Consider the following 144,179-nt stretch of genomic DNA (forward strand, 5'->3'; position numbering starts at 1 on the left):
ACAAAAAAGTCTCTATTTTTGCCTTTACTTTGTTGGTTCAATGAGTGTGTATAAGATACACTATGCATCTCTACAACTAATATTGGATAATACAACATGAAGATTCAATTTCTATGGATTCTTGTGAATATTTCAGTACCCAATATGAGGCATCTACTTATTGTGCTGCAGCTACACTGCAGCCAGAAGTCAGGGTATCTCCAAAAGCGGAGGAGGGGGAGGGGGGCATTTTGGATCAAATTTAATTGAGACATAATAAAATTAATCTGAGAATGTAAAGCACTATACAGATTGTACATGAAAAAAGTTGTCATTTTTGGATTCCCAAGAGTCAAAGCTTTGAAATGGTGTATAACATTACTATACTACATAGCAATATGGTGCATACAATTGACAAAGATTGTTAAGGCGGAGCAAGATACTTCGTCGTAGTTCATGTCTATGGGCGCGAAATGGGGATCGAATCCTGTCTGCATAAGTGTCGATGACGTATTGATGAGCGTACGTTGCAACCCGCCAACAGCAGCGGCATAAATAACCGGCGCACACCTGATATAAAGTCGATTTTCTCCAGACTGGAATGCTCAAAAATGCTAAAAATGTACCTGAAATGTTCACAAGGGTTTGAGGATCATGAAAACGTGCCCGAAATTCACATTCCTAACTCTATAGAACTAAGACCTTAGCATATGTGGTAAAATTCTGAGCTATGCCCATAGACTTCAATGGAGCAGTCGCTGCCTCTGCTCTGCATAAAGGGGGATTTTGACCCCCCCCCCCTCGTGCGATCCGGGTTCCCGGAAGTGGCTCCTGATGAAGTATCTTGCTCCGCCTTAACAATCTTTGCAATTGATTTAGAATGTTGGGGGGAGGTGGGGGAGGGGGTAACCGTCCCGCTGGCGGGAACAAGCAAACAGAGAAAAAAGGCAATAAAATGATATGATAATACTATTAATAATAAAAGAACAAGAAAAAGGGTGTGGTCATTACAGCAAAAAAAAGATGAACAAAAAAAAGAAAAAAAGATGAACAGCACTTTTTTAAGTTTCATGAGCTAGGGGCGTTGATTCCAGAGGTGCCAATTCACATTGTTTGGCCAGATCCAGATCAGCTTGACGCGTCTTGGATAGTCAGGGTCACCTCGGTATCTTTCCAAATCAGCACTCCATTTGAACAATCTATCAACCTTTTTGAAAACATTACTTAGAACATGCAGGTCTTTCCATAGATACCTCACTTTAGGTGTATCTGCGAATTTATTTTCATCAGAATCATATGATGGTTTTCTGTAAACATCACTAGACAGGTGAATGAAGTTCTTTGGACAGTGAGCATAAATATGGTAGCGCTGGGTAGAGAGCGCGCTATTCCATGCCGCTGTGTAGTGGTGTCCATAGGTAGCTCAATATCGCTCCAAATGTCCCTAAACATTATCCAATCGGTGTCACAAAATGAGATGTGTGGCATGTCATCTGAAAACACCAAATCCTGCGATGCCATAGCATATAGTTTCACACTGCAATCATCTTTGTCAAAAACATAGCCTCCTCTGCGACCATCGCTCAGCAGCCATTGGTATTCTACTGCATCACTCGGTTTACCCAGAAAGTTTTCGATCCTGTTGCTAACCGGCATGAGCGTAACTCTTTTCTTGGAGACAGGTGCGCTAGGTGCATGTGCTTCAGCCATGTCGGTAAGTCTTTGAGAGCTATTAACTACATAGCCAAACTAGTTTATATAGCTAGTATATATGCTTATGTTACCACACCCGCCCTAAAATGTTATCGTCCAATGAAACACAACGGGTACAATTACACATCTAGGTAAGACACAGTCCCCAAACACCCCAAAACAAATAGTTTTATTGCTATTGGAATAGTGTTTGTATGAACTTACATTTTCAGAAAACTTGTGATACAAAACAAAATTGTCTCAACATAAGTAATCAACTAAAGAAGTTGCCACCTAAAGATGTTGCCTGTAGAGGTCTATGTTAGGCCTAACATGCTATTTAGACTACTATTTCGGGGTAACTAAACTATGTTGTTTCACCTATTATTATGCCCTTCTTGACTAGCTGTTCATGTTCTCGCCTGTTTCAAAAGATTCTGACTTTTCAAGAATGAAATGAAAATGCCGAGCGGCTGGTTCTATAGTGGGACTTTGATACATGCGTTCAATTTTTAAACTATCTACATACTTTCCCATGTGTTGATGTGTTTGTGGGGGTAAAGATAAAAATCTTCAAAATCATTATTCTGTATCTGTCCCTGCCTAAATAAACTTTAATAATAATTGTTATTTAAGCCTATGAGCTTAACGCACAACGTTTTGAAAAGATTAGGCTACCAATTGTATCCATTTTTCATAAAAGCATAACAAGAATCCTTGATTACCCCACCATGTTCTATGTACAAGTTCTGCTGACATACAATCCCCCGCTAAATCAGCCATTTCGATGGATGAGAGTCTAATATCTCCCTAAATCTATGATGTATAACATTAATGACTAAGGATGAACAATGATCAACTTTTCTCCAAAAATGAGTCGGTGTCTCACAACATTGTGTGTCAGCTTTTTTGGCCTATTAAGGGACCTCTAAATGCCCTCTAAAAGGGATTTAATATGCATTGGGACATGAACCACCTTCCTCCGTGCCACGGGCAGTACAGTACTTCTGTATCATATTTAGGCCTACTGAATCACATTGGTTTTCCTGCATTTTATTTCTTCAGAGCAAAGTAGGAGAACGAGGAGTTAGAAACAGACCTTTTTAATTAAAAGGTGAGGGATCCTTTCTTTTTTATACTTTAGACACCCTTGAACTCCTCCTCAGAATAAAGTAAGCATCTACTCATACGCTTTGACCGCTGAACGATGCATTTTACTTTTAAAAAAAAGTTTGTTTTTTGTTAAGGATATGACCAGATATTTTGCCCTTGTAATGCCACCAAAAAAACAATTATGGATTGTGTCCAAAGCGACTTACAGATGAAAATGACTTTAAAATGTGGTTAAGACTATGTAAAGGAAAAAAGTAATAAACAATAATGTCAATGCAATATCCATGACCAATAGCCTAATGAGAAGAAACAAACAGTTAGAGATGAAACTACTAAAGACAATAAATGAGCTGACAAAAGAGATGAGTGAAGAAGAAAAGTTGGAAATATCAGCTTACAAAGTTGATGATGAACGTTTATTGGGATTTGGCTAAAGGAGACTTTATAAGATCCAGGACCAGATGGTTAGAAATGTAACTACCGGTAAGTGTACGGCCTCTAATTGAATTTCTAAATGTCGCAGCATTTTACAAAAATCTGTACTTTTCCTGTAAGTTTAAACCTCAATAGTTGCAACATATTCAATTGCTGGCAATTCCCTCAAATTTTTTTTTTATTTAAAAAAAAAACACTACACCTCAGATCTTTTAAAACCATATCACATATCACATTGTCATAACACATCCATCCATCCAGCCATCATATGATCTGATAATGTTTGAACCAGTTACACCCTAATGTAGGCTACTCAATGTCCTACACCTATGTAAAAATGTTTACCCCTAGGATATAGTGTATGAGTCACAGTCTGGTCCAGTTTCTATGTTTCCTGTTCCTTGTCATGCCGTGTTGGTCATGTGTGCTAGGCCCCTCTGTCCACGCCATGTTGTGTCCTGTTACTGCACTTCCTGGATTTCTGTTGATTGAGTCCTGCATCCCTGTTCTAAGTTACTCAATCACCCTGACTATCTCTGTCACACACTGTCTTGTTTCTGGGTCTTTTCTGACTTATTTTCTAAATGTTTCAGCTCTGTCGTTCGGCGTCACGTCTCTTTTCAAAATCTCTTGAATTTTTGGATTCTTATTGTTTATTATTTTTGTCTTGCCTCTGTTTCCTCTGTATTGAACCTGACTACTGAGATTTACCTACCGCTTTGTGCTGCTGACTAACCTTAACATTCTAACCTTATATCTATTTCCCATCTCGGTGTCTGCATTTGCGTCCTCCATTTTACACCCCTGCAGTATGCCTAATAGTAACCTAATAGTAATCTATAACTAATGCTATAGTAACCTAATATTTTTGCAAAGGATTAGAGGATAATTTAGAGTACGTATACATAGAGAATATACTGCCCAAACATGCAGCATAAGACCCCACCTCTACATTGCAGACTTTTTTCTCTTCACATGGTGAAGTAAAGTGAAGTAAATTCAGAAATTCTGGAAATACTATGTTGGTAAAAAGAGCAGTGTTTGGTACTTAGGTCAAACAAAAAAGATAGAAAGCTATATGTTACGTGGCTCGACCCAATCTTCATAAGCAATGTTGCTCAAATCTCATCTGATAAATACATGTGGTCCTTGTCTTTCTTCACATGTGCCTACAGTTATCTCTTCCTCAGTGCTATATTGCCTTCATTTTCTGTTGCTGACTAGGGCTCCACTGTTGCCCTGTGTTTAGACCTGATTGTTGAGTTGACAGTAATGCAGCTAGGAGTCTTTTCACCTTATCATTGTGTTTGATCAATTGAGTTCTGGTGGTAGTATTTTGGAAGAATTTTGGAAAATATGTGATTTCTACATCACAGAGTAGAGAGATATGTTTAGTGTTTTGTAAATCAATGTTTGTAGCGTTTTGCAAAAAGTGTGAATGCTGTAAAAAAGGAAAAGTCATATAACATTACATAATACAGTCTAGTTTTGAATGAAACACCAATGTATGGCATTCAGCTAGTCATTCCAATTGAGCATTCCATTTACCTAATTGTTTTTTACTACTGTGAAAAAAGGAAAACAGGGTTTGTCGCAGTTAGTGATCCATGGTATTACGTTGAACTGATATATTTTACCTCCTCAATGAATTTATCTGACAGAATCATGTGTAAGTGCAGCTAAGTACTGAACCAGGTAAGCAATTGATCATATGGCAAGTTTTGGTGTCGCCGTTTCATGGTGTTCCCATGAGCCTTTTGCCAGAATACATAGGTTTTTATAAAGACAGTTATGCTAAGAGAACAGAAGAATTTGATGCAGGATTGTGTCTTATATGCTTTGAGAAGAAGTTTGTTGAGAAGTTTTGTTCCGCGACATACAATATAATGGAAGTGAATAGGTGAATGCTGAGGCCTGACCTATTCATGTGGTTTGTCAAGGCTTCAAGACAGTTTTGTCTTTTGTCTCGGAAAAACGTATATTTTACCTTGCCGTAGTAAATACTTTTCAAGGCTTTTCAATACTTTTCAGCCAAATAGCAAGACTGTTTTTCTGCCTGAGAGACGCTGCCCTCTATGCTAAGTGCACAATATTCCCTATAAAAACTTTGTTATATACTATATATATATATACTATAAACTTTATTTTCATGGGATTTAAAATGAAGTAAATCCCATTTTTAGCGAAGCTAACAATGTGGTTATAGTAGGCTAGTGCAAATATGTGCTGATGTTTTCCTCCTTGAGTTTAAGGTTTCGCTAACTGTGGAATATTTTTTATGCTAGTGTTCAAGCAATAGATATAGCTAGATATACCTACTGCGGGGAAAAAAACCCTCCATGCCATGAAAAAGGAAAGGATATATTGAAAAGGATATATTGGGTGTGAAGCAGAAGGAAGTGTGCGGATGAAACTGGAAATTCTTAATTATTTCACTTATTCCTAACTCCTAAATGTTATTATTGATTATAAAATGTTACTTTTAGTTTATTTCATGATATCCTAGAGACACCATCTGACTATGACAAAATCTGCATATAACACTAATATAATCTGACCCAGTACAGGTAAACCTTCAACTTACTTGCCTTTGGTGCCTCTTTTGTTGATATAATGGACTTTCTCATTTGGTATACCCCACCCTCTCTTTATTTATTAATGATAAAACAGTAAAAAAATATTCATTAACCTCACAAACTTAAAAAGGAGGTGGTCTCTGAGTGCAAAGTCCATATGAAGTTACAATATGAGTGACCGATCTACAGATCATTGGATGGATACTTAGATTGATCAATAGCTCCACCACGTTCCTACAGTACAGCAAGTCTCCCCTCCCCAATCTTCATTCATAAAAACACACACACAGACACCCATCCTTCAGCATAAAGTACCTATACATAGACCCTCTCTCTTTTCTCTCCCCCTCTCTCTCTCTCTCTCACACACACACACTTGCAACCTACCCTTCAGGGCCCTGGAGCCATGACGTTAGACACGCTTACCCCTGAACATTACATTTATGATTTATTTTTTATTCTAGTTCACAGAAATATATATGAAAGAAGGTTCTTGACAGGATCAGATCATTCAGTTCATTCACATTCAGTTTAATAATCCTAAAAACATAAACATAACTAAACATTCCAACCTTTCTCTTTCTCACTCTCAAGCATGCAAGCACACACACACACACACACACACACAACCTACTCCCTCAGGGCCCTGGAGCCATGACATTAGACATGCATGACCCTGAACCTTAAAGTTCAGCTTAAATGTAGGATTTATTTTTTATTTTAGTTCACAGACACATGGCTGAAACCTTTTTAGGCTCTTGGCATCATCACATCCTTGATTCTTTTATTTAGGTTCATATCACTAAAACTTGAAGCATACATACAGTCATACAAACCCCCTCCTCTCTCTCTCTCCCCCCTCTCTCAGACACACATACACACGCTCACGCACAGACCTTTGGCCCAGCCCCTACCCTCTCTCCACCGCTCTGCTGTCTGATACATTTTATTCTTTTCAATGTATTGATGAAAATCTTGATGAATTTGAATTTAAAACTCTGTTGATGCCAACCTTTTTTTATACAGACATATTTTTTGGATAATTTTTTATTTTTGATAATTGTCTAACACTCCCATGGTCACCTCATGACACACACCATGCATCCCTGCACATGAGACACCCAACACCCCATGTACACACACACACACACACACACACACACACACACACACACACACACACACACACACAGCCCGCTCCCCCAGACACATGACTCCTACCAAAAGCACCCCCGCCAAATTCAAAAGCATCCATATGCCTATACTGATGCCTATAGCTTTCTCTTGTGTCTTTTCTTAATGATTTCTCTTAATGTTTTCTCTTAGGGGCCCCACTTAGCCGCTCGCTACTAGGACCCACATTTTCAGGAGTTGATAAACTAGCCATTTTTACTTTGCTATCTTTACCCATACTTTTACACCGCTTTTATTCTCCCTAACAACGCAGCTCATAATTGCTCGCGCATGACACTCCCATGACACCCCACACCCCCTGGACACACCCCCACCCATGACCAACACATCCGTGTACACCCCCACCCCTGGACACACGCTCACCCATTACCAGCACATCCCTGCACACCCCCACCCTGGACACACGCTCACCCATTACCAGCACATCCGTGTACCACCCCCACCCCTGACTAAAAAACATACAAAATGACAAAAAAAACCATACAAAATGATCATAAAAAGTACAAAAATGACACTAAAACCTACAAAACTGTCAAATTCACTATCTCCCCGCAGGCACACACACACACACACACACACACACACACACACACACACACACACACACACAGCCCCCTCCCCCAGACACATGACTCCTACCAAAAGCAACCCGCCACTTTCAAACAACCTGTCAGACTCAATTGATGACAAGTTCAAAGACCGGATGTCCCGCCCTCACTGGAAATCAAAGACCTTTGACCTTAATTAACCGGATGTCCCGCCCACCTGTCACTTTTTAATTAATTGAAAATTGAAGATAGGTACTTCTTTCACTCTCTGGTATTGAAAAAAGAGGACCATTCATATAGGAAATAATGTATTTTTTTTTACAAAATATTCATATAAAATACAGTGTGCATACAGTGACCATAAAAAGAGGTGTGTCTGATGAGTCCCATATAGGATAACTATTCTGCATTGGTTTGGAGTCACTAGGTCATATGGCTTGGGAGGTATTGGAAAAAAGGAGTCTGTTTCTTATATGAAATAATGTATTTTCTTTAAAAAATTCATTTAAAATACAGCGTGCATACAGTCGCTATAAAAAGAGGTGTGTCTGATGAGTGCCATATAGGATAACTATTCTGCATTGGTTTGGAGTCCCTAGGTCACATGACCTGGGAGGTATTGAAAAAAAGGAGACTGTTTCTTATATGAAATAATGTATTTTCTTTAAAATATTAATGTAAAATACAGTGTGCATACAGTGCCCATTAAAGAGGTGTGCCCGATGAGTCCCATATAGGATAACTATTCTGCATTGGTTTGGAGTCACTAGGTCGCATGGCTTGGGAGGTATTGAAAAAAAAGGAGACCGTTTCTTATGGTAAATAATGTATTATCTTTAAAATATTCATATAAAATACAGTGTGCATACAGTGATCATAAAAAGAGGTGTGCCCGATGAGTCCCATATAGGATAACAATTCTGCATTGGTTTGGAGTCACTAAGCCACATGACCTGGGAGGTATTGAAAAAAAGGAGACTGTTTCTTATATGAAATAATGTATTTTCTTTAAAATATTAATATAAAATACAGTGTGCATACAGTGATCATAAAAAGAGGTGTGCCCAATGAGTCCCATATAGGATAACTATTCTGCATTGGTTTGGAGTCACTAGGTCGCATGGCTTGGGAGGTATTGAAAAAAAGGAGACCGTTTCTTATGGTAAATAATGTATTATCTTTAAAATATTCATATAAAATACAGTGTGCATACAGCGATCATAAAAAGAGGTGTGCCCGATGAGTCCCATATAGGATAACAATTCTGCATTGGTTTGGACTCACTAGGTCACATGACCTGGGAGGTATTGAAAAAAGGAGACTGTTTCTTATATGAAATAATGTATTTTCTTTAAAATATTAATATAAAATACAGTGTGCATACAGTGACTATAAAAAGAGGTGTGTCTGATGAGTCCCATATAGGATAAATATTCTGCATTGGTTTGGAGTCACTAGGTCACATGGCTTGGGAGGTATTGAAAAAAAGGAGACCATTCCTTATGGGAAATAAGGTATTTTCTTTAAAATATTCATATAAAATACTGTGTGCATATAGTGACTATAAAAAGAGGTGTGTCTGATGAGTCCCATATAGGATAACTATTTTGAATTGGTTTGGAGTCACTAGGTCACATGATGTCAAAGCTATTGACAAAAAAGACTATGAAGGTAATTCAGAAGGTACTTTTTAGACGGTCCCTAAGGTCGGCTGGGAGCAAGTAGACAGGTCATCTGTTTGTACATTGTCTGCAAACACGGGGTGAAACCGGCCGCATAATTTTTTTTTTTTTTAATATCTGTCGAATATCCGAATATCAAATATCAAACTAACTTCACCTCGGTCACACACCAAGAACGATAACTATAACCATAACGTTAATGATAAAAGCATTCACACTGAACAACGATAGCCAAAGTCTCTCCTTGTGTTAATGAATGTGACGCCTAAAATTCGATGGGTTCTTCTGATTGGCTATTAGCTTTTTATTAGGGCTGTCAAAATAACTGATTAATTTCGATTAATTAATTTGAGAAAAAATAACTGATTAAAAAAATTAGTGCAGATTAATCGATTCCGTATGACCTTTGACCCCGAGCCGTTCTAGTCAGTAAAAATTAGACTTTAAAATGAAGGAGAGAGAAGAAAACGTGCTGCTTGGATCATTGATTGGAACATTTACTTTTAAAAAACGGCCTGATGGTGTTGATAAAAAATAAAGTGTTGAAAATAAAGTCCTCTGCAATGTCTGCAGCAAGGAATTTGCATATCACCGGAGTTCATCAACTCTATAGTCGCACATCAATGCAAAGAAATAAGTCTTGACATTGAGGGGAGTATTCATTTATTTTCATTGTGTCCCCTAGGTTATATGTGGCCTGAAATGCCTTGTATGTAAAAAAAACTTCTTCCCGAAGCACTTTATTTTGAATTTATTTGAATTTGAAGCACTTTGAATTTATTTCCTCAGCATATTAGGTCATATCATTGATTATTATGGCAATTATTTGAACAGTGAAAATATGCTGGGGCCGGTTCCCCAAAACGTTCTTATCGCTAAGTAGTTCTTAACCTATTCCTTTACCTCTCTCTTAACGTTATGGCACGATTCCCGACACGTTCGTACGCTAAGTATATCTTCTGTAAGTCACGCGTTCGTAAGGTTGGTCGGGACCATTCGTAAGCTCTCTCTTAGCGTTGTTTGAGCTCTCAAGACGCTAGTCGCCGCCACTGTGCAGCAGTCTTTAGAAATCAGCGCAGCGCAGTAGGCAACAAGTCAAACTATGGTAGGCCAACAGTATGTTGACAATGTTGTGGCTCAACGATGATTTTATGTTATGGACATTTTAAGACTAATAATAAAATATGTTCGCAATGGATGCAGGCCTATTCATGAAGTTTACTAGGCTATATTTGGTATCAGAACTAATATGGTGGTAATTAGCCTAGGCTATTTAGTAATGTCATTAAAGTTTTCAAATTGGCAATCACTTTTGATAATTAAAAGCTGGCAAAGAATTGGTCCAGTAAGCGACCAACTAGGCCTATGGCAGCGATCCAACGTGTCCTTGCATTAAATCAAAAACGGCGTGTAGTCCATGTCGCTCCATAGCTTTTTTTTGTTGCTGTTGCACAAGTTATTCCGAAAGCTGGAAAACGGTGTCACCTTGTGCAAGCTCACCTCGTCCAGCAAAACTTCAAGTTCCTCTGACGAGAAGCTTGGTGCCCTTTTTTTACGTTGCTTCCCCACCCTACTGTATCTAAATGTCTCTCTGTTCATTGTAGATAGGTTGCTTTTTATTGAAAACATTAACCAATGGCAATCATTTTTTTAATTTGAACCTTGAATTTCCCCTGGGGATCAATAAAGTATCTATCTATCTATCTATCTATCTATCTATCAATACCGCATTAAACAGAAGTAACTGCAGCTGCTTGCCAATCAATTATAATTGTAAGGTACCTTACCATTAATATAAAAGTGTATTACATCATTTTAAGAAGTTGTTAAATCCATGTCAAGAAGCGGCACAAGTGGCACAACGGGATAAGGAGGGTGGATGATTAGCGAGGGATAGGCCTACCCGGTTAGTCACAACATATCGTGTGAACATATTACTGACAATTTGATAATTGAGTTAATAGTTTATATTTTACTGATAACTATGTTAAAGTAAATGTTACTGGAATAATTTGAGGAATGTTTTATTTGCATAGAACGTGTTGTGTTTCTTAACGCCGTCATGCACCTTCACGTGAAGTAGAAAATCGATTCCTGAGCAATCGATGCCAACTAATTCAGCACCTTCACTTGGGACAGCGCCTTTGTAACGTCGAACGTAAGAGGCAGCGTGTCAAGAAGCTTCCTAAGGGACACTTCGGGGAACACACTTAGGAACATAAACAATTTTGGTAAGATATATCTTTTGAGTCTTCTTAGAGCGCTAAGAGTGAGCGTTATCGGGGAACCGGCCCCTGATTATTCAATGATTCATTTGAATTTGAATATTTAAAATACTTTCACAGCAAAAATTATATATGCGATTAATTTAGATTAATTAATCACAGAGTATGTAATTAATTAGATTAATTTTTTTAATCGATTGACAGCCCTACTTTTTATTGTTCTCAAAATCGCTCTGAAAGTGATCCCCAATGATATCGTTCTTCATGTCGTTATCGTTATAGTTTATGTGTGAACGTCGTCATTCATATTAATGAGAACGATATTTGTTTATAGTTATCGTTATCGTTCTTGGTGTGAATAGGCCTTTAATTGTAGAGAGAATGCATACAGCCAAAATGTGAAAGTTTGTGAACCCCTTGGAATTATTTGGTTACTGCTTAAATTGGTCACAAAATGTGATCTGATCTTCATTTAGTGTCACAGAAATAAATTGTGAGAATTAATTCAGATTTTCATAGTAAGTTCTTTGCATGTATAAAGGCTATTATCATAGCACACACACGGTTTGAAGTACGATAAATGAATTGAAGATATATTGCTTTTGCAATAAATGAGTTACTTTGCTTAATTTAATGTAGGGCTGAAAGTGTGGCAACATTGGCACCACCGTCTCTTCTACCCCAGAGGGTTTCCCCCTAAAGACCGTTAGGGATGTGGAAGTCATGGAAGGAAAACTGGCAAATCCAAACTTCATGTCCAAACTGGTATGTATGTTAAGTCTAGGGTGGTGCAACTCAATTTTATTGGGCAGTGAACTTGATCTGAAACTTCAGATTCAGACCCATGCTTCTGGCAGTTCTGTTGATATTCATGTTGGGTGGTTTACTCCAGTGAGCAATAGCCTATAGATAACTTTGCTTTGTATTGTCTTTGTTCCCCCTCAGGTTGCAGCTGTGACTGACATAGGGGGGACAACTGTTGACGAGGCCACAAGAAGGATGATGACCTTCCTCCTTGACCATGGCCTATCCAGGCAGTACAACTTTGTGGGCCAAAACGGGAAGAGAGAGTTCAAGGCCTTACAACTGTATGAAGTAATATATGGTAGGTGTGCATGTGGATAATGTTTTAAGTTATACTGATAGGGCTGGGAAGGTAACCGCATTACTGCAATAGCGCGGTCACGTGACGCCTGCAAAATAAAAAAAGGAAAAAGGAAAAATGTGAAACGTTTGGGGGATTCGACTTCATGTAGCCTTCTGCAGAAGTCTTAAGCTGACTGGATAGTGTGATTATTGATTATTATTATGATTATACTTCTGATACGTTTTCACCTATGACATTTGCACAATTCCGGGTTGAAAACGTATCAGAATCTCAGAATTAAACTTAACAGTGACATATAGGCCTAGGCTACCCTAGGACAACCTGACGCAGCCATTAAAATGTGCGGTACCCTACTGTTGTAACAGTTGTAAACGCCATGAATGTAACAGTTCTAAAATCGCGATAGCCTTGTTTATAAACTGCTTTCATGTCTGAAGTATTTGGTCTAGTGATCTTTGAAGTTCCTGCAGCTGTCTAAAGTTTAACTGGCTGTTTTTATTTATTTATTTTTATTTATTTTATTTTTTTGTCTAGTATCAGTACATAGGGTGTCCCAGCCCTATGTACTGATACTAGAAAGATGTCACAATACCCTAATGTTATAAACAGGTCCATTTTTGTTGTCCTGGCTGTGTGTTTGCACGTCTCTCAGTTGCCTAACTTGTGTGTTTTAAGAGTATGTGTGTAGTTCTAATAATAATCTTCATTTATATAGCGCTTTTCTTAACATAGTTGCAGTCCAGGCTGAGAGTTGTGTTAGACAATACAGTATGAAGTAAGTAACCGTTATATTTGTTTCTTGCAGGAGGTTTAAAGAAAAACGGCATGACCAGCCAAATCACCCGTAAAGATGCCGAGAACGAGAAGGCGGTCACCAATAATGATAAAAGAAACTTGTTTCTATTTACCTTTTTATAATTGAATTTACTTGAATTTATCATTGGTAACTGAGCTAAAGTGAACATCTCAAGTATTTTTACATACATTGTTATGCCTGTATTGAAAAAGCCTTATAATGTGGTGGGTTCAACAGACCCGGATTGGCTGTGTAACAAACATATGAACACCTAACGGTTAAAGAACTGTATGAGCTGACTAAAATAAGCCCCCAAAATGAATTTTACCCAAAATAGCAGGAACCTAGCCTAGAAATCTAGACGCGCCCCAGGGCTAGTCTAGCAACTCTCCGTTGGCTTGTGAGCTCCAGAAATCGAAACTTAATCAGGCCAATGAAATCGTGTATAGAGTCGTTAGGTGGGCTTAACATAATGATTGATGGCAGAGTTGCAACGGTTTGGCTTGAATTCCCTGCTACTTGAAAACAAATAAGATGGCCGACCATTCTAATTTCGTTACAAAAGTAACGATGACCAATCGTCTACTATCTCAGCTGTCCAATGACTGATTTTATTTCTGAAATCTTCCCCATAATGCTGACAACATAAGCGTCAATTTGATATGATTGGTTAAGAGGTTTATGGCGCGAAATATTTTGGATACTTGAAGATGAGTCGTGAAAAAATATGTCACTTCAGTCGGTGCATTTGACTTGGACAGCCGGACGCCGTCTGTACTTCGAGAGATTACATCGACTGATACCCACACACAGCTGGATAAACTGAGGTAAGATATATTTTAAATCAGTTCTAGTTATTGTTTAATCTTAATTTATAGTCCTAAAATCATGTTATTTGACAGTAATATACTTTGTCATTAGCGTCAACATTATGGCATAACGGGGCTAACGTTAGTGTGCTGGCATAAACTTTAGCTACATTAGGCTACTCTGGGCTGCTTGTAATATGCTCGTTTGCTTTTGATGTCAGATATTTCCATGTAACAACTTCATTTAAGTAGGCTATATATCGTGTAAGTAAGTTTGTTTTCTAGTACCAATTTTCATGTTAGCTAAGTGTAATGTTGACAGGTAAGTACAGCATACAAAAGAGATCTCAGCAAAGGCTTATACAATACTCAGACTTGCTCAATTTATATATCTCATATTTTACTCAGGCTTATCCATCAGAGAGCTCTCTAAGTGAACTAATGTAATGCTCATCCAGACCTATTTGTTTTATAAATTAGTCTGATCTGTAAGAGCTCTAGCTGTTGTACAACAATTCTCAAATTATTTTCATTGGCTTATTTGTTTTAATTGCACATATTTTCAAGTTCACATTTGCAAACAGTAGGCCTAACCATGTGATGTGACCACCACACATGACGATGCTCTGACAGACCTCTGAAGTTCGCCTACAAAAAAGCTACCATCTATGCCCATATAAGGAGATCACCTGTTAAATTCTCTCGCAGGGAGACAACGAAATCAGAGACGCACACGTTTTCCTGAACGCACTTTTGTCTTCAACCTTCGAGTAGATATTATAATCAATGGTACTTGAAGGCGGCACAATTTGATTTTTGCTACCCCAGACTTGCGACTTGTTAGCAAGTTAGAGAAATCAAGTTAGACTCCAGAGGTCTATGATGGTCGGACGTGACAAACTCGCGTGCAGAAGACTCCTACCAGAAAATGCAGTCTAGATTTGGCGCCCAGTGAAACCAAGTGAAACGGTGTGTGGGTATGAAGGATTGTGCAGAACTTGCCACCACGAAAACTCAGAGAAGGTACATTAACATTTTGGTAATTTGCTAACGTTCTTGCATATTTTTAGACTCAATATATCATTGAACAACCTGACGAAGCAGCACATAAAGTTAGCTAGCTAGTTAATGTTAGCTACTTGTAAGACTGGCTGTGCCGCTTGTATATAAAGCTAACGTTAGACAATTTAACGTTGCTAGCTTACTTTGCCTTATACAGCTTTAGTCTGTATGTTTTGAATGGTGTTAAGCCATGCTGTAGCCAAAATGCACGGAATTTTAAAATGTCTTTGGGATGTCAGTCAAGATGACGAAGCTAACGTTATTGCCACTGGTTTAAACTGGTTCCAGCTAGGGCTGGGACAACGCGTCGACGTAATCGATGACGTCGACGCAAAAAATACGTCGACGCAAAATATGAGCGTCGATTCGTCAAGCATAACGTGTGCTGCTAAATATTTTTTAATTTTACACCTTCAGTGTTTTTCATACGTTGACTAATCTCTGGCTGGGCACCACGAAATCAAAACCGGCCACCACACATTGATGTTCTATGTTGTAGGCCTGCTATTTAAATTAAAGATAAGATAAAATAATTTCATTGAGCTGCACTTGCCACACAGCCTTTCCTCGCCCCGCCCGCTCTCTCTCGTAACGAGCCCGCTGCTCCTCCTCTGCATGTGCATTTAACAAAATATTCACGATTGTTGAAGGATTGTTGTTGCCACATAGAAGCACTGCATAGAACACGGGCTACATTGCTATTAAATCCGCTTAGCATCGTGACCATGCTGCGCAAATTTGTTCAAAACCGCTGCATTAAAGTTAAAGTAAACTCTGCTAAGGTCTTATCACAACATAGTACATTGAGGAGACTAAACGAAGTTAAGTTACAGTATGCAATCAAGCAGTAACCTTATCTCAAAGCTAACGTTAGAATACTGTTTGGATGTCAAGTTTAGCATGCTTACTTGCAGCTGCTTGTATTACTCATGCAGGGCTCATTTTATTGACTCTGTTTGCAAAATCCAGATGGAAATGGAAAAGTGTTTTCCAAGACTCAAAAGTGCTTGTCCAAAGGAGAAGTACAAACTGTTATTTGAACTACGTTATGAATTGCATCCACACATGATTCCCACACGAACGTCTTAAAATGACTACCTGAAACTTTATTGAATGCTACCTCTGACTAAGAATACAGTAGCCTACTTTGCACTTGTAGTTACTTGCACTTCAGTCTTTTATTTTGGAATCTTAAGAGCAATAAACATATATTGCAATGTTAAATAATTCATGTTTTTTCATTCAGATATGTAAATAAACATGTATAAGTTGCTATTAGTGAATTAATGGGGAGATAATCGATAATCGAATCGAATCGAAATCGAATCGGACTGAAAAAATGAATCGTTAGATTAATCGATGCATCGAAAAAATAATCGCTAGATTAATCGTTTAAAAAATAATCGTTTATCCCAGCCCTAGTTCCAGCTCAATTCCACTGAAAAGAGGCTGGCAGCTTCTTAAAAATTTGGAAGACTACGCTAGACCATCAGATCAAATTGCTGAACAAACAGCGTACCAAAATGGTAAGTATATTTTTCCCCACAATATGTTCTCACTTTTGTTTAAGTAAGGGATAATGGACGACACAGTGGTCTGTTCACAGAAGTTAATGCACGGTCGAGGTTGTAAAACGGCCCCGACGCGAAGCGGAGGGCCGTTTAAACCTCGTAGTGCATTAACTTCTGTGAACAGACCACCGTGGAGTCCATTATCCCGCTTATTCCACTGTTGCCACTTGCGTTGTGTTAATTTCCTGTTACAATTTAAACGTTTTAATCGCTAAAACTGTCTTGTTTGTAGAACTAATTTCTTCCGACACATATCAACTAATTTCTCAACTCACAGGACAAACTGCCGTTACTAGTTCTAAATGGATGCTACGGCCAAAGGTCAGTCGTTAGTTCTATCTCTCCCGTTGTCAAGCGGGCGTATCCCAAGATTCTGATGAACTTTAGCTTTAAAACATCGCTTTTACTTAGCCTGCTGTCATCCATCTAGCTAAAAGCAACCTCCGTCATATGCTACAATGTTGCAATGTTCTGAACGTCTGCATTTTACAGCTCGGATGCAACGTGACAGTTCATTTAAACTTCACAACGAGTTCGGCGAATTAACATACAAGTGTGATACGGCCAAAAAAATGGATCTACTTCATAGGTGTGCAGATAACATACGATTAATGGTCGTTCTAAATTACGTAGGGCAATGGGAAATTCAACCAAGCAGTGGAATAACCTGCTATAAATTACAGCATATTGTAACAGGAGTGAAAGGGCATTCTTGTAACCCAGGTAAACTAGGAAGTAGCGTTGCTGCGGTCGAGGGATCGAGAAATAGGCAAGTCAGCATCTGCAGTCATGAATAACTTACCAGTCAACATTTATTTTGCAATTAATAGAATCTGTAGCATGCAAATCAAACCAGCTATTAGCCTAACTGAAATAAAACCATGATATATCTAGGTATGGTGAAGGGTATGTGATGTGGGGCTATCTATCTATCTTTTAATTACAAAGGCCAAGGGAACTTTATCAGGATGCATAGTATCCTGAGTCCATTCAATAACTGGCCTTTAAAAATAAAAATCTGCCTGCCTCTATGGGATTTTAACATAGGGGGTTCCTTACTTATGCCCCATGTATTTTAAGGAATAACATTTATTAATTTACGATACCTTCATTCACAAAGAATATTGGTGTGTTTAAAGGTTTGATTTTTTCCTCATTTTTTAATTGAGGCATTAAGATCAATTTCCAACAGATGATTTATTGTATTCCTCTGGTTGTCTTAACTTATGCACAGTTGATGGTTTTATAAAGACACCCCTACACCAATAAATAGTTCATGTAGACTGTCACACAATGGTAAGTGGAACATTGGCCACAGCTTGTAACAACTTAGGGATGTGTACACAAGGATGTGTAACCTTGTGTAACTTTGTGTAACTTGGGAATTACACCAGAAAGGAACACGTTTCAGCTAATAAAAATCAATGACTGGAACTGTCAGTTTCAGAGCTATTATTACCACACTGATAGATTGATTTTGCTTTTTATTTGCAGCCTACGTTATGCACTGTGGAACGCTCTGCGGATGGACAGCTGTGGAATCCGCAAAGGTCAAGAAGGCTTTTGTTACGAGGGCTGGAGGTTCCAAAACATCCATGAAGCTGGGGTAATTTTCTCTTATTTTAAATTATTTCCAATTGTGGTGAGCATTATTGGTGGGCTTTTTATAAAGGGTAGGCCTCTATTGCACTAAAATTATTCAACCTTTATACAGTTAACATCAAACTGTGTAGCTATGAAAGCTACAAAATCACATTGTCATAGAAATGATAGAGGCGGAATTTCCACTAGGTTTTATGAAGATATTTTACAGATGGGCTGAACATACATCAAAAGTAAAAACAAAATGATTAACTCACCAACAATATTTGTTGTATGGTGTATACCAGGGATCACCAAATGGCAATACCACGCAAAACTGTCACGTCCGTAACGCCAACTAGGCTAAATATGGATGTGACAGTTTTGCGCAGAATTGCCCTGGACCTCTTCTATTCTGAGACAGGCGATTTTTAAAAGCGCCAATTGGAAGCACCTCTACTAGACAAAGCATATTGAGCAAGCATAGGGTATAGGCCTGTCAAACTCGATTCCTTTTAAGGATCCGGGTTATTCTGAGTCACTCACTAAACTGATCCGGGTTGAATGAGTCACTTGAGTCAGTATTGCTAAATCACAAAGAAATTCAGTCCTACGTTCAAGCAGTGCAGTGGGGTGCTTCATTTCGTTAAGTGCCTTCTCATGTTGGATGTGGATCCTCCATGATTTGGAACCAGGTTTTTGCAGTACTTGCATTTAGCCTTTAGAGTTTTGCTCTTCTGGTCAAAGTGCATCCACACATTGTTCATCTTTTTGGTGCTCATGTTCAGAAACGTTGATCTTATTGACAGAGAGGGTAGCCTATATTATAATAATTAATTATTTGTTGTTGTTTTGTTAACAATAGAAAAGTTTGCCTAGGTCTAATGCTACTCTGCTACACAATATTTATTACCACTGCTATATACTAATAGTAGGCTACTAGGAATCTATTCTAATAAGTATTATAGGCTGCTAATACTAGGCAACTAATATTATTATTAATCATAGCTATACTGTTAGGTAGCCTAATATAATATAATATAATATAATATAATATAATATAATATAATATAAAATAGCCTAATATAATAGCATCAAAACCTCCACCCACTCTCGGGAAAGAAAGCAGTTTGAGCCAGACTGTTTATTTATTGTCTTAACCTAGCCTAAGCAATTGACTTTCAATGTAGACATAGAAACAGGAACGTAGAAATGCCCAGCAGTGAATCAATTATTATTATTGTTATTATTATTACTACTACTACTACTACTACTACTACTATTATTCTCATTAGGCCTATTATTATTATCACCTTGACACGAGTAGAAATTAGGCTACTCGCTCCTCTAAAGATCCACTCATGACAACGTAGCCGGCTGATCCGACTGACTCAGGTAGGCTAGCCTACTCAAGCAACAGAGCTTGCAATGTTTCGGACTGTCTTCGCGACCTAATTGCATTTTAAAGTAGGCTATGCGTGCAGAACATATGTTATTTCAGAAGTGAAAGCATGGCTTTTGTTGTGGATTTGTTTTTCACCTTGACGAGGAGTTACTCTGCTCTAAAGATCCACTCACGACAACGTAGCCGGCTGATTCGGCTGACTCGCACTCATAACAACGTAACCAGCCTGCCCGGCTGATTCAACTGACCCGGGTAGATACTCAAGCAGCTCCATGAGCGTGCAGTTCGGACTGTCTGCACGACCTAATTGCATTTTAATTAGGGCTGGGCGATATATCGGTATTACGACTACGACCGATATATTTTTGAAAACGATATGTAGTAGAGACAATATCGTAATACCGGTATTATGTCAAATAATGGGCCATTTTATCAAAGCCACTTGCTCTTCTGTGTTCAGACCATTCAGATAGCCGCAGCTCTGCTCAACTGCGCCCCTTACGTGTGCACGTTCTCCCTCGCAGCACTACAAACTTTCAAACATGACGGACACTGAGTCAGATTTTGTTTACCTTGATCAGAGGTTGGTGCTGATGCACATCAACGGCTAGACCGAGAATTCTCGTTGTGAAATCAAAATTCCACTGGAGCTCCAAGCGGTTTTGTACACGCAGATTTAAGTTACAACACTGTTTAGCAGCTACAGCTCTTTGACTCACGGTAAAATGTCATTTTTGGTACATAGCCTAGCTAATTTAAATACACTGATGAATGCTTGCGTTTAGCGACAGTAGCAGATCTAAAGTCCTCAGGGAGACAACCTAAACGCTGATTTTATTAAGAGGATATGCACGCGACTCGCGAGCAGTTAGGGCATCATTTTTTATGATTCCTGAAACCCCATTCAATCGTGCATAGGGATTTTTCTTACGAACCGGAACATGCAAAAATGAACGCATACAAAACGAAGGTAGCGTCTATCACACTCTTGATGAGTGACTCAGTTACGTTGTTTAAGTAGCCTAATTGTTTAAAACTATTTTTGTTGTTGATAGCATCATGTCTAGGCCATCATAGTCTACATTTGCTTGTCATCTAGGCCCTATCAAACCCTTACAGGTAAAAAAAACTGCATTGTGTGACAAAACTGCAGTTTTTTTCAAAATAGCCTATTGCATTGTGCAGTACAATGTAGGCCTGCGTTGTCAGTCAGGGTCAACTTTTGGTCTTTTGTTATTTGCACAGCTTTATCAGAGCAACTGTAGCCTATGCCTATTGTAGGCCTATGTTATTGTTTACACTTTTTGCACAGCTCTGTTAGAGCAGTCTGAAATTAATATAATTAAAACTGTCTGTGTTGTCATAATTTTTGTGTTGAGTGAATATATGAAGCACTTCGCTCTTTCTGTTTGAAATATCAATATCGTATCGATATCGTATATTGCCAATCAGCCCAAAAATATCGGGATATCAGTTTTGGTCCATATCGCCCAGCCCTAATTTTAATATGCTACATCTATACACCAAATCTAATTATGTCTAGGCTACATGCAGAACATTGAATGTTATTTCAGAAGTGAAAGAATGGCTTTTGTTGTGGAATTGCTTTTCACCTCGAGGAGGAGCTAGTCTACTCGCTCTTGCAGATCCACTCATGTCAACGTAGCCGGCTGATTCGACTGACTCGTACTCAACGTAGCCTAGCGGCCGGCCGATCCGACTAACCCGGATTGCTACTCAGCCACTCCAATCTGAGTCCCATGGTCTGCGAGTCTGCAATGTTTCCGGCTCTGCGGGAAGTTGCTCACTCAGTCGCTTGAGTTGATTTGTGTTGTGGTTGCCTACGAAATTGTTACATTTTTGGCAACTACGATGGCTAGGGCTAAGAGGCTAGCTAGTGTTGCAAGAGGTTTGTGTGTGGCGCTGTTTATCGTTTTAGATTGAATTGTAGTAGGACTCAACTGATCCGAGTTAATGATACTAGAGACTCGCGACTCATGGGTTAATTTAAAGACACGGGTGAAAGATCCGAGTGAGTCACGACTCAAACACCTTTAATAGGGTAGGCTAGGCCCATTCAACAGTGAACTGAGACCACAGAAGATTTTACGATTTAAGAAGGCAATATGATTGATCCACCACAATCTAGTTAAGCCGACATGCATTCACTGCCCAACAACGTGATGTTCCTGGGTTTCCAGGATTTCGGGTCAACATAAAAAAAACTAAAAAAATTAAATTAAACTTGCTGATTAATGGATTAAACAGCCTTGTCTCAGCTCAAATTTTATTTTAAGTTCACGTTAAGATCTTTAAAATAGCCAAGGCTACTCAGTTTTTCTCCCCAATCACTCTTATCTTGCCTTATTTCTCCTCATTTCGAATGTTGCCTTTTAGGCTACTTATTTTATTTCACATTAAACATTAGGCCTAGGCCTACAATCTTCTTGAATTTCCCCTTGGGGATCAATAAAGTATCTATCTATCTATCTATCTATCTATCTATCTCTATCTATCTACAACTAGGCTCCATCCATCCATCCTAATATTATATATACACAGTGGCGATTCTAGACATTTTTAACAAGGGTGGCACTAGTGAGGCACTGATTCAAGGGTGGCATGAGGCAAAACATCCAGATAAACAGAAACAGGCTCAAGATGTGAAATTAGCACAAATACATTAGGGACACCAGATGCAAACACCATACTCATAAATTGAAGGACAAAAAAACACAAATACCTTACTCTCACATTCAATGTCTTTGTATTTGAATAAAATTTAATACAAACATATTAAAGTTAATTATCTAAGTTGTCTGTCACTGGGCTATGCTGTTCTAAAACAAATTCCATCATGGGGACATTAAAATATAATCAATTTTATTATATTACTGTAAATGAAGATATACAAAATATACTCATCCAAGACATTTCCCCCACTCTATGGCCATCTATTTTTGTAGCTGTTACAATAATTTGACCTTCTTTTTTGTCTATTTGTTTATTTTCTCAAGAAACTTGAGGTTGGTATGAAGTAGGGGTGTAAATATTAATCGATTCGTATCGATGCATCGATTATACAGCCGACGATACGATGCATCGATGCGTCTGCAAGAGTATTGATTAATGTGTTTATTTTGCCGCCTGTCTGTTTGCCTTACTTGCTATTTTCAGCATCCACTCCAACATACTCCTAAGCTGCAGGTGGCGCTAACTTCATATATTGTCTTCTACTTCACACTGCTTCACACACGTTACTTAAGTTTCAGTCTATCTATCACTCAGTTGAGTCTGACTTTCAAGAGCGATGGAGCCGTCGGAGCGAGCTGACAATGAAAGTGAAGTGTTACACACTCCAGTCGGCGCCAAGTCATGGGTGTGGAGGCATTTTGGCTTTAGAAAAACAGATGGAGCAGTGGTAAGAGATGTTGCCGTTTGCAAAGAGAAAGACTGTCAGTGTGAGATAAGATACTGCGGCAATACGTCGAATCTATCTGCACACCTAAAAAGGCGCCATGGTATTGATGGCGAGTGTAAAGAAAAAACACAGGCTTCCACGCCCGCCACATCATTGACAACGTTTTTTCCCCCAAAGTTGTCGAGCACTTCAAAAAGAGCAAAAAACATCACCAAAGGCATTGCGTTTTTCATATGCAAAGACATGAGGCCCTATTGCGTCGTAGAAAACGAAGGCTTTAGATACCTGCTCGAAATTCTTGAGCCGAGGTACAACATCCCCTCACGGCAACATTTCAGCGAGTCCTACATTCCGATTTTCTACACCAAAGTTCGTGATGAAGTTATTCAGGGTCTGATGAGTGCAGAGCGAGTAGCCATAACTTCAGATGGATGGACTTCGTGCACAATGGAGTCCTACATCACTGTAACGTGTCATTTCATTGACAACAAATGGCAAATGAAAAACCATGTTTTACAGACTCGCAGACCTCTCAAGTCTCACGCATTGAGCGTGAGACACACGCATTTCAATGACTTCACACGCTCACACGCCACACATGGCATTTCTCACTCCGAGAAATTATTAACTTGCCCGCAAAGAAATTTCTAAGGGCTATATTTTACAAACGTGTCACACAACGTTGCTGTCTGTGCGCTCATTCTGCTCAGAGAGCTGCTGTTCAGTTACTAACCTATCGGCCAATCAGAAAATAGGATTTCTCAACCAATCAGGAAATAGTTTTGTTTTGCTGTGGGTCTGCAACGTGGAGACTGCTGGTCTGCGGAATCGTGGAGTGAAATTAGGCCCGGTGCTTTGTCTGATAATTTGCTGCGATCAAGATACCGCGGACCGACAAAAAAAGAAAACAAACGTTTCTGCTATCGATGTCATTAAACATGGAGCCATACAATAAAGTGGTGGTATGAGCGTTCATTCAATGCAGGCGTCTGCGCGAGAGAAACTGAAACTAATCGATAACGTTGATATCAAAGCTCCGCTTCAACCTGTTGAATGCTATTTAATTGTTTAACAACACTTTGTTAGAACAACGTTGATTTGTGGAACTTCCATAGAAACAGAGCAGAGACTGTATAATACACTGTATAGCACTGAGTATTGTATAGTCAAATTTGAATATAACGTGGCCAAAAGCTTTTGTAGCCTTCTTTCTATCTGTTAAAGATCAACAGCTCAGTGATTTACGCCTATCTGCTCGCCAAAAAAGCTGGTATTGTGTTTCCTGAATCCTTACATTCAGGCATTCAAATTAAACTTCATTAAAAAACATGTATTTTTTTTCTCCATTTCCTACCAATGTATGATGCTTGCATGAGGGAAACATCTTAAAACAATAGCACCCATTTAATTGTTGCTGTTTTGAGAAGTATTTATTTTCTTATGCAAGCATCATGCAACCATGCAAAAGCAATGAAACTAATTATATCTTACATTTGTAAAGCAGTCCTCTGATGTGCATGTCACAAAACATTTAAGTGAAAGTGCATGTATAACAATATAGGCATAATAATGATTGTGATAATGATAATGACAATTTGATTTGGAGGGAGTGGGGTTGGGTACGTGTAGATGAGCCCTATGACCCCAAAGTCTGCCATGACTGGGCCTCAGGTCAAAGAAGTTTGAGAAAGGCTGGTTTACATAACCTGCATCAGATTGAGGTTTGCAGTGATGCGCCTGAAGGCACGGGTTGAGGACCCAGTCAGTTACGTCACAATATGCACATTTGTTTAAATTCATACCTGCGTAATCACCATGATCATGACTTTGAATCTTTAAAAAAAAATATTGACATACCTACCGACCAATTTTTTTATTTTTTTGCCTGTTACTGCAAACAAGAATATTTTTAAGGATGGCCTCATGACTGTGAAAATGGCTGACATTGAACCACAGTGCTTTAAATGGGAGCCCCCAGTATCAGTCATCAAGGCATCAAAATCTGCACTTACAACACACAACATCACTCATAAAAACACACACACACGGACAGAACCACCACTATTCAAGAGACCATTTTGGGGCTAAATGTGCTTTTTCTCATTTGGTTGTTTTCTGTTTGTTTAGAGCAGAATGAGCCACTGCTGTTCAAAGGGCCCATTTGGGTGAAATTATTATTATAATTTATGTTATTATTATTTATTATTATTTACTATAGGGTTCTAGAATAAATAAAACAGTGTGTTTGAAATACTGGAATTTGTGCTCTCTCATGAAGCTGGGTCGATGGGACATGGGGAGGGTGGGTCTGTTGATCGGGGGAAGGGGGCGTGGCGACACGAGTAGTTCAAGCAGACGTAGGACTTTCATGTAGGCCTACTTCGACCAGGGGGTAGGGGGCGTGGCACTGTGCCAATGCCACGCCCCCTCCCCCCTGAGAAACAAAGTCTCACTCCTTGCAAACTTCAAAACTTGAGAGCCCTGGACTCGTGTCTTGGGAGACACTCATTCAGGAGTTAATATCGGGCAGGTTCTGAGAAGTGCGTGTGAAGAATGGGGTATATTGGACAAGGCTCCGGCTCTCGTCACCGACAACGCTTCTAATATGATCAAAGCTGGTGTAGAGGCAGGGTTATCACCACATATAAAGTGCTTCGCGCACACACTGAATCTGACAACACAAGATGGCCTGAAGATTGCTGCCACAGAAAGGGCGTGTGAGAAGAATTGTGAGTTTTTTTCACCGCAGCGCAGATGGGAACACAGTTTTGAAGGAGAAGCAAACTTTGCTGGGGCTTCCACGCCACAAGCTCAAAGCAGACGTGAAAACCCGATGGAATAGTTCTTTCGAGATGTTGGAGCGATTTCTTGAACAACAAGCTGCGGTGATGGCGACACTTCTCGACAAGAAAGTCAGAAAAGGCGTGCACACACTCAGTGAAAGTGATCTCTTGGCTGCCGAACAAATGGTGAGTCTGCTAGCCCCGCTAAAGGCTGCTACCACTTTGATGTGCGAGGAGAAGCAACCCACTGTGTCCATCGTCGCACCTCTCCGAATGAAGTTGTTGACGCATTTCGAATATGCACCGGATGACTCCCCCTTAATCAAAGACATGAAACGACTCATGTCTGATGATCTTAGAGAGCGATATGTGGACGAAGAACCATTCTTACTTCGAGCAGCTGCTTTGGACCCCCGATTCAAAAAGCTTCCTTTCCTGGGTGATGAGAGAAGAAACCAAACCTTTGAAAATCTCGCTGAAGAAGCAGCACAGCTGAAGGAACAGAGGGTAGGTTGTTTCTCATCTTGGTTCATTTAGTGATGGTGTTTAATTGTATTTAATAGTAATACTGATGAACTTGTTGTTCCATTGAGTAGGCCTACTCTAGCTATTTACTAACTTTGCGTTTATGTGTTACAGAATGAGTCAGAGGCCCAGCCTGAGGAAACACCTCCTCACTCTCCTTGCCAGATTTCTATGGAGCTAAATGAGGTGTGTGGTGCAACCACTAAAGGTATGTATTCATACATTGTAGACATACTTGATATATATATATATATCACAATAACACACGACTAATCAAGTCTTATTTTTTTATTTCTGTGCCATTCTAGAATGCCCTCCTGTTTCCAAGAAATCAAAGGTATTGGAGGACCTTTTTGGCAACTCCTTCTGCACTGAGGACCCAAGTGTCAGAGACAAAACATCCAAAGAACTAGCCCATGATGAAGTTAGGAAGTACAGAGATGTTGCATATTTGAGCCTAGATGGTAAGGTGTTAGATTGGTGGAGAGCTCACCAGGCTGAGTTTACTCTCCTGGCAGATCTGGCCAAGACATACTTATGCATTCCTGGTACAAGTGTACCATCAGAACGTGTATTTAGTACAGCAGGGGACATTGTGCGTTCAGAGCGTAGTGTATTGTCTTCTGAGCATGTGGACCAGTTGATTTTCTTGAAGAAAAATCTGTCAAGGAGCACCACTGAGAGTATTGAAGTGTAGAGGTCAGGTTTGGTTGTTTTGCCATTAATGGGCTGTAGGCATATGTTCTAGACCAGCCATCACCAAATGGCGGACCGCGGTCCGAGTCCGGACCGTGACGTGATCCTATCCGGACCCAGACCATAATAGCCTAATTTAGATTGTCACGTAAGATTTCAAAGCTGCGCTAAATGTTTTGTTGGTTAGGATAACAGCATTTACTTCAGGAGCTTCAGGAACCATCATTTCGCTTGCTGCTACTCAGCCAGTGAAATCTGTGAATTCTGATAAAGTCGACTCAGTGAGTAAAGTAGCCTACTATGGAGAAGAGACTGAAAACGAGCGAGGAGAGGAGACGGGACGAGAAACAATTAGATCGATATCTAGACAGTTTTGCGCGGAATTGCCCTGGACCTCTTCTATATATTCTGAGACAGGCGCCAATTTGAAGCACCTCTACTAGACAAAGCATATATTTAGGCTAGGCCCATTCAACAGTGAACTGAGACCACCGAATATTTTACGATTTAAGAAGGCAATATGATTGATCCACCACAATCTAGTTAAGCCTACATGCATTCACTGCCCAACAACGTGGGTTTCCAGGATTTCGGGTCAACATAAAAAAACTAAAAAAATTAAATTGAACTTGCTGATTAATGGGTTCAAGGAACCAGCTGTGGAATATCCATCCTTGTCTCAGCTCAAATTTTATTTTAAGTTCACGTTAAGATCTTAAAAATAGCCAAGGCTACTCAGTTTTTCTCCCCCATTAGGCTACTCTTATCTTGCCTTATTTCTCCTCATTTCGAATGTTGCCTTTTAGGCTACTTATTTTATTTCACATTAAACATTAGGCCTAGGCCTACAATCTTCTATTTCTTGAATTTCCCCTTGGGGATCAATAAAGTATCTATCTATCTATCTATCTATCTATCTATCTACAACAAACAAAGTAAAGGCAAAAAAGGTGTTTCTTTGTTGAACAAATTGGGATGCAATGTGAGCCTTGAATTGGATGCCATGCAGGAATTTGCTAGGATCTCAAAACCGGATTATGAACATGCTTTGCCATAGAGAAACACACGATAGCGTTGGATTATAAACATGCTTTGCCACAAAAACAGACAAAAACGTGGAGTTAGTCCTGCTATATGAAGTTATTATTTTGCTGTCACTTCGTCTGTTTTATAACCCAGAAGGATATACTTGGTATCAAATGATAGCCCTGTGTCTCCTCTTTCATCTGATATGCTTGCCATATCTATGCGATCACGGGTTCGCGAGTAATTCAAACGAGAGTAATGGGTGCACAGGTGAACGCAGAGAAGTATAGACTGTAAATATGATGCAATTTGATTTAATTTCATGATTTTTTAAAAATGTCATACTTCATCGTAAAGACAAGTGCGTAGTCTCTTTGGAAAGCCCCGCTTCTTCTCTGTCATGCAATAAAGGTTTCATCTCGCTGCGATGAACAGTCACAGAGCAATGTAACAGAGAAGAAAGGGTGTGTTTTTTGACGCACTTTGCGTCAATCGGGTTCTAAGGGTTAATGTCATTTAGAAATAGGCAGCGCAACCTTTGCAAACTTTTACATCTGGAGAGAGCTCCTTGCTAACTAATTATGCTAGCTCAGGTCATGTATGTCATTCGTAATTAGTGCTAAAATCATTATTGAACATGATCCCTTCTATGAACTTGATAGTTTTTTATTTACATTTATTTTATTTAATGACAGACAACAATGAATTGCATCCACATATCCTTATGCATTATGTGCAACTATTATTCACTAGCCTAAAACCGTGAGACTGAAGGCTACAGTAATTACTCACGTATTTCTTAAAGTGACAAACTACTACTACTCAATTACACCTAGGCCTACACACCACATTAAAATTTGCCTAGGTGTAATAGTTTAAAAATAAATATTAAGTATTCAAATGACTAAATATGTTTAGCAATTAAGCAGATTAATACTAATTATGCAGATTAAAAAATACTATACATTAACTGTACACTTTATATGAATTCGAAGGTATATGAAATAGAAACATATGAAATAAGCCATAATTTTCTGTGTGTGTGGAAAGAGTCAAGCAGAATCTAGGATGCCCACTGGTGTGAATGATAACACTATATTCAATATTACTGATGATGTCAAGGTGGTCTGGGCCCCCAAATCAAATACATTTTTTAAGAATTATCGAAGAAGTATCGAAATCGCAATTCTTGATGTGGTATCGGTATCGAAACAATAATTTTGGTATCGTGGCAACTACACTAGTCTAATTTCTTAGGATATGCGCAAACAATACTTTGGGTTTTCGCACCGCCAGCAATGAATCAACATAATCAGTCGAAAGGAGAGGACAGCATATCATGGGGAAGTGTTGTTTTAATTGTCATTATGGATTTGATCTGGTGTTTTACAACCGCATAATGGGTGTGATGTAGGTCTTAATTTTCATGTAAGTGGTCTTAAAAAGGTCTTAAAAAAAGTCTTATTTGGGGTGGTCAAACCTGGGGAAACCCTGTAATGGAAAGAAGATACCGAAGGCTTTTTTGCCATATTGAGTCAGCTTTACTTTCTTGTCCATAACTTGTCTATAGACGGGTCAATATAGGGTTCAACGTCAAAAAAATTGATACAAAAGGTTTTTTTTATGGATTCTGGTACTGTTGGACATGCTAAATAACATACTAAAAATCTAGTAAAATCTGACCTTGGGAAAGGGGTCATTTTCAAAATGGCTGCCAAAATGGCTGTCAACAGGTTAGAATGGCTATATCTCAATTACTATTCAGCCTGAAATTGATATCAAATGATGGTCAAATTAAACAAGAATAGGATTTTAAATGTTAAAATTGAAAATGTTTCAATGCTCTACCTTTTTCAGCCATAAATTAAAATCAATGCGTTTTAATACAGAGCAAATGCAATACAGGATTATTAACCATCTCCATGGCATGGAGGAAGATAAGACATGTCTTAACTGGTGTTATATCTCATCTAGAGGTTATATGCTTTTAGAAAATATATGGTTTGGGGTGTTTAATCTGTTTTGCCTGGACAATATAGGCTAAAATGTATCCCCTTTACACTAGATTCGTCTATACAGAATAGAGGGCAATGCATTGTTCATGGCATGGAGGAAGATGGGACATGTCTTAACTGGTGTTATATCTCATCTGCAGGTTATATGCTTTCAGAAAATATATATTTTAGGGTGTTTAATTTGTTTTCCCTGGACTTAACATGCCAACATATATCCCCTTTACACTAGATTCGCCTATACAGAATAGAGGGCATTGTATTGTGCATTCATGGAGGAAGATGGGACATGTTTTAAATGGTGCTATATATTATCTACAGATTATATGCTTTCAGAAAATATATATTTTAGTGTGTTTAATTTCTTTTTCCTGGACTGTACATGCCAACATCCCCTTTACACTAGATTCGCCTATACAGTACATTATAGAGGGCTTTGTATTGTGCATTCATGGAGGAAGATGGGACATGTTTTAAATTGTGCTATATTTTATCTACAGATTATATGCTTTCAGAAAATATATATTTTAGAGTGTTTAATTTGTTTTTCCTGAACTGTACATGCCAACATATATCCCCTTTACACTAGATTCGCCTATACAGAATAGAGGGCATTGTATTGTGCATTCATGGAGGAAGATGGGACATATTTTAAATGGTGTTATATCCTATCTACAGATTATATGCTTTCAGAAAATATATATTTTAGGGTGTTTAATTTGTTTTCCCTGGACTTAACATGCCAACATATATCCCCTTTACACTAGATTCACCTATACATTATAGAGGGCATTGTATTGTGCATGCATGGAGGAATATAAGACATGTCTTAACTGGTGTTATATCTCATCTAGAGGTTATATGCTTTTAGAAAATATATGGTTTTGGGTGTTTAATCTGTTTTGCCTGGACAATATAGGCTAAAATGTATCCCCTTTACACTAGATTCGCCTATACAGAATAGAGGGCAATGCATTGTTCATGGCATGGAGGAAGATGGGACATGTTTTAAATGGTGCTATATCTTGTCTACAGATTATATGCTTTCAGAAAATATATATTTTAGGGTGTTCCATTTGTTTTCCCTGGACTGTATATGCCAAAATGTATCGGCTTTACACTATATTTGCCTATACAGAATAGAGTATGTATTATGCTTGGTGTGGAGGAAGATGGAAATGTTATTTTGTTGATTAATGTTATATTTCATGTACAGGGTATATGCTTTTACAATATGTAGAGTAGAGTTTGCGAGTAAGTGGCTGTTTTATGACTTTAATGAACCATGACCCATGTACTGTATAGGCATGCATTGTATATTTGTGTAGATCAATAATTGTTGGCATCTATCATTAGGGGGGAGCTATTTAAACTGAATCTTAAACTATATGCATAAGTAGATCAGAGATAAGTATTATATCATTATTCATCATCCCCTGACTCCTCTGAAAGGAACTTGTGTGGATTGTCACATTGTTCATTTTGACACGTTCCACAGGCAGCAGTGCAAGGTAATCCATATCTTCTACACGAACAGCGGAGTGTCTTGCAGAAATGCACACAATTAAGAACAGTTGACTGTCTCTGTACTTGGATCTAACATGAAAGAGTATTTGATTGAGGTTGATTCCATTCCATTCGGTAATCAGTATCTGAAAGCTAAACTGAGGGAGCGGTACGGGAATGACATATGTTTCACAGAAGGGAAAGGTTTTGAAGGCATGGTGACACTGAGAGAGAAAACATCATGCATCCTCAGGTCCTACTATAAAAAACATTAAAAAAGGTGGAGATGAAGAGTCATCAGTGACCTCTTAATCTGATAAAACATGAAAAACACTTTCCTAGGCTGAATAATGCGTCAGATATAGCCAAAATTAGCTTCCGGTGGCCATCTTGGACGCCATCTTGAAAATTCTAAGTCTTTGAAAATGATGATCTGATACTTTAGTGTGACATATATGATTCAGTGACCGCTAAATCTGATTAAACACGAAAAACACTTTCCTAGGCTGAAAAATGCTTCATAGCCTAAATTAGCTTCTGGTGGCCATCTTGGATGCCATCTTGAAAATGACAAGTCTTTGAAAATGATGAACTGATACTTTAGTCTGATGTATATGAATCAGTGACCTCTAAATCTGATTAAACACGAAAAACACTTTCCTAGGCTGAATAATGGTCAGATATAGCCAAAATTAGCTTCTGGTGGCCATCTTGGACGCCATCTTGAAAATGACCCCTTTACTGGGGTCAGATTTTACTAGATTTTTAATATGTTATTAAGTACATCTAAAGGTATCATAATCAGTTGAAAAACCTTTTGTATCAATTTTTTTGAGGTTAGGTGGTTTTTTTTTCATATATTGACCCGCCTACTAGGTTATGACACATTTTATTGTTCTTTGTCCTTTGGACAGTGCCTGGTGAGCTGTCACTTAAACCTCACTGATCACAGGAGAAATGTTCCTGTTGAAACCCACTATCAGAACTAAACAAGGCAACGCTGCATTTAGTTGTTATGCGTTCTGACTATGGAGCCAGCTCCCCGATGACAAAAAAAATTGCCCAAATTACTTTTTTGACATCAGGACTCTGAACTAAACTATTTTCAAACTTTTTTTTTTACACTGAATAGGCTTAGTCCAACCAAAACAAGGTTTTGCCTAGTGATAAACTGGATAGGGGTTAATCCTAGCCTGACAATACAGTTTACTCACTAGATGAGGTGAGGGAATTCAACAAACTTATTTAAGCTTGACAAATATATCAATACAATCTGTTTTTCAATTGGGCAACATATAGCAAATGTGAGTGGTAGCTATCACATCCCCCATTCTGTGTTTAAGTGATTAATAAGGTGTGTCTGATCTTTGTGCTGTATCAAAATTCCCACAGTTATGAAAGCAGACGGTCAAACAAATGTCTTACTTTGTATTTTTGAGTGGCTCACAAACTAACAATGTTCTATTTTCTGCTCTTCTCTCCCTCCTCCCTTTGGGTGGTTCCACCACCAGGATAAAAGACGCAGATTGACCAGCCCACGCTTTCATCCACCATTGTACACAGTATGGCACGCTTTGGCACAAGTTCAGTTTGTTTATGTTATTGTTTATTAGTTCATTTCTCCATGTTGTTTGATTTATAGATAGACTTAAATTGTCATTGTGCAGTTGGTCCGTACAATGCAATTTGCTTGTGCAGCTTTTAAAAATTATACTCACATACACACTCACACACACAAAAAAATAAAAAATAAGAATACACATTATAAAAAGAACATATCAAGGCATTAACATGCTTCCATTGCTTGAAGTCCATTTTAAAGTGCAACTGTGCAAGCTCCCATTGCTTAAAGTCCATTTTTAAAGTACAACTGTTTTGCTTTGTTTTATAAAATAAAAGTTTGAAATGCTATGGAGTGCCCTATTTTTTGACCCTCAAACTGATATCTCAATTGTAACTCCTACTTCTCAACAGTTTCTTATTGCAATGTCTCCTCATTTGCTCTATTATTTATCCTAAGGAGAAACAAGTTGTAAATGAGACTACACTCAAACATATAAGAGATCTCCCGTATTTCTCCTGCTTCTCAAACTAATATCTCTTATGTGACTCCATCTGCTCTATTATTTCTCCTAAGGAGAAACAAGTTGTAAGTGAGACTACACTCAAACATATAAGAGATCTCCTGTATTTCTCCTGCTTCTCAAACTAATATCTCTTATGTGACTCCTACTTGTCTTATTGCTATGTGTCTCATCTTTTGCTTGTTTTATTTCTCCTAAGGCAAAATTAGGAGAAATAATTGTGACAAAAGTAATACTTAAATGATCCTTAAAAGAGAATCACCATTTTGCCTCCTTAGCAACAGAAGGGATACAAATGAGAAGCAAAAGTTTCCTCTGGGATCAAAGCTGAATAAAACCGTGGGCTGCATGTTTACAGTAACGTTAGACTCGAAATAAGTTGATCGATATTTTACTCCTCGCAATATGTAGTTATAGAAAACATGATGTGAAATGACAGATTCTGTCAGAAATGTTTTTATTGCCATTCGTCAGGTTGTCACCTCGCTAGGCAGTTTTATCTGTAGTGAACTAGCTTGCTTACTTTGCTTGCCTGCTAACCTCTGACTAAATGGCACAAACATCATGTGCTTGGTCTAACATTTTCTAAGATGGCATGACGTGAAATAGACTAAGCTATTTTTACTCCTCAAGATGTAGTTATAAAAAAGTAATGAAGTGAAATCATATATTCTGATAGAAATGTCATTATTGCATTTCATCAGTAGTCACTAGGTGAAATGTAATCATGTGAAATGTAGTCTTTTTCTTGATGCCAGCCAAGCAATCAGATTTAGGGTAGCTAAACCCTTGTGTAAAGTGTGATAAAATTACTTTGCATTTCTCACCCAGAATGTGTAAATGTGAAAATAGTTTAGTCTACCTTTTCCTTGTGTGTGTGTGTGTGCGTGTGTGAGTACACATACAGTACACGCACACATCTGTAGTTTTGGGATTTTTTTGGTATTACATTTGTATGATTTTGCTATTGACTTTCTGGACCAGGAGCTGCTGAGTGACGAGGGGGAGGAGGAGGAGGAGAGTGGCCTGCCATCATCCTCAGTTTGGTAAGTGGCATGTATTTTATTGCATGTATTATACAATACTTCATATGTAAAATATGTCAACATATCTATTAATTCATTTTATTTGGTGGGTTTGGGGTTGATTAGTCACTCTCCCGTAGGTCCTGTGTCAGGGAGGAAGCGTAAACGCTTCTCTGACCCTTTTCCTTCGTATGGTGATAGGGACACAGAAGCACCAGTTCCGATAGCCTTTAGTCCGCGTCGTCCCTTAGGTGTAGATTTAGGTGGCGTACGTAGGGCAGTGCAAACTGCCACTAAAGCTCTGCGTGAAATAGACTTTTTTATGTTGTTTTTCACTCACGCTGTTGTGTCAGACATATGTGGCTTTACAAACCAGAGGGGGTGGGAGCTTGTGCTTAGTAGGCCGTCGTATGCAAATAGTGCAGGGACATGGGACGAAGTGACCCCAGAAGAGTTTCACAGGTTTCTGGGGCTGATCATTTACATGGGCTTCACTTCCCTCCCTAATATCCACCGCTACTGGGGAACCAAGTCTTTGCAGGGATCGTGGGCCAAATTGTTCATGTCGCGCAATCGTTTTAAGGCTCTGTTAGCTGCTCTGCATGTAGTAGATCCAGCTACAGAAAACAATCAATATCGTCTTACCAAACTGCGTTATTTGATGGACCACTTAAAAAATAAATGTTTGGAGTTATTCCAGCCAGGTCAGAACCTTAGCATAAATGAGCGCATGGTAAAATCTAAAGATCGTTCAGGATTTAAGCAGTATATGAAAGGGAAACCAGTTAGGTGGGGTTTCAAACTGTGGGTGATAGCAACATCAGATTCAGGCTATACTTTGGACTTTAATATTTACACAGGTGGTCGTGATGGTCGCGTCTTAGATTTAGCCTCAAAAGTTGTAGAGGAGCTAATACAGCCATTTAGAGATAGTGGTCACACCATTTGGTTTGATAACTTCTATACATCACCAACCCTTATGGTTAAACTTAGAACATGGGGCCTAAATGCATGCGGAACATGTAGGATAAACCGTAAAGAAATTCCGGACGACTTAAAATATATAAAAAAATGGGAGCGCAGGGCAAGTCGTGGGGGGCATGAGGTGGCGTAGAATAGAGGGTAATGTTTTAGCAGTACAGTGGAAGGACACTCGTGCAGTAACCTGCCTGTCCAATTTCCACAATGCGAATGATTCGACTGATGTATCTAGACTAGTGAAGAGCAATTCGGTTTGGGACAAAAAAGTTGTACGTCAGCCTATTGTGGTAAGTGATTACAACAAATACATGGGGGGCGTTGATAGGTCGGACCAAATTATAAGTACATATTGTGTACTCCAAAAAACACAGAAGTGGTGGAAAACACTTTTTCTCCACTTTGTGGACATTGCCGTCGTCAATAGATTCTTATTATTTCAAGACTGGCAGCGCAATGCAGAATTTGGTGTTGAGCCTAGGTTAGGAAGCTACAGCCAGATAGACTAGAGAAAATCTATCACGACAGCTGGCAGGCATTTCCGTCGACACAGTTTTTAAGCCTCGGCCTTCAGCTCCTCCAACTACTATTCCGTCGTCTTTCCATCAGGTACATGTTCCTGTACAGCAAGAGCCAAAGAAAAATGGCTGGCTATGTTATAAAAAACTTAAAAAGGAGCATAAAACTATAGTAGCTTGTATGGCCCCCGAGTGTAATGGTAAGCGACTTTGTTTTACTAGTAAAGGAAATTGCTTTCAAATTTGGCATTCTGCAGAAGGGGATGTGTTTCGTGATGAGCCATAGGTCTTCTGTAGGGGTGTGAATCTCTCATGTAAAAGACGATACGATTCGCATCTAGATACATGGGCACGATTCGATACAAGAAAAGATGCATGTTTATAAGAAACGATTCAGTACGATTCGATGCAATGCGATTCGATGCAATTCGATGCAGTTCAAGAATGGAAAGCATTCTGAAAGATTTTTTATAATTTGCTCAAGGTGCACATTCATTTTATATTATCAATTATCATGGTCATGGTTGTCAATTAGGCAACAAAATGTGTGAATATGATTATCTAAACTGAGGTTTGTTTCATATACTGTATTGAAATGAAAAAAGAATAGTCTACATTTCAGTCAAGCACAGCAGCCAAATACAACATAAAAATACATTTTTATAGACTTTACAGATTTTTCATGGAGCTGTAGCCTTGTTGAGGTAAGACAATACCGAAATAAAATAAAACAGTGCTTAAGACACTCTTGGCCTTTTCTCATATAGGCCTAGCCTACCCTACAAGAATAAAATAGGCCTACAAATCAATGAACTCTCTGGGCTTATTTTGTTCCAATAGTAGACCTAATGCAGAAACCTAAAATGCCACAAGTCTGAGTGAATATGAACAAAATCATTGGCTCATAATTTATGCATCGTTTTAGCAGCAAGGGCCAAATTATTATTTCCCTTCATCAAAGGTAAGGCTACTCTACAGACTATCGTTGCTGTTTAGGAATGCTATAAGTGCTTAATTTCGCGCTGGATTTCGAAAAACAAAAGCCGACCGAGTGCAAGTTGTCACATGGTTAAGTTGCTATAGATGTATGGGTAATGAGGTCATTTGACAACTTTGGGCAATGAATGTAACCAAAAACGAACTGCATTACCCACAATTCCGTGCCACGTATAGTTTCAAAACCGGAAGTGGGATGAACGCGCTGCTTTGAACGTAAATGAGTCTGAGCGAGCAGAAAAGGTTGTGCACCGATTCATAACAAGTAAATCGATATAACGACCGGTTCATTTCAGTTTTTTTCCGATACGGGGCTTCACGTATCGATGTAGCCATATCTTACACGTTAAAAACGGATACCGATACGTATCGGTTAATCTTTACACCCCTACTATCTATCTATCTATCTATTAAACCTGAATGATCAGTTTCCTTCAGTTCCTGACATTGACTTGTAAATCATGTTCTGATTCATGCAGGCTAAGGAATACCAAAACGCGTGAATGAAACGCCAGAAGGGAGTGAGGGAGGGAGCGCTTCCTCCCATGCCTGAGGAGAGGAGAGGAGAAAGGGCCATCAGCATCAGAGAACAAAGCTTTTTAATGGCATGTGCAAGCATGGAGCACAAAGCAGAACAGGCAATGCATACAAATCCTCATACAGTGCACACACACACATACACCATGCACAAATACACATACTCTTACACGACTGCATACAATCACACATACAACCCACACATACAGAAAGCTCACAGCTTCTTATTCACTGGGATTACATGTTCAAGCAGATGCAATACACACACGATACATAAACGATGGATAGCACATACACACACACACACACACACACACACATACACACACATTTTGTTCTTTCTCATTGTCTTCCACTCTCTCCCTCACCACTCGCCCGCCTCCGATCCCTCACCCCTGCCAGCTCCACTGCGATGCCAAATTAGCATTCCCATCCCCTCCACTTCTGCTCTGCACTGCTCTGCACTGCGCTGCGCGGCGCGGGACTTTGATGTTTTTTTGATGTTCTTTGTGCTGGCCACTCTGGCTGGGCTATGGCACCCCATCCAGGCAGACAAACCGTTAGAATAGTGATGAGGAGCTCATCATTTATATGATGCAGGATGTATTGGAACTAGTTTATCAGTTGGGGTGGGTGGGGGGTGGTATTTGGGGGGTTGTATTTGCAAAGCTTTGCAAGCCGTTTAGGTAGTTCACTAATTTAGGGAAGATAGCATAGACAATCACACCCTGTGGATATAAACAGACAGAAAGAGAAGACTGCCAGAAAGAATGCAATGCAGAGAGAGGTACGGACCCCCCACCCCCTCTCTCTCTGTCTGTGTGTGTGTGAGCGTTGTCTTTTATATTGAAAATTGAATGTTGAGTGAGGGTAGTTTTCAGCAAATCTGCTTCCTCAGAGTCCTTAAAGGAAGTATGATGCCATATGCCAACCAGAGAACATCAGATGTTCATAACATGTCGCAGAGCAGTACTTTGTAGATCACACAGCCAAACCACAATAAATCTGTTTATCATGAACATCTAGTGGTGGACCAATATGGCAGATACAAACCCTTATATACAGTTACATTGCAGGAGTCGGTAGCCTAATACTGACTGGAATGAATTACTGTCACAGAGTATAGAGTCCGAAGAATAAATCCAAGCTGTGGCTGCTTCAGAGAGCTGCTCCTCAGGCCACCTGCAACATGTATGGCCTCGGAGCAGCAGAGATCACTAGATGTGACCGGTAGATAAGACCGGTAAAGTGTGGGAGATTGGTACGATAATGTCTAAATATTGTTGAAGCAGGTTAAACCTAAGAAAAAAAGTATGAGAAGAATCTATTGTGATTATTCAAATGCCTTAGAGGTATAGGCCTATAGTTTCACTCTTAAGAGGGAAAATAAACCTCTCTCTCCACACTCATTTATTGTCATTACATAAGCCCAATCAAATCACGCATCCATTTGTCAAGGTTTCTTGAGTCGTTAAGAATGAATGAAAATCAAATCAACCAGATATTTGATTCTCTTATGCGAGGATAACACACAGCCATTCAGCCCGGGATGGACTTGAATCTTGGACTAGATCCAGACCAGAACCAGGGAACAGATCGAACAGAATCACCCAGACATGCCAAGCCAAACAGGCTCTGAGCCAGGAGAGTCTGGAAAGATGATTGGACAGTCTTTCAGCGGTTACCTCACTACATTAGCTCACATATAGTTATTCAGATGCTATATCTGAATATTTGGTGAGAGTCACTCTGCAAATTGCATTCATGTATTTGTGTGTTCTGATGTGTGTTGGTGCTTTGTGTGTGTGTGTGTGTGATTTTTTTTTTTTTTTTTTGGGGGGGGGTGAATCTGAGAGCTTTCTCTGCATGACAACATCTCTCTGCAGGTTACATTCGATGAAAGCCTGACACCTGCTGTTTTGTTATAATCATCCAATGACCCCCCGCAACCTCACACTCGCCAATAAGAATTGTATTATCTCCAGCTAACACGGTGCCCAGGGAGTGTATTGATCCAAACCAGGGAGACAAGAAAGGCAGGTACGCACTAGTTAATCCAACTCTTACTGTAGGTCTAATAGTTGGTTCCTGTATTTCAGGTTTGTACTCTCAAGTGCTCTTAAACTAAATATAACAATAAATCCAATCATGTCCACTGAAAGTTATACAAAATAACTTTCATTAGTTCAATTTTGTGTCTTTAAAAGGCAGAGCAATCTCACAGGTGGCCATAGAAATGGGCCTTGTTTAACATTTGAAGTGCAGAATGGTGAATTTTGCCTCTTAAGTCAGCTTTGTTAAGACTGTTTACACAGGTTTGGAAGTATGGAGAAAGAAAGAAAAAGAAAAAAGAAAGAAACTAAAGAAAGAGAATAAACAATACAAATACAAAATGATGTAAAAAGAAACAAACAATCTCTTTACTGTAATGGGCCATGACTGTTGTGAATCCCATCATATGATGAGTTTTCTTACTCTGACAAAAGTGGGGTAAAGGACATTATCCTGCCGCATGACTTAATTCATCCTGGACCCTGTTGTGTCAAACAAACACAGGAGGCCCGAGCTGCAGTGAGTAATATCAAGTGTCATCAGAACCGGGCAGGAACGAGACAGAAACATCCCCGCTTATTTCCCTGCTCTCATGTTTGCTTGTGAAAATAAACCCAGACCACCATAAAGACGATGAAATGCTGCTCAGATGATAACGAGATTAGTAATGTGCCTGGCATTTGCGTCTCGCATGGATGTGTGTGTGTGTGTGTGTGTGTGTGTGTGTGTGAGAGAGAGAAAAGATAGATCAGCGAATATGCCCTAGCTTCTGGTGATAGGGAGAGGGAGTCGGTGATAGAGTGGTGAGGATTAAGGGTTGGGGGTGACTGTGAATCTGGTAGAGCAGAGGAGGAGAGAGGAGAGGAGAGGGTATGTGAGGCAGAAAGCCATGGCTCTCATAATTACCATGCTAAATCCGGTCCGTGTTGCGCCCTCATAGCGTAGGCTATATATCAAAGCCATAGCCACAGAGCAGAGGCGAGGAGGAGTGTGGAGGATGGAGAGTGAGTCATCTCGGTGATCTTTTACAGAATGGTTGTGTCTGTGTGTGTGTGTGTGTGTGTGTGTGTGTGTGTGTGTGTGTGTGTGCATGTGGTTGTGTGTGTGTGTGTGTGTGTGTGTGTGCGTGTGTGTGCGTGTGTGTGTGTGTGTGCATGTGGTTGTGTGTGCGTGTGCCCGCATGAGTGGGCGTGGAAGTAATGGAAACAAGAAACACTTATATGTTTACGTCTGGCCTTTAACCTCTAAATTGTTACATGCAGGCTTGGAATTTCACCATTTTAGGGGCAAGGCCACTTAGCCTTCAGTCAGGGGCGTAACTATCGGTAAGCAGGGTACGCGGTTGCTTACGGGCCCGGACCAATCAGGGGCCCGCATCACACTGGAAATACATGATTGACGGCCGGGCCCCCTATCGCAATAATCGTCACTCGTGACCGGGCCTTTCACTGTAAAACGGACATTGTTCAGAGCTTAACACAGCCCAGCATAGTCCATGTTAAGATTATCTTTGTTGGACCAAACCAGGTAATAAATAAACTTGTTTGAGTTTAGGAGCAATGCACCTTGTCTAAAGTTATTCATTAGCCTTTAGGTTAATAGACTAATGATGTCTGCCTATTCACCTATTGCCCATGTTAATGGTTTAAAGTTCACATATTCTCCATCAAATAGACTCGTTATACATTTTCGCGTGCAAAAATGCAACATACGGTTAGCTGTCTAATATTGTACACCAGTGGCGTAACGAGCCAACACCGGGCCCATATGCAAGATTATCAAGGCGGGCCCCCCTTCTACAGCACGTGATAACGCAATGTCCACGAGTAGGCTACCATGAATAGGACAGGATATGATCCTTGAGACACAGCATATAAGAGATGAGATGAATGACAAAATCAGGAGTACGTGCACCACAAAAACAAAAATACTGGTGAAGGCGCACAACACATGAAAAAACACTGCTGGTGACGGCGCACTATACAGTAGCCTAACACATGAAAAAACACTGCTGGTTAGGCTACTATATGAAATTGCATTAATGAGTCATTAGCCTATGTTATGCTAAATCGTTAATTTAGCCACAAACATAGCACTAGTGCATAATAGAACTGCCCGTCTGCCCTCTTTGACTGAGCTGCCCCCCTTACCAAAAAAAAATATATATATATCGTAATTTTGATATTCTTAGAAAGCGAAAGTAGGCTATGTGTGAGCGCAGATAGGTGCGTCCGATGTATCAGCTGGAATAGTGATGTGAGTCGCGGAGCAGAGGTGATGGATGTCACAGGTGAGCTACATGAAACTTTGAGAATTCAAATTCAAATTATGTTAGGAAAAAACGGTGAGTATCCTAGTGTAGCAAGAAGCATATTTTTTCAATGTCATTAACGTGAACAATATTAGACAGCTAAACGTATGTGTATAACGAGTCTATTTGATGGAGAATACGTGAACTTTAAACCATTAAGATGGGCAATAGGTGAATAGGCAGACATCATTAGTCTATTAACCTAAAGGCTAATGAATAACTTTAGACAAGGTGCATTGCTCCTAAACTCAAACAAGTTTATTTATTACCTGGTTTGGTCCAACAAAGATAATCTTAACATGGACTATGCTGGGCTGTGTTAAGCTCTGAACAATGTCCGTTTTACAGTGAGTGACGATTATTGCGATAGGGGGCCCGGCCGTCAATCATGTATTTCCAGTGTGATGCGGGCCCCTGATTGGTCCGGGCCCGTAAGCAACCGCGTACCCTGCTTACCGATAGTTACGCCCCTGACTGAAGGCTAAGTGGCCTTGCCCCTAAAATGGTGAAATTCCAAGCCTGCATGTAACAATTTAGAGGTTAAAGGCCAGACGTAAACATATAAGTGTTTCTTGTTTCCATTACTTCCACGCCCACTCATGCGGGCACACACACACACAACCACATGCACACACACACACACACGCACACACACACACACACACACAACCACATGCACACACACACACACACACACACACACACACACACACAGACACAACCATTCTGTAAAAGATCACTGAGATGACTCACTCTCCATCCTCCACACTCCTCCTCCTTGCCTCTGCTCTGTGGCTATGGCTTTGATATATAGCCTACGCTATGAGGGCATTGAAATGACATTGAAAAAATATGCTTCTTGCTACACTAGGATACTCACCGTTTTTTCCTAACATAATTTGAATTTGAATTCTCAAAGTTTCATGTAGCTCACCTGTGACATCCATCACCTCTGCTCGGCGACTCACATCACTATTCCAGCTGATACATCGGACGCACCTATCTGCGCTCACACATAGCCTACTTTCGCTTTCTAAGAATATCAAAATTACGATATATATATATTTTTTTTTTTGGTAAGGGGGGCAGCTCAGTCAAAGAGGGCAGACGGGCAGTTCTATTATGCACTAGTGCTATGTTTGTGGCTAAATTAACGATTTAGCATAACATAGGCTAATGACTCATTAATGCAATTTCATATAGTAGCCTAACCAGCGGTGTTTTTTCATGTGTTAGGCTACTGTATAGTGCGCCGTCACCAGCAGTGTTTTTTCATGTGTTGTGCGCCTTCACCAGTATTTTTGTTTTTGTGGTGCACGTACTCCTGATTTTGTCATTCATCTCATCTCTTATATGCTGTGTCTCAAGGATCATATCCTGTCCTATTCATGGTAGCCTACTCGTGGACATTGCGTTATCACGTGCTGTAGAAGGGGGGCCCGCCTTGATAATCCTGCATATGGGCCCGGTGTTGGCTCGTTACGCCACTGCCTTCAGTTGGGCATATTTGGTGGGGGCACAAAGGCCACATGTCAGGGCACCAAGGCCAAAGTTAACTTTACAGCTATAAAAATGATCAAAGTTGTATTTAGCCTATTCACAGCAGTAGACCTGGGCCCACTTTCCCGATAACGACGGAGACACGCTCTTACGAGGGTTTTCTACGATTCATCTTACGAACGTTCGTTTGGTTTTTCAGACTGTTTCCCGAACATGCTCGTAGCGTGAACGTGCGTGCACTGCTCTTAAGATGCTCTTAAGGGGAGCTGTCCACGTTAATAGTTCTGAAATATCCTCTGATTTGACGGTGATGTCAGGTGACTGCACGTCACAGCTAGCCTATAGGTCTACCATTTAAACTTCAGATCTACACATTAATTCACATCAATACGAAAATATAAACACTTTGACATCTGCATGTAAGCATCCCAAGTAGGTTATATACCACACAGAGACATAAATAATTGTAATTATTTTAAGATTAGATTGTTGCACCATGCAATATTTTTTTGCGGTGTCACTTAAGAACACGTTTGAAGATAAGAAAGAAGTCAAGTAAGAAAGAGAGGAAATGTGTAGGCTTAGATTTTGATGCAGTAGGCTACAGACTACACCACATGTTGCTTTCTCTGCTTTTTACCTCATAGGCCTAATAAAATATTCACTTAGCAAAGATAATGTCAAACTATTCTGGCAACGTCTCGTTTCATAACTTAATTGCATTTTTGTCCGCGTTTCATCACATTATTATGACCATTAAATGTAAGCTATTTTGCACGCTAAAATCTGATTCATCACAGGTAAACACAATAAAGAATGGGAACGTAAATTGGATTATGTATTCTAAGTTGTAATTCCTCTGTATGTCCTGTTGGTGACCTCAGTGAGAAGTACTGTTAAGACGCTCTTAGCCGGTAACAGGTACTCTGGAGCACTCGTAGATCTACGAGTGTTTTCACGACGCTCTTAAGCTACGATGGTTTCGGGAAACAGTCGGCAAATCTTAACACGTTCGTAAGAGGGACTGACGCTCTTAGACTTAAGATGCTTTCGGGGAACTGGGCCCTGCATCACTGTATGAAACATTACAAAAACATGACATATTACATAGAACTGTAAATCATCTGATCATCTAATATTTACAGATATCTAGGCTATATTTAATATATATATATTATATTTGGCCTTTTATGAAATCATGTATTGAACAATTTAAGCACAGCTCAGCTTTAAGAAACTCAAATAGCCTAGATGCTTGCTATAGCATTTTTTGATCATTAAGGCTCCTTTCACAAACTCTTAGTCAGCTGTATATCCTCTGATTCAAGGCCGTAGTCATGATGTCAACATTGGGGGGGACCAAATCTGTGAAAGCAAACAGAAGCCCCCCCCCTCCCCCGGTGAGTTTTGTGAAAAGAGAAGGGTGGAGAAGCAACTTCACTGGTCTATCCCTGGACCCGTGACTCCATTTGTGTTCAAAATGTATACTTTAAAAGAAATGACAAACTAGAGTATCTTTTGATAACCTCTATATTACACAGAATGTGGTTCTTTGACTTATTACTTACACCTAAAGATTTTTCTAAACTAAGGCTTAGACTCATAGGTTTGGAGCCTAATAAGATTTTGTCTTTTAATTTAGATTTTATTAAGCTAGCGGCTAATCACACAATTTTAACGTAGTTTGAAAGGGACAGGATTCAGGAATAGGCTACTAAGACAGGCCCCTCTTCTGTCTGACTCACCTCATGTTACCCCTGTATGCATTATAGAATGGCTTCTGACAGAAATTACGTTTTGTGGCAACATGTAGAAACACTAGGCCTACTACAGCCTTTAATTGGTGAATGGAGGTGCAAATTCCTTTCTTTGGTTATTGTCCGCGATTCACATTAGGCGATCACGTATTGTAAACGTCGCCACATTTAATCACGTTTTGCCTGCATGGATGCGCGATTGAGTGCGCATCTAAATAATATGCAACAATCATTTCTAAGAGGCCTATACACTGTAATTTCTGGCATTACTACTAGCATATGAATGCATTAAAGACGTGAAAGAAATGACACAGGCTTGCACAAATTCATCATTTAAAATTAAACGTTTCACTTTCGCTATCATTGCGAGAATAGGCTACAATATGGAAAATGTTCCCTTTCAGTCTGATCGGCTCCAAACATGTATGGGATTTCCTTAGCCTGTGCTACACCTTTCCAAGAAGTTTTGTGAAAATTGTTCCGGTAGCTTTTGCGATATTGTTGACAGCCCTACCTCACCGCAGTAGGGTGCAGTAAATGGAAGCTTTTGATAGTGCACGCCACTAACGAAAAACGGAAAATCACCAGGACAAACCACTCAGGGGTGTAGGCTACTCTGGAACCATAGGTCACTAATTTGTGCGTTATTTAGGCCCTACGTTTGATTACATTTCAGATACGTGTTGGTTTCCTGTAGGCCTAGTATAGCGCTTTATTCTTTCTTTATTTTTCTATGTCCGAATATTGGGGGGGACATTTTGGTCATATTTGAATATTGGGGGGGGACACGTCCCCCTCAATGTCTATGGTGACTACGGCCCTGCTCTGATTTTAATATCTACCTATATCTAGGCAATATTTGTAACATTTATTTTGTATTTGGCCTGTTATGAAATCATGTAGAACGATTTAAACAGATTTTGAAACCTAAAGACCAAAGTTGGAGACATGAATGTAGACCTTGCTGCAAATTGCATTTTTAATTTAACCAGAATACGCTGGAAAGGCTTACTGTACAGAGGATTGCTTTACACCTTTGTGTTCGGTAAGGTCTGCTGTTTATTCTGATATATAGTTTGTCATGTGTTGAACGAAGGGTTCGTGAAGTATTCCACCGAGATGGTAGGTAGATGGGCGTAGAACCTTATGTAGACGTATGTTTAGGCCTACGTTTCTCGCGAACCGTTCACCACAGCAATTAGCCACTAACATCGTTTAAAAGCTGAGAAAAAGCTCTTTCATGTGATGTGATACATTTATCTGTGTGATGAGTAGGCTACTTAGCGATCGCGAGTATTTCAACAGAGAAGAATGGGTAAATTTGGACGCACTTTCTTTCTTGCCATGCGCTGTCATTTTCTCCACTGCTTAAGACTGAATTAATTTGCGCTGTGATGCTATTAAACGGTTGCAAAGTAGACTATTGAAAGAAGGGGGCACCAAGGCCACAGTGGCCTGTTAACCTTTGATTTTCAAAGGGGCATCACGGCCAACGCTATGCAAGGGGCAACGACGGCCATGGCCGTCGTGGCCGCCGTGAAATTCCTACCCTGGTTACATGTCTTGAACTTTCCTGATTCAAACATACATCCATGCACACACATGTGCATATGGACCAACATGTGTAGTGGAGCAGAGAGCAAAAGCAAAAGAGAGAGAAAATAAATATGGAATTGTCATGCAAAAACAATCCAATACAAACCTGCTAATGGCAAATTAAATTAGCCTGTCAGCTGAAAAGCAAAATGCACAATACATGACTAGTGTGTGCCCAAGTGATGCGCACAAGTGCCTGACATAATTCACATAGAACTCATAAAAACATATCTGGTGCAAAGTAATAAACACAACATAACACATCAGATTTAAATTTCAGATGAGATTCATACTTCAGTGAAAATGCAGAGCCTGACATGGTAGCCCACACAGAAAACACAAAGCCTGTAGTAGCCATTGTCCATTTGCTCTGTAATAATACTCTCATGTCCTACACCCCTCTTGTTCATAATATTACACGCTGCTAATGATTATTTCCTGCTATTTGCCAACTGTGTCCTGTTTTATATGCGTTCTGGGCAGGCTCTGCCCATACGAGCGCTAATGACATCAGCTCTGCATCAAACGTAATGTGACAGCTTTGAACCCCAAATTAAATAAAGAGAAAGCAATGTCATCATTCCTCATATGCACAAAACTCTGCCGGGCTGAGCTGAGTGTCAGGGACATTGGTAAATCTCATCATAGAACAATAGCATGCAGATTAATGCATACATTTTAGACACATACACTTACACTGAATGTGTGTGTGTGTGTGTGTGTCTGTGTGTGTGTGTGTGTGTGTGTGTCCGCATGCGTGTGCGTATGTGTGTGTGTGTGTAAGTGTGAGTGTGCGTGCCCTTCATATGTGTACAGTGTGTACAATGATATTTTTAACTGTACTAGGTTCAAAAGAGTGTATCAAAAAGAAATTAAATATTAGTTATGTGCCTAAACATTTCTAGTTTTAGATAAGAACACATTAAACTGATGCATTTTAATTAAAAATGCCTCCATTCTAGTGGACTTATCTGTACCAGTGAGTCTTGTCTAAAATCAAGACACAGGAAATTAATTTTCTTATAGCAACTTTTAAATGTTACGAAAAGCAGTCACGAAAAGGCCAGCACATTCCCATGGACAGATAACTTGTTTCCATCTTTGGAGCATTAATTGCTTTTCTTTGCCCTGAGAGTGGCATTTGAATCTTTTTTTTTCAATAATTGGAAAACTTTTCTCATCATAATTGGTATTCATCTATATAAACAACTTGAGGGTTTGGTGTAAAACCTTTATCCACCACTCCCCATCCCCCACCCTGTAATCTGAGGACACTACTCCATCTCTTGTGAGACAGGAAGACCTCTTCTGAATTCTTTGCTCAAAGGTTTTCCTGTATGGATGTAGCAGATACGATATATAATGATCAATCGTTGCCTATTAAAGGAGAAATCTAGCGAGTTTTCACATTGATCTCCATTTCTCATGGTCACGGAGTACCGTTGGTATGAAAACAAATGGGTTACACTTTACTTGACAGTATCGACATAAGAGTGACATGACACTTTCATGAACATGTCATAAACAAGTCATAACATTTTATGACATAACGTTTCTGTCATCATTGGTTTTTGTTAGGGTTAGAGGTTAGGATTAGGTTTAGGGTTCATACGTCATGACAATGTCATGTGTTTATGACAGTGTCATGTCACTCTTATGTCGATACTGTCAAGTAAAGTGTTACTAAAAAATCTAAAACAATCTGTTTTATCTAGCTCGATTTGCTACAGCCAGCAGTTAATGCAGCCAGGCAGCTACAGCGCTACACTCTGGGGCCATGTAAATGGGAGCTCACGGACATGCCCCCAGAGTTTAGCAATGTAGCTGCCTTCATGGTGGTCCATCATCCTGCCCCACTCACCCCCCCCCCCCCCCCCCCCAACAAATATCCAAGCTGAGCTCAAAATTTGAGAACCCTGGTTTGTGTCTGTGTAAGAGTGAGTATCTACTGTATATGTTAAAGGAGGGTATCATCACATCTAATGCAGAAAAGGTGATTTGAAAAGTGTAAATCATAAAACATTTTTGTGAAGCAAATGTTTTGATGTGTCAGCTCATATCTCATATCTTCAGTCTCGCCCAGGACTAACTGATATATATTCCTCCCTTCCTAGTTTCGAGAGCACTAACTAAACTGCTTAGGTAACACGTTTAGGGTGATGAAATAGAAATTACGTAGAGTCTTTTGTATGGTGACACAATGGGTTGAAGAACGTTGTGAAATATGCCTGTGTAAAAATGGGCGTGATTTCAGATTACAGATTTGATTAATCTGTGATAATCTTCATGAGTCCAGGAATGTTTCATGCCCATTAATGTTAAAGTCTTGAGCAAGAGGTCTTCTTGATAGACATTAATCTGTTACAGTGGTTAGTTTCTACAATTAAAGGGAGAGTTGAATCATGTGTATGTGTGCCCAATTAATCGCTTCGGCAAAGAGAAATTATACATGGCAGACCCATCCACTCCCTGATCTTCAGATTTCACATGAACCATTGGCCAGTATCCCTCTCTTAGGCGCACACGCACACACACACACGCACACACACACACACACACACACAAACATACACAGACACACGCACACACACACAGACACAGCACACACACACACACAAACATACACACACATACTCTCAGCTGCCAAGACTAGTGGTGCCTAAGCTGGCAGGGGATTTCCCGAAGACACTTTCCCACATTGTGCACTTCTATGGAATTTATATTCATAGCTTACAGCTACAGAAAGACAGGGAGGAAGGAGAGAGAGAGAGAGAAAGAGGTGTATATGTGTATGGATTTGTGTGTGGATGTATTGGACAGAGACAGTGAAAGAGGGAGACAGAGGGGAGTGAATAAGGGAAAGTGGCAGATTGCCTGTTGGTATGGGTGTGCATGACTGAGATTTTGAAACATTCCGAGAAAAAGAGAGGGGGGGGGGTATATAGGAGTAAGCATATATAAAGTGAGAGAATGTGTGTGTAATGCATGTGTGGGTGTGTGTGATAGAGATTGTGAAAGAGGGAAAGAGAGTGGGGATGTCAGGGAGGGAGAAAGGCTATATAGAGAGAGATCTGTGCATCTAGAGAAAGAGAGATCTGTTTCTTTCTTTCCATTTGACAAAAATACCCTATTATGAATATCAAAATATATCGTATATACCTTCATGTTTTCATTTTAATGTTTTGATTTTAGTCTGAGATGTTTTTTGAATCAAATATTGCAGTTCTTTTATAATTATTGTTTAGACATTTGATCCCAACCAAACCTAACATGACAGTATTTCAAAGAGAAAAAAAGAGAAATAGAAATAGAAAATAGAGAAAAAGACAGCAATGGATTGGACACGACTGGAGAGAATCTGGGGGGGGATCAAAAGAGAGTGACTGGAGGGGGAGGTGGAAAGGATGGGAGAGAAGAGAGAAGATTGACTGATGAGACTCTAAGGAACAGCCAGAGGCTCTTCTTTCTGCTGCTGACTGAATATGGAGATTTTAGAAGACAACGCATGAAAAGGAGAAGCCTAATGAGGAAGACGAGACTCAACTCAGAAGAGATCCTCGATCCAAATCCAGACCCAGCTACTAAAACCTTGTCGGTCAACAATCACCTGACCAGTATGTAGACTGGTGATTGATGTCTTCTGTATTTCTTATGATAACACAACAGTAAGAGCAGATCCCTGATGTATAAATAATGCATTGTGTTGAACACAATGACACAGGGTCTTGCTCAGAACTGAATGTGCTCTCAGCTGGTTTGGGGGAAGCAGGTAAACATACAGCTTATTGCCACCCTTGGTAAAGATAAGTAAAAAAAGGGATAAAATATCATCTTTTTTTATCTTAGTTTCACAATGAAACCAATGAGGGAAAATTCAACCTTGATGGGAAGCACATTTATTCTAAGAAGGAAATCCTTATGAAGTAATAAATGTTTTAACAAAAATGCATGTGCGACAATTATCGGCATCCCTTATAAATATTATAAACAGAATGTAACTGAAACTTTTAGAGTGATCAGAGTGCTTATGTAATTTCAAGTTTAGTTACAACATGGGAAAGACAAGAGAATAAACAATTCAAATAAGGGGAAATTTGATCTCAGGAAGTCAGGGAATGGGTATAAAAACCAGATACTAAAAAAAAAAAAAATCAGGAGTGACCTCAATGCTAACAGGCACTCAAGGGAAAGCATTTCTTGTCAATGAACTGTAAATGTAAATGGCAGGGGTTGCTAAATACTACTGGGACTTTGACTGGAATTGTGTTCTAAATAAAAAGAAACATTGAGGTTTTTTACCAACAATCATTCAAGGTGGATTTGACGTATGCTGTGGGAGGATGCTGGAGGAAAACATGGCTAAGTATATCTACTGTATGTTAGAGGGTGGTGCAGGGTATCATGAAATATCTGGGCATTTTAAATTAAAACATAAACTATGACACTTAAAAGTGGCTCACGATTAGATCATCCAGTCAGTGATACAAAACGTATGTCGATCAACACAAAAATGGTTTACTTAACACAAAATCAAGTTTTTGCCATATCTCCCTGATCTGAAACCCATAGAAAAGCCATTGGAGTGACCAATCCAGAGATATTCTGTTGAGGACATTTCCCAAATCCCCTGCTTTGTATTTTCCAACTTTATGAGATGTTATAGGAGAAGACTAAATACTCTTTTAGCAAGGGAAGGCTCTACAAAGCATTAAATAGGGATGCCAATAATTGTGCCATGTGTGTGTTTTTAGTATTTATTTATTCATAAGTAATTTCTTCTTCCCATAATGCTTTTTTTCTTACTTTCAAGGTTGGATTTTTGTAAATAAAACAGCAAAATATGGATTTCTATACCTTTTAAATAATGTTATATCTACCAGGAGGCTTACAAGGAGACTTTGTGCACATTCCAGGTGCTGAACAAAAAATTTACGTTTTTGTGAAAAAAGTTCGCACAGTCCTTGGTAGGCTATTGTTTTTGAGTTTATTTTCTCATTTGGAAGATAGTGTTTCGACTTTGCGGTCTTCTTCAGATTCACTTGATTCTCTACCAGCTTATCTTCATGATATGTGAAGAACTTTAGCTGGTAGGTTGGTTAGTTCTCTTAATAAATGTGCTATATGCATTTTTATATCCTATAATGATGCACATCTTGAATGCATTCCAGTAAACCAGGACGTTAGATATGTCAGTCAGTCAGACCATTGCTGCATGAAGATGGCCATTTTTAATCATACAGCGCCCTCTACTGGTTGAAGGCAGATGTGAAGAGATCGTTTTCAATCATAGATATACAGTCTATGTTTTCAATTAATGGAGTTTACATTTATCTGTAAAGGAAATTTCACTCTATGAATGAAAAATGCTATGCTGCACTTTTAAAAAAATCATTTTTTTGTATTTTCAGGTATATTGTCAAAGGAAGTCTGTGATTCTGACAAACAGATAGAGCCCTCCTATCCATGCCCCTGAAGAGACATACTGATTAACTGGATGTTTTATGGGTTAGTGAGCCACTGTGGGTTTTTACTTTATTTATGTTTACAGGATGGTATGGGCCTATGAGGTTATTGTGTACATACACCTGTAGACAGCAATAGGACCATGTGGAGCTGTGTGCTAAATGTGGGTGTGTTGGATTGGAATTTCAGACTGCACCTTGTTCTACTCTTGCAAAGGCTCTGTTCTTTGTTTCAATTGTTGTTGTGGTGAAATGTTTACATTTATATTAGGACTACAAGTACAAGCATTTCCTTGCAAGACCATGAAATTTTTTTTCTTTCCAAGGCGGTATCAGGTATGGATTACTTAACAGGCCTATAAGCCCCAGGGGGCCCTGAAGCCAAAGCCTCTGCATGAAGTTGCTACTATGTTCTTCATTCCTGGTATTTCAGTGAGACTCCTCAGTCAATTAACACAGGTTATGTGTGATATGTCTTAGGAGGGTCCCTCAATCATAAGTCGTTATGTTATTCACCCTTGATATATGAATGGGGTCCATTAGTCATGTGTTCATGTGTGTGCCCAGGGCCCAAGTGGCTCATAATAGGCAGTATAACTAAATGTACCTTAATTGACTTTCATTCTCTCTTACCTCCATTTAAATAATGCATGTTACACTACAACTCTCAACCAAAATTCATCCAGGCTAATTGTTTCTGCTAAATACCCCCCTTCCCTCCCCATGGGCAAAATTAAGTGTTGAGTAGAGAATGCCCATGGTGCATGTGTGTTTATGTACTGTAAACATTACAATTACATACAAAAGGAATGGGCCTAGAGTGGCTAAAACAGTCACTACACAGTTATTATGAGGAAATGGTTGATTTTAGTTGAGTGCAAAAATAACATTATTTTCCTTCATATGTGTGCCTGTGCTTTTATTGCAATAATACATCTGCATCCTTGCCATACATCTTTAATGGTGATAAAGTACTCCGGTTAAAACACTTGTTACCAAAAAAAGAAGAAATAAAAAGATCATAATTAAGAACATGAGGTCATTAGGCAGGCAAAAACATGGACAAAAATACTCACAGTGTACACATACACACACCACACACACACTGATTAAATCTTCCAACACTTCAAAACTGCATACACACATGCATACACATACATACATACACACACACACACACACACACACACATACTGTATACACACACAAACACACACACCAAACCTGAACAGTCATCCACAGTACATGAGTACAAGATCGAAATCCAGTGCAGAACTAATTCACCCTATGATACATTAAAGGTTGTTCTCTTGGTTAAATCTCACTATATGTATAAGTGTGGTATTTTTTCCAAACACTGACTTTTGACATTTACATTATGCAGAAAGTAAACTGTATATAAATACTTGACCCAACTGCCATCTACACAGGAGCAAAACATATAGGTCTGATATGTATACGGACGCTATACATAAACAAATGTCATTTAATGGAATGAGATCACTGTAATGTGTCCTATGTACAAAAAAAATAATAAATATAGAGTAGATGGATAGTTTGCATTTACACACATCACAGACAATAAATTACATTTCCACTTTACACAAACTACAGGCCTTCTCAGATTGTATTTCTAGGTTAGTTTTAAAGACTTACATCTCATATATGCATAATGTGTGTATATATATATATATATATATATGTACATATAGTACATATATGGTATACTTTGTCATACTGTTGCACACCTCCTAGGCTCAGGATTCACAGAAATGTGCTGTATCATTTCTTTCGGACTATAGATAGAAACATACATTAGCAATAGACACGGCACACAAAAGCACAAGACGACACTTGGAGATTGATATTGCATTAATACCGACAACATGGAGTATTACTGCTCTCCCACTGAAGGTGTTTGCCTCTGAAGTGTGTGTGTGTGTGCGTGTGCGTGTGTGTGTGTGTGTGCGGGTGGTGCTGGACTGTAGCAGGAACAATCTCGGTCTGCCATCATAAACATGCATGACGGGGCGCCTCTCTGGCGGAATGGACCCCCTCTCCTCTCCTCCTCTCTTCTGTCTCCTAGAACTGGCCACTGCAGGGGGGAAAGGAGAGACGTACAGTAAGCGGTTGTAGGGTGTTTCTGTGTGTGTATGTGTGTTCATGTGTGTGAGAGGGTGAGGGTCTACATACTGTACATGCCTGCAATGACTGGTTTGCGTGTGTGTGTGAGTGCACGCGTGCATGCACGTGTGTGTGTGCACGTATGTGGGCGTGGGCACAATCACTAAAATCCAAACGTGAATATGTGTGTGTGTGTGTGTGTGTGTGTAGGTATGTGTCAGTGTGTGCGTGGTTGCCTCCATGTCTATCTCTGTTAGCCTGCCCTCACCTATTCTAAACTCCTTGAGAACCCTCCTCCCCTCTAAAGACAGGCCCTCGCACAGCAGAGCATGGACACTTTGGGTGGCTGCCACCTGGGAAGATGACCCCATGAGTATCCACAGTCAAAACCTGTCAGCCTTTTATACTCACACTGGACAGACTGAACAGTGTAGAGCTCCCTCTTGTGGAGGCACGGAGAAGACAGGCTGTAGTACAGGCTCATTTCTTCTTTTCTGAAGATTTGTTATGTGCAGCAAGTCTATCATTTTACATGTCCTGTGCTGTGTGTGTGTGTGTGTGTTAAGAGCCAGGGATAAAATTACTAGCAGTGAACTCCTATGTGGTGTTTACCATAATAGACTACTACACAAACAACAAACACAAGCTAGGGCAAAAAGACAGACATATCACAAACATGGACATGGAGGCCTATTGGAGAAATGAAGGCCTTTGGAGGCTAATGGAATCAGAAGATGCTATTTTGATGGACCAATGGGACTAACACAGTGTATCCACGGAAACCATTAGGAATACAAAAGTTATTCAATTACGACTGTAGCAAGAACATAAAAACAACTAATAAACTATTAGCAGCTAAGCCTGTCTATCAAATAGGGAAAGCATATCAATAAGACTTCACCAGCTCTCTTACCATACAGGACAGATTTGGCTGAACAGTGCAGTGAGACAAAAGGGACTTATACTCGGATCTGACTGCCGTCGTCCATCCTAGTGGGATAGAATAGATGGGCATATCGACCAGGCGGTCATTTTTATATTGTCTCAAGATCATAAAGTAGAAAACTGCCAGTTTGAAACCAGTCATCATGGCATCTGCTGTGAAACATGATTGCACGTAGACACTGTTTCTTGGTAACAAAGAGCAGTTTGTAAAACAGAGCTAATATTCTCACAACAGTGCTTCAGAGGTGGTAGGCCTAAGAGATAACGATTTGATGAGAATGTGATGAGTCATGGTCAGCTAAATAACAAACAGGCTAAATGATGACACTCACGCCCCCTCGTCTCTTAGCAGCGACAAGAACTTGCTGACTCTGTAATCCTTGTCCATCTAGAGAGAGAGAAAGAGAGACAGACAGACAGACAGAGCAATAAATTAAATGTAATTGCTTTTCCAAGTGGATTGCAGCATTTTAAACAATATATCAAGATTCCATCGACTCCAAACCTGCAAATACTGTACATAACTAATTACATAATTCACAGACTGTACACATGACAATGCATACACATATTTCAGGTCCAAGAAACGATAATGGACAAGGATATTTAGTGAAACAATGGTACAATGACATCAGTATTATAGACTGAAATCCCCCACTGATGAGTGTCTATACCAGTTCTATACCTCGCAACTTGAGGTGTGCCGTGTGGAATTTTGAGGAAACCAATGCATGTTTGTACAGGCTATTTTTAAAAGCATAAGTAACACAGCTTTTTAATCAGAACGGATTTAGATAGTCATAAAGTGGTTGTAATAGACTAGCCTAATAGGCTACAGATCTATTACGCAGCTCAGTGAAAAACAAGTGAGCATCTACCTATCGCTAATACCTATCAGCCCATGGACACTGTTATTGACCCTTTCAACAATAAAAACAATGCTTGAACGTTCTATTTGGGCCCCAATCTACTTCCTCTGCATTAAGATAACATATGGAATGTTAAAAAGGAAGACTTGTGGGGCCAACTATGATGCTGATAATGGAACTCTCTTGAAAGGGTCTATAGCCTATATACCTATATTATGTGTGTGATACTTCATAGTGAAGGTCAGTGTGCCTTGGTGTTTTGGTTTGACCCTTTGCCCCAAAAAAGGTTGAGAATCTCTGGTCTATGTGAAGGTTCTGATTGTAAATTCAGACAGGTATATTGCCTCTGTTATTACAGAGATGGCTTCGGGGTGTTTTGACCTCACTCAGCCCGGTCTGGCTCACCTGTAGGGACATCTCGATGAGCATGAGGAGCTTCTTGATGCCGATCCACACCCTCTTGCCCTTCACCTCCCGGGCGATGTTGGCCCGCTCAGGCTCCGAGAAACTGCCCAGGAGCTGGAGACCACATTCAGAACAGATAGATAAATAGATACTTTATTGATCCCCAAGGGGAAATTCAAGGTCTCAGTAGCATACAGACATCACACACAACATGCACTTACCGCAGAAAAAGTAATATACATATAAAAAAAACTCCACTGTACAATAGAGACAGCAGAAGATAAACATGATACTAAAATACTAAATATACTATATAAACTAAATCAAATAGCAACATAGTGTGCTTAAGGATGATCAAGCATGACAGGGCAGGGACTGAGCCTGCAATTCAGTGTGCATTGTAAGGTGCTCTATGAGAGTGAGTGTCATGGTGATGGTGTTAATAAGTAAGTGCAACAGTGCAAGAATAAGGTCTAGAGACCAGCATAAAATAAATATGGACATATAAGAGAATAACGTATAATGTAGACAAGGTAATATAAAAAAACTATATCAGTGCAAGAATAGGTTGAGGTAATAGGGTTACAGCCATTGGTCAAGTATTAAGTATAAGGTATTAAGCGAGCCATTACAGTACGGCAAAATCCAGTAATGTATAAATAAATGACAAGCACTCATACACACACACGCACACGCACACACACACACAAATTGAACAGATGACAGGACAGAGAGACAGAGAATGAGAGAGAAAAAAAGAGAGGGAGAGGGGAAAGAGAAAGATGCAGAGCCAGAGTGCCAGACCTCCAGAGCCTCCACGAGATGTTCTCCTGTGGAGATGTTGTGCACGTGGATGGAGGTACTGAAGGCATCCAGCATCTCCATCTCCTGCAGCACATCCTTACGGCTGGTCGTACCAATCACCAACAGCTTACGACCCTGAGGGAGACAGCAGAGCACATGAGCCCAAGAACACACACACACACACACACACATACACACACACACACACACATACAGGCACACACACACACACACACACACACATACAGGCACACACACACACACACACACACACATACACACACACACATACAGGCACACACACACACACACATACACACACACACACACACATACAGGCACACAGGCACTCATTCATTCATACAGTACACACACACATACACACACACACACACACATACACACACACACACACATACAGGCACACAGGCACTCATTCATTCATACAGTACACATACACACACACACACACACACACACACACACATACAGGCACACAGGCACTCATTCATTCATACAGTACACACACACACATACACACACACACACACATACAGGCACACAGGCACTCATTCATTCATACAGTACACACACACACACACACACACACACACACATACAGGCACACAGGCACTCATTCATTCATACAGTACACACACACACACACACACACACACACATACAGGCACACAGGCACTCATTCATTCATACAGTACACACACACACACACACACACACACACACACACACATACACACACACACACACATACAGGCACACAGGCACTCATTCATTCATACAGTACACACACACACACACACACACACACACACATACAGGCACACAGGCACTCATTCATTCATACAGTACACACACACACACACACACACACATACACACACACACACACATACAGGCACACAGGCACTCATTCATTCATACAGTACACACACACACACACACATAAAGTACACAGGCACTCATTCACACATAAAGTACACACACGCACACAGAAACACACTCACACACACACACACACACAAGTACTTGCTCACACATACACAAACACACACACACACACACACACAACTATATACACACTTTTGGGGGAGTTTTCTTGAGCAGAACAAGTAGAGCCTGTAGAACCAAGTTGGAGAACCGGGGACCAATTGGCACGTAATCTGTGGAATGACAGTGGCCATAAGAAGATAAGTACCTTCATCAACATCTTGATAGATTTATGCCAACCTACTGCTACAGTACATAGCATAGCTCCTGGTCTACAACCAACCCAAAAGGACACATGTTACCCCCGTTGCTCATCCAGCTACACTGGCTACCTATGACCGCCCGCATCAAATTCAAGTCTCTAACGCTTGCCTACAAAGCAGTTTCCGGTTCGGGTTCCTACTGAACGCCCTGGTACAGGCATATGCTACCTCCCAACTGTTGCGCTCCTGGTAAGGCTAATCAGGCCAATCCAAATTTTTCTCATCTGTTGTTCCTCATTGGTGAAACGTGCTACCAGTTCCTACTAGAGCAGAGGCATCCCTCTCCATCTTCATAAAAACTCCTAAAGACCCAGCTCTTCAGAGAATATCTCGTCTCGTAACACTATTTACAACTAGCCTAGCTAATTCTAGCACTTATCACCTGACTAGAACTGACTCCTGACTGTATAAAAACAGCCCTCACTGCTGCACTAATTTGTTCTTATTGTACTTAAATAGTTTTAAATTGTTCTAGAATTGTTTTTGTTTTTGTTTTGTTTTTGTTAAAAAGCTTAAAGGAAACGTATGTAAGAAATGTGTTTCAATTAATCATAAAATGGCCCTGATATGTCACTAGACATTAAGAAATCATGTTCATTTCAAATACTTATATCACTGACAACAGTAGTCCGGCCAGGATATTGTCATTTAAAAAGTGAAGTTGCAGCCCTCAACTGATGTTGATGTTGTCATGTTGTGATTTGGCCTGATGCGCCACCCTCCACCTATCTACTAATCACGAAGTCAGTAGTGTTTCGGCATCCGGGGTGCCTGCTCTGCCAGTCAGGGGGGAGGGGGAGGGGATAAACCGCTTTACAGTAATTTAAAAGTGATTGCAGTACTAGTTTTGGCCACAATCTTACAAACGGTTCCTTTAAAACTGTTTACCAAATGTAATGTAATGCAAAGTAATAAAATATTCTAAAATCATGTTGCAGGTGTCACGTCTCAGGTAGTTTGGGTTCTCTAACTGTGGAATAAACAGAAGTCTCTGATTAGAACTCCCAGCAGACAGTAACCATGCCAACCACTCCCATGGGGGACGTGGCACACTTTGCGGTTTGTTTCCTAACTCAAAGTCCTTATATGAACATCCAAAATATGATTTAACATTAGTATTACAATTTGTGTTAACATTCCTCATTTCTTCTATCTATAGTCAGTGTGAGTGTGTTTGAGGCACAAAGACAGGCATGTCATCTCACCCAGCAAACGCTCAATGTCATCTACGACCACACAACTCAGCTGTGACTTGCAGGCATCATCAAAAACCTGTAGAAACAAAGCAATTACAAAGTTAGAGACATCTAACTGGATTCAAGACACAGCCATGTTAAACTGGCTCTGATCACAGTTAGAGTCTGTGAAACAGAAATCGAGTGACTATACTCATATTTTTTATGGACATTGTCTTTTTCCCTTCCAAATTTCACAGAAGTTTATTTCATAGCTCAGTTTCCCCTCCAACATGACTCACTTTCTTGATGGCCTGGCACTTGGAGATCTCAGAGTGACCGATCATCTTATCCGGAGAGCAGATCTTGATGAAGGGGAACTCTGAGTCCTCTGCAATCTTGGCAGCCAGAGCGGTCTTACCACTGTGGGGTGGCCCTGTCAGTGGAGCATGGAAAGAGAGGAACAACATGTCATTTTAAAAAATGGATTTAAAAATTAGAGTATGTGTATATGCATGCGTTTGTGTCTGTGTCCATGTTTGTATGTGTGTGTATGCGTATGTGTATGTGTATGTGTATGTGTATGTGTATGTGTATGTGTATGTGTATGCGTATGCGTATGTGTATGTGTATGTGTATGTGTACGTGTATGTGTATGTGTATGTGTACATGTGTGTGTGTGTGTGTGTGTGTGTGTGTGCGTATGCGTGTGTGTGTGTGTGTGTGCGTATGCGTATGCGTATGTGTATGTGTATGTGTATGTGTATGTGTATGTGTATGTGTATGTCTGTGTGTGTGTGTGTGTGTGTGTGTGTGTGTGTGTGTGTGTGTGTGTGTGTGTGTTTGTATTGCGATTGGTTTTAGTTCTTTGTTTTGGCTCATGTCATTTGGTCAGTTTCTGCTCTCACTTGTGGTTGCTAAATCAACGTTTCTTTTTCTCTCTCTGTCTGTGTGTGTGTGTGTGTGTGTGTGTGTGTGTGCTGCATACCCTCCAGTAGGACGGTCACCAGGGGCGTGCGGTCACTGTTCTTGGTCTGCTGCACCAGCAGTTCACCATCACCCAGAACATGGCTGACTGGGTCACCCCATTTGATGATGCCGTTCATGATGTAGCTTGAGTAGTCCTCTTGGTTCGTACCAAAGGCCTACAGCATGGACAAACAGTGGAGCAGGAAAGTTGACCCCCGGAAACCACAAAACCACCAAACAGTATTGACAGTACAAAATTTTTTTCTGATATGTCCTTTTGCCTGGTATCCTTCAAAGTATGCTTTAATGTTAGACTAAATGTATAGCTTTGACTGTCATTACATAATTATTAATACAAATCAAATTAAATTAGATTATTAATTAGCTAATCATATAATACATACTGTATAGGTGAGAATGTCAACAATCTAATGACTGAATACATGAATGAATGAATGATTGAATGATTGCGTACAGGCTTGATGTCATTGTTGAGAGATCCCATAAAGTCATCCCTGTGAACTTGTAGCTTCTCGGCGCGCTCCATGTCCACTTCCACTGTGGACGTGGCCTGTAGGAATCAATGATACCGTTGAAATATCAGTGACTGAAATTTCAATATTTCAAAAGACTATTTGTGTTGGAGAAATTTGACAAATAAATTTAAAGCTGGTAATTTAATGATTGATATATCTAACAGTATGGATTTCTGTGTCCTAGGGAGTGAGTGCAGGTGTAAATAACAGTAAAAGAAAGTAGCATGTGGACAGGTTGGCTCTTACTGCCAGTGTTATCCATCCCAGTGTCCATCTAAGACTTGATCTTATCTAGACTCACCACTTGCAACAATAGGTAGGTGTGTTATTTACCAACAGAAAAAGACAGATTGACAATTTCTATAACTTCTTGATTGATTCATTGATTGATCAATTGATTGGTTGATTGATTGGCAGACTAACTGACTGATTGGTTGGTTGACTGATTAATCTTATCACGATTTAAGTTTGGCCCAAAGTGTCTGACCTTGATGTGGCGGTTCATGGCAGTGGACTGGGCAGCTCTGACAAGACCCTCTATCTCAGCACCACTGTAGTTCTTGGTCTCAGCTGCGAGCTCTTTGATGTCCACATCACCGGCCAGCAGGTTGAACTCTACCATCTTCTTCGTGTGAATGTTCAGGATCTGGTAACGACCCTTTTCATCAGGAAGACCTGTCAGAGAGAGACGTGAAGTTACACATATAGCCAAAGTCCTTTTAGGCAAGTCCCTCCACTCGACTGTCATATTGTAACGCTTTTTGGGTACCTATCGGGCATCTATTTCGGCAGAAATGCGCATTGGGCAAGGCATCATGACACCAACCTTTCTCCAGCGGCAAGATCACAACACATGATTGGCACGATGTATTCACAACACATCACATGATTGGCACAATGTATTCACATGTCAACATTTTTGCCGTGGGAGGGGCGGGATATGTGTAGACAACTGCCATATTGGCGTAACAAACTAACCCCATGCATTTCTATGGAGAAGTTTTTGAGTGCTGTGTCTCCTCATTAGAAAGTCTCTGATATAGCTTTGATACATATGTTAGTTCCGTTATCTAGTGTTAAACACACACAGGTCTACATATTTAAGTAAAGAGCCAATATGAAGATGTTTTTACAATTTTCCCACGATTTTCCCACAATGCATCATATATTCAAACACAGAGTTGGTTAGACTCACCAATCTCCATCTTGACCTCAAATCTGCCAGGTCGCATAAGAGCATCATCAATCAAGTCAGGCCTGTTGGTCATGCCTGCCAGAGACAGAGACAGAGAGAGAGAGAGAGAGAGAGAGAGAGAGAGAGAGAGAGAGAGAGAGAGAGAGAGAGAGAAAGAGAGGGGGGTGGTGAACAACGGGAAAGCAAAAACTCAATGAAATGAACTCCAGAGATGATGTATAAAAGACATATTGCTGATATCGCTGATTGCACAGTTCACACGTACCGATGACCAGGATGTTGTTGAGCTGCTCCACGCCGTCGATCTTGGACAGCAGCTGGTTGACCACAGTGTCGTGCACGCCTGTGCTGCTGGCGCCCGTGCCTCTCTGCTTGCAGATGGCGTCCAGCTCGTCAAAGATGATGATGTGCAGGCCGCTGTTGGCGCCCAGCTATTAGGAGCAGATACACATGAGGGGTTTACACACACAACAATAATCTGAGTTGCGTACAAATGATGATGTTTACTTATGAGTTGTTTACCAATGACAATGTTTACTAAAAGTTGTGTTGTCTACCAATGCTAATGCAAGAAATATCTAGTTATTTACATGCTACATTACATGTAAACTCATCGTAGACAAAAGGGCAGGGAAAGGATGCCATTTGGGGTGCCATTTGTATAAAAAAAAAAAGGGGTTGCAGGTATGTTAATTGTAGTCAAACCCCTCCCAAGATGTAGTGATGTCCCTGTAGGATGTAATCCTACTCTATGGTATCCTATGGTGTTACTAGGTCGGCCTTCTCTCATGTTTGTGTCTCACCCTTTTCTGCTCTTCCTCAGCATCTGCGAACAGCTTCCTGATGTTGGCCTCTGACTCTCCCACATACTTGTTGAGGATCTCAGGGCCGTTGACTATCTTGGGCTCGCGAGCGTTCAGCATCTTGCCGATCTGCCTGGCCATCAGGGTCTTACCACAACCGGGAGGACCGAAGAGCAGGATACCCTTCACGTGCTTACAGCCTGGGAGAGAGGGAGAGAGAGGGATGAGAGGAGTGAGAGGAATGAAGAGAAGAGAGAGAGAGATGTAAGGAGAGAGGGAGCATGTGTGAGAGAAAGATGAGCAAGAGAGAACATGAAGGACAGAAAGAGTGAACTTAAAGGGATGGGAGGTCATCAAGGTCAATGCTACTCTTCAACTGATGTTTTTCATGTACCGCATGAGGTAGAACAAGGTGCAAACATGTGCTCTACGCTGATGAAAAAATGATAGAAGATATCTATCCACCCTCCAATTAGAAGTATGAGAGTAAGTGAGGGAGAAAACATGGAAGTCTGTGAATGTCTAACACAGGCAAACAGACACACAGCACACAGTGAGACTAGGCATCTCACCCATCTGTTCCACAATGTCTGGGGGGAAGACACGAGAGGCGAAGGCCCTACGGAAGATGTCAGAAAACTCCTTATCCAGACCACCGATGCCCATACGCTCAAAGTTCCAGTCGGGGTTAATGATGGTCTGGCGAGCCTCTTTGGTCTTAGCCTTGCCTGAAGGCATCAAAATAAAAGTCATGACAAGGATATTATGAGAGGATATGTAAGATATTAAGATATTTTTAAATGATCAAGTACTCTACCTAAACATTCAATATTCTTGATACAACAACATAACAGTAGCTTGTTATATGGTGTAACATATACTATGGTGGTAATGTTAAAATATTTGTTCATAACAAAAATATATTATAGAAGCATTTGTCAAACCTACCCACTAATGTGAGTGAGGAACTGTCTGCCTTCTCGAAAATCACTTGACTATTGCCTACCAACAGGCCAATCTCAATCTGCAAGAAGGAAGGAGTGGGTCATTAGGTTGGGTTTGTGCTTACAATGCATTTGCACCATCTCTTGTCATGAAGCTTGTAGTAGCCTACCTTTTGTTTTTTCCCAGATGGTGCCTCCCCTTTCAGGATGCTAGAATCCATGGCCTCTATATCCTTAATCATCAAGCCGAAGAGTTTGTCACAGAAACTGAACACCAGCTGTGGGGATGACACAGATCAGATGGTGTCAGAGGACACACAAATGCTGAAATGGCAAAATATTGCATAAAAACTAGAATACCCTCCACAATATGGTTTGTCTGAGCAGCCACACTAGACTCATTTATCTATAAAACACAGCAGTCATCTAATGGCTTGATCAGATTACACATTTCAGCCACGATTTTGTCATAGCCGACAAAATTCCAACGTCGCGCCGAGTATAAAATGTCGGCAACAACGCCAAAGGAGGAACGTGACGTATTCAACAACCAGCAATTTATTGTCTGCGACGTTCAACAAGATCACGACCAAAGATTCTAGATGTATTACTGGACGGAAAACACGTTGGATATGTTAAAGTACGTTCTATGACTCTATGGGCGTAACTGATCTATCTTGATCCACTCTAGAATCTTTGATCACAACCAAAAGTCGTGCATGTCAGACTTTTTGGGGAATCTCCTACAACTCACCATCGTGGAAGACAAAAAAAATCATATAATCTGACCCAGCCATAAAAGAGCATGTTTTTGGATGCACAACAATAGGATACTAGTCTGGACTGGATTAAATTAGGTCACACTTTCTGTAAAGCTTTCTTGTGACACTAAAACAACACTAAGTATCACAACATCAATATGTGGCTCAAGTCACTAATGATAAGCCTAACTGAAAACACATCATGTAGTGACAACACTACCAAGTAGATGTACTGTATATAAGCTTGTGATATCAAGGAACACAGACATGTACTGTCAGGTCCCATGCTGTGCTGTATCCATACTGTATTTCTGTGGTCATTTATACCTGCTGGGTCACAGAGAAGGACTGGTTGTTGAACTGCTGAATGAACTCGCTGGCCATCTTGTCCGAGTCGTAGGGGCTAGTGTCTGTGCTCTTCTTCTGGAGGAAGTCAATCTCAATGGTAATGAGGCCGACGCACTGCCTAGACTTGTCAAAGTTGTAGTTGGCCACTAACAGACAAGAGAAAGACGGACAGACTTGGTTAAATGTGGGGAAAGCGTGACCCAAACATATCGTGTGAGAGATAGAAAATAACATGAAGAGTGTCAGTATGTGGAATGAATACCTTCCACTTCTTGTCCGATGGATAAACCAGCCCATTTTCTCTGAGGGAAGAGAAAAAGAAGAATAAAGAGCACATATAGAGAGGAATACCGATAAAGAATACCAAACACCATCAATGTCACCTATCGTGCATGCACCTAATTACTAGGCCAGTTAGGCATCATCTGTTATGTGGTGTTTATCCATGGGCCTAAGCACATCCAACCAGGCTTGTCAGATGTAGAATTTGGGAGATGTGTATTTTTTACCAGCTGTAATATTAAAATGGCACCAGAGCTTGTCCTGCATCTCTCCTGGCGTGAATAGATCTGAACACACACACACACAACACACACAACACACACACACACACACACACACACTCTCTCACCTGGGGCAAACTGAAGGCAATAGTGCCGGGCGTCACAGTGTGGTGGCTCTTTACTGTAAACACAAACTTGTGGTTGGGCGTGGTCTTCACCGACACATGCCTGCAGGAGGGAAAGGAACAACAACTTTGGAAAGTTCTTAAAGTTCTCAAAGGCTGCTGGATCCTGGACAACAGTTGAGTCTAGATCTGCTCTAGGGCAGAGCCAGAATCCAGTCACAATCAGATGCTGCTTAGTGGCATGCCTGTAAGGATAGTGCATAGAAAAGTCCTTTCACTTGAATTGCTAAGATTGCCATTCATGCTTCTTAAAATCTTAAATGTTTTCACACAGATAAACTCTCTCACACTACACAATCACAACAGATAATTAGACAATATGAATGTGTATTTGTGTGCTCTACAATCTTGTTTAGTGTTTCAGCTTGCCATAGTTTTGAAAATGAAATCAAGGGTACAGTATGACACAGTATCTGAAGGAGATGAATACCTTGCCCATTCATATAACACAGTTAGAAATGACTGGTTTACTTGTGTACAACAATGTAGTTACACTCAAAACATAATTCCTGGTTACACACACACACACACACACACACACACACTTGAATGGTATCACAAAGACATCTTCACACAGACACACAAACCTGCTATCTCTCCCAGTGCAGCTGCAGTGGGCACACAGTGTACACACCCACACCCCCTCAAACACACACATGCCTGCAGTCTTTCATAGTCCTGCTGCAGTGGACAAACAGTGCTGACACACCCTCATGTACACATGCGTGCACACACACACACACACACACACACACACACACACACACACAAACACACGCACGCACGCATGCACACACACACACACACACACACACAAACACACGCACGCACGCACGCACACACGCACCAAGCACTGCAGACCGCACCTCTTCATCATCTCAGTAATGAAGGCAGCACATGCTCAGAATGAATTGTAAGAGGCCGGAATAAACCAGGCCCAAATGATTACCTCTTTAGCATAAGAGTAGTGTATGAACTACACACTACATGCCCAAAAAAACATGTCCTAAATGAAAACATCTGTCAACTTTTAGAATGACCCACATGGTAGCTGTTACATTTCAGTGAGTCTTATTTACAAAGCAGAAGAGTCCTGATGGAATAAGTCAAATCATCCTGGTAATGCGAGCCATGAATGGAGCTTTCAGACAAACAGGAAGTCCCTGATACAACCCTCTCCTCTCGTCACAGCCGCAAAGGATTGTGGGTCTGGTTAATCTCAGATGAGCCAGGGATTATGCTCAATGGGACAGACAGGGAGGGCTGGATAGCGAGAGGGATCTACCATCATTCAGCTGCAGACGCTCAGAGTGGATTGTATTTTTCTCTCACTAGGAATGTTTTTTTCTAACCATCTTTACAATTTTTCAGTGGTAAAATCAATATTATTGTTGTTCAAACACACAGGCACAGACACACAAACATAAACATATACATTTGAAGATGCAAACAGAATAAAACAAACACATATACAGGTTTAATGATTTTATAGACAGATTACTAACTAGCAGGTTTAAAGGAGAAAGGCAATACATTTTCCTTAAAACTTGTATTTTTACTGTATATACTGTACAGTACATGTTCTGTCTGGGTCTAGAAGACTGCAGTGTCAGCAGGAGGGCGTGAATAATGGATCAGGCATTCCCCGCTTGGGAGACTTGGCATAATAGGGGACACCGGAACAAATACACACACATATGCAGCACATAGATACTGTACATACACACACACATGCCCACATACACAGACACAGACACACAGACACACACACACACGCACACACACACACAGACACACACACACACACACACACACACACACACACACACACACACACACACACACACACACACACACACACATACATACACACTGTCTCTATCTGTTTCACATGTAGTAGATCAGGAGGCACTGCCGCAGCTGTTGTCAGTCTATGTTAACGTCCATTCTGAATCAGCAGTTCAAGGACATGGGCGCATGAATACACACACAAACACACACACACACACACACACACACACACACACACACACACACACAGCTATAGCCTTAGAGGGAAAAAAGGATGAAAAGGACGAAGAAAACAACACGGGGCAATGGAAGTGTTGGGGTAGCAGACCCTCTCAGGCTGAGATGATGTCATCTCTCTCTCTCTCTCTCTCTTTCTCTGTGATGTTTGATTTCATGTGAGATTGGATGAATTTGAAGATATGTATTTGTTGATGATACATTCAGTGCTTCCCTATTTTAAAGGGACACCAGGCAAGCCTGATGCTTTTTCTCTACGAAACTCCCCCTCGCTCGGTCTGAAGCTCTTTTCCTTTTCTTTGCATCTTCCGTCAAGGGTTTTCGCTGCTTCTTCGCCGGCTCTGCCATTATACACACGTTTGCAACAATCGCTAGCGTTTCGTTAGGCTCCCTCTGTGCTGTGGATGCAGGATGGAAACTGAAACTGCTTCGGTCGCCGGGTACGATACACTGAACTTGCAAGCGGGATATTCTTCCTACAGGCAGTAGGGGCGGGCGAGAGAGTCTTCATTCGCCCTGTAATGAGTAATTTAACCATATACCGACTTACGAAGATGAGTAATTAACACGAAAACGTTGCCTGGTGTCCCTTTAAGCGTAGACAACAGTGCCCAAGAGAGGAGGTGTGTATATATTAATAATTAACTGAACTCTCACTGAATACTGAGTGCACACCAATATATCCAGGTTAGTGTACACAACAGGTCTGTGTCAGATGAACCTTCACTGCACCTGATACCTGGACTGGACCGCCTCCAAATCCGGTTTTGCTCTTGCTGGGCTTGGGCCAGTTTGAGGTCCGTTTGGACCTATTCTGGCGTCAGCTGAAATGTATCAGGAAAGGCCAGTTTGAGGTCCGTTTGGACCTATTCTGGCGTCAGCTGAAATGTATCAGGAAAGGCCAGTTTGAGATCCGTTTGAACCTATTCTGGCGTCAGCTGAAATGTATCAGGATAGGCAGCTGAAACTGTAATAGATGACACATCTGGGTTCAGATTCAAACGAGAACTCATTCTTGAGTGTCACCAGTGGGAGAGCAGCGAACGTTACCGTACGGAAACAGTGTGTGGGTGGGAGGAATAAAGCAGTAAAAGAGTATGACTTACTGTCCAGACTGCAGATCCTTCTCACTCACCACGGCGCAGTTGGTCAGAGAGAGCTCGTCTGTGGGGCATCGCGCCGCTTGCATTGTCTAAGGGAAAGGGAAGAGGAGGGGGAGAGGGGGCAGGTGAGAGTGGAGCAGAAGGGCAAAATCAGTGTAAGGGAGTTAGAAAAGTAAGGGTTAGACTACGTTCTCTCCATCTTTCATCAGCAAGTCCATTTCCAAAAACTTCCAGAAACGTTACAGTAAAAATATTATCACCCCACAATGGACATCTTCGTGTACCACATGCTGAGGTGAAAAATAAATAAAAATAAAATAAAAACCAAGTGCGCTAGGCTAGAAAGATATCAACTCAGTGGGGGTAGTGTACTAGTGGAAAACACATTTTTATGGTCTTTTATGCTAATCAAAGCTGACGAAATAATGATGGCCGCTTGTGATTTACATTCACTTGATTACTCAGTTTGATGATTATTTACTCCAATATTAACCCAATAGAGTATATACAGTTCATACGTGTTCTATGCTCTGCATGAAGATATACAGTAGTCCTCAGTGGAACTTAATTGTTTAGCTCTACAAAGTAATCCCATAATGACTTCTCCGTGTGATATTCATGAGTCATTTGTGCAGTTACAAAACACAGAGGCACTTATAACCATTAGAAGCTATCATAGGCTCCTGAACAACCATTGCTAATGACTGTCTATGTGGTAAGGACTTGCTTAGACAGTTAGTATTAAACTTGTTTGGCTTTATCTGTCGAATATGAAAATACTGTATGCATGTATGAGGAATAGAAGACAAACATTTGGCTTTAATAACAATATTTTTTGTTTGAAACTGAATACAAGGAACAGATATTTACAGATCATAGAAACACTTCCAATATAAACTGTTGGTATGAATGTTATATTCACAGCAGTGCAAAAATCAGTCTCCTAGCAACACAGGTCGACCATGCATACCATCAAAAAGAAAGCTCATCATTCTGTGATGACACGGGTCTTTTATACACTGTCACAATCCTGTTCTGAAGCAAACTGGATGCCATGGCAACAGCTGATATGGGGAGGCATCGAGAGGCAGGCAGAGAATGCAGCAGGAGCACCACACCTTAACCACACACCTCGAGCTGCCAGCAGCAGCAGCCTATCACAGGGAGCCACACAGCCCAGAGCTTCCCGCTAAACACCACAACAACACCGAGGATGCACAGCACGGCACAGCACAGCACCACACCAAAGCAGAACACAGAGAACACAGTCAGGCAGAGAGCAGCGCAACACAGCACAGCAGAGCAGAGCATCATCGACACAGACAGTCAACCCATCAAAGCAAGCCACACAGCACAGTGCTGTCACACCCATCGGCCAAATAACGCTGGGTGCAAAGCAGAGTATAGCAGAGCATAGCACAGCTAACACAGAGAGCATTCAGAGACACATGACATCCCCATCAGGATGCATGCAAACACACATGCTACATAAACCAAAACAGCTCATGAATGGCAATGGGCAGATGGTCTGAGAGGTGAAGAGAAGCAAAGGACAGAATAGAACACATGGGAGGGTGGGGACAAGCTCTATAACACCACAGACGAATGGACAGAAACACAAATGCAGGCAGAGCAGCAGACAGAAGCAGGAAACCCACAGAATAATAGCATTCATTATAGAGAATTAAAAATAACAGTGAAACTACAGAACCAGTGACAAACGGTTAGGGAATACTATGTCCCAGAGAATGCAGAAGAATTAGAACCATGCAAGGGCGTTGCACATGTAAAATCAGTTTATGTCCTGAGGAATTTTGCACTTGCTGAAAACCTTGGCCTGGAACCTTATATGTAAAGCATTAGAGAGAGACTGGACCAGGGGTTTCCAACAGGTAGCTCGCGAGCTACCATTAACTCCCCACCTGTTTCTAAGTAGCTCTCCAAAAGGTTTGAGGAAGATGTTCATAAATCTGATTACCCAGTCACTTGGGAAACATGTTAAAATTCCTATGAAATCAAATTCACAGTCTACAAAGACAGAAGGAAAATAAGTTGAAAGGAACCTTTAAAAAGCATACATATCTTATTCTGCGGTTTTGGGTAGAGATCAGCTATGTGAATACATGGCATGGCATGCTACTACTAACATAAAATCTCGGCCATGTCCATTTTGTCAAAGTAACTGTCGGAGGAAAAAGGCTCTTGGCCACGTCCATTTCGTCAAAGTAGCTCTCGACTAGACTAGACAGATTGACAGATGTGATTTATATGGGCGGTGGTAGTGTAGTGTAGTGGTTAAGGAGCTAGGCTAGCGTGCTAGTAGCCTGAAAGTTGTCGGTTCAATTCCCGGCTTCCACCGTTGTGCCCTTGAGCAAGGCACTTAACCCCAAGTTGCTCCGGGGACAATGTGATCCCTTGTAATATAGCTGACATATGTAAGTCACTTTGGTCAAGAAGTGTCTGCTAAATGTAATGTAATGTAATTTATATGGAATCTGAGCCATGTCCAACCCACTGAATGCCATGATGAAATTAGACCACATGAGAACATTAAGCCGGCTAATCTATAGGGATAGTGAGATGGTGGCATTATTTTCCTTTCCACAACATCAATGTTTTTAAATACTGGATCATGACCATGTTTTTTTTATTTACCTTCTATCTATCTAACAACTACCAGCAGAAACGATCTCACGCCTCATATTTGTCACATAATTTAACATAGAGGCGAGCAATGCTTAGCCAACATATACAACCTGACCTTTATTTTATTTACTCTAATTATTATATCTAGATAGTTGTTAAAAGAATCACCTCCATTGTAACAAAAATATCAGACAGAGAGGACTGAAGACTTCAGTATCCTCAGTGGTAGATAGAGAACGTCGCTGCAGTGAAACGTGTGCTCTGACTGCCATGCCAACAAGACTCTTTGGTAATATACAGTTTCTATTACATATAGACGTTCAGGAGAATGGAGGGGGAAAAAAAATAAAGAAACGGCAAAGTGGCTTTGAAATGGCTTGTCATAGAAAGCCATTTAAGACATAATGAAATGGAACATTCTGGTCTGTTCTGATGATTCTATTGACATGTCTGAGTGAGTACTTCTGTCTCGGGAGCTGAGAGCACATTTAATCACTATGGCAGATTAAAATGGGAGAGCAGGCATTTCTTGACTGCATGTGTGCATCTGCACTTAATTCTGCAAATAATTGCACTGCACTGGTGAACTTCTGATTGGTCACTGTGGGTTAATAAGAACTGGGTGGGGAGAAGGGGGGCATGTGTGCCATTATAGGGAATCTCTGACCTTACAGGAATCTCTGAAAGGCTTGGGGCTTCCAGAGCAAGTGCAACTGCACTGAGACACTAGACTGCCAACATGCCAGAGAAAGAAAGAGAGAGAGAGAGAGAGAGAGAGAGAGAGAGAGAGAGAGAGAGAGAGAGAGAAATGAGGCAGAACAAGAGAGGGAGGAGGAGAGAGGCGATGAGTGAGAAGCAAAGAGAGAGGAATGACCCTGCAAGGTTGTCAACATAACAGAGATACAGGGTGAGAAAGTAAATACAAGAGAGAGAGAGAGAGAGATTTAGAAAGTGAGTAAAAGAGACTACAGAGAGCAAGATAAAGAGGGAGGTAGAGGCAGACGAAGTGGAAATAAAGAGAGGCAGAGTCCAAAGAGAAGGAGAGAGAGTTAGAGTGACTGTGCAAAAGGTTTGCACTGCAGACCTGGCACCAGGCCCAGAGACTTAGCACAGACAGACACACTGAACAGTCTCTAGCTCTACAGCCAGGCAGAAAAGACATCTTTCTGCTGAGCCAGTGGGGAGGAAAGCAGGAAGCAACCACCACCTTGGGACACCATTCAGCCACCAACCAACGGCCTACACTCAGGCCTACGCTCCAACTAGGCGTTGCAAGTTGCTTCGTGGATTTGCAACACCACTTTCCTAAGGCCTCCAATGACGGGCACTACTAACGAAGGTTGGAGGTGAGGGTTAGGGGTGGAGGTGGGGGAGTTGGGCGGGGGCAAGGGCAAGGGCAAGATGGTGTCAGGGGGCAGTTCTCTGCTGTTTTTTTTTGGGGGGGGGGGGGGGGGGGGGCAATGCAGCTGCAGCTACTGTCACAGAAGCGAACTGTCCGAAAAACGACCCACCAACCAAACAACAGAAAACAAGAACCACAGGCTACGGAGTCAGAGCCACAGGCGTCCGGCGCTCTAGAACAACAGAGAAGGGTGGCTGACCTCTCGGTCATGGAGAGATACATACCTTGAAAAATATTACGACCTGGTGGGCCGACCAAGGCAAGCAAGAGGGAGGGGAAGAGGACGTCAGACACAGAATAGAAACAGCCAGGACCACTGTGTTTAAAGGCTTGTATGGGTGGGGTGGTGGTGGTGGTGGTTGGAGGGTGGGGGCAGTTAGGTGGAGGGGTTAAGGGGAGAGGTCCATTCACATTCAGTAGAGCTGTATAGAGTGTAGCATGAAGCATGCGAGGCAGAGTTGGGGTCATAGCCTTGGGTAAACACATGCTCTCTCGGGCCAGCCGGTGGGTGGCTTTGGCCAACACAGAGGCACCCTCCATCTTGTCCTTCTCAAAGTGGGCAGGCCAGCCAACGTTTCTCCACGCCCCTGACCCCAAATCTGAAGGGAAGAAAGGGGCACACATGCATGTGGCGGATGCACAAATGTCACAACACACGTTTCAAATGCTCTCTGTCAGTCAGTCAGTCCTCCGACAGCACTTTAGAGGGTTCGCCAAGAACTTCAGTCTTTTTTGATTAGTCATTTTTGGAAACACACAACAATCTGTTTCTTTCGTCAAAGCAAAGTGACATTCAGCTGATGTGATACAGCATATCAGTGTTCTTTACACCACTTAATCTGCTAAGAATCTCTATAGATTTTTTTTAAATGTCTCAACTCATACAGGCAGGCTACACCAGGCACATAAATGAAGCACTCTGTTCACTGAGTGTAAAAATAGTATCCCATTTGGTGTAGCCAGTTCCATTGATTATAACGGAAGCTAATTGCTGTAGCATACACTCCGCTAAAGGAATGCTTCACCAGTTACCAGCTACATGCCTGGTGTAGCCTGCCTGTTATTTAACTATGATCCATCTACAAATATTTTTGCAACTATGCCATGTTTTGTATCCTCTGAGACTGTGTATGTGGGATATTCTGATCGACCTAATCTACTTGCAGAAAACCTCTGTTTATAGTTGCCCATTCCCAAAATGTTTTATGCAAAACCCCTGCTTATAACATACTGGCCCTATAGGTAAACACCTCACAAATTAGTCCTACTTGTCCACACCATGATGACAAACATCTACTGCCAAAGACCCTGTAGTACAATTTTAATGAGGCTGAGTCTCAGGGGGAACGTCCATTCAAGTAACAGGAGAAAAAAATCAATACAAGCTTATTACAGGCTGCACCTTCAGACAGCCAATCACAATGACTTTTGTTTTCTGAAACTCCAGTGTCCTACAGTCTTTTAATCTAATCATTGTTACATACTAAAAACAGGACGTGCATGGAAAAAAAATTAAATGATGATTCAAAAGACTCAGCTAAGACAATCTGCATGTTATAAGAAGCCTGCTATGCCTACACAAACAGGAAATTCCACGACAAGAATAAGCCCATTAATCTATTCAGAGGAATCCCCTTGGATCCATTAATGACGTGCATCCCAGACTGCCTAAGATTCAGTCTCATAGGCCGATCACCCAATACTCATCCACTGTTCCTCGCCCCGCCCTCCTGCCAAGCACTGGGCTGCTCCCTCCTCTCTGATTCTCATTGGTCACCAAGAGGACACCGTGAAGGTCGTTCCTTGATTGCTGTCAGAGAACAGAGAGCAATCTAACAATCAGTCATAAAATGGGTTTTGCCGATTATTTCCGGCTATTAGTGCCTCCTCCCAACACAGTGTGAATTATGGATTGCCATCTTTTGTTCAGGAGCAGGAGGTGGGGGAGCAAGAGAGGTAGCATCTATCCAACATCTGAGCCATCGTGCTCAGTGCCTGCAAGTAGAGTGCTTGGATCTAAATATAGCTGTAGCTTGGAGCTCATGCTCTGGAAACACACACACACACACACACACACACACACACACACACACACACACACACACACACACACACAGGCAGATTACACTAACACATGCTCCCTGTGCTCGCTCATAGTCTACCAGTCCACACCTGTCACCATTGGCACACCTTAACACAGTCACACAGAGATCTGAATCAGGAATCAGAGGAGAAAGTGTGTGTGTGTGTGTGTGTGTGTGTGTGAAAGAGAGAGCAGGCAAGAGGGAGAGAAAAAGCAAGAGGATGAAGGTGAAAAGAGAGATAGAGAGAGAGAGAGAGCGCAACAAGGAGAGGGAGATTATGTAAGTCCCTTTCTCTACTGGCTAATGACTTCATTCATTGTGAGACCATAAAGGGCATGAGCAATATGCACACGCACACACGCACGCACGCACGCACGCACACACACAATTATTACTCCTTGCTTAATTCAGAATTGAATTGAAACTGAATTAATCTAATGAATCTGACATCAATATTGAAAACAAATCGAAAAAAATCCTTCTATTGCCAGTTGGTGGCGCTATACCACACACATTAATTAGGCATGTGAATATCATCATAATAATATCCAATATTTTTGAATGTTTCCAACCAATTAACCAATGTGTTGTCAATGTCTGGCACACTTCCTGTTTGGTCAAGTGGTGGAGCTAGACCAGGTTGGCAGTTTGGGCATGTGGATATCATCAGATTTATATTAACTAATATTTTGTTAATACAAAACAACTATTCTGACTTTGGCCAGCTGGTGGCGCTACACCAGACAGGCATATTGGGTGTTTGGATGTCATATACACCTAATCTGATTAATCTGATGAATCTGATTGTGATATCCAACAGAAGTGAAAAGAAAAACACATTCCTTCTCTTGCCAATTAGTATTGCAACATGCCATGCATGTTAATAGGACATATGAATATCATCATCATGATATCTAATATTTTGTAAAATTTCAGATCAATCAGTCAAAGCAAAATTTTTGGCACATTTCCTGCTTGGCCAGATGGTGGCGCTATGCTAGGCATGTGAATTACACTTGCGAATATCATCACAATAATGATATCCAATATTTTGTAAAGTTTCCGATCAATGAATAGGGCTTCGCACCTCTCGTGCGCAGGGTTAGGAACACATCTCTACTTAATAGATTCTCTACCATCACTTACTCTTGCGGCAGGCTTGGCTCAGGCCTTAGTAAGACACTTAAAAGTATATTGCTTGCATTGCAAGTCTTGCCTCTCCTTTTTGCCAGACAGCTGAGGACACCCACCCACACTGCTCGTCCTCCCATACAGAAAAGCAACACTACCAAGTCTCACTAGGCCAGGCTTTAGCAATCAGAGCACAAACCTGTGTCCACATCGAAAACAAATCGAAAAAAAATCCTTCTATTGCCAGTTGGTGGCGCTATACCACACACATTAATTAGGCATGTGAATATCATCATAATAATATCCAATATTTTTGAATGTTTCCAACCAATTAACCAATGTGTTGTCAATGTCTGGCACACTTCCTGTTTGGTCAAGTGGTGGAGCTAGACCAGGTTGGCAGTTTGGGCATGTGGATATCATCAGATTTATATTAACTAATATTTTGTTAATACAAAACAACTATTCTGACTTTGGCCAGCTGGTGGCGCTACACCAGACAGGCATATTGGGTGTTTGGATGTCATATACACCTAATCTGATTAATCTGATGAATCTGATTGTGATATCCAACAGAAGTGAAAAGAAAAACACATTCCTTCTCTTGCCAATTAGTATTGCAACATGCCATGCATGTTAATAGGACATATGAATATCATCATCATGATATCTAATATTTTGTAAAATTTCAGATCAATCAGTCAAAGCAAAATTTTTGGCACATTTCCTGCTTGGCCAGATGGTGGCGCTATGCTAGGCATGTGAATTATACTTGCGAATATCATCACAATAATGATATCCAATATTTTGTAAAGTTTCCGATCAATGAATAGGGCTTCGCACCTCTCGTGCGCAGGGTTAGGAACATATCTCTACTTAATAGATTCTCTACCATCACTTACTCTTGCGGCAGGCTTGGCTCAGGCCTTAGTAAGACACTTAAAAGTATATTGCTTGCATTGCAAGTCTTGCCTCTCCTTTTTGCCAGACGGCTGAGGACACCCACCCACACTGCTCGTCCTCCCATACAGAAAAGCAACACTACCAAGTCTCACTAGGCCAGGCTTTAGCAATCAGAGCACAAACCTGTAAAGGTTCAATCCAGATTGGGTGAATCAAATCCACACATCCCAGGCCCAGGACAGGGCAATTTCCGATTGTGATAAGAGTACACGTGATGTGTTACTTGAGTAACTCTATGAGTATGCTATCATTGGAGTACTTATTTTTTTGGGCCATTTTTGAAGTGACAGCCCCTGTAAGACCAAATCAAATTTCAAGGTGGAACCTTGGATTCAGCTTGTCTCCTCAATAATAATACTGGTTCACATTTTCTTCTTTTCAACTATGGAACTTAATTCCATTTCCAAAAAGGTTTTGTGTGATAGATAGTAGATTCTACTGGATTTCATTCAGTTGAAATGCACAGGGAGCCATAGCAGTAAAAACTCATTCAGTCTCTCATTAGACCACATTTGTCCAGATTCACCACTGGAATAATGGGGAACTACTGCCAGTGTCGTCTTATATAATCTGGACAAAGATGAGTCAGTCAGTGGACACATTAAATATATATATATATATATATATATAATGTGTCCACAGACTGACTCAGCTTTGTCCAGATTATATATATATTATATATATATATCGCTGCTGCCGGTGAAAACCTGGAAACCTGCGTCATCAAAAAAAAAAAAGGGGGGGGGGGGGGGGAATGAGTTTTTTTACCTGACAGCAGCGATATATGTCTCTCATATAAATTTGAACCATTCAGAACTAATATAATGCTTTAAACAATGTTGCTGGCTTAACAGCTAGGTGGTTGACAGTCACCCCCAACTCACCTCTAGGTTACCCCCTATATTTCACTTTTCCCCTATACATACTGACATATTATGATACATACTCAGAGTGAGTCTTAATATGGGTGTTTCATACAGAGGACTGAGAGAGCTGGTCAGCTGTTGCCAAATATTAGTTAAGGGGATGAACTAAGATGATAAACAGGAATAAAGAGTGGACTGGACGAGGAGCTGTTTGAAAGGACATGCACAAGAAAGGTGGTCATCGTCCAGTAACACACTTCATGTTGTCTTACAGATGAGGAGCATGTCATATAGGCTACATGCAGCCATTTGGTTTAGTCATTCTCAGGTGGATACAGCATCCTTGGTTAGTCTATAGCACACATTTTGGTGTGGCGATGCCTGCTAGGCCTACTGCATCATGCAAGTGTAGTGTAGCCTCTGCAGTAACACTAACATGTAAATCTGCCAACAGCAGAGATGGTAATTAACGCCTCAGCCAGAAGCAATGCGGGTGTTAAAGTGCACTGACTTGCCTGGGTAAAGCCAGACGAACCTGTTAGCAAATTGCTCTCTAAAGCGGGGGAATATATTGCCGTGAGTTAAGCCTCATAGCGGATTTCTGTAGCCTACTCAATTGGTTAAACTGGTGTATCCATTGAGCCTCAGTCTGGATGACGTGCCATGGGATAGCGGATTTCTCTAGCAGTCATCTCAGGTGATGTATTTTGACATGGCTATGCCTTTATGCCCCAAAAGGCTTTTAGCCCAAACCTAATGAGCAAAGTCTAGGCTATGCCTACATATGACTGCAACAGTCTTTGGACATTCAAAGTAGCCTGGCTAATCTCTTCGGAAAGCTATGCCAAGGTTAAATCCTATTCCAAGCACCGACATTTAAAATATGTTTTATGCAAAGGCATTCCGTTATCTTGGGTGAAATAAAAAAGTCTAGGCCTACCTTGAGAGAAAATAAGTAAATTAAATGACATGCTTATGGATTGGCTGCCGTAGCATTGTATCCTGAAATGTAACCTATGTTCTATTCAAAACAGTACGCAAGCTAGATATCCAGCAAGCTGTTTGTTATGGATCGTGATGGCTAGTATATGGCGAAACTGCATGGATAAACCGATAGCCCTAATATTAGGTCATTTTTATTATCGTTAGACGTTTAAATATATAGCAATGTTGCATTTACAATCCATTGTAGGTCCTGGAATATAAAGCAGTCACGTCTGAAACCGTGTAGTAGCGTGATAAGCTATAAGGTCTGCATGCGACCCCATAGTTGCAACAGCAATTCATTATGACAGTGGGCAGTCATTCGCTTTATTATTTTAATAAAACAATGGAGTATTAGTTCGTTGATTAACATTATTTACAATGACGTACGTTTAAAAAAAAAATTTGAATGACGCACTTAAACGACAAAATGAAATGTCATTCCCGCAGAGCAGGTGGTTAAGCTTATTTAGGCTTGATACGAACCTCAATCCTAGGTGAAAGATAGGCGAGGAGGACATTATGTCCCATGTAATACCTTAACTAAAAGGTGTTGATGGAAGTGATGGGATGTAATTTTAGATTAAAATATCTTACCCTGGCCGCCATCTTCGCGTTTGTTGATGCTTAGATATGCACCTCAGAATGTGGATTACCAAACCAGCACCACCGATGTAGTGGACAGCGACACACGGAGCTAAACACTGCGCATGTGCACACTGGCTGGGCTACGTCCTATTCGATGAGATCTCAACTACCGCATTCTACGTCGTAAAATATGACTGGACACAAATTGTAGGCGCTTGCCATTCGTTACCAACATCACTTTTCACAAGCAGGTCTGACACATACGCACACACTTGAGAGATGCAAACTGAACTACTGTGTTAGCAAAAGAACTGTGGTAAATGTATCAGACAACAATCTACTGGGACTAAGTAGCACTGACTGACAAACTCATTGAGTAGCAGGAGTCACTGTTTACAACCATATGCAACAGTCCAGGTACCAGCACACGACATCTCGAAACTATTGAATTCATAAACCAGCCAGGTACCACCGACTATGTAGTGGGTAGAGATATAGAAGCAAAACACAACGTCCGAATTTCGACTATATTCTATGTCCCATAACTGCCCAACATACTAGCTACAGTACAAATACCTTGCCACATTTGACAAATATCAGTTGTATTTCCCCATATTTGAATGGAAACATATGCAAACTCTGTAATACTGATTACAGAGTAATTTCATAGGAGATTTACATTTTATACTGATACACAGCTGGAGATTCAAATAAATGAAGGCACAATTCAATCAGATCAAGATTAATAAGCACTGAAACAGACAAGTTCTCCCATTGTGACTTTATTATGTTTTTAGCGTTATAAAAAAAGGGTGACGGCCATTGAAGCCATGGAATGAGGCTCTTGGCAACGTTATGTACAAACAGGGAGCTGGAAAGGTTGGGAAGGGCTGGGCTGGGGTGGGGGTGCAAAGGTGGGAGGAGAATTAGGGCGGCAGGATGCAGTTGCCTCATGCCCCACCTTGTGATGGAATCCTCCCTCGATACATCGGCCCAACCCTCGCCCGGATACAAACAGTCCTTACACCCCATCCACACGCAGTGGAGCCAAATCCGGGTGTAGTGGGGTGGGAGCAGGGCATGGGGTCTCAAGGAGGTTGGGGTGTAGGGGTACAGGGTGGGGGCCCTTGAAACCGTTCATCTGGTGTAGCTCATGGACGTGTCCAGAAGAGGAGGGAGGGTCGGGGGGGTCTGACGTCCAGTGCCACGTTCTGGGAGAGGGGCGCGGGTGTTGGCAACACAGCTGAACCTTCAGTCCAGGGGTTGGCCTGCCTGCAGAGCTCCAGGACAGATCTGTATATGTACATTTCGTATAGAACTCTTTTTGTGTGTGTGCGCGTGTGTATATATGACTCTTTTGTTGTGTAACTGCTGTATTATCAGAAGGATTCCCTGATAACCCTCTTGAAGGGTGTGTGACAGAGGACAAGAAGGAAAACAGAAAACAAACGCAAACCCAGAATCAAAAACCTAAGTGTTGAGGGGTAGGTGGTCGGGGTTTGGGGTAAAGTTGACAGTAGTCCATTAAGGAGATAGCTAGGGACACTGACCATGTTTCAAAAACTTTCCAGGTGAAAGCTGGAAGGGCCAGAAGAACCCTGTCAGTTTGTTATACATTTTGTCTTTTTTTTTTTGCAAGGGGTGGGGTGGGGTGGGGTGGGGTAGGGTTGGTTTTCCTTTTTCTTCTCATGTCTTTTTTTGTCATTTGTTTTGTCCTGGGTGTAGACTTCTGCTTCTCCCCATCGCGCCCCCTCTCCCTGGAGTCTTTTGGAGAACTGGCCACATGGAGGCCCAGTGACGACGCCAGTGCTCTCCTGTGGGACAGCACACACAAATGGACAAACATACACCACGTGAGCTACTACCAAACAGACAAAAAAGTTGTTGTATACAAATTCATACATGTTGTAATATTCATTGTATATTACAGCATTCCTAAGATGTCCTACATTGCCACAATAGGAAATTACACCAAGCCATATGTGTAGAGCCCCACTATGTAAGAATGGTCTAAATGTGGATAGAACAATATCAGTGGGTTTGAAACCTACTAAGCCAATTTAACCTCTTATAAGGGCCAAGGTCATAGTCAGGGCAGGTTTTAGGAGGAGAGCTAAATCCATACGAGTAATGGTTTACCGCTAGCCTGAAAAAATCCAAACTAATTCACCAAGTGGGTTAGATGGGTGTGGACGCTCACCTGGTAACCTGATTACAGATTACCTGACCGAGCGACCACAGTTCGTCAGACTGAAGAACTGTCTCTCTGACACTGTGATCAGCAGCACCGGAGCGCCACAGGGAACTGCACTCTCTCCAGTCCTGTTCACCCTGTACACATCTGACTTCTGCTACAACACAGAGTCATGCCACATGCAGAAGTTTTCTGACGATACTGCAATTGTGGGGTGTATCAGGGACGAGCAAGAGGAGTACAGGAGCCTGGTGGAGGACTTTGTGCATTGGTGCAAACTCAATCACCTTCAACTCAACACTTCAAAGACCAAGGAGATGGATTCTAGGCCTAAGGTCTAAGGTCTAAGCCCGCTCTGCTACCAGTATCCATTGATGGGGTCAATGTGGAGGTGGTAAGCACCTACAAGTATCTGGGTCTCCACCTGGACAATAAATTGGACTGGTCAGCCAACACCGACGCACTCTACAAGAAAGGACAGAGCAGGCTGTACTTCCTGAGGAGGCTGCGGTCCTTCAATTGTGCAGCAAGCTCCTCAGGATGTTCTACCAGTCTGTTGTGGTCAGCGTCCTCTTCTATGCAGTGGTATGCTGGGGAGGAAGCACAAAGAAGAAGGATGCTGGGCGACTTGACAGGCTGGTAAGGAAGGCTGGCTCTGTAGTGGGAGCTGAACTGGAGTGCATCACTTCAATATCTGACAAAAGGACCCTGAACAAACTGATCAACATTTTGGACAATGAATGTCATCCACTCTACACAGCACTATTAAAAAGCAAAAGAGACTTCGCTCACTGCCATGCACAACTGAAAGGCTGAGGAAGTCATTTGTCCCCAGGGCCATTGAGCTGTTAAATGCCTCACTAAAGGGAAGAGGACAGATAGACTTCTCTGCTTAGTCTGTCTGCCTCTCCACCCTCTCCATGTTTGAGTACTGACTGCCCACTACTGCTTTCCTACTGTTTTACTAATGTCCACAGCCTAATGTTTTCACTACTGTTTTACTGCTACACTGTTTTTCATGCTATATTAGCACACATGATCAATGGCTGCGGTCAGGCTTCTGCTACAATACTGAATGAATGAATGGCTATAACCCTATTACCTCAACCTTTTCTTGCGCTGACATAGTTTTTTATATTACCTTGTTTACATTATACTTTACTCTCCTATTTGTCCATATTATTTATGCTGGTCTCTAGGCCTTACTCTTGCACTGTTGGACTACTTTTTGCACTTTCACCATGACACTCACTCTCTTGAGCACCTTACCATGCACACATAACTAAAGGACTATGGTTGGACTACTTTTTGCACCTTCACCATGACACTCACTCCCTTGAGCACCTTACCAGTCCCGGCCCTGTCACTACAAGCGTCTTATGCTTGATCACCCTCAAGCACATTGGACTTTTTAAATTTAATTTATATAGTATATTTAGTATTTAGTTTTGTTAGTTTTCTTATCTTCTACTGTCTTTATTGTACAGTGGAGTTTAGTTATATGTTTATACTTATACTTATGTTTACCATTTCTGCTGTAAGTGCATGTTGTGTGTGATGTCTGTATGCTACCGAGACCCTTGAATTTCCCCTTGGGAATCAATAAAGTATCTATCTATCTATCTATCTATCTATCTATCTATCTATCTAGTCTGGTGACTCGATTGGGAAACGTTTCCAACATTTGCATCGCAACAGGCACCAACTTTCACAGATGCACCCCTCCTCCCAATACACAACAAAGGGATCACTCTTCCTCCCATCATGGCGAATCAGGTTCAGGAATCATGCTGAGGAGACTTCGCCACAGGAAAGCAGCCGGCCCAGAGTGTCATAGACTGCTTAAAGCCTGTGCTGTGGAACTGGGGGAGCCTGTGCAGCATGTCTTCAACCTGAGCCTCTGACTGGGGAAGGTACCAGCACTGTGGAAGACATCATGTCTTATCCAAAAAAGCCACATACCAGTGAGCTAAATGACTTTGGGCCAGTCTCTATAACATCACACATGATGAAGACCATGGAGGGACTGCTACTTCACATCCTCAGACCCCAGGTCCACCACTCACTTGACCTGCTCTAGTTTGCATACCAGGAGAAGGTGGACGTGGAGGATGCCCTCATATACCTACTGCACAGAGCACAATCTCATCTGGACAAGGGGGAAAGAGCTTTGAGAATCATGTTCTTGGATTTCTCCAGCGCCTTTCACACCATTCAGCCAGTCAGATTAAGAGACAAGCTTGTGCAGATGGTCACCTGGTACCCTGGATCACAAACTACCTGATGGAGACACCACAGTTCGTCAGGCTAACTGACTGCTTCTCAGAGACTGATCAGCAGCACCGGAGCGCCTCAGGGGACTGTGCTTTCACCGCTCCTGTTCACCCTGTACACGTCTGACTTTAGCACCAGCTCTTGAGTCATGCCACATGCAGAAGTTTTCGGACGACAATGCAATTAACTTGTCGCTAAGCGTTGCCCATGGGGGACGTGTAATACCGATAGCCGATACCCGAGAGGCTAGAAAATGGGGGTATATTTCATAAACAGTAGCCTACAGGACGTCTCTCGTGTTTGCAACAGCTCAACGTAATGTAGGCTACTAAGCCAACAACTTGGTCACAGTAACTAGGTTCCCTGTTAAATCCCAAGATGAAAATGCTCATTAGTGCATGTGTGTGTGTGCATACCTGTGTGTGCGTTTATGTTTGTGTGTGTGTGCGTTTATGTTTGTGTGTGTGTGTGTGTGTGTGTGTGTGTCTGCATGTGTGTGCGTGTCTGCATGTGTGTGCATGTATCTTTGTGTGTTTGCGTGTGTTCATGAGTGTGTGGGTGCATGTGTAGTGTACAGTCACTAAATGTACACATTTATTAATTTATTGTATGGTCTCCCATGAACGGAATTCCACGAAACTTGGCGTGCATTCTGCGGGTGTCATAATGATCCTACACTTCAAATTCCGTGCAGTTTCGAACCTGTCAGCCAAAGATACCTGCGATTACAATGCCTCGTTATTGCTTTTTCATTGTTAACTAGGTGGCGCTATACATCAAATGAGTGGTTATAGGATGGGTGGACATGGCCCCTTGAGACCAATATACTAAACAAATGTGGTCCTCCTAGGCCCTACGGTTCTCGAGATATTTACAGAAAACTGTCCCCACCCTATCCTCCTTTGGGGGTCCAGTCAGGTGGGGGGGCGACTGATCAAAACATCCTTGTAGGGCTAAATGCCCAACAACTTTCGTGAACCCGTCTTTCAGTGTCCCGGGAATCACTGACACAAAATTACTAAAGGAAAAAAACAATCCGGAAGAAAAAAAACCCTTTGCCGCTTCGCTGGGCAGCGGTCATAATAAATGCTGCCTTGTTTCCAGGCTACTCATCAAAGTGCATCTCCATGCCCTTCACACAAGATCCCCACAGATCAGAGAATTAAATACAACAGTATGAATGACATGTCATCAATGTAGTATTACTTTTAATTGTTTAAAAAAAAACTAATTCAAATAAGGTCCTTGCTTTGCAGAGCTTGCAATTTAATTGGCCCTTTGTGCATGAAGGCGATACTTGACAGAGAGCGAGCTATTTTGCATGAAAACCATTTCACCAACAACAAGCTCAGAGGCCTGAAGGTGGAGCAGTACAATGCTCAAACATCTTTGACTGACCTATGTTAACTTCTTGGCTTTGTTGTAGAGCGAGTCCACTACTTTGCTCATGTTCTGAATGGTCTCCAGAGCTGCCTCATATGTTTTGTCAACTGGGGGCTCGTCAAAGACGATCAAGACGCCTTCTCCCTGGTCCAAGATGCCTGCAGCACAACCACAAGGATTAAAATTCATTATGATGTTTTTGACACACAATACAAACAACAAACCACTGGTGTCGAAGGAATTTAGCCACTGGGCGAACCTGCTCTTCAGAGAGGTCTAATGGTAAACCAAGCCAACAATGGATTCAGTGGGGTATACTACAAAGCTCGATTAGTGGGTTAGCGAGGTATGCTGCGCTCAAAGCCGGGGTATGCTGTGACACGAAAGTGGTTCTGTTTTAGCCTCGCTAGATCACCATGGTGTCTTTATGCTGCCAACCAAACCTGGTCCTCTTGCGTAAAATAAACCGCTCTAGATCGATCCATTTTGTAAAGGTGAGTAAAATGACGCGATAAACAGCCTTTTTATGGGAACGCGCATTGAAACTAGACGGAAACCTAGCTTGACAAATTTACTCGTAAGTTAGCTTCGTGGTAGCATTTAACTCTGATTGAGAGTTTCGTATTTGTCGATCCAGGGGGGTATTCCATCAACCTCGCTAATGAAGGCAGCACTTAACCCATTTACTCCTAAAATGCCTGCTAAAAACGCCTATAGAATCCTATGGCATTCTAGACTAAATAACCTTATTTCCTGAGGGTTTTCTGAAAACATACAAAAAATTGTCAACGTTTACCAAAATGTAATATCTAAGCCTCTGTAGCACCTAGAAACATGAAATAAAAAGCATGTTGCGCTACGCAGCATCCAGCGGGAGGGTCAATGTTGCGTCATGCAGCATCCAGCGCGAATGGGTTAAAGGAATTATCCGGAGTAAAATGCACTTTAGATCAATTTACGGATGATTGGGAGTACATACGTTGAGTTGACATCCAAATCATGTCATTCGGATGTGTTTTAAGAAAGTTCGATGTTACCGTTTTTAGTCAAAACTCGTTAGCGTGGAAGTGAGAAGGGCATATTATTTCGCCGCTATGTTTATACCTCTTCTACAGTTCCAAACAACATTACACTTACGTGGTAGTGAGTAGAGGATCCCTAAAGCCAAACCGAAGTATCCCGAGGTCTTTATGTGGTCGGATAGAGAGTCCAGAATGAATTTCATCAAGCCAGTACCTTTCCGGAAATGTTGTCATCTTTGCTGCCAGCTTTAGGGGAAAGTTCACAATTTCTACGCCGTTTAAAAACAAAAAAAAAAAAACATAGTCCAGTCCATACAACTTCATTTCAATCATTAACTATGTTTTTTTTTTTTTTTTTTAAACGGCGACAAAATTGTGAATTTCCAGAGCACACTTGGCAATTGACTCCTACGGACTTTCCCCTAAAGATGGCAGCAAAGATGACAACATTTCCGGAAAGGTACTGGCTTGATGAAATTCATTCTGGACTCTCTATCCGACCACATAAAGACCTCGGGATACTTCGGTTTGGCTTTAGGGACCCCTCTACTCACTACCACGTAAGTGTAATGTTGTTTGGAACTGTAGAAGAGGTATAAAAATAGCGTTTTGTAGCGGCGAAATAATATGCCCTTCTCACTTCCATGCTGACGAGTTTTGACTAAAAACGGTAACATCGAACTTTCTTAAAACACATCCGAATGACATGATTTGGATGTCAACTCAACGTATGTACTCCCAATCATCCGTAAATTGATCTAAAGTGCATTTTACTCCGGATAATTCCTTTAACAGAAATAGCCTGGCTTGAACTAGTGTTCAGTTGTGGCTGAAGTCGTTCCATTAACTCAAGTTAGCGACATCTTGGCCTCGTTTATTCAAGTGAGGTTTAAGTCAGCTTCATCTCTGCTCGTGCACGAGGTAGAACAGTCGACCAAAACAGTAGATTGACGAAAAGAGGATATATGTAGTAAAAAAATTAAGACAATAGGGCAATTCCACGGAAAATTGACTTTTTGTCACATCCATAACGCCAGTGAAATGCCTTGGCATTTGTATGATGTGAATGTTACTATTCATTTTTTGTGCATTTTTTCTCATATACATTCTTCAGCCAAAAATAGCAAATGCTCAAATTTCATGTAATCATTCACATCATACCATACCATCACATTTTATTGCCGTTATGGATGTTACAAAAAACGTAATTTTCCATGGAATTGCCCAATACTAGACGATTTCTGTTCGATTTGGCAAGCGCCATCTACAGGATTTTCATCGAAAGTCATCAAATTTAACATGAGAGAAAAAAATAGATTGCCTACAGAAATTGGAGAATAATGAAAGCATACATTTAAAACAACAATGCTAATGGTTTGAAATCAATTGCGAGTTTGATTGGCTTCACTCTTGAACACATATACACTATACAGTCTATGCTTGAACAAAACGAGTGAATGAATAAATAGTATAAACTCAAAAACAACTTATGGATATGCATATGGATATTCAAAACTATCTATAGCTTACGTTCTTAGATTAAAAGAGTTCACTCCAAATTATTGTCTAGGTGTAGGTGGTCATAAAATAAATTAGTAGGCTATCAATATAATTGCCTATTGTCTCCCATAAGTCCCAAAGTGTTTGAAATAAAATTATCTGAAATGCAATGGCTTTCAATTCAATTTATGCCTAGTATTTAATCTGTGTAGCACATAGTTGATTTGACATTCATGAACAATCGTCAATCGAACAATCGTCGACACATGAAGCAGTTTATTTTATTATCTGCCAAGGCTACAGAATTATCCTTTGGTTTGCATCAGATATAATATAGCCCACTGGCAAAGCTGTCACTGAACAGCCTACCAAATGTGCATGACCCTTTATCAGCAGTAGACATATGTCTTTCATTAAAGATTATAACTAAAAATGCCATTATCAATGTGATAAACTATGTAGCCTTAATACTTCTTATGGGAAGCGAACCTGCAAACACTTTCTTTCCTATGCCGTCTTGCTGCACGTTACACCACCACCGAACGTAAGTGATGCAGAGTAGCAAGATTCCTAGAACCACACGCATGTCAATCTTCATACATTCTTTGGAGCTAGTGAATGTGTAAATCCATGCTTGGTGACACTGCCGGAAAAAAACATTTCTAGGCCTACTTCTATTTTTGAAGTTGTAGGCTACAGGTGACGAAAGCACAGGTTGACGGAACCATCTTTTTGGACTCGTTTTCCGACTGATTGGTTTTTTTTGCAACACAGCTTAATTTAGCTTGAAAGTTAACCTGCTACGAAGCAGGTTAGTTCTGTGGCATAAATTCCCATAGTTACCAAGCTGGGATTCACGTTAACCTCATTAATGGAATGGAATTCTCACTAAAATTAGCGAGACTTATCGAAATAAGCCAGGTTTGGCCTTTAGCGAGGTTGATGGAACACCCCCCAGGTTATCCAAAGGAAGCCTGGGTATGTTCAGCACGCTTCGTAGAATACCCCACGGGTGTGTTGAAATTAGCAAAGAATTTAGAAGTTCAAAGAAAACCAGTTCCCCCTCTGAATGCACCTCCCATGAACCAGCCTTAGAGAAGCGTCTTATGGAAGCATGTCAAATTGAAGGTGTTTTTCATCAGAGGTTGAAACAAACCCACTACAGTGTTGTGATCACTTACCATGGAATTTCTTGTCTAGGATCATCTGAGATAGTTTCCTCTCAACGTCACCCTGAACTCAAAAGAGGGACAAACAATCAAACGTCATTGTCTACTCACAAACCAGAAGCATTGTGGATCAGACACCACCATAGACCAGCTCTTTAAAAAAATGATCTCACCTTAGACAGTTTAATAAGACTGGAAATGTTCCCAATCTGTGAGGGGAAGAAGAAAGAGGCCACCATGAGGACAAAAACTTTGTACACAATTAGTATTTAGTAAAGTATCTCCTGAACTAGTACAAGATCCTGGACATGAAGCACTGGCTTCTAGAAAAACAAATGAATTGCTAAAGGATATCTCCAAACATTACAAAACATACCAAACCAAAGCAAAAACAAAAAAAATAAACAAATAAACATAGGGGAACGTGCTGTGGCCAACCTGGACTCTGGAGAAGGGTTCGATGACTCTGATGAGGTTCTGCTCCAGCAGGTTGTCGTAGAGTTTGGTCAGGTGGTTGCTGATGATTGGGTCATCCCTCAGCTCAGCTTTGTATTCCGTTAGTGCCTGGTAGGGGCAGCAGAGGGCAGTGCATTCACATTCTACTCATAAGACACTAGGGATGCTACCATTAATTCATTGATTCGTCGTGAACTATTAAATTAGTTGCCAACTGTTTCTGTAATTGTTTTTTTCTTTTAAGGAAAATGCCTCAAATCACTGATTGCAGCTTTTAGAACATATATTTTCTATTTTATTTAATCTTCTATGACAGTAAACTAAATATGTTTGGCATGAGAGGGATAAAAGGGCTTTGAGAAATACTGAAACACATTTTTTCCCCTCCATTTTCTAAAATTTTAACGTCCAAAAGCGCTAACTTGCGCAGGCAGCTGGTTTTCACAACCTGTACACCTTGTCACAATCACCACTGTTAAAGTGAGAGTAAAAAAAAAAAAAAGCTTAACTTTAACAGACTTAGTGTAGCTTTGCAGCTAGATGATATAATCAAGGGTAACGTCCAGGCCACCGTGAAAAATAGGATTTTATTAGGTTGACACCATTTTCTTATACGCTTCTCTGAATAGCAGAAGAAGAAAAAAAGTGTTTCTTTTACTATCTATGGAAAATAACGAGCGGCTCTGGGACGAGTTGGACCCAAAAAAGGGGAACTATCGGCACATTATTGCATCATGACTTAACAACCAAATATGACACATATACACAACACATCTTTAGAGCTGATGAGCTCAAGCAAATAGAGCAGGGAAAAAGTTAGAGGGAAAGACGACGAAGAAGAAGAGGGTGGGGCGGGCAGGGTAGAAAGTGAGGAGTGGAAAGGAGAGCAGACACAGAAGGGAAGACACACAGGTTGCAAAAACACATGAATAATAAGATTTTCCAGAGTGTGAGAAAGAATTAGATGGCCAGCTGTGTTTTGTCTCACCTTTTCAAAATCAGCGAGTGACCGGTTCTTACTAGCCTGGGCCACACACTTTAGCGCGTCTGTCTGTCAAGTACAAAAAACATATGAGAGACGTTCAGGCATTTAAATCCACAAAGCGAGTCTGTGAGCAGTGTGTGTGTGTGTGGATTTAAACAAACATTTTTTTATTTTATTAAGACTAATGTATGTGAGCATTCAGGTCAATCTTGACTACTTTTACACTGGAAGTTCACACCTGACAATAACACTCACAAGGGCCCCAGCTGTGGCGCAACTTGCTGGGGCACCTGCACCGTACGCTGGCGACCCGGGTTCGATTCCCGCCCCGTGGTCCTTTCCGGATCCCACCCCTGCTCTCTCTCCCATTCGCTTCCTGTCACTATCATTAAAGGCATAAAAAGGCCAAAAAAATATACTTAAAAAAAAATAACACTCAAGATTTTCATAGACGTTGCACAACCACATCCCCATTCCTTTGCCATTATAGTCCCCCAGAGGCAGGGTATAACCTCCATTTGCATAACAAGAGTAACATCTGGAGATGACTAGTGAGTGATGTGGACTAAAGAGTATCCTAAATTAATGGCAACAAAGCAGTGCCCCTTTCTCAACAAAAAAACTGCCCACCCCAGCATGTTTGTCTGCGGGTGAGTGTGGCTATGGAAGATTCGTACTGAGGACGCCATCAGAGCATCCTTTGTCCTACAGCTGACAGCCATGAACCTCTGGAGCGTGTAGTGATGCCCTGCGGCTCACATACCTGTCTGCCGGCATAACGCAGGGCAAGTTTGCCGCTTATCAATGCCTGGACGTCCTCAGGCCTGCAAAACAAAGCAGTAAGCACATCAGCCATTGTTGCAGTCTTTGTCATCCTCCTATTCCACAAACTCTTCATGCATCAGTAAGATCTCCGCCAAAAGGCTGAATTCACAGGAAGGAACCATGTGTATTACAAGTAGGCGTGCAGTTAGATTAGGGTAATTTTTGGTTAAAAACATTACTTCATAACATATTTGTACAACAGCATAATGATGTGGCCAAAGTAAAGCTTTGTATAAGAAATTATGATGAGGTAGGAGAGTGATTATGTGTGTGTTTTGATGGAAGGTTGGCTTACGCATTGAGCATGATCTTGCACAGCAGCATGTACTTGAGGGCCTTGACGGCCCGCGGACTGTCGATGGAATCGTAGCCTTCGAATGCCTCGTAGAAGTACGAGTACGCCGTCTTCCAGTCCTTCTCCTCTGCCGCGTGGATGATGCCTAATACACAGAACGGGACAATGAGCCTCTATGCTGGAGACACCCACCTGGTACGCGTCCTGGAGAAACTTGAGTCGTGAAGCTTCCCAACATCACAACAGCTTGTAGAGACAAATTCTGCCACATGTTACATTGTTAAAATTATTTAGCCCTTAACCTTTAAACACTGTTCGTTGCTACCCCCCTTAATGTACTGTTCGGACAGTTTTAACTGCTCTTAAATACCAATACCATGACAAAAAATATTATTCAATAGAACATTATTGTAAACAGACCCTTATGAGAACATTAACATCTACATCATGTGTGTTTGTGTGTGTGTTTCTGTATGTGTGTGAATGTGTGCGAATTCTTCATGCACAGTGCATGACAACATAAACTGAGAACATGAACTGTGTGTTTGAGAGAGAGAGAGAAAGAGAGAGAGAGAAAGAGAGAGTGTGTGTGTGTGGGTGTACATGTGTGTGTGTGTCTGTTTGTGTGTGTGTGTGTGTGTGTGTGTGGGTGTGTTTCTGTATGTGTGTGAATGCCTATGTGTGCGAACATTGGTGGTTCAAACGTGCAAGTGGCAACATGACAACATGAACTGACAACATATACTGTGTGTGTGTCTGTGAGTGTGTGTGTCTGTGAGTGGGTGTACGTGTGTATACTGTGTGTGTGTGTGTGTGTGTGTGTGTGTCTGTGAGTGTGTGTCTCTGTGAGTGGGTGTACGTGTGTGTACTTTATGTGTGTCTGTTTGTGTGTGTGTGTGGGTGTGTGTGCATGCATGCATGTGTGTGGGAACATTGGTGGTAAGTTGTAGGAGTGTGTGTAAGGAGATGTCTTCTACTTCCTGGATGAAAATTATACTCTTTCCCATTCATTTCCTATGGCGGTCATTTTTGACCGTAAACAAAAGTGTTTCTACGTTGAATAAACCACTCAAAATTCAAAGAAAGTAGTCAAAATAAATTCTATGTGTTCAAAAGCCTTTTGTGAAGGATATCATACGATCTTGAGGCAATCTGATGAAAAATGCCATATTTATGGTAGAGGGAATGTGTAAATCGGTCATTTTTGACCAGAACAGTGTTAGAAGGTTAAAGCAACACCAAAGACTTTTTTGTACCTTAAAATAATGTTTCCAAAATAGTTTCAATGGTTCATCAACTCGTAACAGGGTGAACAACACTTCTGCATTCGCTTTGCAGCCTTCTATCGGCTATAACCACACTATGTAAGTTTGCCAGATCGGGTAGCGGATCTGTAGTTCGATGGAATGAGACATAAGAAACTACAAATTTGACGTGCTTCTGATATCGCAATACATCATACTTTCATAAAATCATGCAACATACCCTACCTTGTCTGTGGACATGTTATTTGCAAAGCCAGTGCTGGATAAACAAATATTGTGCGTGCAACAGAGAAAAAGTGCTTAAATGTTGCTTTAATACTTAAAGAAGTCCACTTGTTTATCACAAGAGACAAATCACATGACAGCTGTCGATACCTATAATGCTATGGAACTTCTACACCACTCTATTAGGAGATTAGATGTGCATTTTCTGTCAATACAACCATTTATTAGAATTAGTTGTATCAAGAAAATACAATTTCTCTTTGCAATCCTTCAGCTAATAGAGCCCAGGGAAGTGGGCAGGTAGAAAGAGATGGAAAGAGAAGGAAGGAAAGAAAGAAAGAAAGAAAGAAAGAAAGAAAGAAAAGAAAGAAAAGAAGGAAAGAAAAAAAAGGAAGGAGACATGACCAGGGAGCTTCAGAAGCCCATTTCAAAGCCTCCTGACAGGGGCAATCACATCATGCAGGAACAGGGCACTCAAATTGCAGACTCACCCGACTGCATGTCAAGGGCTGCTTGCAGCTTGGGCGGGCAGTAGATGGCGTTGGCTGTGGTTCTGGCGGACGTGAGGGCGGCGCGGGCCTTAGGCAGATTGCTGAGCGCATGGTATGTCTTGCTCTCCAGGAGCTGCACCTCCACCAGCAGCGCTTTGTCATCCATCTTTTTCAGCTCCTGCAACAGCTGCGAGCCTGAGAAAAGACCAGAGACGGTTGCTTTTTTGACTCCACATAATGTAATACAACGCCATTAAAAAGATTGCTAAAAACACAGTATAAACTTTCTGTTATAAACTGGTGTTAAGCATCAGTGATGTGGTTGTGGTGAGGCCTGGCCTTGTGCATGTCTATGGTCTTTATGTATATGAAGTTGATGGAACTGGCTATTGGGGTCCTTAAATCACTTAATCATTAGGGCACAGGTTTTAACATTTAGTCCCACGTGTGGCTGAATTTAAACTGAACCAATTCTGGATCTGAGTAACTGAGGAAGGTGCACCAACTTCACAATGTATTAATGATGATAAAATAAAATGTGTTCATGTACCACCTGGTTATTCAAGTTCAGTTCAAGTTCAAGTTTCAGTGTCAAGTTGAGACACATTTTCACTGATTGTATGATGCTGCACAAGCAGGCTAGCATGCATGTATGAGTGAAAGAGTATATCTGTGCGAGTCAGACTCAGGAGAGAACAGAAATAAAACAGTGACACACACTTTGTCTAGGTCAGACAACTTGCTCTTCAGCTCATCTGCTCACCTAGCAACAGGGCTTCCTGGTACCTCCTGGTGTCGAAATACAGCGAGACCAAGCGTGCCTGCACAGAACAAAGATGGTCTCAAGATTAAACCACCATTAAACATGGACCAGTCACAGAGAGGACACACATTAGCTTCATCAACTGAACATCCTGCTGCCAGACTAAAATGTAGGCCTCATATTTTCTCCCCATCAATCCCCAGGTAAAAAAGTGCTACTTCCTAACTTAAACTGAGGTCATTTCATATTATTGTCTGCCATCTCAATTCTACGATCAAGCTGTACATCCCCAACCGCCCTTTGCGGTTTTCTGATGAGCATCAGCCATAACGGCAGGTTAAATTCAAGACTCTTTTCCTCAGTGGTTCTTGAATGAGTTGCCCAGTGCTCTCCTTCCTGTAATAGTTTTGAGTCTTTCAAGAGGATAGCTGTTCAGCATGCACTTAGTTAATTAAGCGTTTCTTATGAGTTATGGTTTGTATACTATATTATAGTATAGTTTCATTGTTTTATTTTCATTGTTTATTTTCATTGATTGCATTGACATTATTATTTAGTATTGCTATTCTCCTTAATGTAGTCTTACCAATTTCTTTAAACTGTTCACTGTTGATTTAACTATTGTATTGTTTTATTTATTTAAGTCGCTTTGGACAAAAGCGTCTGCCAAATCCCATAACCATAACTATTATTGACTCTTGTAGTAATATGGGTTGGGCAGGCAAGTGGGCTTCAGGTTCTGCTCCAGAGTACAAACTAAAGTTTAGCAGATCCTATCACCACAGCAAAAATTCAGCCTGATTATTTTCTGTGACTACCACTACATGCCCAGGAGCGTTGTTCAGAATCAACCATAGCTTCACCACTTCATGACAAGCACACAGACCGGAGACAGTGTAACTGAGGCAGACTGAGCTAGCGTGCTAGTTGCCCGTGTAAATCCTCACAGCCCTAACCTTAAGAACGCTTCTAACTGTTGAGTTGGAAGCCTGGGGTTTTAGCTCAGTGGTTAGAGCGTTCGTCTCCCATGCCGGCGTGTGTGTCAAGGTGGCGGGTTCGAGGCCCGTGAGCGGCGAACGAACCGACCTTGTGACAACAGCATATCAGATCTGTACTTTTGAACGCAACTGAAAGGTGAGGGGGCAAAGACTGAGGGGCTTTCTTTCTTAAATACTCTCACAAGGCAGCAACAATTACTCCTCCTTACCTGTTTTCTGACTGAATCTGCAGTTACTTGGAACTTCTCACAAGGCGTTGTTTTGGAATGTTTCCCCACACAGACTAACGTTACACTAAACCGGTTTCCATATACACCACACGCAAAACGCTTCCACACCAAATTCCTTAATGGAATTATGCACACAGCTTCCCATATATGTTATGATAGCTGCCAGACTGTGTGCAGACTATCCATGACATACCTCTAGCGCTTGACGCAGGAACGTCCTCTTCTCAGATTTGGCCCACTCTATGCACTCCAGGCACAACTCCACTTCCTGCCCTGTGGCTGCCTCCATGTCCAGGAAGAGGTCTAGCAAGGAGCGCACCAACCTCGCTGCCTTGGCTTTACTGATGGAGTTCAGAAAGGGTCTTACATACTTCAGGAGGCCACCGAGCTCTGGGAATAGAGTAAGAAGGATATTAGTTAACCATCATACCACTTAAGTAGTTTTATATTCTGCAGTCCAGTCACATCAGTAGAGTACTGACAAGGTTGGTAGCGATGGTCATGAGAAATAATTTCCCTAAGTGCATCAAACAAGTTGTTGAAAAGCTATGTAACCTATCTATTGTGGTCTAGGATAAAAATGATAGGTGAGGTTCGAAAAGTAACGGTGTGAACAAGACAGAACTGAAACCTCACCTGCTGCCTGTCCCGTTTTGGCCAGCAGACCCCCCAGTTCAAGGATACTCTGTTCTTTGACGCGCACAGCCTCCTCGTCGGTCTCTTGGACATCTCGCTTGACTGCATCAACAATGAACAAATTGTTAACAAAATGTGTTAAACAAAAACGCTGCAAAGACACACACTGTTTCGCATCATGTGAAACGAGATAGCCATGACTCAAATTACGAACGACTTTATCTGATTAACAATGGTCTTGAGTTTCTAAACTTCAAGAACCGACGGATTAATTACGGAATTGACAAGAAGATACAGTGTCGTTTACTTTTTCGCATGCCAAATCTCAAACACTTGACAATGAATCGAATGAATAATGGTAGTCTAACGTTACTGTCATCCTGAGCTGAAGATGCTTTGCGTCAAACCCTTATCCCAGTTGGAGAAATCAGCGGTTTATATTCCGCAAACTTACCGTTAACTATCTAGAACTAGCCTGTTTTCTATCGCTATTACCGTTTACATCCTAGGGAAATAATCAAGGTAACAACAGCTAATAACGCTGACTGTCTATATAGGATTAAGTAACATTAGCGACCTATGTAGTAGTATTCGATAGCACAAAGAGGAGACTCTTTGATAGTAGACAGGAGATATCCCACATCAGTCAATCGTTGATTGTTATTATCTTAAAATTCGTAACTATTACACAGACTTCTCAGGACATTCATGTAATCTTACTGTGGGGCTACATAACAGTAACTTACAGCAGTGTGTAGCAACTTAATAATTGCTAACTAACAAAGTAGCAATGAAGTCTGCTTGCAATGACCGCTTCAGGATTGAAGCGGAGCTACACAGTGAGCTAGCTAGCTAGCTAGTACAATAACGTTAGCGATGTAAGGGTAACAAAAGGGTAGCCTTAATGAAACTGCTTTCCGCAACCTATATTATACATTTAGTAGACTGTAGCATTACATTGCTACGCACCATAACATACCACAATGTAACTTACCTTATGTAGTATCCGTGCAAGCTTTTAGCTTGGTAGCTGCTAGCTAAATAAGCTACTCATGCCCGTCACAGTGAGTCAGCAGCAAGAAAACCGGCTAGCTAACACCATGGGCGAAAGAGAATTTGGCTGTTTTGTGACAGCACGATGGCAAATTAACGGTCAAATAAAGACAGTGATTTGGTGTCAGGATATAACACTTAGTGCATAATGTACTTACCAATCGCATGTAAAATATCAATGGAAGCGTCTCGATCCGTGCTGATCAGAGACTGTGCTCTCTGAAATTCAACCACTGCCGCAGCCGCCATCTTACCAATTCTTGGACTGCCTGGTGCACATATTCAGAGCCCGACGATTCATTCGCTACCACGACACAGGAAATACACAAATCACATCCTACAGCGTGTGTGTGCAAGTGGCTATCATCGTTTTCTACACGGTGGCGAATCTCACGAAGCCTGTCATCTGTCAAAACTCATAAAAATATTATCTACCTCATTTGATTGATTTTTTAAATATAAGTGACAAAATAGAATGTGAACTTTTATTTTTTGATAAAAGTATTTTAAAACAATTTAATATAGCCTAACTTGATTTCAATGTTATGGTAGCTACCATGATCCAGAATAATTCCCATTACCGATGTAGGCTAGTAAATGACAAAGGGTGAAAGGGAGACCATAAAACATTTTTTTTTCATTTACACAAATAAGTCCATCAAATGAATTAACTCTCATTACCAATTCAATTTTTCAAATAATCTCTTTGTTATTGATATATTTTTAACAAAACCATGTAGGGCACAAACACAACACAATAAGGACACAATGCACTTGAAGATATTCTTGTGTCTGAGAAAATATTTACAATATCTATGTATTTGTAGACTATGTAATGATATGAAAATTGAACCTCACGGTTATAGTGACCAAAATTATCACGGTTTTCGGTATTATCGCGATATTTTTAAAAGTGTGTTCAATATGTTCAGAAAGGACTAATAGGCCTACACAAGCTGAAATAGTTTCAAAAAGTGTGACAGCATTTACTATTACAAAATATAGGCAAAACCTTATCAAAAGTGCAACATTTAACCAGGGACGCTGGAACTCATTTTCATCTCGGGGTGCTCATAGAGGGGGTGCTGAGGGAGGGTAAAAAATTTCTTTACTGAGTAGATGTGATTCTTTTATTCTGGTGCATTTTAAGGTGGCCTATTGCTACTGGAGAAGGGCATATTTTCATTCACATTCATAGGCCTACATCCTGACTGCACCAAACAAACCTGGCTGAGCTGAGCATTCTTAATTCATAGCATAATATTACTGTGGCATTGTGTGTTGTCCCGTTCACTTTTTCCTTGGTCATGTTTAATTGGCTTTGTGCCACAATTAAATCCATCAAGTAGATAACAGAATCAGTAGGGTACCAGTTTTGTTTTATTGTACCAGGCCTACTGTATGTCAAAAGCAGGCTTGAATGAAGCTGGGAAGGATTGTGGTCAGATCTGCTATTGGCTTGCTGTCTGAATTGGGCATTTGTGGACGAAGTCTAAGGCAGGTCCTTCGCAGCAGAACGAGCAAGCGAATGGTTGTGGGCAGGCTTGGAATTTCACCATTCTGGGGGCAAGGCCACTTGGCCTTCAGTTGGGCATATTTGGTGTGGGGCGCAAAGGCCACATGTCAGGGCACCAAGGCCAAAGTTAACTATACAGTAGTAGGTTATAAAAATGATCAAAGTTTTATTTAGCCAAATTCACTGCAGTAGACCTGCATCACTGTATGAAACATTACAAAAACATGAAACATGACATATTACATAGAACTGTTAATCATCTGATCATCTAATATTTACAGATATCTAGGCTATATATAACATTTATTTTATATTTGGCCTGTTATAAAATCATGTATTGAACAATTTAACCACAGCTCAGCTTTAAGAAACTCAAATAGCCTAGATGCATGCTTAGCATTTTGTGATCATTAGGCTAAGGCTACTTTCACAAACTCAGTCAGCTGTCCTCTGATTTACCAATATCTAGGCGATATTTGTAACATTTATTTTGTATTTGGCCCGTTATGAAATCATGTGGAACAATTTAAACACATTGTAAAACTTAAAGCCCAAATTTGGAGACAACCATGCATGTCGAAATTTACTGCAAATTCAAAACTGGATTACCCTGGAACGGCTAACTGTACAGGGGACTGCTTTACACCTGTGTGTTCGGTAGGGTCTGCTGTATGGTATAAAATTCTCGCCAAAAGTTTTCTGTACCTGTACCAAAGTTTTGTGCTTGTAAGAATATTTTGTGCTCGTAAAAAATATTTGTGTACATGTAAAAATAATTTGTATCTGTAAAAATATTTTGTGCATGCAAAAATGGTTTGTACATCTTCAAATCCGTTTTGTCACTGTGTAGAAAAAATGTTTGTGAATTTGCAAACGATTTTTGCACGCACTGATTTTCCATTTGCAAGTGCGCATCTGTTTTCTACAGACATGAAACAGATCTACGGGTACGAAACGAATTTACAAGTACAAAACTTTTTTACAAATTTTCCCCAAACAGCCAATCACAGCACTGCTTACTGAACGGACAGTCAGCCGATCAGCTCACTTCTTTAATTCTGAAACGCTGGACATCTCTGGGTACATCCATGTAAACACTACAGTCAGAAGAGGTGAAACAAGTATTGGCTGGGCTAAGCTAACGTCAAAGATACTGCTTTTATCAACTGTCTCTGCTAACGTTACGTGAAAGCACCGCACATATAACATGGGAAATACAAAGGGAGGGAGGGAAGGGAGTCAGCCTAAAGCCACCCTGAACTTTTTTGGTCATGTAGCAGTAACTGTTATGTTCTAGCTAGGTTAGGTAACAAGCTAACTTAGCTAACAAGCAAACAGCTCAACTTAACTCTATTCCTTCCCTACTATGAATCTAATATCATTAACTAGAACTAATAAACAGTATAGTTTAAAACGCGAGCACTGGATAGGTAATTAGTAGGTAACAATAGTGTAGCGATCTCACCCTCAGACAAGATTCACCTTTGGCCAGGACGGCCATTTATTGGAACAGGAAGACTCATATGGACACAGACAACTACATAGGGCAACACAGGGGTAGTCTCAGCCGCACATGCTACACACAATAAGGGTTTACTACACACATCACCACGAGGATAAGCACATGAGGTACAACCAAAGAGACTAACACGCTAACAAATACACAACATGCTAAACGTAACTACAACTATTATAATCGACATTACACATTCTAGCATTCACTCGCACTGCATTCTGGGAGACACTCATTCCACGTTAAACATGTACATCCACCGACGCTACATAACCCCCTCCCGAGCCATTGTCGTCCCCGGCAATGACAGCTCAGCTCACCGCTCGCGGCTGCGTCGGTGTCAGTCCCAGTGCTTAGTCCAAGTGACCGGAAAGCCTCCGGCTGCACGATAACCCCTCCCGACTGGAAGGGCTCTCGGCTGCCTCTGTCACGTCAGTTCTCCCCCGAACAAGCACCAGAACCGGCCAGACGTGGGTCGTGGTGTCGCTTGGGCCCTCAGTTTCCCGCCGTGCAGCTGCACTACCTCAAACAGCAGCAAACAGTCCCACTGCAAGCCGAACCCCCGGATACGCTGGAACCCCTGGACGTTCGGTAGCCCCCTCTGGCTACTGTGACAGCTCGTGGCCGTTGCCACCTGTCCACAGTGTGCCGATCTCCAGGCGGTCAGCAGTCCACGTCGAGGTCCCTCCTCGCGCTGCCCTCGTGTAGAACTTTTGTCGGCTGTCTCTCGAGCACAACGATGCTCCACTGTGGCGGGAAATGGAGACCCCGACCCTCTCAGCAGGCTCGGGACACACAGAAACTCACACACAAAACATGAAAAATATTGCGCAGACTTGCGTCAACTGGAACGTGCGCACTTAAAATCTCAAACAGTCCACAAAACGATAGCTCCCAAGGCTCTACAGGTCGACGTTACCCTCTTGGTCACTAGCTGGAGCACCGCAAGCTCCCGAACTAGCAGCTATGACTCCATCACACTCTCGACCGGCAGCTGACGCTCTGGAAGTTCTTCCATAGCTGGCGGTGTAAATCCGGCCGCTGTGGTCGTGTTCCAAGGTCGTCAGAGAGTTCGCGCTCTCTATGGATGAGATCCTCGGATGACGGCAGCATCGACATCGGCGTCGAGCCGGGAACTCCTCAGCCGGGGCCGCTTCCTCCAGCGCTGGCAGCTCTCGTCGGCTGTGCAGGGCTGATCCCGCTGGTCGCCTGCACAGGTCCCGCGCCGGGCCGTCAGGTCCTCCATCCTCCGAAGTGGCGAGCTCGGCGAGCTGGCTAGTCCTTAAAAGGACCATTGGAACATCTGCTGAGGTCCGCCGCCATCTTGCTGGTCTGGTCCTCGGCCTTCTTCTCCGTCTTGATCTGGCGTAGATCTTCGCGCCCCGGGAGGGGCCCATCCCACTTCTGACACCAATGTAGCGATCTCACCCTCAGACAAGATTCACCTTTGGCCAGGACGGCCATTTATTGGAACAGGAAGACTCATATGGACACAGACAACTACATAGGGCAACACAGGGGTAGTCTCAGCCGCACATGCTACACACAATAAGGGTTTACTACACACATCACCACGAGGATAAGCACATGAGGTACAACCAAAGAGACTAACACGCTAACAAATACACAACATGCTAAACGTAACTACAACTATTATAATCGACATTACACATTCTAGCATTCACTCGCACTGCATTCTGGGAGACACTCATTCCACGTTAAACATGTACATCCACCGACGCTACAATAGACCTCTCCAGAATATATCCCGCCCTCCTAACTTCCGTATCCATCCAACTTCCGGGCGTGGATTGTCTATGGGAAATAACATGGCGTTTTGAAAGATCGTACCTGTCAAACTCTGTAGGTGACAAAGTAGAAAAAGCTGCTGGGCAGATTGGCCTACACACTTCTGCCATCTAGTTTCCACTGGATTTTTTGATTTTCGGTGCCGTTTGAGTAGTATAGTCTATAGTGTACTACTTAAACGGCACCGACAATCAAAAAATCCAGTGGAAACTATATGGCAGAAGTGTGTAGGTCAATCTGCCCACCAGCTTTTTCAACTTCGCTACCTACAGATGTTTTACCGGTATGATATTTCGAAACGCCATGTTATTCCCCATAGATAATCCACGCCCGGAAGTTGGATGGATACGGAAGTTACGGAGGCGGGACTTATTCTGGAGAGGTCTATAGGTAATGGCAGCTAACTGGGCTAGTATTGGCTGGGCTAAGCTAACGTCAAAGATACTATCAACCGTCTCTGCTAACGTTACGTGAAAGCACCGCACATTAACGTGGGAAATACAAAGGGAGGAATGACTAGTCGGAAAACACTAACACAATAACTATACAGAACAATTATATCATTAATAATAATACTAATGATCCGAATTGTATTAGTTCTAGTTAATGATATTAGATTCATAGTAGGGAAGGAATAGAGTTAAGTTGAGCTGTTTGCTTGTTAGCTAAGATAGCTCTTCTTTTTTAAGTGTTTCACCTCTTCTGAACTGTGGTGTTTACATGGATGTACCAAGAGCTGTATTTTCTATGTCCAGCGTTTCAGAATTAAAGAAGCGAGCTGATCGGCTGACTGGCCGTTCAGTAAGCAGTGCTGTGATTGGCTGTTTTGGGAAATTTTGTAAAAAAGTTTTGTACTTGTACATTAGTTTCGTACCCGTAGATCTGTTTCATGTCTGTAGAAAACAGATGCGCACTTGCAAATGGAAAATCCGTGCGTGCAAATATCGTTAGCAAATTCACAAAAAAAAATTCTACACAGTGAGAAAACGGATTTGAAGATGTACAAACCATTTTTACATGCACAAAATATTTTTACAGATACAAATTATTTTTACATGTACACAAATCATTTTTACGAGCACAAAATATTCTTACAAGCACAAAACTTTGGTACAGGTACAGAAAACTTTTGGCGAGAATTTTATACCATACTGCTGTTTATTCTGATATATGGTTTGTCGTGTGTTAAAAGAAGGGTTCGTGAAGTATTCCACCAAGATGAATGGGTTGGGAGATCATGGGACGCAAAACCTTCAGTAGAATGTATGACTAAATTGAATTATATTATGTACTTTTCTCGCGAACCGTTCAACTCAGCAATTATCGGGTACCATCGTTTAAAAGCTGAGAAAAAGCTCTTTCATGTGATACTTGTGATGTCTGTGTGATGAATAGGCTACTTCGCGAGTAGTTTAACTGAGATGAATGGGTGAATTTGGACGCACTTTATTTCTTGCGCTGTCACTTTCTCCACTGCGTAAAATACTAAATTAATTTGCGCTGTGAATGTTAAGATTATTTTGACAGGCCACAGGCTAAATAAAAAGATCACTATTGCTATGCTATTACTAGGACGCAAAGCAGAATATTGAAAGAAGGGGGCACCAAGGCCACCGTGGCCTGTAAACCTCTGATTTTCAAAGGGGCCTCACGGCCAACGCAAGAGGCAACGGCCATGGCCGTCGTGGCCGGCGTGAAATTCCTACCCTGGTTGTGGGTAAGGAGAAGTTACCCTTCCTGGGGCGCAAGCTAAGGTAAGCTAACTGGCTCATTTGTTTTTTGTTTGTGATGGACTGTGCCTAGGTTGATGGTGGTTGGCTAGGGTTTTTATGGTTATGGTTCAGTCCGCATCAACGGGACAGACCAACCTAGCCAACCTAGACCAGGGCAGAGTCCTGCAATGGGTCGGGTATCCGCGGGTACCCACGGAAAAGTTGCTAAAACGGGTAAATTATGATGTCCCTAAATTGTACGGGCGGGTATGCAGGCGGGAAAAGAACTCCTTGCGGGCGGATACGATGAGAACCAAAACAGTATAGAAATAAAACATCATTGAAAAATATGTGAAATATTTGTATATCTAAATTACCATTACCACATCGCAAATATGTGTTTTAGTCAACGATACGACCCTTGACCAGGGGCGGAGCCAGACATTGTAAACATGCGGGGCTTAGCCCATTTTTTTTTTTTTTTAAATAACCCCTTAAATAATGACTTTTAGTGAATTTTGTGTAAACTAATGGACACATTGAGACTTAAAAAATGTGAAACTAACATTCAACAGATTCAAGGTATCTGACTGGCACACTGTGTAAAATTATAGTTTTGGGTCTTTCAAGAGGCAATATCTGTTCATATCTGTTTAGCATGTACTTAGTTAATTAAGCGTTTCTTATGGTTTGTATATTATAGTATTTGTTTATTTTCATTAGGCTATTGTTTGATATGACATTATTGTTTATAATTGCTATTCTCCTTCTTCCTCTTCCCTGATCTCATCTGTGTGACAAATATATAGAATATCTTATACTATAATATACATAATATTATGATATAATTACAGTATGGCCAGTCATCATGATACAAGGGTATTTTAGAAGGAATGCATTATCATCTTGACATAGGCGTTTCTAAATTATATTAATTTTGTAATTTAGCAAGATTATTCATAGGTTTCATCAGGTCCCTTTACACAGGTGCATAAAATCAAGCACCTAGATTATGAATGCAGACTACATGGTGCTTGATTAACACACTTATGGAAAGGGCCCTTTCCTCTCAATATATCATTGTAATGTTTTTTTTTAGTTAATAATTAGTTAGGCAGCCAAAACAACATAACATGACTTTTATATTTATGTGGACTCTTGGATTATAAGATCTGTGGTGGTGGATAGGATATCAACAAGGTTTTAAGGTAGGCTTACAGTTAACATTCTTTTGTGCAACATATGACACTGAAAAGTTGACATGGGCAGATAACTGTTAATGGGTTTTTCTGACATTTCAAAACAGTGTAGCCTAATTTATTACAAGACGAGGATCACTTTGTTTTGGGAGCTGGAATTTCTTATTCTGCAGTAGGCTTAGCTAGCCTATGAGAGTACTGAATTTGCCTTTTCCGCCGACGAACGAGGACATTTAACATTAACGTTAAGCATTTAGGGAGCTAGCCAAGTAGCCTAACGTTAGCCTGCCTAACTGACTGAAAGCTCTTAACGTGAAATCACCAACCTGAAACAACACCATCCGTCAGTTCACTGGGCGATGCTGTTGCTTGAACGGAGCTGGGTGGTCTTTTGAAAAACTTTCTAATATCCATAATGTTTCAACAACATGTACACAAAGTGTTTTATCACAGACTGTAAAAGTGACAGACTTCTGACAGAGGCTTTTTGGAACACCGAAGCCATGACGTAGCGTTGTCAAGGCAGCATTTTCACTGGATCTAAACAAATCAATCTAACCATTGAAATCACCATAGCGGATAGCCCAGAGACCTGGCATAGATCGTGTAGCAAGTCAAATTATTTTTCAATATTGGGCTTTGAAAATAAGGGATATATTTCCTCAGTAATAGAGCATTTTGTGACATTTATAGAGAAACCGAGGGGAAGTTATATTGGAAATAAGAGTTGCCAGGAATTTAAAACACTAAAAAAAGATTCGGGGCTTAAGCCCCCTAAGCCACCACCTAGCTCCGCCACTGGTGCCCGCCTTACCCCCACCTCCCAGTCTCTCCAGCTCTGCATCCCGGGGACATCCAACGATCTGAGCCCCCATCACCCCACACCCTGCCCCCGCCTGATGCCTCCTTGCCTGTGCCTGTTGAGGTGTCCAAGACTCAGGCAGCCTTGACAGGGACATCAAGGAGGTGGTCATCCCCCAGCCCCCACACCACCTCATTACCAGTGCAACATTCACCCCCACCATCACTGGATATTGCACCCCTCCCCCACATGGAGACCACGAACAATGAGGTGACAACAACTTCAGTCAACAGCCATCAGACACACAGACCCCAGATGCACTCCCCCTCCCCTCCCCCTCTCCCCTATCACTGCAGATCAGGCTATCGCACCTCTCCCCCACATGGTGACCACGAGCAGTGAGGCAACAATGGCTTCAGTCAACGGCCATCAGTCTCTAGCCACACAACAACCCTCTCAGAAGCACCCCTCCTCCTCCTCCCCCTCCACTCCCCTCATCCCCCCCATCATCACGGCTGATCAAGTAAGTTATCATTTTAAAAAAACTTCATCCTCGTAAGGCAGCCGGGCCTGACAGACTGTGTCCAAGGCTACTCAAGGCCTGTGCTGCTGAACTGGGGGAGCCACTGAAGCACATCTTCAACTTGAGTCTACGTCTCAGACAAGTTCCAACACTATGGAAGACATCATGTCTCACCCCCGTCCCTAAGAAGTCACACCCCAGTGAGCTTAATGACTACAGGCCTGTCGCTCTAACATCACATGTGATGAAGACAATGGAGCGACTGGTCTTAGGTATGCTCAGACCCCAGGTACGCCATGCACTAGACCCGTTACAGTTTGCATACCAGGAGAAAGTGGCCGTGGACGATGCCATCACTTATCTTCTATACAGGACACATTCTCACCTAGACAAGGGGAAAAGTGCTGTGAGAATCATGTTCTTTGATTTCTCAAGTGCTTTTAACACCATCCAACCCCTCAGACTGAGAGACAAGCTCTAGCAGATGGGTGTGGACGCTCACCTGGTAACCTGGATTACAGATTACCTGACCGAGCGACCACAGTTAGTCAGACTGAAGAACTGTCTCTCTGACACTGTAATCCGCAGCACCGAAGCGCCACAGGGAACTGTGCTCTCTCCAGTCCTGTTCACCCTGTACACATCGGACTTCTGCTACAACACCGAGTCATGCCACATGCAGAAGTTTTCTGACAATACTGCAATTGTGGGACGAATCAGGGACGAGCAAGAGGAGGAGTACAGGAGCCTGGTGGAGGACTTTGTGCATTGGTGCAAACTCAATCACCTTCAACTCAATACTTCAAAGACCAAGGAGATGGTGGTGGATTTCCGCAGGTCTAAGCCCGCTCTGCTACCAGTCTCCATTGACAGGGTCAATGTGGAGGTGGTAAGCACCTACAAGTATCTGGGTCTCCACCTGGACAATAAACTGGACTGGTCAGCCAACACTGACGCACTCTACACAAAAGGGCAGAGCAGGCTGTACTTCCTGAGGAGGCTGCGGTCCTTCAATGTGTGCAGCAAGCTCCTCAGGATGTTCGACCAGTCTGTTGTTCCCAGCGTCTTCTTCTATGCAGTGGTATGCTGGGGAGGAAGCACAAAGAAGAAGGATGCTGGGCGACTTGACAGGCTGGTAAGGAAAACTGGCTCTGTAGTGGGATCTTGGACAATGAATGTCATCCACTCTACAGCACTATTAAAAAGCAAAAGAGCTTGATCAGCTGGAGACTTCGCTCACTGCCATGCACAACTGAAAGGCTGAGGAAGTCATTTGTCCCCAGGGCCATTGAACTGTTCAATGCTTCACTAAAGGGAAGAGGAGAGATAGACTTCTCTGCATAGTCTGTCTGCCTCTCCACCCTCTCCATGTTTGAGTACTGACTGCCCACTACTGCTTTACTACTGTTTTACAACTGTCCACAGCCTAATGTTTTTACTACTGTTTTACTGCTACACTGTTTTTCATGCTATATTAGCACACATGACCAATGGCTTCTGCTACAATACTGAATGGCTGTAACCCTATTACCTCAACCTATTCTTGCACTGACATAGTTTTTTATATTACCTTGTCTACATTATACTTTACTCTCTTATTTGTCCATATTATTTATGCTGGTCTCTAGGCCTTATTCTTGCACTGTTGCACTGTTGGACTACTTTTTGCACCTTCACCATGACACTCACTCTCTTGAGCACCTTACCATGCACACAGAACTACAGGAGTACTGTTAGACTACTTTTTGCACCTTTACCATGACACTCACTCTCTTGAGCACCTAACCATGCACACAGTATATTTAGCGTTTAGTTTTGTTAGTTTTTCTTATCTTCTACTGTCTCTATTGTACAGTGGAGTTTGGTTATATGTTTATATTTATATTTACCATTTCTGCTCTAAGTGCATGTTGTGTGTGATGTCTGTATGCTACTGAGACCCTGAATTTCCCCTTGGGGATCAATAAAGTATCTATCTATCTATCCAAAAAAAAGTTGGTAATTTTAAATATTGATGACAATGTGTTCAAACAGAAAATGAGCCATATTTCATTTAATTTAGCCCTCAAAAGTAGAATGGTGTGTTGTTTCATTATCATGGACTATCAGTTTAACAGCAAGAATTCTCCATTACAACCAAATGTAGCCTACAAGGGGCGATTTTGCTTTATTAACAACAGGTGAACCAGAAGCATGCATTGTGTAACGTTAACCGGTTAGATCAAGCTAGACATGTCCTCATCTCAAATATAGGCTACTGCCCAGATGGAAAGCAGATATCGGATCACCGGTAGATAGGCTACTTGTCGGCCCAGCCCAGCGGACCACGGTAGAACCGATGTGCAAAAACTCAACGGTCTGCCGGCGGCAGCAAAACCGGTGGGCCGCCGCCAGCCTCTTGCCATCTGGGTGGTTAACTTTGCTGGCTAGCTAGCCAGCTAGCTAGTTCCTATCTGAAGAACGAGTAGTGTGACAACGGCGTTCTTATGGAAACGCTGGTGCTGTTGCGAGTTGTTGCACTGGTTTGAATCCACAGTTTACGTGTTGAATTACACAATCAAAACATTGGATAGTCACCTTGCGTTTAATGGATTCATTTGCATAAAGATGGGCATCGCCCAGCTTTTTGACGCGCAAAATTCTTTCAAATGCAGTGCTGCCTTCCCGGAATGCTTTGCGGGCGCATTAAAGTCGCTTGACGTCACCCATAGGACTAGAGTGGAATGCGACACGACAAAATGTAGTGAAGTGCTAGTGGATCTGCACCGTTAGTCGTGATAGAAACCTAACGTCAAATTTGAGGCATATTAAGAGTTGGCTTTGAATCTATTATGCTTTTTAGTTAACGTTAAACGTGAAACATTTTCTTGTCTAAGTTTAATCTTGATCTATAGCAAAAATGTTGCCAATGTAACCTAAAGTAAGCGCCTCTCTTTCTCCCTCCCTCTTAAACACGTCCCTGTTCCATACGTTACAGCCTAGTAGGCTAGTAGGCTAACAACAGTAAGTAGGCCTAGCTAACTGCCAGCAATCAGCATAGAAAAGTAGCATATTTCACATGTTAGATAGTATAATATGATATAGCATTGACAGTCCTAAACCCTCCTAAAACCCATTGCGCTGTCGCGCTTGTCAAAGTTTGGCAGTGACGTCGGCGGCAGCGTTTGATTGATTGATTAGTTCACTTTTTCAACATTATTGGTTCCCTGGAGATGTGACAGGTCAGGACAGGTGTAACTTGAACTGTTTGAATATATTTTCATGATTTGATGTAGCTTAGGCTACCTAATATTTGAGGCATATTGAAACAATAATAGGCTATTTTATAATAGGTCTACTTAAAATACATTTATTTTTATTTGTATACATTTCATCTAATTCTATAAACCGTTCATATGTAGGCTATGAATGTGGCTTGAATGAATGCAATGTCTATTTGTTTGTTACAAATAAAACTCCAGCAGTTCATAACTAGCCTATTGTAGCTTATTTTAAAATGAAAACATGGGTAAATCATCATGAATTTCAATGATTTGGCTATGACTTGACTTGACTTGCTTGACCCAAGCTATGACTTGACTTGACTTGCTTGATTGTCACAAAAAATGACTTTGACTTCAAGCAAGGGCGTAGGTTTGGTCTGAGCTTGGGTGGAGACACTACCCACTAACCCCCCCCCCCCCACTCAACTCTTTCACCAGCCACTATAGATATATAAAATGATTAAAATGTGCTACTGTCCAACTACTATCCATGATTAAAATGTGCTACTGTCCAACTTGATCTAACTATACTGTGTAGCCTACATAATCTGATTTTAATATGTACAGATATGTAGGCTATATTTAAAAAAAAATTCTATTTGGTCTGTTATGAAATCATGCATTGACCCATTTAAGCACAGCTCAATTTTTAAGAAACTTAAATACATGCATGCTTAGCATTTTGTGAAAAGAAATCATTAAGGCTACAGTGACACACTTTTCCACCTCAGAACCCTAGCCCAGAAGACCAAAGCCTACCTGCCCCAGAGCGATCTTGAGAGAGTCATCCATGCCTTCATCACTTCACAACTGGACTACTGTAATGCTCTCTATACTGGCATTGATCAATCCCAGCTCCGCCGCCTGCAGTTGGTTCAGAACTCAGTCGCCCGACTGCTCACCTGCACTAAAAAACGTGAACATATCACCCCAGTTCTGGCTTCACTCCACTGGCTCCCCATCCGCTACCGCATCAATTTCAAATTTCAATTTCAAATTTATGCCCCTGTGTTTAGTTTTAAATGTTCTTTTTTCTGCTTTTCTTAATTTATTTTAACTGTATCCCTTTTTGTTTTGTTTTTGTGCCTTCCTGTTTTTATTTGTTGCACTTTATTGTGAAGCACTTTGGTGCAGATAAGCCGTCTGTAAATGCGCTTTATAAATAAAATTGACATTGACATAGACATAGACATTGGAACAGCTAACTATACACGGGAATGCATTACACCTTTGCGTTCGGTAAGTTCTGCTGTTTATTCTGATATATGGTTTGTCATGTGTTGCGTGAAGAGTGTGTAGGCCTACGTCCGATATTCCACCAAGACGAATGGATGTGGAGATGGGCGCAGAGAATAATGATTAAATCTCTGAAGTTATTTTTCTCGCAAACTGTTTATCACAGCAAATAGTGGCTAGCTAGCACCGTTTAAATAGCCTGACGAGCCAGACCCACATTAAAATGTAGGGTCTGGGCACTCACCGTTCGCAGTGCTCAGGCGCGAGGGGCGGGATAATCGGTTGTCTTTCAAATTCCATCTGCACGCAATAGGACAGCGCTGAGTGCCATGCGTTTTCCCACCAGCGGAGCTAGTTGGCTAGTTCAAACTTTTGCCAACTCAAAACAAGCTTAACTCGTGTCACACTGTTGGCCAACAGCAACATCCATCTTCTTTGTTTTCAAGTAGCAGGGAATTCAAGCCAAACCGTTGCAACTCTGCCATCAATCATTATGTTAAGCCCGCCTAACGACTCTATACACGATTTGATTGGCCTGATAGAAGTTTCATTTTTCGAGCTCACAAACCAACGGAGAGTTGCTAGACTAGCCCTGAAAGCAAATGTAATTTGCTGCCGCTAGGGTGCGTCTAGATTTCTAGGCTACCGTTTAAAAGCTGAAAGGCTCTTTCATGTGACACATGTGTGATGAGTAGCCTACTTCTCGAGGAGTTTAACAGAAAAGAATGGGTGAATTTGGACGCACTTCATATGCCTTGTAGTGAAGCTGAAGCGCTGCGCCATGCTGCGCAGGAGACTGCGGCTCACTGGTAGTTATTATAGGTAACTTCAAATCAGCGCGATTTACCCATAGGCTACTGCACATTACAAGATCTGTACGAGATGATCCGCAGCACTGAAGTGACAAATGATTTAACTCTTTTTAACTCTACGCATGTGAGTCCTTTTTTCCCCATTTCAACCTGAATATTGGTGGGGACATTTCAGTCGTAATTCGACATTGGTGTGGACACGTCCTTTGTCCCCACGCAAATCTACGCCCCCGTGGACTTGCTTGAGACTTGAAGGTTAAGACTTGAGACTTGCTTGTGACTTGCACATGTGTGACTTACTCCCACCTCTGACAATTTATAACACTTTTAATGACTTTTTAATGCGGACCCTCTTTTGCCCAGCTTACCTGCAGCAGTTAACTTCCCTTCTGCTGCAGGACACCCACAATGCAACTACTGAACAGAATAATTCCAAAATAAAAGTCTTGACCCATTTAGCAGGATTTAACATTAACTATATGGAACACTTTATTAACACCGTTACATGTGCATGGCCGGTTGATGATGCAGTGATGTTTCTTCCACTTGCAGATAATGGCTCCCATGCTGCTTACTGAAGATTCTGAAGTTTTGAAATGCATCTGTAACCAGTTTCATTGATATGTTTTGCAACAATAAGGTTGCAAAGGTCTTGGGAGAGCTTTTTGCTTTTATCCATCATGAAATGTTTCTTGTGTGACTCCTTGGTAATGAAAAACCTTTTTATAGCCCATCAATATGTAGGCTACTAACCAAGCTCATATTAATTTGCACAGATAGAAAGGATAACTCTCTAACTACTTACAGATTCCAGCTCGTTCCTTCTCTTTCCTTGCCTTAGTGCTTTTTCTTAGCTTGTTCAATACTTTTTCCCTGTGTTATTCCATTTCATTACACATGACTCTACTTATGGAGTTGTTTGGATTTTTTATGTGTGGATTACCTGAGTTATTACTAATGCCTGGTGAAAATGTTGTACCCCCCGTATTCCACTTTTCAAGGGCCCTCTCCTCCATTGGGGCCCTATACTTCCCACTCTCCCCCCCAGTTTGACGCCCTTTAATCTGCTGAACCTTCTGCTCGTTTCCAAATATAAAAAAAAACTCTCTGCAACTCAACATTGGCCTGCCTGCCTCAGCTGCCTGTGATGGGCTTTTCAGTTGTGCTGGATTACTGTTCACTGCAAAGCGACCCAAGGATGAGTGCAACTAACTTTGAAAATTAACTACTGCTCAAACTTAAAGGAGAACTCTGGTGATTTTTTTTTTTTTTTGCTAAAATTGCTTGGGTACACTTTGGCTGAGAACAAAAGTGCTTCAGACAGCAGGTGGGCAAATAAGATGGCATTAGTGAAACTGGGTAAACTCCATAAAAGAGGACTGAGTCAACCAGACGATGGGGAAATGGGACACAGAGTGGTGAATGCAGGTGATGAAGGTGGAGCTCATAAATCAAATATTCAGTCACAGTGTAGCAGATGCCCTGCACTACTGCAATGAAGAGCTGCACCTTCCTCAGTTCCAGGGATGTGAGGAGACTGTTCAGTTCATTCACAGTCTCCTTGTTCTGGGGAGATATAAAATAAATAAATAGGAATTTGAGAGGCATATTATTCTTGTTAGGGTAAATGACATGTGAATAATACAGTGTTGGGCAAGGTACTTCAAAATTGTAGTGAGCTAAACTATCAATTGTGCCAATTACACATGACAAGAAAGGTGTAGCTTGTGTGGCTAAGCTACTTGATAAATAAAGAAGTTAAGCTATTGAAAAGTTACTTTATTCAGGAAATAGTGAAGCTAGGCTACCAACACGCTTAGGCTACAAGTAGCAGCTAGCGATTGCCCATAGATATATACACTAGATGTCGCCTTCTGCTTCTCAGCATGCGTCAACACCGCCGCCATCTTGGTACAGGGATCTGAAGCGCTAAACTAGTTCTCCTGTATTGTCAGCGTTACCTATTTAACGACGTTTGGCCATCCCCAGCGATAGAAAACCTTTTTAGCGATTAGCGACAAATTTGGGAACTTTCACAACGATGGCAGATCGGCTTCTTTGTTGTTGAAACGTAAGAAAATCACTTTTCTCATGGCTTTGTCATTTATGAATTCAGCTACATCTCGTTTGCCCATGGCACTGACCCATGATTATAAAAGTAACGACTGGCGTAGCCTATGTAGTAGCAGAGGTAAATGTTCTACAGATCTACAGCAACTTCTGGTGAGATTACAACTTACATGAGTAAACGAGATGAGGGGTATGTGGCCTCAGAGCCTGTCTACGAAGAGCCTGTTTACTTTCATTGTATCGAACCTGGTTGCAGTTTACTCATTGTTCCTCTAGGGGCCGCCGCTAGCTAGTGCAGAATGAATGGGAGTCTATGGGGCTAGACGGGTAAAATGTATCTTTATTATCGTCTTAAGCTTAGTTTACTCTAGACTCAACCATAAATACATGCCTGTCAGTTGGAACAACCCAAAAAACTAGATGATTGCTTGAGATTTTGACGATTTATGGTGATTTTATTTTCGCTAAATCTTTGCCCAGATTGAAACTAATGCATTATAGAGGAGTGGATCACTGAAGCAAAATGGCGTCTCGATTGACGCATTCGTTCCAATGAACAGCAGTAGTCAAGGCGACATCTAGTGTATATATCTATGGCGATTGCCCAGTAATAGGCTACAGTCTGTGCCACTTGTGTAAAATTCGCCGGCCAAATCTAGTATGATTTATTTCTACAATAGCCTTTTTGTGTCAGTTGTAATCTAAGTCAGTGTTATGGAATATGACTTATCAAGTCTCGGTTCATAGCCGGGTGAACACCGAGTAAACATAGCCTAGCTAACTGGCTACGATTTTCATACAGTAATATCAAAGATCCTTGCTCCTTCTCAACTCTCTGGTAATATTCTATTAACAAAATACAACCAATAGTACGGTAATGTTAAATCTTACTTGTGAAAAGTAAATCCCCCGAGCCCTGTTTGCGATGGTCCGCCGATTTGAGCAGGAACATGCTCCACAGGGCTGGCATCTTGTGTCTTCTGCTGTAACGCAAGGAGGAGTATGACCGGTCCAAGATGGCGGCCACATTTCTCGTTTCCAGCAGCCAATGCAGCGTCAGTATATATATCTATGAGCGTCTATGTATATTATGTTTATGGCGTTATACACGAGTGTTGCCAGCAGGGACGGTGTAGAGTGCCCTCTGGTGGACAAAATATACAACGCCAACACTCAGGACATGGTTGAAGGGTGTTTCGTCCGTTTTTATTTTATTTTTAAAATATTCATTTATCGGCCATTATAAATGCCGATACCGACAGTTTGGAAAATGCCTAATATCGGCCAATAATATCGGCCCGCCGATAAATCGGTCGGGCTCTATTATGGACAAGCTCTGGCCGCTTCAAATAACAGAGCAGCTTATTTGTGTCATTATCAAGTGAGATTTTAAGACTCGTTACACCGCTCCTGAGCTGTAAATACTCCCAGAAGTCTGCTTTATCCGTCAAATAAAACTTTTGTTTGAGTTCTTCAAATGACTGGAACAGGCCATCAACATAAAAGTCACTAATCCTATTTATGCTTTTATTCAGCCAAGTGATCCATACAAAAGGTTCCCTTCCTACTTTGATTGAGGGGTTATTCCATATGGATGAATACATTTGCTTATATTGGGATATATGTAGTTGCTTATGCACTTTTGCCCAAGTCTCCCTAGAGTACTGCAAGATTGGGTTTGGATGTCTCTTCTTTTTAAAGGCTTGTGACAAAGCCTCAATAGTCCCAAATGGAGACACCAGTTCCCGCTCTATGTCCAACCAACTCAGAGCTAAACTCTCCCCACACCAGATTTTCTCCCGACTGGAGTGTCATACTATCACGACATTCTACTGAAATAGGGAGGAGGGTTTGGAGATCATGATACCGTGTCCGAAATGTGCATCCATTGCTCAGAAAAATAAGGCTTTGACAAATTCTGGGAAATTCTTGGATTCTGCCATAGACCTCAACGTTAATAAGAGAGCCCCATCACTGCATAAATGTGCGGGGGCGTGTACTGCTACCCTATTTGCATACATTTCCAGGGACAGGAAATGGCCTCTCATGAAGTCATCTTCGTAATCAACCATCTTTGGCCCAGCCGTAGGTACAGCACTAGCCATAGCGGAGCAGGCAGAAGATCATTGAGAAATAGACGTGAATTATAGCGACTGTCTTAAAGCGACAGTGCACAATTTATACATTTGTTAAACAGCATAAAATTAGCAGTATTTTTTAAGCAATTCATGTCATACTAAAATATAGGCTATACATTTTTTTTTTTTGTGCGGCCCGCCGGCCAATTTTCAAAACGCAATGTGGCCCTTGAGCCAAAAAGTTTGCCCACCCCTGTAGACACTAGTCACATAGTTTATTCCTTGCTTAGCTATTCTACTCTTCGAAGTATTTGCCATGAGGGGACGGAAAAGATGCAAAATAGACACTCGCACTCGCACACACTTGTTATACTACACTTTACACTTCGTTGTAACTTAAAATATAGGCTTTTATTATCGAATGTACATGAAAATAGGAGGATTTTAGTCAGGAGGAAAGTTCTAGGCAGCCATCTCCCTCAGCGGTCCCACATCACATGACTCCCAAACTGTTTGCAAAAGAGGGGGAAGGTAATGTGAGGATGCTGACTACATCTTCCCTGTTTTAGGACACTGTTTTTAATTGAATGCACTTTTGCACATGTTCCTGTCTGTGTGTTAGCTGACTAACTGTCTGCAGGTGAAGGTAATAATTGTTAATTGAGTTAATTGGTCCACACCCACTGGTGCTCTTAAAAAGGGCCAGGGTGTTGGTGTGTGAGAGACAGACAGTGCAGTGCAAGAGATGTGCAAGTTAATGTGTGGTGTCAATTTTTAAACAGTTTGTTAAATAAAAAAAGACTGTTTGCTACAAACAATTATCTTGACAGTTTTTAATCTTTTAAAAATGCAAGATGGTGGACATTATATTTTTCACAACTACCTAACAACAGTCAGCGAAGTAAGGAAATGTGTTTTCTTATAGGTCAGAAAATGGGAAGCCGCACCCACCCGGAGAGAGTAAAATTTTTCTGAGGGATTACGTGAAGGAAACAATCATTACTAGCACAGATTCAAAGTAAAGAAATAGCTTCATAGCAGTAGTTGCTACTAGTTCTATAAAGAAGTGAACTTGTGAGGTGTGGATTCTCTTGTTATAGAAGACTTCGGGTTATGTTCAGATTATTGAAGTCTCGGTAAGTGTAGCTATCTTAGTCACTTAGCTGGCCATATTAGCTAAGAAGCTAGTCCTGGGGTTTCATACCAGGCTAGATTCCGTGTTTATCACACTACATGTGATAAACATTACATCACATTAGTGATGATGAGATTTGAATGATTAAGATTTGAATGTTAAGAACGTCCGAACATGTTCCATAATGGTGTGATGAATTTGAATGAGTTATTCTGTATCCTATATTCACATAATCAGCGTGTAGTTGTATATGGCGCTGATAACCACTTGAATTTTATGTAATTTATGTCTTAGCGATACATTTCATGTTCTTGCGTATTTGTTACTGAAATTAATGTATTAGTTTACTAGTAGGTTAATTTTGTAAGCCCTGATGTGTACATGTAGGCAGGCTGGGTTTTTATGACACTGGGCTTCCCTGCACGGAGGATGGCGAGCCACTCAAGAGGAAACCCTTCCGTGTGCATCTTCTGATTTCAAGTGTGGTAGGACTGATCGTTTACCACGCAATTGATCGAATCTTCTTTCTTTTTTGAATTCTCCGACCAGATCCTATCGGGTAGGACTGAACTGTAAACACACACGTGATTGAAACAATGTTTGGATTCCTCATCTGGACTATTCTATTTTTTTGTTGTTGTTTGAACTTTGTTGCAATTGCGAAACCATAACTTTTATGGGTGCACCCTGCTCTTTTGGGACTGTTGGTTATTAGTTCATTAATAACTGGAAACTGGAAACACCTACACTGTCACTTTTATTTATATAGCACATTTAAAAACAACAGGTGTTGTCCCAAAGTGCTTTACATGGCAAAAGAGAGGTTGGGCAAAACAGTTAAAACATAAAAAAGGGACCCAGGGATACACAGGTCTGACTAAAGTAGTGTATAAAATAAGTAAGAAAAACAATATTACATGAGTAGAATTAAGAAGTAGTACATTTAAAAAAAATAATTAGATCAGTAAAATAGATAAAATTAAAGATAAATATAATATAAAATAGGAAACAAAAAAGCAATTCAAAGCAATAAATAAGTGAAACATAAATAAATAAACAAATAAATAAAAGTAAGCACTATTCAGAGTCATTGCAGTTGATCAGTCTAAGGACAACAGAAATGATTGTAAGAATAAGAAAGTAAAACACACAAAGACAGGTCTAACTTCTTGCCCAACCAAAAGGATGTGGATCATGTGGTCCTTCATACCCTTAGGTTCTCCATCCCATCTGATATAAGTAAGTCAATTTGACAAATCCTGACTACAGCTATCAAGACCAAAGGACTCTGCGGTATGAATGATTTGGCTATACCTTTTGTTATAGATTTGATCATGCTCATGTAGGTCATCTATGTACAGTACAGATCATTTTATGTTCTTGTCTTTTCAAAGCAGTCAAATCAACCTCAAGACGAAAAATGATGTTCAGACTGATACTGGTGATAAATGGGATTATGGTACATGTGGGTACCACCACAGGTGAATATTTCAAGCAGTGCAGGGCATTATTACGAATGCGGATTAGGGCCACTGTATGAAATAAACAAGGTAGAGGGGGTAATATTCCGAGAAAAGTCTCAGAATTTCTGATATTAAAGTCGTAAATTTGGCAGAAAAAACTTAACTCAGAAATTAGAATATTACCTCCTCTCCTAAGGTCAGTATCTTTTTTTTTTCTTCCATGGCCCTAATACATCTTTGTTGGACTTGTATTATTGTTCTTTTCCTGTCTTCTATTCCTTCATGACATTTCAATCCTTCTCTTCTGACTAGGTACACTCGAGGGTCCGTGTCCAATCCAAAACTGCGGGAATTGGTTCAAGCTGGGGCCTTATTGTGTCAAATACATTGCAAATAAAGTCACCTTTGACATTGCTGAAGTAAGTGGGGCTTTTGCTGTTGTTCAATTACGGTTCTGATGGATAATTATTGATATTATGGGTGCCATGAAGAGGTTTAGATTTGGATGTCTGGACAGGCACTTTCTCCAAAATTGAATACATTTTGTTTAATACTGTAACAAGGTTTAAAAAAGTGAAAATGTGGAAAGTATCAGTTTACAAATAAAAGATTTTTAGTCATATAACTGCTTAAATCCAACTTGCTCCAAAACAAATTAAAAATGTGCGAATGCTGCAATGTAATGATAGATAACCAGTGTGAAACAATTTAGACTTAAAGGAGTAGTTCTTTGTGATATTGACTTAAAGTGTGTTGAAACATGATAACGAGTGTGAACTTTTGTCTAGCTCATCTCGGCTTGTCCCCTGCACTCTGAAATCTGGCGCTACATGTAGTTAGCCGATGATACCAACATTTCAATGGGGGTGCCTCGGGCATCGGCCTAGACATGCAAATAAATCACTGTTTTACACCATTTACGAGGCTCAAAGTAGATCCACACTTCATTGGTAGACTTCCGAGGGCCCTGACATTTAAAACGAGACATTGAGAACTTTGAAAAAGCACTGGTAATTTACAAGACGATTTATACAGACAGTACGTTCAGGAAGTTTACCGTTCGTACCATCTTTAATCTAGTCACGATAAGTTAAGCGACGAGTACGAATGAACAGGTATGATAAGGGATCAGATTCCAAAAATAATTCCGTGGAAATGCATGGATTCCAGTTGCTTCCAGTAGCAGTAAAGGGTTTTAAGATTTAGAAGCTTAGAATTAGAAGGTGTTATATTAAAGCGCAACATTGTTTGTGCTGATATAACCTGTGTGATTTTGACTAGACTTAAAGAACGTTTGCTTATAAAACTTAAAGTGTTTATTTAAACTTAAAGAATGTTTGCACATAAAGTGTCTTTGCTGCTGTCCATTAATGAAATACTGAGCCTCTTCAGTGGCACAAGTGGTCTGCTTTGACATTATAGGTAATATGGCTTTGTTGCTGCCTTTCCATTCTCACCGCTAGCATGACATCAACCTCAGTGTTGCACTGATTTTTTTAATTACTTTTTTCCCCTACCGACAAAGACCTAACAACAGGGCTCTTGATTGAAAGATATCTCCTTTGAGTAACTATATCTATTGCGCACTTTCTGTAAGTCTGGCAACTGATCACTTATAAATTCTTCTCTTTCAGACAAGGTGCAGAGGAGACGCTAAAGGTGGCCATCTTATATCTATTCATGATAGCGATACCAATTATGGTGTGCAACGTCTCGTTGGTCCTCAAACACAAATCTGGATTGGAGGACTGAGGCTGCCTAATGTATGTAGTGAATGATTAAGATAATGATCTCATCCAAAAGATACAATTTTATTCAATGCTCTCTCTCTGTCTCTTGGATAGTTTTATTATTATTATTTGGGAGCTGTGTGTTATGATTGGTAATTGATCATACAGACACCAGTGATATCGTTAACTCATGTATCGTTTTCTTATCAAATCTCAACTTCCCGCTGACAGACCCAAGTATCAAACATTCATCAGTCAGGCATAACACAATGCTCTTAACACAATCGAGCAACTCACTGCATCACAATTCAATGCATAATTGAATGCTAACATAATGCCTTACACACGCTTGTGTGCAGACATAACATTTCCCCCCCTCCTACAGGATTTCAAACATGAAATTTGGATTGAAAGTCAGTGCCCAGGGCGAGAACGAGTGCGAACAGGTCGCGGAGAGCCATGAGGCTGAGACTGGGCAGTGTCTGATGAATAGGTACCAGTCCCGGAAGGCGGGTCAAGAGGCGTGTCGGGGACCTGTGTGGGAGCTATCTGAGGCACCGGCTGTGGCGTCAGGACGTCCTGCCAAGCTGGAGGCACGATTTGGGGTGTCGCCACCGTTGTATGTGGCGGAGGCGGCTTGAGTGCCACCGAGTTCCATCATTCAGTGAGAATGTTGCTGCACCCAACTGGCGGGTGACTTGGAGAGGGGAGGACCAAAATGAGGCCAGTTTGTCGCCTCTGTGGGGCCTGCGGACCCTGACCCAATCTGAGACGTCGGGAACCTTAACGCGTGCTGACAGGTCAAATCTTTGCTTCATCTGCCTCTGCCGATGGGCAACAGAGGCCTTGACCCCAGGGGGTGGCCCTTGAGGCATGACGGGGCTGAGGCGTTCGAGGGGGAGACGGAACTCACGGCCAAGCATGAGAGACGCTGGGGAGACACCTGTTGTTGAGTGCTGATTGGCTCTGTAATGAAGAAGCGTGTGCCGTATGGCCAGTGGAAAGGTCCATCCCTGGACCATGTGCGCTCTGAGGCTGTTCTTCAGTGACTGGTGGAACCGTTCAACACCACCATTGGCTTTGGGGTGATAGTAAGCTGTACGGACATGATGGATGCCTTTGCTTTTGGAGGTAAGACGTGAACTCTGCAGAGACGAGTTGAGGTTCATTGTCAGTAGTTATGGTGTTTGGGATGCCCCAGCGGGAGAAAAGAGAGTCCAGTAAGTCGATTATGACCTGAGAGGTCACCGAGCCAGTGGTGATGAGCTCAGGCCATTTCGAGTGAAGGTCATATACGACCACGAGAAAGCGTTGATGGTGGGGAACCCCCTGTATCTCACCGCATATGTCCAGCTGTAGGTGGTCCCAGGGCTGAGAAGGCCAAACAAGAGGTTGTAGAGGTGGAGGAGCCTGGTGACCGGTCTTAGCACTCAAGAGGCAGGCAGGACAGTCTTTCACCAGGGCCTCAATATCCCTGTCTATCCCTGGCCACCATACCAGGTCCCTGCAGCGCTGCTTCAGCTTCACGACACCTAGGTGGCCCTCGTGAGCCATGGTCAAGACACGTGCGCGCAGAACGCTGGGAACCACTGTGCAAAGGCCACGTGCCACAGGTGTCGTTCCAGCAGGACAGCTCTTGCTTCACCCTGGAAAATGTCGCCAGCTCTTCTGGCACCTCGCGAGGCCACCCGTTCTGGATGTAGGCACGGAGCTGAGAAAGGATAGGGTCCTGCTCAGATGCCTCCTTTAGATCCTGTAGCGGTACCGTGGTCTGGAGGGGTGTGTGTAGCATCTGGACAATGTCGTGTTCCATACAGTCAGTGTCAGTGTGTGTGTATGGCAGGGTGGGGTGGAACGGAGCGGGAGAGCAGGTCAGCTACAACATTATCTCTGCCAGGGGTGAACTTCAGGTCAAAGTTATATTGCCGGAGGCGGTCAGACCAGCGATGCAGCCTCAGGTGCCACCTTTCGCATGCCCAGATGCAGGCTAATGCTTCACGCTCGCCCACTGAGTAACGCTGCTCTGTCGGATTGAGGGCCCAGGAGGCGAAGGCGACGGGCTTCTCCACGCCCTGCTGAGTCTGTGACAGCACCGCTTCCATGGCTGTGGCCGATGCATCGCAGGTAACCAGGGTGGGGCTAGAGATGTCAAAGTGAGCCAGCACTGGGGCTGAGGTAAGTTGCACCTCGAGGGAACGCACAGCATCGGGAGTACATGAGCTCGTGACTACACCCACGGCTCACCCTTATGCAGCAGTTGGTGCAGTGGGGTGGTGGTAGTAGAGTAGTGAGGGAGGAACTTCAAATAGTAGCCGGTCATGCCCAAAAAAGAGGCGACTTGTGCAGCTGAGATGGGCTCAGGAATGGCCAGGATGGCGTCCACGTTTGACTGAAGAGGTGTAATACCATCCGCCGACAACCGGAAACCTACATACTCAATGGCCGGTGCAGAGAAAACACATTTTTCAGTGTTTAGGGTTAATTTGTGCTTGGTTAGACCTGCAAAGACTTTATTGAGGCGTTCATCGTGGCTCTCAGTGGTGGGCCCATGAATAACCACATCATCCAGGTATATGGCCACGCCCGGTATGCCAGCCAACACAGACACCATGATCTTTTGGAAACAGCTGTGGGCGGAGCTAAGTCCAAAAGGCATACGCGTGTAGCGGAACACACCTGCATGAGTCACACAGGCTGTGAGGTTTCTGCTGATGGGGTGAAGGGGCACCTGGAGGAAGCCCTGTCTGAGGTCCACTTTGGAAAACACTGTTGAGCCATGGAACTGAGCTGTGAGCTCTTCTGAGGTAGGTAGAGGGAACCTGTCAGGGATCACTGCCGGTGGCGCTGCTCTGTTTGCGACCCGGTCTTGCTTCACTGCAATCGTCTTTGTTTTTACATGTTTTTGTGTGCGCGAATGTTTTTTGTTGAGCGTGGCTGCACTGAGTAATAACAAACATGGCAAAACTAATCCATTATGCATTTCTCGTGCTAATCATCGTATCTCATCGTGCTAATCATCGACCTCGGTATCTCCCAAGGGAATTCGGTAGTGTGTCTGTGTGTGTTGTGTACGTTCCTCTGAATGGGAATGCGGCAAGAGCAGCTAGTCACATTGCGGACTGTGTACACCAGACATGTCAAAGTCAAGGCCCGCGGGCCGGATCCGGATGAATTATCTACGGCCCCCGGGATGATATTTGATTAGTATTAGAACCGGCCCGCAGGCCACAGCCGCCGGCTGCTGTTTTGCACGCACCAATACTCCATTCCCTACAATGCAACGGTAGCCCGCACGAACTCACTGCGGCGCCGCAAGTGGGCCTCTGCTTCATTATTCATCAGTATTTAGTCAGGGCAGATGTCAACTTTCAGCTACCCCCCTCCCCAGTGTTGTGCCTGAACGCGTTCATTGAACGAAAGTTCATGAACTCGTTCATATTTTGAGCGAACGTGAACTGAACGTACTGTATTGCCTGATGAACGTTACTGTGAACTCGTTCATTCTGGTGTCTGTGAACGGCACGCTCTTTCAGTTTAACTTCGTTGAATAGGGTGCCAGATTTCTACAGAGCCTTCCACGCGAAAACCCGGCTAAAACACACTGTAAAAAGGCTTTAATATGGCAGCATGCAGGTCACCATTTGTCAAACTATTGTCAAATTATTCCCGGGCCATCGTCTGATAATTTGCTGCGCAATTGATCAAGGAGCCACGCGCGGACAGAAAAAGAAAACAAACATTTCTGCAATTAGGAAATTATTGTTTGGTGTCATCAAACATAGAGGCATAGAATTAAGTCGTGGTATGAGCGTTTATTCAATGCATGCGTGTGCACGTTGGTAGCAAAGCTAAGCTTCACCCTATTGGAAGGCTATTTCATTTTGAAACGACATTTAATACAACGACGTGGATTTATGCAACTTCCATAAAACAGAGCACAGACTAAAACACTGTTTGGCATTAAGTATTAATGTCAGCCAAAAGCTATTAATTAGTCTTAGTTAAAGATAGTTAAAGATCTCCAGATCAGTGATTTACGCATGATCTGATCCGCCATTTACCATTCACAAAAGCTGGTATTGTGTTTCCTGAATCCTTACATTCAGGCATTCAAATTAAATGTAATTACATAGCATATATATATATTCTATCAGTGTATGATGCTTGCATTAGGGAAACATCCCAAAACAACGGCACCCATATAATTGCTGTTGTTTTGAGAAGTATTTCTCATGCAAGCATCATGCAACAATGCAAAAACAATGAAACTATTGTAGGCCTAATTATATTTTACATTAGTAAAGCAGTACTCTGATGTGCATGTTTTCACAAACTTTTGTGAACAATCTTAGCACTTTAAACATTGACTGTTTTGAAGTGCATGTATAGCAATATAGTATAGCTTAAAAAGAATAATAATTGTGATCTCATTATGATAATTTGATGGGGGGTGGGAGGAGGGGGTGGGTTCATGTAGGTGGGCCCTATGACCCCAAAGTATGCCTTGACTGGGCCTCAGGTCAAAGAAGTTTGAGAAAGGCTGATGTAGACGACAAAGCAGCAAGGAGGCATCGTATGATCATTTAAACAAGTTTTATGACAAGGTCGGTGAGGATGGGAAAAATCGTACATTTCTGTGCAAACTTTGCCCGCACTTCAGTCACAGTCATTATTATGACCGCTGCTAGCGAAGCGGTCATATAGGGATTGTTAAAGTTCCCCCCCCCCCCCGTCATCTACTTCCTGAAATTTTGGTCAACGATACCCGGGGCACCGAAACACCGGGGCACATGAAATTTGGTGGGTATGTAGCCCCACTAGACTTTTACGGAAAGATTTCGCTTGGTCCCCGGGGGCCACTCCCCCTCCGCGCCCCCCGAAACCCAAAAAATTCAGTTTTTCCTAAATAACTACCTGAACCGTGGCACCGAGGATGAAGAAATTTGTATGGTATGTTGGTCTCAAGGGCCCACATCAACCTAGCCCATAATCACTCATTTGTGATTTGCACCCCCCCGGTAAAAAATTAAAATGCAATATCATTCTGCTTTAATCGCCCCTCTCTTCAGTAAAGACGTTCAGAACTGCACCACATTTTATGTGTATGATTAACCTGACATTCTCTGGGGGTATGCCAAGTTTCGTAGAATTTTTTCCATGGGGGGGGTCTAAAAAATTAAGTTATGTGTACATTTAGTGACTGTACACTCATTGGCCTGTAGATGGTGGTGCACATATACACACGCACACACACACACAGGCACGTATACCATCAGTATCTGCAATTAGAACGGCCGATACATAATTACAAATTCAGTAGGATTAAAGGAAAACCAAATATTCATCATAATAATAATTTGGCTGCATTTCCAGTATTGCCGTCACGTAGTCGTTTGTCCACTAGATGGCGCATCGTTGCAGTGAGACGTAATTTTGTTGGAAGTTAATCTAAAGTGGCTTGGAACGACACTACGCTTCCTACAGCTTGTCCCAGCCTGGTGTCCTATTTTCCAGTGGTCATTAGACTCCCATACTGTTCCAGCCCTCTGGAAAAACAGCCATCACCCCAGTCCCTAAGAAGCCCTGTCCTGCAGAAAATAATGATTTTAGACCGATAGCTTTGACTTCAATAGTCATGAAATGTTTTGAGAAATATATGGTTTGTCTTTTAAAAACTCAGGTAGGCCAAAAACTCGACCCCTGGCAGTTTGCCGGCACCAGTGTCCACAAGCAGTGGAATGCACACATCATTTAGGCGGATTGTGCATGACTTAAATGAAGCCGAGCCAGAGCTCACATTATGAATGATAGTGGGTACTTATGTGGCTGCTTGGCCCCCTGACGTAGCCAGAGCAGAGCGGCAGACTAATGCAAAGTGATTCCGCTTGCCACAGTTGCGGCACATCGGGCCACGGGCTGGGCAGGTCTGTGCTCTTGAGACGTGAGACAGAGATCCACAATTATCACAGGGCTGTGACGCGTGTGGGCGTGGTCGATGACGTTGTTGGCGCCGCAGTAGCATGACTGCTGCTGAAGAGTCGGCTTCAAGCATGTCGCTCTGGCTAGGCGGCAATGTCAGAGCAGGGGAAAGAGAAGGAGCTGGGCTGGCTGTTACTACTTGCTGTTTAGTTAGCGCTGATGCATACTGAGCTGCACTCTCTAGCTGTAATGCAATCGTAACTGCTCTGGACAGTAATAGATCATCAGGTTCGAGTAAGGGGAACCAGAGACTCATACCTGTGTGCAATACAACTGGAATAGTGAGTGGCTTAACATTTCATTGTATCCACACTATTGCGTATGATTTTCCTTTGTCCACAGCAATAATAACATATCAACTTTTTGTGTTTAAGTTCCTGGCAAGTGGGATGATGTCAGGTGCCATGGTACACATGGATATGTCTGTGCTATACAGCTATAGCATTGTGGAGAAATCTTCTGGGACAATGAAGTCATTCTGTGAAGCATTAAGTTCTAGTTGTGCATTCAAACTGTTGGGGCTTGGAAGGGAATGCTTAATCTTTTCTTTTTTTTAACTGTAGAGTACAAATTGTCATTACATCAGAATAATGGCAGTCTGTATACCTTACTAACCTTTCACAACTGCATGACAAAAATAATAAAAAAAAGTGAACTTGTCTTTAAGTATGGTGTCATTGCAGACTGAAAGAGAAAAAAGTCTTTCCACAACATCTTAGAACTATCCCTGTGTTCCATATAGAGATGATCCTCTTTATACACTTCGCTGCGCGACGGTCATAATAAGACATTATTAATGTAATTATGGCGTTTAGCTTAGATGAGTTGTTAATAGAATGTTCCATTCATATTCCCAAACATATAACACAGCATAGTCCGACTAATAACTAACAAAGTTTTAAACGTTCCTTCTTTAATTGTTTCCATAGTAACCTTATCACTACCTTCAGAGAATTATATTCCAAATTGTGATCTTTTTTTTCCGGTGATAAACTCCAATAGAAACAGGTGGATATAACTTTTACAGCCTTTAACATGCAGGCCACCTCTGCACTGCTCATTTACAATATCTTTCATGCCACCAAGACAAACTTGGAGATTCTGGATGAGAGACCGAAGTAAGGATTGGTGGGAGAGAGTTGTTATGAAGGAGTTTACAGACACTGAATGGAAAGACAATTTCCGCACATCCAGTGTATCATTTAACCAGCGTTCATAATTTAGAGGGTTCTGAGTCCCAGAGAAGTCCCTTTCCATAAATCTGTGCTACTGCAGATGTGAGTTGCAATTGCCCTGTACAAACTTAGCAGGTGTGGAGGATACCAGGTTATCGCAAACCAATTTGGTGTTGTTTCACCTTAATCAAGTTTGTTTAACTTTTTTTGCCAATGCATGGTATCAGACATAGCCAAAGACCTAATTAAACAGGCAGAAGTGAGAAATGAGTTGTAAAATATAATTTAACGTTACAACTTGTCTCATTTGCACCAAAGGAAATCGTTACCAAACTCATTTTTGAAATATGTTATATCTCCTGGGATACGTTGCTCTTTTTGCCGAAAAGAGTCAAAAAGGGATTTATTTTTTACTTGATAAACAGAACTGATACATTCTTGCTTTCCTTGGTCATTTATTTATCAAGTACTATTTTTTAAATGGATTTCATCACTGACATGAGTTAACTTGGTAATTTGTTAGGTATTTGTGTACATTAATCGGTTACACTTTACTTGACAGTGTCAACATAAGAGTGACATGACACTGTCATGAACGTGCCATAAACAAGTCATAAATGTAACGCCTATTAAATGACATTCGGTTTTTAGGGTTTTTAGTTAGGGTTAGGGCAGAGAGGGTTCAAGCTAGTAATCAAGGATATTTGGTTAGGGTCAGAGTTAGGGTTAGAGGTTAAGATTAGGGTTAGGGTAATTATTCCATATTTAGTGTAGTCAGTGTTATTTAGTGTTGTACTTCAGTCAGAAACCCTGAAGTACAATTCCAATGAATGTTACCTTTCATTTGAGACCAAGATTATGCTTCTACACAAAGGGGTTCATAGACGGTAAGCATTTGATTGTCAGAATGCATTTTGGATAACCAAAAGTCCTATGGGGAGTTTCCATAGTAAATATAAGTATATATACTCTGTTGATCCCCAGAGGGAAATTTGGTCTTTGCATTTATCCCAATCCCTGAATTTGTGAAACACACACAGCACACAGTGAACATACAGTGAGGTGAAGCGCACACACTAACCTGGAGCAGTGAGTTGCCTGCTACAGCGGTGCTCGGGTAGCAGTGAGGGGTTAGGTGCCTTCTCAAGGGCACTTTAGCCGTGGATGTGGGCATGGGAGAGCAGTGGTCAACCACTTCCCCCGCCCACATTTTTCCTACTGGTCGGTGATCGAACCAGCAACCCTTTGGTTACAAGCCTGAAGCCCTAACCAGTAGGCCACAGCTGCCCCCCATGGGGCATTTTACAAAACGCATGAGCATCCCTTGGCAAATAATGCTCTAAAGTACTCATATTTTCATTCTATATTGATCTACTTTTGAACACAGCTTCACATACCTTGTGCTAGGTCTCAGTTGTGTTTCTAAGTCATATCAAGTGATCTAGAGGGCTGAAATGTGGTGAGTTCAGAGATGCTTGTTATCTGGCAGAAAGATTCTAGCCTCTGTAACTCTGTGTCAGTACATCACACAGTTGTTCTGATTGTTTTACAAGAAACTACAGAGTTTTAGCTTTCCAAAGAGGTCAAGCATTTGATTATAGGCCAAACTAGGTGGGAACAGTGGCATCTGAAGCAGGCGCTGTACAATTTCAGGCAAAACCTGGAAATTGGTATTGAGATTTAAGCTGTTAAAAAAAAGCTTAACTCATGTCGCGCTGTTCGCCAGCAGCAGCATCCATCTTCTTTCTTTTCAAGTAGCAGGGAATTTACACGGCACCGTCGCAACTCTGCCCTTATTATGTTAAGCCCATCCACTGACTATACAATGTGATTGATTGGCCTGATCGAAGTTTAATTTTTCCAGCTCGCAAGCCAACGTAGAGTTGCAAGACTATCCTGGCTGCAAATTACATTTGCTGCCGCTAGGGTGTGTTTAGATTTCTTGGCAAAATCTCTGCCGCTCGCACAAGTAAATGTTCTGCAAGTACAAGTACTTTTGAGACTGTTCTGGCACTTCCTGTTGAAAGGCCAATGGCGATGCTCAGGTTTGGCTAGCCAATCAGGAAAGTTCACTAACCAATTACAGAGTCAGGAGGTTGCCACCACACACCAAGGGCTGTATTTTGGGTCACCAGCGCATGGCGTAATACTCGTTATTCACCCGCAGAAAGTTGAATTCGGTATTTTGCACGTTTATTTTTTAAGCATTGCGCCCAGGGGTGTGGCAATTAACAACCTAGGGAGGGGACTCGCGCATTGTCTAAAAATCGCTATCATACACCACCTAAACCTGGTCAGAAGTCAATGGCGAGTTGTTCATATGCTATTTTAAGAGCGCATGTCAACAGTCATATTGGCAGGTGCACGCACCATCCTTCTATCATTCATGAACGCACACCAGCACACGTCCATGCAAAGCATTAAATTGCACGATTACAATGGGAAACATAATTAGAATAAAGATATTACGAAATACTGTACATCTCATGATGAGTAGTTATTCACCATCATTTGCAAATTGGTAATGACGGTTAAAAGTGATTAGGGGAGAGGCAAGAGACATGTATGGAGCACAGCTGAAGACGCACTGTCACGAGATATAAGCAACTCCTGCAGGATAAATGTTGTTTTATTCAGTCATTTGAGCAACATTAGGGTAAGTGTTGCTTTTTCCAGCCTATGTTTTTGATGGTAACCCATTGTCAGTCAATAGTGAAAGTAACTGCATATAACTGTCTTGTCGTTGACTGACTCCTTGGTGAAGTTAGTTTCACTTTGCCAATGAGTTCAAATAATAGACGAGTGCAAATGCGTGAAGGCTATGCTAGGTTTTAGTAAAGCATGGTTTAAGAATGACTATTCCATACGGTCTCGCAAGCAGCCTCCTTCAAATGCGCCGTTGAATGCCAAAATACCGATGCATTTATTTGACATATCGCGCATTGCGCCGTTAAAGGGAATGACAGATGTCATTCTCATTGGTTTAAAATGATGTTACGCCCCAAATACACCCATATGACTGATTAAAAGACATAGGAACACCTTGTTACGCCATGCGCTCCACTTTTGAGAACGAAACCCCTCCCAATGTGAACTGGACATCCTACTAAATTTGAATAGACTTTTGACGAGTGACGATGCACTTTAGAATGTCATGATAGGGCCCCTAAAGTGCATCGTCACTCGTCAAAAGTCTATTCAAATTTAGTAGGATGTCCAGTTCACATTGGGAGGGTTTTCGTCCTCAAAAGTGGAGCGCATGGCGTAACAAGGTGTTCCTAGGTCTTTTAATCAGTCATATGGGTGTGTTTGGGGCGTAACATCATTTTAAACCAATGAGAATGACATCTGTCATTCCCTTTAACGGCGCAACGCGCAATATGTCAGATAAATGCATCGGTATTTTGGCATTCAACGGCGCATTTGAAGGAGGCTGCTTGCGAGACCGTATGGAATAGTCATTCTTAAACCATGCTTTACTAAAACTTAGCATAGCCTTCACGCATTTGCACTCGTCTATTATTTGAACTCATTGGCAAAGTGAAACTAACTTCACCAAGGAAGTCAGTCAACGACAAGACAGTTATATGCAGTTACTTTCACTATTGACTGACAATGGGTTACCATCGAAAACATAGGCTGGAAAAAGCAACACTTACCCTAATGTTGCTCAAATGACTGAATAAAACAACATTTATCCTGCAGAGGAGTTGCTTATATCTCGTGACAGTGCGTCTTCAGCTGTGCTCCATACGTGTCTCTCGCCTCTCCCCTAATCACTTTTAACCGTCATTACCAATTTGCAAATGATGGTGAATAACTACTCATCATGAGATGTACAGTATTTCGTAATATCTTTATTGGGGGCCAAGCAGCGAAGCTGCGAAGGCACCCATTGTGTTTCTAGCTTTTCCTATTATTATTATTACACACTCTTTCCTCTGCCATTGAAGTCTATGGCAGCCCATAGAACCGTCTGGTGAAAAGTTGTGAAATTTGGCACACTAATTAGGCAGTGCCCCATGATTAATTTCACCAAGTTTCAAGTCCGCACCTCCCGCGCTCTAGCGCCACCAACAGGCCAAAATTGGACTTGCGTTCACGCACGTAACTTCTGACTTGTTGACCCGATTGTCAAAAATTAGGTATCGTTGGAATCCTTGGACCAAGCCGAGTTCAACGCACCCTATGACGTCATTTTCCGCCATGATGGATTTTCCACCATTTTGGATTTCATCAAAATCACTTAAAACGTATCAGAGGTCACAAATTTTGTCCGATCGACACCAAACTTCAGAGATATCATCTACAGACCATGCCTCATTAATGCATTGCTTTTTGTCTTCGGAACTAAAACCGTTCGCGCGTAACAGCCAATCGAAATTTGCGGCGAAGCCGCCAAACAGGAAGTGAGCTCATATCTCAGCAACCCATTGATCTATCATAACCAAACTTAGTCCATGGACTCAGGACCCAATCAGGGGGACGCTCAAGAAATCTGGTGACCTTTGACCTCTAGGGGGCGCTGTAATTAAGAAACATGCCTTTTGGCCTGTATCAGCAGTTGTGCTTAGAATTAAAACGCACTAGTGGTGTTTGGTACTACTGTTGAAGGTCCTTAGGCCGACCCAAGCCAACTTGTGATGTCATCGTAATTGATTCTGCCGCCATATTGGATTTAATCAAAAACACGTACAAGTTTTCGCAGGTCACAAATTTCAGCGGATCCTCATCAAAATTGGCAGAGACCATCTTCAGACCATGCCTTATCAGTGCATTGCTTTCTGGAACAATTGACAGAATTATTCGGCTGTAACAGCCAATCGAAATTTGCGGCGAAGCCGCCAAACAGGAAGTGAGCTCATATCTCAGCAACCCTTGCATGTATCAAAGCCAAACTGGGTGCATGGACTCAGGACCCAATCAGGGGGACACTCAATAAATCAGGTGACCTTTGACCTCTAGGGGGCGCTGTAATAAAGAAACATGCCTTTAGGCCTGTAGCTAATGTTCTGTTTGAAATTAAAATGTATTAGTGGTGTCTGGTAATACTGTGGGAGATCCTTAGGCCGACCCAGGCCAACTTGTGTTGTCATTGTAATTGATTCGGCCGCCATGTTAGATTTAATCAAAAACATCAAAAAGTTTTCACACATCGCAAATTTCATCTGATCTTCACCAACATTGGCACAGACCATCTTCAGACCATAACCTATCAATATTTTGCTCTCTGAAACAATTGACAAAAGCATTCGCCCGTAACAGCCAATCGAATTTGGTGACGAAGCCGCCAAACAGGAAGTGAGCTCATATCTCAGCAACCCTGCCATGTATCATAACCAAACTTACTACATAGATTCATGACCCCATTAGGAGGACGCACAAAAATGTTGGTGACCTTTGACCTGTAGGGGGTGCTGCAATTAGCAATATTGCATTTTGATTATTAGTTTCTGATGTGTTTTATCAATCTTTTATTTTTTATGTGAAACTGATGACAACATGTTCCATCCAGTTAATTCTAATGTGTGCGTGGAAGAGCAGGGCAGGGCAGGACGGGCTGGGACGGGCTGGGACGGGCTGGGGTGATTAGGTGGGGGGGGGGGGGGGGGGGGGGGGCTGGCTGGCGGAGGCGGTGGCAATACTCAGCCCTGTTTCAGCCCTGTTGATCCCGGGTGTCTGCTGAGTTCTATCTTGTCGCCGTGGCTACTCTGGCCTATACTGCTTGGCCCCCTCATTGCTGCTTGCAGCTATATTTCTAATTATGTTTCCCATTGTAATCGTGCAATTTGTAATGCTTTGCATGGACGTGCGCTGGTGTGCGTTCATGAATGATAGAAGGATGGTGCGTGCACCTGCCAATATGACTGTTGACATGCGCTCTTAAAATAGCATATGAACAACTCGCCATTGACTTCTGACCAGGTTTAGGTGGTGTATGATAGCGATTTTTAGAGAACGCGCCAGGGCCCGCCCTAGGTTGTTAATTGCCACACCCCTGGGCGCAATGCTTAAAAAATAAAGGTGCAAAATACCGAATTCAACTTCGCGCGACTGAAAAACGAACTGTACGCCATGCGCTGGTGCCCCAAAATATAGCCCATTGTCAGTCAATAGTGAAAGTAACTGCATATAACTGTCTTGTCGTTGACTGACTCCTTGGTGAAGTTAGTTTCACTTTGCCAATGAGTTCAAATAATAGACGAGTGCAAAGAATGACTATTCCATACGGTCTCGCAAGCAGCCTCCTTCAAATGCGCCGTTGAATACCAAAATACCGATGCATTTATTTGACATATTGCGCGTTGTGCCGTTAAAGGGAATGACAGATGTCTTTCTCATTGGTTTAAAATGATGTTACGCCCCAAACACACCCATATGACTGATTAAAAGACCTAGGAACACCTTGTTACGCCATGCGCTCCAGAACGAAACCCCTCCCAATGTGAACTGGACATCCTACTAAATTTGAATAGACTTTTGACGAGTGACGATGCACTTTAGAATGTCATGATAGGGCCCCAAGACCCCAACCAGTAGGCACGGCTGAAGTGCCCTTGAGCAAGGCACCTAACCCCTCACTGCTCCCCGAGCGCCGCTGTTGTTGCAGGCAGCTCACTGCGCCGGGATTAGTGTGTGCTTCACCTCACTGTGTGTTTCACTAATTCACGGATTGGCATAAATGCAGAGACCAAATTTCCCTCACAGGATCAAAAGAGTTTATACTTACACTATACTATACAAACTATTCACTCAAGTACTTTTTTTTTAATAAACTCTAAGTAGGTGTATTTACTAAGTTGTTGATGCTTTGTTTTATGTGTAGGGACCCTATTCATTTTACTGCAGAAGTGTAGTGCTATTATGAGTATCATTAGTGGTTAAACATTGCGGTTTGCATACATTTAGCGATTGGCCCTTCGTATTTGTACTGACAGCTGTCACTAAAGCTGGTCAAACTAGGTACTGTCTACAGTACTAAATACACAGGGGGATTATTAGGGGGCCAGATAGAATAATCCAGGTTGGGAATAAGGTATTCATTATGTATATGAATAGTTCAAAGATTTTCCAGTAGACTACATGAAGTATATGGAATTATGTTATAACATTCTAACATTTTCTATTGCCTTAACTATTTTTGGTTATAACTAATGGTTATAGATCTATGTCCATCATTATGCTGAATTATGAATAGGCCTACTTTATTACCCTTCATGAGTTTATGTAAAGTTTTAGCAAAACCTTTACGCTATCAAAATTTCTATGGAATTGAAAGCAAATACTAACACAGGTATTTTTCAGTTGTATAGACAGACTCACAGACCTCTGAAGTTCACCTACAAAAAAAGCTGGCATCTATGAGAACTAGTTTCTTGCGATTTTTCTAGATGGGAAAATAACATGGGGTTTTTGAATTATCGGACGTGTTAAACTCGCAGGGGCGAAGAAGTCTGAAATGCAGACGTTTTGCTCAACACACTTTTGTCCTCTGTCTTTGAGTGGCTCCTGTCATCTTTGGTACGTTACAGTAAGACGGCATACTTAGACTTTTGCTACCCCAGAGCTAACTTGTCATAAAGGTAGTTATCTTCAGATCTCCTTATATGGGCAAAGATGGCAGCTTTGATTCTTTTTTGTAGGCAAACTTCAGGTCTATGTTTCATCTCCCCTCGTCTTTGTTTACCTCCGTGTAAATAATCTGGAAATTATTCCTGTTCTGGTTCCTGAAATTTCCACTAGATGGCAACCTACAACAGCCTTATTACCCTGACATATATAGCCATGTGTCGTCATCAAACTTCAAAGGGATGATCAGAACCCTGTATATGAAGCAGAAGCCTCTTTTATCACATAACACACATTCACACATTAACTTTATATAAACAGACAAAAGGCTGATTAACCATTTTAGAGCAGGTATACTTATAGTTTACTTCCTTTGGAGCCATTCAAATCCTTAAAGAAGAACTCCGGCTCATTTTAACTTACAGCCCTGAGAGAGCGGTATACTATATGAAGCAAGGTTACTGGCCTCATTTCATATGACTCACATTATGATCATAGATAGGAGTTAAGGGCCCCTATTTTGCACCTTGGCACATGGCGTAAAACTCGTTATAATACCGATGCATTCTTTGACATCATGCTTTGCGCTGTTAAAGGGAATGACAAATGTCATTCTCATTGGTTTAAATGATGTTACGCCCCAAACACACCCATGACTGATTAAGAAACCTAGGAACGAAAACACTCCCAATGTGGACTGGACATCCTACTAAATTTGAATAAGCTTTTGACTAGTGACCATGTGCTTTAGACTGTCATAACAGGGCCCAAGGTGTCTATTTAGTTTTGCTTTTAATTTATGTTTTAATGAGCCAGCCCATTTACATTGTTATATTTTTTTATTCCACGTTTCTGCTATGATGTTGTCTTACTGTGATGTTGGACACAATTGAGGTTGCACTCTTTTCAAAACCATTTCTTTTTACTTTAATAAATTAATTTTCAATTTTTAAAAGTTACTTAAGAACAACAATGACACTTAAAGAATGGAAAGGTATATGTTTAGGAATGGATTTTCTTTGTCCTTAGCTGCAGTAAAACCAGTGAGCTGTGCACTTTTGAACCCAGCTGTTTTACTGACCTTACTGGCCTGGATAAAATCTCAAGCCCTCATCTGTGGGCCTGGTCTTACCCTGGCCTGCTCCCTGACTTTTCAAGCTCATTGTGTTCTCTCTTGACCTGCTGACGCCTCGCACACCGCATGCTAATGATTACCACTTGAAAATCCCACTCCCAAAGAAAAGGCTACAGGAGATTACTCAGGGAGTTACATTACCTCTTACAGTGGCCAGTCTGGATAAACATTTTCTTAAAATTAGACCTCCTGGGTGCTGCTGTTATTACGTTATTATCAGATTAGTGAAGCCGTGTGGCTTAATCACTACGTCATTGTAAATGTATGTGCCATCGGGTCAAGGCTGGGTGACACTAGAGAAATATCATGAAACTCCAACTTTTTTTCTGGAATGAGAAAAGTTGATACGAAAAAAAAAAAAAAGGTTAAGAGCTTTTATTATACACCTCAGGTATTTGGCACGCCTGGGAATTCAAATAGGTGAAGGAACGCATCCCTTTGCACCTTCCACTGCAAGGCTCTTAGGCCACAAGGAAGAAATTAAGTGGGGAAGTGGAAACATACCGACAAAGATTAGCTGGCCGTCAGTATCGAGTTAAGTATGTTGCTGAGGTTTGTAGGCTACTGTGGATTCTGGCAAAGAGTAAAAATAACACAGCTAGCCTTCACATCCTCTGAGTTCTTGTTTTCACTGCCGATTTCTTTTCTTCACAGACCTATCATACACCTTGTCATGCAATCATAAAGATGGATTATGGTATGCTTAGAGTTGGGAATAATGCAGAGAGTGCAGTCTTTTGCCAGAGTACCATAATCAGCACTGCTTATCCGTTTGAATGTATGCTCATGTGTTACAGAATATAATGATTAATGGTGTTGAAGCCGTATGCTGACAGGCGCGTAGCAAGCGTGGGGGATGTGGGTGTTATAACGTACACACTTTTGCTGGAACACGATTCTATCCCCCACACTTTTTGTCAGATTAAAATTAAAGTAAAATATGGAAATAAACGCTCCCGTAAAGAGTTGGAACCGTATCTACCGCAAACACAGAGACACAAATAGGTCTGTTGATTTGATTGAACGGTCATCCAGCCAATCACATCAAGTTAGCCAGTGAAGAACCAGCGCCGCTCTGATCAAATTCAAATTGTGCGTCTTTCAAGGCTGTGCTGCTGCTTGGGTCTGCTGCATTATAACGTTTGCAGTGAGCAGATTTCAGGTAGAATTGAAATGACAATTGTTACCGCATTATGCTAATTTAGTAAACCAAAATTCACTGTCTGACAGTTTTTGTCACAATGTAGAAATGCAGGGAGACAAAGTGAAAGCGGCGGTGCGCGCACCAAGGCACTTGTTGTTTCTGCAGAAAGACCTTTGGCTACTGTTCTCAGAGCATTATCCTTTCTCTGTCTATGATCTGCAGCTTTTCTCAAACTATGGGCCTCCTCAACAATTAACCTACTGGTCCACGTAGCCGCGAAATTAAGTTATACCCGGTGCTTCACATGTCTGATAATTTGCAGCAAGATTGAATGTATGGAACCGCGGAATGAAAAAAAAAAAACTAGGCTAAAAGTTTCCCGAATCAGAAATAGGCCTACTTTTTAATTTGGTGTCATCAAGACATAGCCCAGTCAGCACACATACGTCTCCAAGACACTTGGAAAATATCTGAACAGCTTAATTACATCGTGTTCCATTTAGAACGTCTTATTTGATCTGATCAAACTTCGGCACCGTGGTAAAGTTGGTTTTATATTGGACGTTGGATATTCGACACATTCGAAAAATCTATTTAGTACTGACTATGAGGGTCGAATTTGTGTCAAACCAACTTTAATGTGTTTGAACAAGGCCTGCCTATATTACACAAAGCTTCTTTTGTCCAAAAACCCATGTTTTGATTTTATGAATTTTTTATGCTGATAAAAGATTTCAATCTATTATGCGGCTTCACCTTTTGACTTACCCATACTAAAACACATCTCCTGAACTCGGCTTACTGCCCTTTCTAGTACACAAAGGTCCTTTTTCCCTAAAACCTACTCTTTGATTTTATACAAATGGTAACACTTTATTTTAATGTGTCGCTGTTACAGTGTACCTACCTAATTAGGTACAGTGGTACAACCTGTGTAACAACATGTACTATCAGGTACTATCATTGTACTTGCATTATGTATTTGTGGGTACCTACATATAGTTGTTACATTGTAATACTGAGTGCTTTTACAAAACTTTGCCAATTTGCCTAAATTTTCATCAGAGGCAAAGAGCTGACCTGAGACCTGCTGGATGGGGTAAATCCGGTCATGATAGATTTGATATACAAAGCATTATTAGCTCCAGTCAAGGCCTCATTGTCTTCAGTGTACATGTAACAGCTGTGCTGCTACAACCTTGTTACTCTTTGATACAGTGGAATAAACCTATTAAGTGTACCAGTTAATTACTTACATGTACATATGACATGTATGTTATGTCTTCGATGTCTTGGAACAGGTCTACTAATTCACTAAATAGTATCAACTGTGTTGGTACACACTTATTGCTCTTTGATACAGTGGCATAAACCCATTAAAATGAAGTGTACCAGTTAAGTACTTACAATTACATATTACATGTATGTTGTGTCATTGGTGTCTTGGAACATGTCTGCCATTACCCTACATACTGTAGTACATGTATCAACTGTGTTGGTACACATTTATTACTCTTTTGATACAGTGGAATAAACCCATTAAAATAAAGTGTACCAGTTAAGTACTTACATCTACATATATACATCCTGTCAATGATGTTATGCATCCTGTAATTGATGTGTTGAAACGTGTCTGCTGTTACACCACACAGTACATGTGAATTAGTAGACCCTTTTCCAAGACAAGACCTGTTCCAGTTTATTCCACTGTATCAAAGAGTAACAAGGTTGTAGCAGCACAGCTGTTACATGTACACTGAAGACAATGAGGCCTTGACTGGAGCTAAGCATGCTTTGTATATCAAATCTATCATGACCCGATTTACCCCATCCAGCAGGTCTCAGGTTAGCTCTTTGCCTCTGATGAAAATTTAGGCAAATTGGCAAGGTTTTGTAAAAGCACTCAGTATTACAATGTAACAACTATATGTAGGTACCCACAAATACATTATGCAAGTACAATGATAGTACCTGATAGTACATGTTGTTACACAGGTTGTACCACTGTACCTAATTAGGTAAGTACACTGTAACAGCGACACATTAAAATAAAGTGTTACCTATACGGTAATTTTTAATGTTAAATGTTTCAAATCTATTATGCGGCTTGCCCTTTTGACCTACCCATGTCAAAACTCGTCTGGTGAACTCGGATTATGTAAGGGATAATGGACGACACGGTGGTCTGTTCACAGAAGTTAATGCATGGTCGAGGTTGTAAAACGGCCCCGACGCGAAGCTGTTCTGTGAACAGACCACCGTGGAGTCCATTATCCCGCTTATTCCACTGTTGCCACTTGCGTTGTGTTAATTTCCTGTTACAATTTAAACGTTTTAATCGCTAAAACTGTCTTGTTTGTAGAACTAATTTCTTCCGACACATATCAACTAATTTCTCAACTCACGTGAAAATGCAGGCGTTACTAGTTCTAAATGGATGGTTGCTACGGCCAAAGGCCAGTCGTTAGTTCTATCTCTCCCGTTGTCAAGCGGGCGTATCCCAAGATTCTGATGAACTTTAGCTTTGAAACATCGCTTTTACTTAGCCTGCTGTCATCCATCTAGCTAAAAGCCACCTCCGTCATATGCTACAATGTTGCAATGTTCTGAACGCCTGCATTTTACAGCTCGGATGCAACGTGACAGTTCATTTAAACTTCACAACGAGTTCGGCGAATTAATATACAAGTGTGATACGGCCGATAACAGATAACATACGGTTAATGGTCGTTCTAAATTACGTAGGACAATGGGAAATTCAACCAAGCAGTGGAATAATGCTCTATATAGTACACAAAGCTTCTTTTTCCCAAAAACCCATTCTTTGATTTTTATAAATATTTTTTAATGTAAAAAAAGGCTTTACATGCTTTAAATCTATTATATAAAGCTTGATACGCCTCTGCGTATGCAAACGAGAAAAAGAAGTCATAGCCCCTCCAGATATAACCTGGGTTTGCTTATCTTGGGTGTATTTATCTTGCGGATAAACAGAACTCATCGATGACTCATGATTCTTTCATGAATGTCAAGCACCAATCAAAAATATATAAACCTTAACATTGTGATTCATTCTATGTGTGTGAAACCTGTGATACAAGCTGTAAGGTTATGTAAACACCAGGATTTGCCCCTGTCTCTGTCTATTAAATGTTTTGTTTATGCTTTGGGGTTGCATGGCTAAGGATGCAATAATCTCCAATGCTAATCGCTAATCCAGGTTCAGTGATCTGTGACTAAAGGGAAATGCTCTACTACACACTTTCTCTTTCTGACATGCATACACGCTCACGCGTGCGCACACACACACACACACACACACACACACACACACACACACACGTACGTGCAGTATACATACAACATCCTAGACAATGTCTCTTGGATGGTACATTTATCAGGATTAAATGTTGTTTAAGAGAGAGCAGTTTGGGCCCAAGAGCTTTAAGGGGACTACGCAGCCGTTATTGAAAAACGCTCTGGGTTTGGCTGCACTGCAGAAGCTGACACGTTTCAGCACTCAGGACAGGAGATATAGGGTGCAGGGCCACTGCCGACGTCTTTTCTTTTAAATGAACAATTAAGATTTCTAAACATTAAAGGTGATATCATATTTTATTTAGCGGAGGATACTTTGACTGGTGCTTATTCATTTTCAGGAAACCCACTAATCAAGAAAAGAGATATACAACATTAGTGAAGGTTTAGTGGAGACGTTTTCTGTTTTACGTTTTTGACAGTCAATTTATCTAAAGCCTTTCACAAGGCTGAGGCCTGAGGTCCTTTCAAGCCTTTTTGTGATTTAGGTCTTAGATTAAGACGTTTGCACTGAATACCATCTGGTTGGACACGGTTTTGTGGATATCTCCAGGGATAGTTAGCTCAATAAAGTAGACAATCCGCTCACACTCTGGATACAACACCATGGCTGGTCTCAAATCCGTCACAACAATACACTATGGAACTTGCAGTTGCCACCCACCAGGAGTTTCCAATCTCACATTTTGCCCCATTTTCCTGTACTGTTTGAATTTGCCTGATGGACACTTTTCTATCTCTCTCACACAAACTAAATTCTACTGTCCCTGCCATTCGGTGGCAAAGAGTTCATTTTCTCAAGCAAACACGTCAGTGATTGTAAAACCTTTCAAAAACTTCTGTTATATATTTTAATTTCCATATGCATTAATTCTGAAATGATCTGTAGAATCATGTCTGCTGAGTTGCAGTGAGCTATGGGATATCTCTGTGTATTAATTTGTGTCTTTCATCTTTGTATTTCCTTGTGAAAGTTCTTCGGTGTGTGTGGTCTGTGTTACTAGTCCCTAATCCATCTGAACTAGGCAATGCTGTACCCCCACTCCACCCCATCCCTCACGTGCGCACAGACACACACACACACATACACACACACAGATTTAAGAAAGGAAGAGCTTTTTCAGGATGCTCAGTTCCACTGGATCATAGCATCCAGATTATAATCTTTTGGGGGTTGCTGCATCTTGGGGACAGTACCTGTGCTGGTTTTAATCTGTAAACAGATATTTAATTCCACTGTTCTTGAAAATCCCTGTGGAGCATGCAGCATTCAGAGATTGAAAGTACTGAATCACCACTGTTGGAGCTTCTCAAAGGTGACTGTATTTAGTGCTTTAATCTATTTTCCATACCAGTCCCCAGGATGTAGGTTGTGCATTTCGGTCCATAAATTTTGACCTCTGATTTTCAAGGAAGCCTTAGCAGTGTTTAGACCTCAGTGTCTTATATCATCTGTGCCTGAGGAACAGAACAACCTCACTTAATACACTCTAGGATTGTTTTACTCGCTCACCAGGGGAGAGCACAGTGAAAAGTGAGGGTGAAGACCTGAGAGGAAGGAGAGGAGAGGGTAATGAACATTTGAGATTTTAATTGAATTGAATTTCTTATATTTTCATTATACTGGTGTGTACAACACAATTCAGGTGCACCACCTAAGTGGAACTCCCACAAATTATATATTAAAAAAGAAACAATTGTGTTACAACCTCATACATACATATGCACCCCCAGACATGCATTATGCACATTCATACATACATACATACCTGCTGTTTACATATGCACCCTTATGCTTTACACAAGAATGAAAAAGAGATATGTTTAGGCAAGTAAAACATTGCACAGAATAAGGTTGCCTTCACACTGGGTCCCCCCTAACCCTGACCCAGCTGGTCTCCATTCACATTAGGCTACATTTTTGTTTACTTACCTGGGTCCATGTAAGGGATAATGTATAGAACGCCGATCATTATCGGGAAATAGGTCCCGACAGGGCGAACCGGACCCCGACGCGCAGCGGAGGGGTCTTGTTCCGCCCTGAAGGGACCTATTTCCCGATAATGATCGGCGTTCTATACATTGTCCCGCTAATTACACGGCTACTTGCCAAAACGAAACAATAAACTCCCCACGATATGACTCTTTAGCCCACATAGCCTAGGCTAGCCTATTTGTTACAGTTTCATCGTGGCTTTTGGTGAGAAACAAATAGTTTCCAACAACACACGCTGAACTAGCCTGACGTAGCCATACTCAATTCTAGTCAGAATATGAGTCTGATACTGCTCCATTGGGACGTAATTATGGGGCGTGTTTCAACCGATACAGGGGGGGAATGCCTCTGCACTCAATTGGATAGACCTAACCAATCAGAGCAACGAAATAACTTACGTGAGATGTAGGAAGAACACACAAACCATCCTTCTTCTCCACAAATGCCTTAACATTGTTTTCTGGTCTTTTGTAAAAGTTATTGTGCAGTCAATATCTCCTAGCCTACAACACTCATTAGCAAAATCTAAGAGATAAGTAGTAGGGTAGGCTATTAGGAAAAATCTGATAGCTCATATCCCCTCTGTTTTTAAAAATAATTCTGTTAAGCACTGATATGCTACAAACATGTTATAAACAGCTGGGAAAGGCTGTCGCAAATCCCTCGAACAGGTGGTCATTCAGAGATTTCAAACGAACGAGGGAACAACATGTCAATGCAACACTGTTTTCCCTTGATGAAAGTGAAACCATGAGTTTTCCCACATCTCAACTTTGGCCAAAGTTTTCAGAAATAATCGTTTTCAGTGATAAAACCTCATTGAAACTAGATGTACCGCAGAGCGGTACAAAATATGACCGCCGCCCAGTCCAGCACATTTTTTCCACAAAAAGAAATCACGCTGAAAGGCCTATATGATTCTAACTGTCTCACTAAATTGCATTATCCACACTCAATTCTCACTGGTATCTGCTAGACAACAAGTACCAAAACATGATTAGTTCATAGATTTCACATGTAAAATTAATTTTATACAACCCCACCT

The 144,179-nt window shown here is 41.4% G+C and overlaps 2 protein-coding genes and 1 long non-coding RNA gene across 4 annotated transcripts; 1 reads left to right on the plus strand and 2 right to left on the minus strand.

Annotated features, from left to right (window-relative positions):
• Window positions 1–16,645: 16,645 nt before the first annotated feature.
• Window positions 16,646–33,656, plus strand: LOC143103199 (uncharacterized). 2 transcript variants are annotated; one of them, XR_012982746.1, is made up of 3 exons: window positions 16,646–16,745; window positions 18,285–18,396; window positions 33,257–33,656. It is a non-coding gene; the product is annotated as an uncharacterized LOC143103199 (long non-coding RNA). The 2 variants fall into 2 exon arrangements; XR_012982747.1 differs by having other exon boundaries at window positions 33,265–33,656.
• A 19,820-nt stretch (window positions 33,657–53,476) lies between these two features.
• nsfa (N-ethylmaleimide-sensitive factor a) lies at window positions 53,477–80,256 on the minus strand. The gene is made up of 21 exons (XM_076267020.1): window positions 80,203–80,256; window positions 69,533–69,618; window positions 66,342–66,441; window positions 65,973–66,012; window positions 65,690–65,856; window positions 64,772–64,879; window positions 64,606–64,681; window positions 64,230–64,385; window positions 63,658–63,857; window positions 63,120–63,285; window positions 62,855–62,929; window positions 62,147–62,334; window positions 61,599–61,694; window positions 61,143–61,299; window positions 60,457–60,590; window positions 60,185–60,251; window positions 58,810–58,889; window positions 57,709–57,843; window positions 56,905–57,018; window positions 55,963–56,018; window positions 53,477–54,656 (listed from the first exon to the last, which is right to left on the minus strand). The coding sequence occupies exons 1-21, from the start codon at window positions 80,212–80,214 to the stop codon at window positions 54,644–54,646; spliced, it is 2,226 nt and encodes a 741-aa protein (XP_076123135.1). The 5' UTR covers window positions 80,215–80,256; the 3' UTR covers window positions 53,477–54,643.
• A 1,608-nt stretch (window positions 80,257–81,864) lies between these two features.
• LOC143102382 (26S proteasome non-ATPase regulatory subunit 11A) lies at window positions 81,865–98,218 on the minus strand. The gene is made up of 13 exons (XM_076265927.1): window positions 98,116–98,218; window positions 96,905–97,006; window positions 96,462–96,658; window positions 95,041–95,098; window positions 94,278–94,472; window positions 92,297–92,441; window positions 91,940–92,000; window positions 91,180–91,242; window positions 90,174–90,299; window positions 89,909–89,944; window positions 89,748–89,799; window positions 86,060–86,202; window positions 81,865–82,007 (listed from the first exon to the last, which is right to left on the minus strand). Exons 1-12 carry the CDS (start codon window positions 98,204–98,206, stop codon window positions 86,060–86,062), a joined length of 1,269 nt encoding a protein of 422 aa, XP_076122042.1. The 5' UTR covers window positions 98,207–98,218; the 3' UTR covers window positions 81,865–82,007.
• Between the last annotated feature and the right edge of the window lie 45,961 nt (window positions 98,219–144,179).

Source organism: Alosa pseudoharengus, unplaced genomic scaffold (genome assembly GCF_046254945.1).
Source record: "Alosa pseudoharengus isolate Yale_2024_CS ecotype anadromous, Long Island Sound unplaced genomic scaffold, YU_APseudo_1.1 YU_APseudo_1.1_scf_4, whole genome shotgun sequence".
NCBI lineage: Eukaryota > Metazoa > Chordata > Actinopteri > Clupeiformes > Clupeidae > Alosa > Alosa pseudoharengus.

Bases quoted from the DNA above. Each gene is read 5' to 3' on its own strand.
- LOC143102382 (XM_076265927.1), bottom strand. From the start codon at position 98,206: ATGGCGGCTGCGGCAGTGGTTGAATTTCAGAGAGCACAGTCTCTGATC. The intron at 92,001-92,296 runs GTAAGCCAACCT...TTTGTTTTGCAG, and splicing joins TGCAAGATCATGCTCAATGC to GCCTGAGGACGTCCAGGCAT. The intron at 89,800-89,908 runs GTGAGATCATTT...TTTTGAGTTCAG, and splicing joins GTCTTATTAAACTGTCTAAG to GGTGACGTTGAGAGGAAACT.
- nsfa (XM_076267020.1), bottom strand. The intron at 65,857-65,972 runs GTATTCATTCCA...CTTGTCTGTTAG, and splicing joins CATCGGACAAGAAGTGGAAG to TGGCCAACTACAACTTTGAC. The intron at 57,844-58,809 runs GTGTGTATATAG...TGTCTCCCTCAG, and splicing joins TCAAGAAAACTCCCCCAAAA to GGTCGTAAGCTGTTGGTGAT.